This window comes from Podarcis raffonei, chromosome 3, assembly GCF_027172205.1.
Source record: "Podarcis raffonei isolate rPodRaf1 chromosome 3, rPodRaf1.pri, whole genome shotgun sequence".
Classification (NCBI taxonomy): domain Eukaryota; kingdom Metazoa; phylum Chordata; class Lepidosauria; order Squamata; family Lacertidae; genus Podarcis; species Podarcis raffonei.
Window position 1 is genome coordinate 77573336 of NC_070604.1, and position 136547 is coordinate 77709882.

Below are 136547 nucleotides of genomic sequence, written 5' to 3' on the forward strand. Positions count from 1 at the left end.
TATGAAGGAAAGCACCAACAAGAAAAAATAAATGTGTTAGGTGAGGGAGGATGAAACCTTAACAATACATGAAAAGGGTTCACTGCTCAAAGACATTCAAAGGAACACTATATAGAAGAACAATGAACAAGTTGTATACTGTAATATTATAAAAACAAGTATACAAGTATAACAAGTGAGATATATCATTAAAGGGGATGTGGGTGGTGCTTTGGGTTAAACCACAGTGCCTAGGACTTGCCGATCAGAAGGTCGGCGGTTCGAATCCCCGCAACAGGGTGAGCTCCCATTGCTCGGTCCCTGCTCCTGCCAACCTATCAGTTCAAAAGCAGTTCAAAAGTGCAAGTAGATAAATAGGTACCGCTCCAGCGGGAAGGTAAACAGCGTTTCCGTGCGCTGCTCTGGTTCGCCAGAAGCGGCTTAGTCATGCTGGCCACATGACCCGGAAACTGTACGCCGGCTCCCTCGGCCAATAAAGCGAGATGAGTGCCGCAACCCCAGAGTTGGTCACGACTGGACTTAACTGTCAGGGGTCCCTATACCTTTACCTATATCATTAAAACATCAATGAAAAAGCTCAATGTTTTTAAGATTTGCTTCGGTTTTATGAAACTGGTTTAACTGTTCACATTGTAGTGTATTTCAAAGCAAGTTGGGCCAATAAAGATTTTTTTTCTTGCACACTTCCAAGATTGTGAGCCTCCAGATGTTGCTGGACTTCCAACTAGCATAGACAGTGGTCTGGGATGATGGGAGTCTAGCAGTTTCATGGTCAAAAACTTTTAAAATGTGGTATCTAATGTGATCCCTAATTTTTATAATATGGCAATTAAGATGTTAAAGTAATTGAGACCACCTCCTTTTAAGATGTTGCAAACATTTTTTACCAACATGCATATCAGTACACAGCTAGGCATTTTGAAGCAAATATTTCTGTGTAAATATGTATAGGATTGCACCATAAGTCCTGCGATGTTCAATGTGTAAGTGTGTATGAGATTGCAGACTATTTTACAGATATGATCCAGAGTTGGTATTAAATTGCACACTGTGAATTAAAAAGGGGAGTGTAAAAGTGAATTGAAGCAGTAGCTACTCTTGGATTTGGAACCAGAGTGCAAGCGAAATGTTTTAACTGTGCTCTTTCTTTATTGAATCTATCAAACCCGGAAGCTTTTGTTAATAAACAGAGAGTTCTTACTTGTGGTTCACATTTTTAACATTTATTAAAAAAGCAAAATGTATGTTCATTTCAAATGAAACAGTTAAAAATGTTAAAGTATACTTACACAAATTGTGTACTAGCAGCATCCAATAGTTAGAATTTTCTAGAACTCTGCAGTGCCATTTTGGCAAGCTAAACACACATTGTAGCTTGCAATCCACTGTCCTCACCATAGTGCAGATAAAACAAAAGCTTTATAAAATTAACAGGTTAAATAAGCTTAAATAAAGGTGTTAAATATAAGTCACTCGCTCAAAGCTTCTGTACAAAGATAAACAAATCTGGCATTATACAAATGATTGGCTGGCTTGCACCACATATGGTTTCAATAGTTAGTTTCTCTAGAACAATCTTAGCTGAACATGAACTATACAAAAGGAACTGACATTGGAGTGAACTGATTCAAGTGAGCCATTTACAAGGCATGTGTATTTTTATTTTTTTTTAGAAAAATCAGAACACTGCTTAAATTCAGGCACCATTTTTTCTGCAAATAAATAACCCCTAATATATCTGCATCCAAACTAGTGTTAAACACCTCAGTGCTAATTTTTATAAACACAGTTTTGTGACTATTCAATTCTACTTCCATTCTTATTGCTATGACAATGTGACTGTGGAAATATCTACTGTACATACAAAAAAATAGAGCACCTTTAAACATGAAAGTATATGTCTAGTTTATTATTATTATTTATCTTACAATACTGAAACCCAAGCTACCATAAATTGCTTTAGCATCTTCACTGGAGCAGCTGAAGTACCGAAGATAAACCCCAATTTATTCTTCTTCAGGCAATCCCAAGTCAGAAGTATACTCTAAAATGTCTAAAATGACACCAGGAATTGTACATTCATCTTCACAAAAACAAATGTCTGCTATTCATTCTCTGTTTTCTTCAGATGAATATGAAGATAATTTCTTACTGTCAGTAGCCTGGGGCTGGGCAGAGATTACAGCAGAAAATGTAAAATGGATTGTGGACACAGTGAAATTATATTAGGCTATGTACTTCAAAAGTTACTGCTGTTATGTGGCTTCAACTGTGCTTTTACAGGGACTTTGATATTAGGATTTCTTGTCTATTGTATTGAAAAACCATTCTGTAAATTTTCTTAGCTGAGCAGCTGCTGTTTGAGATTCTTCCTGAAGTCTCATGTTATCTTGTCTCAAATGTTGGACTTCAGCTTGGAGAACAGCTTTGTCTTGTTTTTCCTAGATAACAGAAAAAAGGAGTTGAATGACACTTAGAGCCAGTGTTTTTGTTGCTCGGGTTTCTGAGCGAGTAAACAGACTTCTGTTTTCTTTAGTTCCCTCTTTGCAATGACAGCACTGGAACTCTAAGCTGAATTCCCAAATTTGCTTGCTCGGTTGTTCTAAACCAGATAGCCTTGCAGGCTAAACAAGATAAATGAGATTGTATAACCAAGTTTCTGCAGCAGAGCTGTAGGACTAGGCTACATTTCAGCACACTTCATCATATTCAGAGAGATCACTACACAGAAAGATAAGGAATATTTTTAGAGCTGTACATCAGATTAAGAAAAAGCTACACAGACTTAAAGGTACTTTTAAACAAAATAGAAGGCAACAAAATGTTCAGCTGCGTGATTTCCACCCGTTGATTATTAAACACTGCCATCCAAAATGAACAGTGGGGAAAGAATACATGTTGGACACATGAAGTTGGGAACAGCTTCCAAGTACAATGCAAATGCATCAACATTATTTTTTATCAGCAAGAGACACAGAGTCTGTTACAACGCCAATGTTTAAAGGCTGTGTGATCTATAAGCAAAATCAGAGGGGGGGGGGAGCCATATGCTGTCAAGTGCTGGCAAATGGGTAAGAGAAAGCTACAGGGAATCACAGTACAGTATGTGCAAACCACCATTGCACTGCTTAATTTATACTATAAGTTTCACTGCTCTGGATGAGAGCGGAGCAATTGCACTATAATGGAATACTGGGTCATTATACGCAGTGCTACCTTGCTGTACAGAAATGTAGAACACTCAGTACTACAGCTGCCAACCTTAGTACCTATTATAAAACATTTGGGGGCATTAATATTTTATTGACTTTGAGAGTCATTGGAGGGTTTTAAGCAGAGGTTGGATGGCCATCTGTCATGGTTGCTTTAGTTGAGATTCCTGCATTTCAGGGGGTTGGACTGGATGACCCCCAGGGTCCCTTCCAACTCTACAGTTCTATGATTCTATGAGAAGCTATTAAAGTCACATCTATACATTTAAAAAATATCGCCCTCCCCCCAAAAACTGTGGGAACTGTAATTTACTCCTCACAAAGCTATATGATTCTTTTCCCTTAAACGACGGTTCCCAGGATTTTTGGGGGAAAGCCATGCATTTTAAATGTATGATGTAGATATGACCTAACAACCATAGTCAAGAAGAAATAGCTGTTTGGAAACCCTGATGCAAAAAATGCTCTTGGGCTAAAGCTGGATTAAATCAACCAGTTCAGTTTTGTACCTAGTTGCGTCAGACCTGGGCTTGAATGAAATGGTTGTGTGGGTATGATTTTTAGACTAAAAAGAGCACAAAAAACTAAACCCTTTTCTAGCTTAATGCCCCATAGTGTCTCCTCACGTGCTTTTCAGGCGGATGGCTACCAGATGTAAGTGGTGAGGTAGCACTCCCATCCATGGACCACTTCTTTTCCAGGAAACCCCCAAGCCCAGACACCCAGATTCTCTTTTACTCCCTCATGTAAGAGGGGGTGAGATCCAGCTTTAATCAAGGGGCTATACTGCTGCCACATGTAATGTGAACCTTAGATTTGAGGATAGGTTGCTCAATTTAAAAAGTTCTCTAAACATAACAATAAGTGCTTCCTTTCAGAGAACTTCTGCAAAAGCAGCCATATGCTATTTCTTTAGAGGTTATGAAATAATTCCTTGCAGATGTTTGCAAAAAATGTATTTTTGAAAGCAAGTCTTATGTAAGAAGGCAACTACAAAGAAGTCAAAGTAGGATTGGACCTCCTGTAATATTTGAAAGCAATCTAATTTGTCATTTGTGTGGTAAACAAGTACATCAGTGCCTTCAGACCTTACGCATGTTGAAGCATTTTCCCCTTAATTCTGCTATCATAATAGAAGTATTCATGAAGAAAAAATGGTGATAGGGTCAAAGGATATGCAAAGGAAAATTCCAATTTCTGATTATACAGTTGGAAAAAAATAGAATTATTTTCATTATTAAAACCTATGATTTAAACAAACTTGACACAACTATTTTTATTACAGAAAATAGCTGTGAACTAAAAAAAAAAGGGGGGGGGGAGGGCCCACAAATTTGTAGATCTGAAAATGCAGCCTGTATTACTTACTATACCATGTTAAACATAGGCCAAATATTAGCTTATCTATCACTTAGTATAATTTATCATCCAGGTTATAGGGAATCTGAACTAAAGAACAGGAAGTGCTACCCAAGCAACTAGATTAGCCAGGGGACTAATTGGACTTTCTACATTTTTAAAGGCTAAATATAGGGAGGTTTTTAATGCTTGATATTTTCATTATGTTTTAAGATATGCTGTAAGCAGCCCAGAGTAGCTGGGGAAACCCAGTCAGATGGGCAGGGTATAAATAATAAAATTCTTATTCTTATTATTAAATGCAGCTGATGGGATTCTTGATTTGAGTTTGGGGTTAGATTGCTCAAAAACATTTTTAAGGCCTTATCTCAAAATTTGGCCCAGAGGGTTAGACGACACGCAGAGCAGATTTGGGGGGGGGGGTGCACAGGGGAAGGAGAGAAAGGAGAAGCCCCACTGTGTGAGCTGCTTACACAGTGTTAGATAAACCCAATGACATTTTATTCTGCTAAACATTTTTACCTTCCGAAGATCAGTTTGCAACTGTCGGAGGATCACTTCCAGCTGGTTTACTTTTCCAGTCAATGTAGTAGGGCTATCCTCCCTACAAAATTAAATTGCACTTAGTTTCGAATTATTTCAAGATGTCCTGCCCACGCCCAAGTAAAATAGTTCCCCGTGCAGATGATAATGCATAACGGTTGTAATCAGTGCAAAAAGCATATATAAAAGCTTGTTCAGGTTCAAGCCCACTCAAGATTGACACAAACTGAGATCAAACACCAACAGATATGATTATGGTATCATTCTCAAGGAGCAAGTAAATCTTACGGCTAGGCATTGTGATGAGTGCAAAATGCTTGTCACAAGGAACACTAACAACAATACAGGCCATTGCTCTAACCTGGTCGTAATTATGATCTATCATTACAAATGCATAGTCATTAAGTCCTCATGAATACACTATCATAATAATTAAGTAAAATTAAATCTACCGTATTTTTCGCCCTATAAGACGCACTTTCCCCCCTCCAAAAATGAAGGGAAAATGTGTGTGCATCTTATGGGGCGAATGCAGGCTCCTTGGCTTCAGCGATAGCAATGCGAAGCCTCCGAAGCCTGCGCTCCGGAGGCTTTGCGTTGCTTCCGCTGAAGCCAGGAGAGTCTGCTCTTTGAGGCTGGCGGTGGGGGAAAGCAGCGCCTCCTCCATCGCCAGCCCCAGAGGAGGGGGGGCAGTGGGAAGGCGCGCGACGCCTTCCGCTACTCTCCAACCCGGGTTGGAGGCTGGCGGTGGGGAAAGCAGCGCTTCCCCCATTGCCTGCCCCAGAGATTGGGGGGCAGCGGGAAGGCGAGCGACGCCTTCCCGCTACTCTCCAACCCGGGTTGGAGGCTGGCGGTGGGGAAAGCAGCGCTTCCCCCATCGCCTGCCCCAGAGATTGGGGGGCAGCGGGAAGGCAAGCGACGCCTTCCCGCTACTCTCCAACCCTCCTGTGGGCTTTTGCGGGAGATGGGGGAATTCCCCCACCTCCCGCAAAAGCAGGCAAAAGCCGCGCGCTCTTTAAAGGGGCTCCGCGGCTTCTGCTGGCTTTTCTAGGAGGTGGGGGAATTCCCCCACCTCGTAGAAAAGCCCGCAGGAGCCGCGCACCCTTTGAAGAGCGCGCCGCTCTTGGGGGCTTTTCCCCGAGGAGGGAGAAGGGACTGACTGGCCGAGTCCGTCCCTTCTCCCTCCTGTGGGCTTTTGCGGGAGGTGGGGGAATTCCGCCACCTCCCGCAAAAGCAGGGAGAAGGTCTTGGAGTAGCGCACAGGCTGCGTGCCGCCTGTCCGCTGCTCCCAGAGCTGCAGGGGGGAAATCATATTTTTCCCCTTGATTTCCCCCCCTGAAAACTAGGTGCGTCCTATGGGCCGGTGCATCCAATAGGGAGAAAAATACGGTATATGCATTATGTGAAGGATCAACTGCACCCTGTGTTTCCCACCTGCTCAGAGGCAGAATTAGGGCCCCAGTCAACAAGGCTTGCCAGCAGGCAAGACAGACAAGCTTCTCCTCCTGTTGGGAGAAGACATATCTGTTGGCCTTGGGGCTTCAGAACTCCTTATAGCTCAGGTGAAAGGGAGGAGACTGGTAGGAGGAGTCTTGGCTGAGCAACAGGCAAGCCGGGAGAAAAATGCTTGGAGGCTGGAGTGATTAGCTGACAAATGGGGAGAGGCATAAGGATGCAGGCTATGCTTTACCATACCTATGGCTGGTTAGGTGAGTGGAAGGAGGGTGGAGGAACTTGGGGGCCTAGTGAACTGCCCTGCCGAGTCCCTGAAATGCTTGAGCACTGACACAGACCCTCACTCAGTGGACTCCTTTGCCTCAGCCCCCAGGGAGGTGGGTCAGTCCTGGAAGGAAAGATTAATAGCCCCCCCCTTTTTTTTGCATGCAGGAAAGAGAGAGGTTAAGCTGCCACACAAGGAACTGTGTGGTATTCACTAGATACCAAAGTGCTTTTGAGTGGATCCACAAATATTGGGGGAATGTCTAAAACCCTAATCCAGGGAGGCTGACTAAATGACCAGGGAGATGAGTCTCTAACACTATTAGAGTTAACTATTAGAGTGTACTGTAATACTTAATCCCTAATGAAAGTCATGATCTGAACATCCCAGTGACTGTGGCTGTTTTTGTATCCCTGCCCACGGAAGCCCGACACATTAACAGAAAAAGCGCAGTCAGATGAAATACAAGACTATATCTGCAAGTAAAATAGGAGGCAAAACAAAACTGTTCATTGTTCTTGACAAAATCAACTAAAGCAGGTAATGCTACAGGTTGAAAAAATTCTCTTAAAACGGTTCAGAAAACAACTGTCATCATGAATTTTCTTGCTTTGAAAGGAAGGAAAATGAGATTCTAGCACACTGGTTCTCATTGAATTATTATGCAAATATGTCAAGTTGTATTACAACACTGCTAACTAAAAAAATAAAATAAAGAAAAGGTATCAAGAAATGTGACATCTTATTTAAGATAAAGACTTTGTTTCAATGCCTCTTTCCACATTTCGAAACTGAAAATCTAAACAGACACTTCAAAACTTTAGTAAATACAATTCTTATCTTAGTAGTGGATGGCACAGTAGGGCTGCACCTCTTACCTGATCTCCCTCTGGCCAAGTCACTGCTGCATTCTGGAGAGAGTTTTATATTACTATGGATGCTAAGATATATTGATCTGAAATGTTTTTAGTGCTATTATTAGAACTAGGGCTGTGCTGTTTATATCTCATAAGATTTGAATCTTTTTAAAAAAAGTTATTAAGCCACCATGGAGATACAATATTGTATTTTAAATGACAGCTAAACAACTATTAAAATAAAATAGCTGCTTCATATAAATGGCTTCCCCTGCAGTAAGGTGTGTGTGTTGTTTGTTTTGGTGGCAGCCAGAACACTCCAGCAATATCGGAGGCAGCTCCTGGTCTTTTAAAAAAGCTGACAGATATTAGGAAAGTATGAGAGCTGATTAAAATTTTAACAGACTTCAAATGAACAATATGATAAATTTAAAATATGGATTCTATGAATTCTGTTGCAGCAAATCTTTGGCAATCTTTCTTATAATCTTAATGTAGCAGTCAGAAAAATACAGTTATTGTGGCAACTCATGAGGCAGGGAGGATCACTGAACAGTGATATAATGAGCCAAATTACCATTGCATGCAAGCTCCCTTTGGATTTTTATTCCTCCAGGGCAACTGGATTGTGGGGTTGCGTTGTTTGTCTTGTCGTTTACTATTAAAATGCCTAAGCTGCACTAAGGTTGAATACAACTGGGCAGTGAACCTCTCCACCATTGCTCCCATTAACTTCCCTCTTCCCCCTACCAGAAATCTGAAACTTCAGAAATGTAAAGAAGTCCCTCATAAACCTTAATCTTTGTGTCAAGTGATTATTTTATGCTCTATTCCACTAAATGCCTAGAGTTTTTAGTAGTAAAATGTTGTACAATTGAACTGCAAAGTTGAAATGTAATTTAAGGCAGTGCTCAAATGATGGGGGAAGATAATTAGAGGGGGGCTTAATAAAATCCATGAGCCCTGCCCCAGAGATGGGGGAATGTGTGGTCCTTCAAAACTTTTTGGGTTGGAACTCCCATCATCCCTAACCATTAGCCATGCTTACTGGCACCGACAGAATCTAAAGTCTCCAATCCCATCGTTCTGCCCGGACGCTGAGGTCCAGCGCCGAGGGCCTTCTGGCGGTTCCCTCATTGCGAGAAGCAAAACTACAGGGAACCAGGCAGAGGGCCTTCTCGGTAGTGGTGCCCGCCCTGTGGAACGCCCTCCCATCAGATGTCAAAGCGATAAATAACTACCTGACATTCAGAAGACATCTTAAGGCAGCCCTGTTCAGGGAAGTTTTTAATCTGTGATATTTTAGTGTATTTTTTGTTTCTATGGAAGCCACCCAGAGTGGCTGGGAAACCCAGCCAGATGGGCGGGGTACAAATAATAAATTATTATTATTATTATTATTATTATTATTATTATTATTATTATCATGTTCCCCATCCCTGCCCTACCCGATGATCCCTGCCAGTTTTAGACTCTCCCATTACAACCCACACGATACATCCTGCCTCTGTTCCTACATGGATCTGTACAAATTATTCATACAAAATACATTCTATTATAGAAGCAGGTAACAGGCCAAGAATTACAATCCTCTGCTCCTCAAGTGCACTGGAATTGGAGGGTTGTGTCTACATTTTATGACGAGTTTTTAATGCCCGTTTTAATTTTTATTTATTAAAGCATTTCTTATGAGGTGTACATAAAAGCAATCCACAGAAAAATGGGATAATAAAAATGTACAATAAAACTGAGCACTACCTCAAAATGCATGCTGCAACAAGGAAGTCTTAGGCATGCACCTGACGTTCAGCAAATGAAGGTGCCTGTCCAATCTCAGATGGAAGAGATTTCCAGAGGTTTGGGCCTACTACACTGAACACATGGCTTCTAGTAGTTATGAGCCATGCATCTGAGCCATGGGTGACTGCCAACAGGGACTCCCCCAAAGATCACTGATTGGACTGGGATATAGGAGATCAGACAGTCCTTAATATATTCTAGACCCAGGTTGTTAAGGGCCTTGTAAATTAATACAAGAAACTTGAACCTGGCCTGGTAATATGTGGGCAGCCAGTGCAAGCTTTTCAGAACTGAAGTTATGTGCTGGTAGTAGTCTGTAGCTACCAACAGTTTAGCCACAGAAATTTGAATTAGCTGGAGCTTCTGAACCAGGCACAAGGGCAGCCTGGTGCAGAGTGCATTGCAACCATTGAAACACTTGAGGTTACCAATGAATGAATCTTTGTATCCAGGCTATCTCTGTCCAAAATGGCTGCAGCTGGTGCACTAGCCAAATGTGGTAAAAGGAACTCCTATCCACTAAAGGTACCTGAACCTCAAGTGACAAAGTTAGATCCAGGAGCACCTCCAAACTACACAACTGGGTTTTTTTTTATAGAGACAGCAAAAGTTGTATTATTATTATTATTATTAAATTAAATTTATATATACATGGAGTTTAACAACAACAACACTAGGCTATTGGAGTGGAGCCAAGTGGAAGACATTAAGCAATCATATGTGAACCCCCTTGAACCGACTCCTCTCGAGCCATGCCTTCTACTCCCCCCAATCTCCCCCAACCCTCTTCATCCTATTTCCTTCCCACACACATCTTTAAGCACCTCCTGCCACAATACACAACCACCCTAGGCTATCACAAGAATCTTAACACCAGCAATAATAATTAGACAGATGCTAATTAATTTGCTTAAGCAACCACACTGTTCTTACCTGAGAAACAATCAATTTCCCCCCGCCTCTCACTCATGGGTACCAAACACACAGGACTGGGTGAGTCTCACACTCTGACCAGTCCTGGGATCACTAACATACAAGTATAGGCAAAAAGGCAATACAAACAATAATAACTCAGCACCACCATACCATTAATTTTTGCAGAGACTGAAACACACACATCAAAAATCAAATAGGGTGGCTCCTATTCACCAACCCCAAAGTGACAGCAACAGCTATTTTTATAAAATCCTTAGACTAGCCAGGCCCTCCCACACAACTCTTAGTAGCAATAAACACAGCAGCAGAAAACAACTATCCAGCCAACCACTTCCCAACTATCCTGCCAACAACCGCAGCTCCCAGTCCAACTTGTAAGGACTCAAGAAACACAAGGGCTGGGGAAGTCATACGATATATCTATCTACACACACACACACACACACACACACACACACACGTCTGTTCTCTCAGTCCTGTGCTCCTTACCAGGAGATGTTAGTGCAAGGATGGGGAACCTCCAGCCCACAAAGCCATTTCTCCCAAACCATGCCGACCTGTCAAGCAGCTGGTGTCATTTATGACATCAACTGATGGCTAGGACTCAATTCTGCAATGTTGCAGGTGCTCGTCCCCAGCAGGAAACTGCAGCCAAAGCAGCAGAATTCTACCTCTGCTTAACAGCTGACAGGCAGAAGTTAAATCCTGCTCAGTTTCTCTCTTGGGAATAGGCACACACAGCTAAAGAAAGCAGCAGGGGAGGGAAAACAGGTCTGCTTGCTTTCATAGCAGGTGCCTGTTCCCTATGAAAAGTTGTGTGCCACAAAAGCAAGACGACCTGATTTTTAAAATTGAATTGCTACATGAAGTCGCACCTCCCAGGAGGAGTGGGGAAAGAACCTCTTAGGGAAGGCTCAACCTGCAAAAGGGATTCTTGCCCCCCTTTCCCTGTGAGATGTGTGCTGAGGTTAAAGACTTCTCACTTTTGCCTGGCAGGCAGAGAACAGGCCTTTTAGATACATGTTTCCTTCTCTCTCCTTTCTGCTTTCTAGGCTAGCAACTCCTTCTCAGCCTTCCCCAAGTATTTTCCCCACCTCTTTTGGTTTTTTCATTTTAGCCGATGGGGAGCCTATGACTTCAGAATCTGAAGTGAGGTGAGACTCAACCTCTGAGCTGAAGCACAATATCTATCTCAAGTACTGATGTAAGACAATCCCCTATCCAAGTCCTTGAAGATGTTCCAAGCCAAATACCCCACCCCCTGTTTATAACCCTATCTATCATTCTGCCTCTCTATTCCTTCCAGGTGGAATGTTTTCAGGAATTTGTTCCATCATGTTTCCCCTCAAAGAGGCAAGGTTTACATACCCAGTAGTGTCAATGAAGTCCTTTCCATTTGTTGGACTTGCGCCCAAGGCTTGATTACTCTCCAAGCTTTGCACATGCTGCATGTCATTCAAGGTGCAAAAAGATGCAACCCTTTGATCTGGAAGGGAAATAAATAAATAAACATCTAAAATGAAATGATTGTATAAAAATACTCTCAGATTAAACAACCGGTGTTCTTTTATCCAATTCAGCTACAGCCAAGAAACAAGTATATATATTACAGGGAATTCCCGCCCCCATACCCCCTGAATTTCCAACATAAAGCATCTGATAGCAAGACCACTATAGCCTCAGCTTTGCATTTATCAACAAAACAAGACAGATTTGTTTTTACTAAATTATTTTGACAGAAATGTACAAAAAATCTGAGACCAGGACCAATTTCAAGCAAACTAATAGCAAATGCAGGCACTTAATAGGACAGAGGAAGATACATAATTCCATAAAAAGTTATGGAATGCAGTATAGCAAGGCACAGTTATTCTACCTGAACAGAATAATATGCAAATGCTACCATTATGACCATCGCCATACATTTACCAATCTTCCACATATAATGTTAGCTGCTTCCTTTTAGGATTCTGGAATAAAATCTTTACCCTAGGACTTGCAGAATACATGCTTGCCTTGTTTGGGAACCGAGTTTCTTTACTGAAGGACATGCAGTGTGGCATACAAAAATATACCCAGTTCTAAAAGAAAATGAGTATGCCACACACAAACTGGTATAGAACGTGAGTAAATCACGCTTTGAGGTTTCCCCCCATGCAAACCGTTTATGCTGCAACAACAGAGATCATTCATTTATATATAGACTGTACTCAGATTTCTCTGGTCCACAGACTTCTGCTGGCCCTGACCATAACATGCCTTCCCCTCACATCTCACAAGGGCCCAATGCTTGCATATAATCATGCAACCGTGCAAACATATAAAAGCATAAAGATAGGGGTTTTTTTTTTATAAGACTCAGCAGCCAACCCCAGACCATCACCTAGAAACGGAGTGTGATGACAGACTGGCCCAAGTTCTTCGTCAGAGTCAAAATCTGAAATAAGATTTAGAATGCTCCTATGAACAACAAAGTCCACCGAGCTAACTTTGGAATAATATAGTTGCAATCCTTATGAGACACAACAGTTATGGAATATTACTTAACATCAACTCTTTCTGTGGGACCTTTGCTGATTTTCTCAAAACAGTAGTTTTCCTCATCAACTCACCCCACTGCTACATGTGCTTAGTAAAAAAAAAAAAGATTTTACTTTTCAGTAATAATGGCAGCATAATAGCTTTCAGGATTTCCTCTTTCCAAAAGACAAACTATCCATTTTCGTTATTATGCCCTGTAAGCATTATGGGACAAAAATAAAATTGCAGCTTGAGGCCTAGTTATCACTTTCCCTTTTCATGTCAATCTTTTAATTATGAAATAAAAGTAAATATTTGAATCTTTTCCTAAAAATGTTCCCTAGCAGATGATGGGAAATGATAGAGGAGACAGACACAGGAGTTCATAAACATATGTAAAATTTGAATGCTAGACAGTCTTTTTCTTTCGCTTTCTTGGCAAGATAGCATGATGCATGGCAACCTTCAGATATGCTTGACTGTAAATGTAATTTTACCAGGCTGCATGTAAAATACTGTATATTCCTAGTATATGCTTTCTTTTTCCTCTAGAGACTTTTGAATAGTAGATGTCCAGTGTCTAGGACTGTTGAAAATGCTAGCAGCCAACCTTTAACACTTTTGTTTGATCTACAAAGGGGAAAAGTATAAAAATACAAACAGATGATACATCTGCAGACTATCACTGGCACAACCAGAAGTAGCAAAAGTAAATATTAGAGAAGAAATGAGCAAAGGGTGATATTAAATTCTGGAGATATTAAATTTTGGAAAGATTGATTAAAAAATGTTAGACAGGGCAGTCAACGGGGTTCTTCTTATGTTCTTAATATGGCCAAAATACAAACATCTTTCTCAGAGTGTCTCAAGGCCTAAAAATGTCAGACACAGAGAAGAACAAGGAACATAATAATTTTTGACTTGCAATCTTGCAAATTTCCTCTGAAGAACTGAATACTGGCTGCTTTTGAAGACAGAATACAATTACTGATGTTATGGCTTTTTAAATGTAATAGCTTATCCAAGAAGAAAGAGCTATTGCAGATGGATTCCATCTCTGACAAAGGCAATACAGATCTAAGATGTTCATTCTGTCTCTCTCAAAGAGAATGAAATCATGGGAACGCACAACATATCAGGAATCTGAAATCCAGAAGGGAACTGAATGAACAACATTAGACATGAACAATGATCCTTCTGATTAACAACATGTACACCAGGCCCTTGGATCCTGTTTGTGAGTAGAGGCCTCTATTCTGTCCTTCAGCATATAAATACAGATCTGAACTATGCCAGCCATTTTTTAAAAAAGTATGGTATTAACAGATACCTTTGTTATACCTAGAACAGGAAAACTGATTCTGCAAAGAAATATAACGGCTGAAAATAGTAGTCAGCTATGCAAGCAGAGATGTGCTGATCACTGTTACAAACTGGAAGAAGCAAAGAATGAAAATTTATGCGAAGACATTTGAAGGTCTACAAAATAAAAGTCCAGAAACCAGCTGTTAGATCACATTTATATCAATCTTTATAACAGAGGTTACCTTCAAGTTAACTGAAGTACACCTATAGTAGATCCATTGTCTTTGTCAAACTGTTTCGCCTAACATGCTCTGTAAAGTTTAGTCCTAACTTTGATTTTATGTTTTTATTAATGCAGTGCTCTAACAATGTAACATCCTGTTCTTAAACATGTATTCTGGCACAGTTTTAATGCTTTGCTAGGATAACAGGTCTTCTGATGTTGAGGTGGCAACCATAAACCAGAGCTATTGTGATGTAGTGAATAGTGTGAACCTTTGAAAATATGGGTTCCAATCCCTGATCAGTCACAAAACTTATTGAGGAACACTGGGCTAGCCACAGTCTCTGACAGCCTAACTCCCCCCCCCCCCCGGGTTCCTTGTAGAGAGAAAATTGGGAGAAAACCTTTGTATACTGCCCTGAGGTCCTTTGAAGATGGAAGTGTTAAAAAGTTCAAACAAAGAAAAGCATGTGTTCCATATGCATGATGACTTAGAAGCTGGCTTTCAATAGTATACATCCTTTAACAATCAACCTTATTATTCTTATCCTTTAAAAAAGATACATCTATTTTCTCTCCTCAGGTTCTTTTTACTAAAGCTATTCAATCATAATTGTTTCCAATGTTTACACTACAATTCTAAACATACTATCAGAGCAATCCTTTGCATGTTTACTGACTGTTCAGTGGTATTTACTCACTTGTAAAGATGCATAAGATTGCAGTCTTAGCTACTTTGAAGCTCAAGCAGATTTCCAAACACACACTATGAAACACAGTAGAGTTTTTAAAATTTCCATTATATGCTAAACCGCACAAGTTTATTTATTGCATTGCATCCATGAAAAACAGCAGCGGCAATAACTACTACAGTTGTCTGAAGGAATCAGAAAAGCCTTTTATATCCAATATTTTGAATATGAATAAAATAAGGGCTGGAGAAATCCAGATTCAAATCTCTACTCAGCTTTGAACCTCACTCAGGGTGGGGGAGTACCTTTGGGCCAATCACTGCCTCTGACTCTAATCTATTTCGCATAGTTGTTATGAGGATAAAATGGAGGATTGGGAGCGGAGGATAGAAAAGGAAGTCCTCTTGCATGAGCTGAGCTCCACTTGTTCAAATAACCTCCACCAAGTTTGGTAATTCCCCGACACCCAATTGCAGTTTCCCATGCTACAGTCTACAACATTTGGGAGGGTCTACCAAACTTCTGAAAAGCTTCTGGAGGTGGCAGGGGTTGAAGGAAGCAACACTGGGGCAGAAAAGTCTTTGTGTAAATAACTTTGATGGGGCTACACTCTGAGCGAATACATAGCTTGGGGGTACTCCTGGATCCTTTGCTGTTACTTCAAGCTCAGGTGGCCTCAGTGGCACAGAGTGCCTTCCATCACTTTTGGGTGGTGGCCCAGCTGCACCCTTATTTGGACAGGGACCAGTGCTTTTCTCAGGGGTACTCAAGGGTATGCAGCACCGGCACCTCTTTTGTTGTTGTTATAAAATGTGGCACTTACTGTAACAACTTCATGTTGAGTACCAGCACCTATTTTTCTAGGAAAAAAGCACTGATAGGGACAGCATAACTTATGTCATCTATGCTTTGGTAACCTCTAGGTTAGATTATTGCATTATGTAGGCCTGCCTCTGTAGGCAGGTTGATAAATTCAGCTAGTGCAGAATTCAGGGGCCAGGTTGCTCACTGGGGCAAGACTGTTTGAGTATATTACACCAATCCTGCTCTGACTGCACTTGATACCAATTAGTTGCTGGGCCCAATTCAAAGTGCTGGTTTTGACTTATAAAGTCTTCAATGGCTCAGGACCAAAATATCTCAAGGCCCACCTCTCTCCATATGAACCTACTCACACCCTGAAATCATCCTCTGAGGCCCTTCTTGTGTGCTTCCTCCACAAGAAGTTTGGAGGGTAGCAACATGAGATGAGATAAACAACTATTTTACTTTTAAAAGACAACTGAAGGCGGCCCTGTTTAGGGAAGTTTTTAATGTCTGATGCCGTATTGTTTTTAATATTTGGTTGGAGGCCGCCCAGAGTGGCTGGGGAAACCCAGCTAGATGGGCGGTGTGTAAATAATAAATTATATTATTATTATTATTATTAGCCTTTTTGCAGTGGCTCCCTGCTTGTGGAATGCTCTCCCCAGGGAGGTTTGGCGGGTGCCTTCATTTTACACACTTAGGCACCAGGCGAAAATGTTTCTCTTTAGCCAGGACTTTGTCTGATTCTTAAGATATCTATAATATGAACTAGTGGCTATGTGTAGAAAAAAACTGCCCTAAGAAAACTCAGTAATTCAGAATGTCAGCCTATGCTATTCTCTTTCTGGCTCTCCTTATGCCACCTTTGGTCTTAACCTATTGTGCAAAATGACCTGATGGTCCACCAACTAAGTTCTTGGGGCTCACCTATCAACTGGAAGTGACTGATCACTGAATGGCAAAAAACAGGTAAGTCAAGGGTGCATGTGCAGGACTGCCAATAACTAGGGGTAATGAATCATGTTACAACAAGCATTGGACTTTAATTTCTACTAACTACACGTGCAGCAGTTGCAGAAATTCTTACGGTACCTTCAAATGCTTGTGCAGCATCTACAAGGTGAGACCAGTCTAATCCTGTTGCTGTATCTGGAAGGGGCATCAACCCAGGATCATTGAATCTTGATTTGTCAGATAAAGACCCGTCTGAGAACCAAAACTCATCTGAATTAAGAAGCAGAAGCAGAAGCTATCTTCAGGACAATGTTTCAACAGGTCAGAAAATGAATAATTACAATATTTAAAATATTTTATTTTTTATGGACTGTGTATATGCCATAGTATTTTATAGTTTTTAATTAGGTCATCATAAATGTTATGCTTTTAATACAATGTGAACTACTTTGGGAGTGTCTGACCTGAAAGCAGGGCTATGACTGGTCCAAAACCAGAAAATATGTACACACAGTATCAGGCCATCGATATGCTACAAAGTGTATTTAGCTAATGGTTACCAATCTAAAATAAATGTTTTTCATTTATGAATCACTTCTCATTGTATATTTTAAAGTGATCAATTAAAACATACAAAAACAATTTCAAATCCAACACAGATACCGACTGGGACAAAAATTGCCACTCTTAAAAGGCTTCTTGAAAAAAGGAAGGCTTTCAATAGGCACCAAAACTACAACATAGATGGAATTTGTTTGAGATGTAATGGGAAGGAGTTTGAACAGCTAAGTGGCAGCAGCCTGATCCTTACCTAAGACTGAACAAGCTTCCTAGTGATCGGTTGGATATGAATGAGACAATATTTTAGTTTATGCTCATAGTTTCGAAATCTTGTTTGGAAAACCTTACTTCTAGCTTCCATCCCTCCAAATAGCAATCCCAGCTTTGAAGAACCGACCCTAACCATAGGAGCCAACTCCTAGGGGCCGAGGTCTCCTCAGCTCCAATAAAATATTTGAGGGGGCCAAGGGCCCCCAAAGTTGATGGGCATTGCCATTAAAACAGCGTGTATGTCTTGTGATCAATTATGTGGGGCAGGGCCTACTTGCTCCCCCCCTCAATATTCTATTTAAGTTGGCACCTCTGACCCAAGCTGTATTTTTTCACAAACTCATCTGCTTACTGGTCCTGATCTCTAACAATGGTAAAAGATTGGGTGGGCGTTATTTGGGTGGGCATTACTTGCTGCTCAAGTTCCTTGGTTTTTGTGTGAGAACCTGCACCACTTCCAGGAGATGTGAGAGAGTCAAAGTTTGTTGCCCCACTCTGGGTGCTGCAAGGTCTTCTGAATGGAAGACTTGCCCTTCTGGTGTTGGGAGATGTAGATTTTTGTTTTACTGCTGTCCTCCCTGTGGAGATAAACTTCCCTGGTGCTGATGGCAGTGATCTCAGCCTGGACCAGGTACCGCGTGCTCCTTCCCCTACCCTTGATTGAACTAACCACGGTTATGGGTTATGTCTGAACCAGAATAATTTATTTCTTAAGGCTAATTAGCGTCTTAAACTTTGGTTGCAAACTAGATTCAAACCTGGGATTTTAATCCTGTTTATGATAGGAATCTCAGTTACTGTTAGACATGATTAAGATTCATAGTATCTTTTTCAAGCCGTATTCCACGCTCCCCTATTAGATGATTTGATTAGCAAAAAGCACAATACATTGTAATTACCTCGCAGATAACAGAATTAAGAATAAAGATGACAGACTGAATAGAGGAGCAGAAACAAGTATCCAAGCAAAAATGTGAAAACAGTCTGAGTGAAACCACCTGACCACTCTTGCCATCTTTTGTAACTGAGGCCCCTTCCCAGAGGGATTTTGTCAACTGGCATAGGACTGGTGTTCATACACAATGCCCCAAGTTCAAGCTCTACCATCTTCAGGTAGGGCTGGGAAAGAAAACCGGAGAGCTGATCCCAGGTGAACAACTCTGAACTGCTCCTGGTCAGTACTGAACTAGAGGAATTAATGGTTCAATTTGGTTCCTACATTCTGTTTAGAAGATCTACCTTCAATTGCACAGTATCAAATGAGACAGTGTTTAACACACACTTACGTCGTAGGTGTCCAGTACCAGTGGTTAAGCTTGTTCTAGGAGGTAAGGTGCTGTGATATGGTGGTGTAGTACAGAACAAAATATCATTTGGCAAAGCTTGGTCTAGCATTGAGCTCCGCGAGCTAGCATATGAAGATCCTCTCCGATTGCTACATATGCTCTCATCAGAAAGAGTGCGGTATAGCGTCTTCCTTGGAGATAGGTTCCCGTAAAATGAAAACTATGTTTTTTCAAAAATATAAATTAGAAAATATGTTCCATCATCATTATCATCATCACTATTATTAATTTATTCATTTATATACTGTTTAATTGGTGAGGTGGCATCTAATGATTGCTCTAATAGTTCATTCTGTAGATAAGTCTTACCCACTATAGTACACTAACATCAATCATTTTGGGTTATCTGGCATTTTAGCAAAGTTACTGGATTATTAGATTTTCTTCTGACATACAAGCATTCATCATAATGAATTACTACTTACTGAAATGTTGTATTAACTCCAGAGTAATAAATGAAACCTCTAGCTCTCTGAAGGTAATACTTGCAAGAATTCTTTGAAATCCTTCTAAAATTGTTAATGCGTAGTCTTGATTTAAAGACTGTTCTAATATCTAATCCATGTCATTAGCTATATATAGACTCCAAAATATAACTTGGATTAAACTATCTTCTACTTCTCATTTGCAGAAAGTCCCTTGATCCACTCCAGGGTCCCTCTGATGGAAGGAGGTGGCAATTTTCACCGATTCCCCTTTCCTTTATGCCAGGATTGGGGAAGCTTTCTAGCCCCGAGGGCCAGATTGTTATGTTCTGTCCACCCCTTGCTGCCTTTGTTTGACAGGTGAGTGGAACCAAACACCTGAGAGCAGAATCATGGCAGGTGAAATCCCAAAGCTAGGAAATTCTGGGAATGGAAGCATACAGCCAAACTGAGCAAGATTCAACCCCACCCTCCTGTTCAGAAGACGATGTCACGAGTGACGAAAGCTAATAGGTGGAAGGGTATGTTTTGGGTAAAATGGCCTCACAGGCTGGAGGTTCCACACCTCTGCTTTAGGACATCAACCAAGTTCTCTTAAACCCATTTCAGGTATTACTTAACCAGTATGATCAACTACACAATATGGAAAGTGGATTATTGGAAATGGTTCCCATGTGGTTCAGGCTGACTTCCCTCACCTTCCCCCTCAGGTTTATATACTGTCACTAAAGTTATATCTAAAAGAATGTGTTAGCTGCTTTACCTTTCCCAGGGCAACCCAAAGCAGCTTACAACCAACCAAACAGACAGTTATTTCATGATAGCCTCTAAGCTTATTTTCTGGCTAACTCTCAAACCTCTCCAGAAATGCCAGTCCAATCCTCTATACTTAAAATACATTTCAAAGAATGTGTTAAAAATGTTCAAGTTACAGCAACCTATCTTATCCATCAGATTTAACCATAGTCCAAATGTGGAAGTTCAACACCAGTATTTTCAGAAAATTCCATCCCAAATGAGAATCTATACATAGCAACTTAAAAAGCAGGGGTGGATAACCTGTGGACCTTGAAATGTTGCTGGAGCTGATGGGAGTTGGAGACCAACAAAATTTGGAGTCTCAGGGCAGCCACCCCTGCCTTAAAGTGAAGAGCTTTCAGGTTAAATATACCAAACCTCCTGACTATAACCATACCAGGCTTCATGATTATTATTAGTATTACAAGCTCTACACTCTCTCTCATTTACAGCCCTTTTTAGAACTTATATCTATATCAAGCAGTGCTCCCACCACCATAACTGCCTCTAACGGTTACACAGAGACAAAGAAAAAAGTAACAGCAGCTAACCTTTCTTCTGCCTTCCTCCACAGAGATGTTGTCTGGCATCATCAACTTCAGAAACTCTTCTTTTGATAAGACTCGCTGACTTTCAGAAACTGTATTCCTTATAGAGGCCTGAAGCTGACTTGACGATAGGCCCTCAACATCACTATACATTCTGTAGAAACAATTTGTTCTTTACAATTAGAGGGAATGCTGCAAAGTTGTTAACTCTCTAAAATGATGATCAAAACTGACACTAAAACCACAGTAACAGTATCTAGTACATCATTCATTAAAAGTTTCAATAAAGTTTTTTTGTTTGTTGTTTAAAGCTGGGTTCCAACATGGAGGAGAAAACACACAACCCAATTCCTTTTTGTTCCTGGATTATTATTAAATAAAAAATAACAAAGCACACATTCATGTTGAGTACAGATTAGTAATAAAGCATGACATTCCTTATACATTTATGTAGTTATATTATTAGAGCATGTTTTCTTATTACCAGAAATTTTGTAAAGCTGTTTTGGATAAGAAATCAACAGCACATAAAAATGTATAAAACAAACTGAAATATTCAACTGTACACTTTCCTTCTACATAGTGATTTAGAATTTTGATTTCATGCCATATTGATAGAAAGCAGCTAACTTTGTCTGGCCTTTCCCTGCTTCTTCCTAGTCCGGGATTATACATCATCTACCCTGTATTTCCTTTCAAGATTTAGGCTCTCCTCCTCCAATCTACACAGACTTTTCTTCCCCAAGAAAACAAACTCTCCCTTACTCTTGGCATTCCGAAGCTTCAGACTCCTCAGGTGTAGGGCTACCTTCTGACTTTTTCCAGCCAATGACATATTTGCTTATAGCTCCTTGTCGAGGGTAGCATTTTGCTATGGAGCCAGAGATCTGTTGACTGCAATTTTGTGACACTATGTACACTTTGGACGTATCTAATGATCCGCTGCTTTTAGGGCCATGTGTTGAAGGGCTTCCTGAATGATGTGACCCACTAGAAGAGAGGAAAACACACACAAAAAATACACAGTGAACTACATGAGGATATATGTGATAGGAAAATATATCACATACATTTTTTTTAAAAAAATAAAGTCTTCTCAAAAGGACAGAAGTCAGTCATATTTAATGTTATTTGCTTTCTTTGTCCAATATCAATTAAACACTTTAAAGTCATCCTGGCTTCACTGAATGTATTTATAGAAATTCATAATTTCCCCATTACAGCTGATAGAAAATTTATTTTGAAAATGTATGCTGTACAATTCTCAAGGCAGTATCCATTAAAAATAAATGAATTAGAAATATAACTTAAAACAAGAAAAATGTAGAGAAAAACACAGCAACAATAAAATCCAGCCACTATTAAGACCAGTACATGCTGGAATACTTAGGCAAATAAAAAATAATTCTCCTACTACCAAAAGGATATCAAGGATGGCACCAGATGACCTTCCCTGGGGAGGATATAACATAGGTTGCTACAACCAAAAGCCCCCGCCCCACTTCCTGGATCAGCTATATGATTTCTTTCAGGAGGCGGGGAATCCAGAGAATGGCCTCAGATAATGACCACAGTGTTTGACAGTGTTATTCTTTGGCTAGATTGTGCCCAATCAATTTAAAAGTACATTTTGTTATAGATTATAAAGCATTACTACATATGTCCCACCTTTCTTCAATTTAACTCAATGCTTAAAACACACCAGTATCAGATAAACTATTCAAAAATATACCCAAACATTGCTGTAAGAGTCCTTTCAAACATCATAGTTTAAACTGACATTTCAGCAAGAAAGATGAACACACACACATGGAATTCCTATATTTCTGTGGGTTTTATTCTATTTAGCTGAAAGTTTTTATGTTCTTACTTCAGATGTACAAAGACATTTAGTACAGAACTGGAAGTGACAGGATTTCAAGTGCTGAGTTGGTTTGTCTGCAAATGTTTTGTATTTCAGAGAAGTAAAAAATAGGAACAGTTTCCACTGGTTAAGTTCTTAAACCCTTAAAAACTCTAAATGTGGAAATCCCAACACACTTTTTAGAAAGTCTTGTTCTGTTCCACTCAAAGGACATATGCTTTTACTCAGTATTGCTAGGGACTGCCCTGCAAATCACTACCATCCTAAACCAGACCCACTTGTTCACAAAACAAAGGTAAAATATGTACAAACATTTGCGTGTCACATTCTTTTCAGTGTCAACATTTTATGCAAAAGTCATGGAGCACTCCATGAACTGAAAGAGTGTGTGGTAGGGCTATAGGGCTTGGTCCAACTTACTATCACTTTCATGCAGGCTAGCCTTGTCCAACACTGTCACACTCCCCTGATGCCAGCACATTCAAATGATGTCAGAAGGTCTACACACGTACATCTGTGGCGGCAGTGGGTGGAGCCATGCACTCACCCAAGCTCTCTTTCAATGCATAGAGGGGCTCATGTGCATCCCCCCCCCCCCCCGATTGCAATAGTCTATATATGCTGGGATAATCCAAAGGGTTTTGCAGATTTAAAAAGTAGAGGTAGGGAGATAAAAATAGAGGTAGGGAGATATCTAGTTCAATCTTCTGCCACATGGTAAGACTATCCACTCAACATTGTCCACATATAAAATCATGTTATCTAAATTATGTTGTTGAACAAGCAGAGACTTGACATACAGCAAAGAAAACAGGTCACATGCTATTATGCAATTGAATGGAATATAAAGCTCTATACAATAGTGCATATTCTTCTCCTTTTATAGTTTTACTGTCAAGCACATGAAGGAAGTTTGTAAGGAAAGAGGCATTTTAGTCTTTTCTCCTCTGTTCTGAAATGTAACATTGTTGAAATGAGGTTTTATAAAAGCACTAATGTAAAATGTAATGTTAATAGCAAAAAAAGAAAAGAAAGAAAGAAAGAAAGTTAAATCCACGCTTTACTCAGAACTACCCATCACAGAATTGTGGAACTGGAATCTTGGAGGGGGGATTGCTTACCTGGAATGTGAAGATATTTCACTGAGGTCTCCCATGCTACCATCACCTGTATGACTGCTAGAAATGGCAGAAGCATAGCTGTGAACAGCATACATTTTAGTCTCATCATCTGGTCCAGGAGTTTCAGATGATTCAGCCCACTGATCAGTCCGGCTATGTATCCCTGACCGGCTTCCAGCCAGGTGCAAAGGAGCCAAAATTGGAGCAGGCATACAAGGAGCTGTATCAATCCCACTGTCAGTAGAAGCCCCTTTAATGTATGTTAATCCAAGCAAGTCAGTGTCCATTAGGTCTTCGGAGCCAAAGTGCTTATCATCACTGTTGCTGGATGTGTTACTTGACAGGGTATTACTGCTGGAATGGCTGGAACAGTTTTTGTCTCCAATCTTAAAGAGAAACATTTTACAATACAGTTTTACTTCCTCTTATTCACAGTTCATCAATCAAAGAAGCAAGCAGCTGCCTCACTACTTGTTGAAAGTGCCAAATAAAAATGAAGCAGATATAATGAATAATGCAAACAGCATAAACTTGTAATATGGATAAAATAATTACCGTAGTATTTTGATTAACACATGCTCAAATGCATCTTGGTGGTGGTGGATTTTTTTGAGTGACTTTTTGAATTAACACTTTTTGCTTATTGCATGATTTAATGGATATGCCATTATCACTTGCATTTTTAAATTTTTTTATCATTTGTAAGCTGCTTCAGGACTCTGGCTATGGGAAGCAAAGAACAAATTTAATAAACTAAAGTAAAAACAGGATGGGAAATAATTTGCCCATTGTATAGAAGATTCCACTGTGCAGAGTGAATTGTATTCAGTACAGAATAAATGTTATAGTAAAGGTAAAGGTACCCCTGCCCGTTCGGGCCAGTCTTGCCAGACTCTAGGGTTGTGCGCTCATCTCACTCTATAGGCCGGGAGCCAGCGCTGTCCGCAGACACTTCCGGGTCACGTGGCCAGCGTGACAAGCTGCATCTGGCGAGCCAGTGCAGCACACGGAACTCCATTTACCTTCCCGCCAGTAAGCGGTCCCTATTTATCTACTTGCACCCTAGGGTGCTTTCGAACTGCTAGGTTGGCAGGCGCTGGGACCAAACGACGGGAGCGCAACCCGTCGCGGGGATTCGAACCGCCGACCTTTAAATCAAATCCCTAACACGTCATATTACATCAGCAAATGTCCATTTTGTTATAAGAGAACCTCAGCATGTTTGCAAGTAAGTGAACACAAGATGAACTATTTTAAGAAAAAGACTGGCATCAGCCTCTGCATTTGCCCCTCCTGAAGCTGGGCAAGCAAGGGACAGCAAAACCCAAACTGTTCTCACCTTCTCTTCCCCACTTTGCCATAACAAGCAAAATATGCAAGATTCAAAATAAAGAAATACAGATAAAGTCAACAAAGACTCTCCTCCCTGGAAGAGAGGGGAGTGGTTGTGGGCGGGAGCCCGAGCTCCGCCCCTGGCCGGGGGCCTTAGCCCCCGCCCCTCCTCACCTGGCTGGTGCCCACGCCCACCGGAGGCAGCCAACCAGGTGTCTCCGGGGGGCGTGTTTAGCAGCTTAATGCTGCGGCTCCAGCTCCGCCTCCTCCTCAGTCGTCGTCGTCCTGCAGCGAGTCACCCACCCTCCACTCCCATTTAGCTCAGGGTCTAGGTTTTTTGGCCTTGCTATGGACCTTAGGTTGGTCGCCCCGGTTGTCTGGGGGGCCTGGTAGGAATTTTTCCATTTGGCATTAGGCTTTTTGGTTTTTTCGCCTACCTCGTAGCAATCGTCACAACTTTTGTGGTATTGGTGGGTAGGTTAGGCATTGGATTCATGTGTGTCAAGGGCTAGGTGTGGCCATCGCCTATGCTATCTACCGTGGGTTATTCCGTTAAAGGAATCTGGCGGTCGTGTATTCCGTCCGATGCCTGCTTGGCGGGAGGCCATGGCACGACCCTCGGTGACATCAGGGGTGAGCCTATAGTTGGATTAGCATCAACAGGCTCCACCTACTGTAGAATAAACCCACCTCCTATAGTCATCCAATGCCTAAGCCAATACCTTTTCACTGCTGTAATCAATAAAGTTGTGGCCTTTTCTTGCCCATTAACCTTATATCACGTGTCCTTGTGTGTTTATTTCACATAGCGGGGGTCGGGCCCTCGATCCACAATATCAGTTCCTCTTGTATTGAGGAAAGTCAATGTTTAAAAGGGTGTAAGTGAGGAAAGGGAAAGGGATTTAAAATGCCTGTGTCATATTAAAAAATAGCCAGCACATATCCACCTAAATGTGTATGTATGCAGAAACATAGGATAAGACACAGGATAACCTTGTGCCAATGTTGCTCCCTCAGGTGGCTTAGATAACCAGTGCTGTTTTGATCCTACAATCATCCTTCAGTCATGAAGATGAGCTGTGACCAGCACTGGTTTTGTCCGGACAGAGTGTGGGAATCAAATATGCTGAAATAGTAGATTTGATGATTGCTCTTTTGTTTCACTGACAAAAAGGCGATGAACATTTGCTAGCTGCAACACGGGGGAGGGACTGCTTATGCATATGAACTAGAGGAAAGCGAAGAATTTGGCTTGGCATAGTTCCCTTGTCATTTAATTTACCACAAAAGTGATATTTGTGCACAAACAGGCTCTATTTTCCAAATCTCACACTTCAGTTCTCACATTATTTAATTCAGCTGGAAATAATTGTTTCTTAACATCAGGTCATCACCACCACCACACAAATTAACAGGAACAAGCATAACAATATATTCTTATTAGATGCATTCTTTAAATGTGAAATTTTGCCTAAATAAAAGAAGTGCAATTGCTGGTAATTAAAACAGATGCTTATCCCTCACAATATGACAAGAAATGGCAATGTATGAATGTCACTTGAATACAATAGGAAATCTATTCAGGACTATGCAAGTCAATGTAAATTATGTTCTAATCAGACACCAGAGTGATGCTTACATGAAGCTTTAATCCACACAGTGCCCTAGAAACCTGCACATGCCCTTTATAATGAGATTGTTTGAGGTCACTGCCAGAAAGAATACTTGAAACTACTTCTGCATCAGTGATGCTTATTAGTTGTGCACACACTTTAGAAAAAAAATTCAAGACTCTGGCAATTTATTCCACAACTGAGATTGTAACACTGGCAGATACAACTGGATGGCCTCTTTTCCATTCAATTTTACAGTTTTTCAGTTATTCCATTAAAATGATAGGACGCAAAACAATGCCAAACAGAACTGTAGGACATAGCAAAAGACAGAAATAAATTTATTAACCCCAATAGCTCATTCATCTTGCAGGATAGTTTACCATCTGTAATTCGTACTTCCCATTTCTATATGGGAAAGCAGGGACAAAACATACACTTTCAATCAAGTTGCTGGCTCAAATGCAACCAGCTATTTGCACAGCTCTCCCAACTTTTGCAACAGAGACTGTGCCCACATATTTGGAAAGATTCCTAATTTGGGAAACCCTAAGAAAAAAGACTTACATGAGAAAATTTGTTTGGTGAATCCTTGCCACTGTTCTCTTTCTGTAAAGCGCGGTCTTTATAGGAACTCAAGACTTTGGTTGATGGTGCATGCCACTTGGTTTCTGCCATAAATAATTATGTGTTTTAATTTCTAAACGCACAAAACATATTGTACAATGAAAAGAAGCTCACAACTTAATGCTATATGCATCAGGTTGAAACAGTGATGTTCTTTGAAATTTCCTAGAGCAGAGAGTTTACTCTTGCCCATCATCTTAAAAGATAATTAAACTTATATCTATGCAGCTTACTAAATGAGAGTTCTGAATAAGAAGGGCCTGTTTGTACACGTCCTTTTGCTGTGTTATTTCTACAAAACATGGAAATGCAAGCACAATGCAAAATCAATACACACATCCTCTTAATGTTCTGATGATCAAAAAACAGAGGGAGATAAACAGTATCATTTTAAAAGGAGTCATCCCAGTAGCTTTGAGGAAAAAGTAATTTAGCTTGTATGTGGATAAAAAAATATCTTAAAACTCTCTGCAAACAACAAATGTGATGAGATACATATGCAGCTGATTCGTCTTTATTCAAGAGAGTACTATGCGCAGGCGCACAAGACTGTGTGAAAATATGGTAGAAAATGGTGTGTGCAAGGATGTTTGCAATTATATGAGGAAGACAGAAACAGGGAAATAGGAATATAAAAAGAGAGAAAGGAAGTAGCAGAACTGTATTAGAAAAAACAACCTTTTGGCACATCCCTTGTACCATATACACATTTAGCTACAGCAAAAGCTCCCGATCATGCCACAGCACTAATTCTTGTAAGTTCCACACAAGGACAAAAATGGTACCTGATAACTATAAATCTTGAGATTTAGCATGAGTGAATCTGTATTTTAAGCAATCACACTCTCACGTGAAGAAAAATCCTCTGTAGGTTTACACACAAATATGCCAATCTCATATGGGAGGAAATCAGGTTTTGGAACAGAGATAGCCTTGATTGGCCTGGTGGAGGATTTATACCAGGAGCTGGGCAAGGAGAGTGCTGGTTCTTGACCTCTCACTAGCTTCCAATACTATCAACCATGGCATCCTTCTAGATCACTGAGCTGGGATGAGACTTGGAGAAAACGTCCTTCTTGGCCAGATTTCAGAATGTGCCAGTGGAAATAATCTTTGGGATTTAATTGTGTCATATAGCTGATATTCTCAACCATGTTGTTTAACATTTACATAAAATGGCTAGGAAAGATTTCCAAAGGTTTTGCATTTGTTACCATCAGTATGCCAGTGACACAGAGTTCTGTATGTCCTTCCCCTCTCAAGCCAGGATGGCTGTAGTAGTCCTTAACTAGTGAGATCACTGACTGATTGGATGTGGGCTAACAAACTAAAACTTAATATAGACAAGACAGAAGTGTTCATGGTTTGGAAGACTGTTGAGCAGTGATTGGATTTCAACCTCATTTGGGATGGGTAGCAGTCCTCTTGGAAAAATCAGGTTTGTAGCCTTGCCCATGAATACACAGGTGATGGCTGTGGCTAGGAGCCTCATTGCTCAGTTTAGGCTACTGCATTGACTGCACCCCTTTCTGAAAACTGCATACGTGGCTGTGATCACTCATGCCTTGAGACTAGCCAATGCAATGTACCCTACCTGAGACTAGCCAATGCAATGTACCCTACCTGCAGCAAATCACTCTTTATGGAAGTACAACCTTCACTGGTTACCAGAAAATTTCCAAAAACAATTCTGGGTATCACTTTTAAACCTCTAAACCAGCATAGTAAGTAAGCCCATAGAAGCTGGAGATTGTGCAGTGCTTTGTGCTTCTTTTAAAAAAATCTTCTAAGGCCTTTAAGATAGTTTATAATGCAAAATATTATACAAGTGGAAAACAAACCAGCAAAGCTGTAATTAAACTGAAACAGAATAATAATTACCATTGGGATGCCTGGTCGCTTCCAAAGATTCTTCATGTTCTCTGGCTCCTTCACTCTCCAGTGGACCTGAACCCTGGTGATCATGAAGTAAAGGGGACTGGCACCTATTAACAAAGAAAGAAATTGTTGCTTTCCCCTGCTCACTAGGAAAGCTTCTCATCCAGTTTATCAAATCCCTGCTGTAAAATGGCATATATATTTTCAGTATTGACAACTGGTAAGCAAAGAAGAGTAAGACATTCCACAGTAGTTAGCACAATTTAAATATATTCTTCTTAAGTTATTATTTATCTAAGACTTATACACAAAGTTGCCCAAATATAGCTGCTGATACCCCTGCTCAACACATTAGATCTTATGTTGATTTCTTTTTTAAATGGGTGGTTTTGTTACAAGCTGAACCGCTTTCACTTGAGCAAAGCAGGGTACCAGTTTTTCACTAATCAGGTCTACCCAACCTAGCCAGCTCCCCCCACCCACAGCCAAATGCTGCTCCAAAGGCTTCTCCTGAGGGTTGGGAGACCCTCTTGAGCAGTATGAGATATGACCCAGGGGACTGCAATTCTACAGGGGACTGGTGAAAAACAGCTCCCTCTTCTTGTGCTAGTTGATGCACTTCCACTAGCAAATAGACACCACTAGATACCACCACCACTCAGCTATGTATGGATTGCCTCCAAGCCTTCACAGATGGGGCAGATTGACTATAGCAGCACATACTTGAATCTAATGCGCCATCGAATCTAATGTACACCTCAATTTTCAGAACCTTGAATCCAAAAAAAGTATTTGCTGGTGAATGTAAAAGTGCCATCAAATCTAATGCACACCTTAATTTTCACAATGTAATTTGGCCAAAAATGTGAGCATTAGAATTGAGTAAATACAGTAATTAAATTATTACAAAGCCACCTATGAAACATTCTACAACAGCCAGTTGGATAGTCCACACGTAAATTAGCTTCTACAGTTACTGTTCATAAAAAGAGATTCAGATGTAAAGAAACAAATACCCATCATATCCCACTTGGTGTCTCCACTGACTACTCCCACTTGGTCCTGGGTCACTGGAGGATGATTGGTTGCTCGGTGAACTTCTGAAATAGTGACTCAAGTAATTAACCATGTACACAGATCTGTGATGCTTCAACAACATTCAATTTTTGATATAAATTCCTAATGAAATTAGAAATACAGACAACAATATGAAGACATTGGAATATTTTTCGTGAAATTTAAACCATTTTTAGATGCAGGGACATCTAATGATATGCAGCCTCCCTTCATCCCTTCATCCCCTACAATCTGCTCTGGAGGGGCCTGCAACGAGGGAGCAAGAGAATGGTGAAGTCTGCTCGTGTGATACTGGATGTTTCCTACAGTCTGCACATTTTCGCATAATGACCAAAATTCAGCACTTTTTAAAGTACATATAGATAGATCCTTGCAAGCAATAGTGTCTTTGGGCTCATCCGCACTTCCATTTGTCCTGTGATTTCTAGGTACAGGCCTGAGAGGCGATTTTTTTTTTGTCCAGCCACATTCCCTGGAAAAACCCGCTACCTACTACTGAATTGGAACAAACGTCAATTGGATTTTCATTTAACTTTTAAGTCATTCCAGTTTTTAAACAAAGACATCATTCCACAAATATCAATTTGCTCTTGGACATTTATAGCCATGTTCTATTGACGTTACAAATATAATAAAACTCTCTTGGAATGAGATGAAAGTATTAACCTGCAAGCAACTAATTTCATTTTTTTAAATGCTTGGTGCTCTTATTCAGAAGTTCTTATTTTATTGGTCGACTACCACAGCGGCCGAAATTGCCTGGTACCTAGCCTTTATATTCCATTATAAATAGAGAGGAGGGTGTGAGTTTTAATGTCATTTACCTTTTAAGGTATCATTAGCTCTGACCATTGTTTCAACAAGGATTAGTGGAGGCGAACACTAAGCTCACTGCAGCTCAAATCTGTTAAAACCTTGTACAGTAGTATGTGAATGAGGTTTAAAAAGAAAACAGCTTTTAAAAAATCACTTCATACCAAAGACCAGAAAGGTTTACTAATAAAGCACTAAGAAAATACAGGAATTAATAACAGAGAGAACATATTACCTTGCACCATCTGGCAGCTTTCTGTCAAATGAAGTACTGCGAGGAATGGCTGTTTGCGCCTGCTGGAGAAGCTGCTGGCACTGCAATCTATCAGATGTTCCTAGGATTGGAGAGGCACGAGAAAGAGGCTGCCCTGCAGGAGCTGGCACCCGATGCCAAGTAGTATTCCTCCTGAAAGGGGTTTTATACTCACATGGGGTGCCTTCACTGTCAAGTTTGTACTCCACCATGGGAATTCGACACAGTTCTGAGCAACCCCTGCAGTATACATAAACATAATAATCCCTGAGTCTTGTAGAGATACAGCCCATCATTTTTTAAAAAGAAGTATAGTATGTGCATGTCATAAAATTATATATTATATCAGTTATATCATAATATAAAATATGACCCATCATCTGTACTCTTACACTAGATTATGTAAAATTTAAGTTGTCAGAGATAAAACTGAATGCATTCCATTCCAAGGAAAACCTGCCTGCTGAACATGCCGCTAGTAACCCTGGTGTCTAAGATATCTTAGAGTAAACAAGGAAGACTTCAGTGGGGTTGAGGGGTTATTTTATTACCCACAAGTTCACTCAGGGCCCAACTAGAGGATGCATTAGCTCCATATCTGTGTTGTTTAAGTGCAGAGGACTATTTTTTTAAACACATACTCCCTGCCCAGGCGGCCAAGCAGTATTAAGACCCTATTATGGAGTAAGGGGGCTTTAACCCTTTAGCCTCCTTATGGTACCAATTCAGACCAGGCTTCCCATGCTGGCTTCTTGCATGGGGAAAGCGAGCTTTAAAAAACACACTGTGCTAATTGCAAGTTTGAGGGGCCAAATTGACTGCAAAGGGTTAAAACCTTCATGCCCCATCATTCTAAGGTCCCAATCTAGATTGCCAGTAGAGGGATGGGCAATCTTTTTTAAAAATAATAATAATAACAGCACCACAATACCTGGCACTTAAGGGCAAATATACGGAGCCTTAAAACTCATCTAGAGGTTATTTGAATGGCTTCTCAGCAGGAAAAGGGCAAATTTACCAGCTGAGCCCTATTTACCAGCTGGCTAGATTTTTTTAAAATCAATGATCTGATCAAGCCTGAGTTTTGAGATAATATAACATGGACCTTTGATTTCAATGGATTTTCCAGAGTTTGATTTCAATGGTCTGTAGATTCATGAGGCTGAAAATCTTTAGCCATGGGAAGCACAGGGTCTAGCCCATCTGTCCACATTGGGAAGGAAAATATGCTGAACATGTCAATAGAACAGGGATAAAGCCTGGGAATAGATTAAGCTAGCAAATTAGCTATCCCTCCTGTTCACTGGACATATGCCTGTGGTTGTGAAATGCAGTGACAGAAGCTTGATCTGGATATGGGGTAACAAAACTTAGGGCAGTGGTGTCTTTAACATTTTGACAAGCACAGAAGGTGGGAAACCGGACACACATAATCTATTATAATTTGTCCCAGTTGCTGATTGTGGACTGGAGTTTTAACCTTTATAGAAAAGTATCGGAAAGAAAATCATGTGAGAAAAATTTTGGAAGTGGAGAGTACTCTTTTTCCAGGGGCAGATAACTTGGAAAACCTCGTAAGTTTCATGATCATATCTTCATCTTAGGATTTCCATTATAAGCGATGTCCACTAGTATTGTCTCTAAGTCCTTTGCTGTCATATTTTCTGGTCTCTGAAGGAAAGGTAGTTGAAGAGCAAAACAGTGTTTTCGCCATGAGATGTAAAGTGAATCCCTTGTTGTTTGGGTGGTAGAGTCATAAACATTGTACAATTCAGATAGTTGGGCATCAAACAGGACAACAAGATACATATGGGATCAGTTATAAGGCAAGTCATGACATCATATGAATTTTAGAACCTGTGATGACTTCCTTGTCTCTAGTCTCTTGAATCAGGGTTTAAGATGTGATCTAGTATGTTGTATATCCCCCCCATGAACAAATATTTCGCAGCACAGACCTGTCTTTACAAAGGAAAGGAAAGGAAAGGAAAGGAAAGGAGTCTTTCACAAGAGGGTTCTATGTTCATATTTAAGAAATTATATGTTTATATTAAGGTCAGTTTTAGTTTTAAAACAATTCCCAAATGAATAGTTGAGTTAGCCTGTTCTTGCAAAAAAAGAGTCTTACGGCACCTTGAGCCTTTGATGTTTTTCAATAACCTTCATGGTTTCAACCACATTATTTTTAGAAGAGAAACAGATTATAGACTGAACTTTTTAAAAATGTAAGATTACACTTTTATCCATTTTTATTCACCTTGGTTGGAAGTAGTAAAAAACAGTGGACTCTGGGGAAAACTATACTCAGTCCAGTCTGCTAAGAAGGCTTCAAAGAGTCGGATAATCCAGGAAGAGCAGACATTCTTTTAAAGAGGCAGTTGAAGATTCTCATATCACAGGAAGTTTATACTGCAGAAAATCCCTTCTCCTTCTGTTGGGGTAGATGATGACTTAGGAGCCTGTAGAAGGGCTCTGACTTTTCTAGACTTTTTGCAGTCTGCAGCCTATCCTAAGCTATGGATCCAACTGTTTTGGAATGGCACCAGTGATAATCAGGAGAATAAGTACCAAAAAGTGTTATTTCATACTTGGAAGCAGATGGCAAAAATCTCCAAATGAAGCTGAGAAAATCTTTCAGCTGCCAATTATATGCAACTTGAAAAAAACAATGATATACAGACATATTTCTATGTCTTCCAAAGGCAGCACATGTGTGGCAATACGAGTGGCAGCAATAAAGGGATAATTTCCCCCATTTCACTCTAAGAAATTAATTTTTGGAGAACATCCATAAATAAAATGCAACATATATATCACCAATTCTACAATGCTATAGTTAAATATGTTAATGTGGCAGTCATACACAGCAAACACTCTCCCTATTAAAAAAAGCTAACTGAACGCTTGAAATGAACGCTTGAATTAGCTGAGATAAAAAAATCAGTCATTTATTAAAGCGGGTATAACGGACATCTTTTCTGTCCTCATAATATCCATCTGCCTAGCTACAAAGGTACATCTAGCACAAGGCTGCCTCTTTTAGCCTAAGTTTCCCCTTCTACTTTCTCAATTTCTTCCTTGCTCCATCTGTTCTGGATACTTCTAATGTTAGCTGAAAGTGAAAAATGGAAGAAAACATTGATTGCCCAGTCTCAAAAGGAATATTGGAGAGCTGAAAAAGGTGCAGAAAAGTGCAAGCAAAATGATTTGGGTTTGGAATACCTTCCCTATGAGGACAGAGCATGCGGGCAAGCAGTAGCTAACCTTTTTGGTGCTGAGGACTGCATCAACCCATGGCCAATCCCTCCAGGGGCTGCATGTCAATGTGAGTGTAGTCAAAGCCAAACTTTCTTAACCATTTGCCTCATTAAATATATTGAGCAACCCCACCCCTTTCCTCAATATTCCTTATTACCTTCTACCCTTTCCCCCCTTATTCTTCATTAATTTCCATTCCATTCCAAAAGGCATATTAATTTCTACTCTATTTCCCTATTTCAAATCCCTTATTAATTTTCACTCTTTTCAAAAACATTGATTAATTGCCACCACTTCCCCCTTATTCCCATATTGATGCTTTCCCTATTCTATAGTAAACAGTTCACTTTATTTAGAAAGCACTGCTTACTTAACTAAAAGCAACCAGTCCCCCCAGTATACAATCCATCCTTTATTAAAATAACTTATAAGATCCATTCCATCTATTACAAGATAGCACTTCTCTCACAGACTGTGTTAGCTGCAAGTCTCATTAGCACCAAATGAGCACTACCCATTTAACAAGAAAGCCATCTGTGAAAAGGGCAAAAGAATGTCAGCAGTGAAGACACAAATAACCTACTAGCTACTGTGACTTCTTACCGTCTAGGTGATCCATCTTCATGTGGCTGGATAATCACCACCTTTACAGTCACAGAAGTGCGCAGCAGGTCAATCATTTGTTCATGAGTCAGGGTTGCTACAGCTACTTTACAGATCTCCACAAGGCGACTGCCTTGACGTAGGCCAGCTTTCCAGGCAAAACCAAATGGCTCCACATCTGCTACAATCCCTTCAAAGTTAACATGGAATCCGAGCTGTCCCAAGCCATTTCTCCTTAAGGTCATTTCTGTTGTTTCACATCCTCTAGTTACTATCTAAAGGAATATGAAATTAGTGAGACCACAGTATAAAAGAATAGTGATGTAAAAATTCCAGAAATGGTGAGCTGTGGGTTAGGTGATATTGAAATGGTTTTTAAAATGTGATTTATCCCCCTGCCATTAAGAACATGAAGTGTAATATTTATTATAACCTATAAGATAAAATTTTATTGTTTGATATGTTTCTGAAATCCAAAAGTAATAATAACTTTGTTTTATTAGAACAATTATAAATCAGTGTCATGATGGAACCAATACATAAGAGCCACACCACTCCCAGCTAAGTGTTTAGGATTGCAGACTTAAGGTCTTCCAATTATTCTATCTGTGCTAGCATTCCAGCTTGCCAAATGGAACAATACGCTTCCCCCTGCACATTGTTCTGGAGGTTCTCCCAACCCTCTAAGCCAATTCTGGAAGGCATGGGGGGTGTGGGGGGGGAGAGAGAGATGGGGGGAGCCTTATAGCACAAATGGAAGTCCTTGCACAGGGCTTCCACTGACAGGGCTGGTTAGGTGAATCCTAACCTAAGTTACCTAAAAACAAGATGAAAATAAAAATTGTTTGCTATATTACAGTGTATAGTAGTTGTGTTATTGTGAGACACCCTGGAATTTTTTTTTTTATTACGGGCCATGCATAAATATTTTAAACAAATTCTAAAAAGAGGAGTCAAAAGCCAGCCTGTACAAAGTCCACCAGGTTTCAGAATCAAAATGACTGGTATACTCTCATAATGGACTTCTGGACTAAACACTCACAAGATGTATTCTGCAACTTCTGAAGTAGGTTTCCAACATCAAGATAGAAAATAATTACTTATTCAGTAATCCTGTCAGACACAGTATCAGTTCTGTCATCAGTCTTATTACTGCTTTGGAATCTTGAGGCTAAACATTTTCAGCAGGGTAAATTAACTGTAGGATTCTTTTATACACATTAGTATTACACATTCTGAAAGGTGCATTTCCTAAGAGATCCCCCCTCCCAACTACCAATTGTTCAGTAATCTGTTTCTAGTCTTGCATGCACACCCACACCCACTTTTCATATACACCCATTTCTTTTCCACCACTTTCCAATTTTTTTTACCAAGTCTTCACATCTCCCTCACTGGACACATGCCTTCTGAAACATGTAAGGAACTGCTTTCAAACAATGCAAAGTCATATGTACTAATATATTATACCCCTCGGGTAGCTAATAGCATTTTTGTCATTCATGGCTGACTAGAGATTTCTGAATAAAGATGTTCTTCTCCAAGCTCTAACATTTGATGTCCCTGGAGCAACCATCTGTGCTGTGTCCAGTTTCTAGGACAGTACATTTCTCTTACTGATTATTATAACAGTTCAGGGACTGTTTTGTTTGTAGAAGACTTAGCAGCTGCCTTATATTAAACAAGGAAGCAAAATAGTAATTTACTGAAGTCTTTACAGGTACAGATCACTTTTTTTATTAGAACAATGCTAAATTATTGTAACCTGACTCATTTGACTGGGTCAGGTTATATATCTGAACAATGTAACACACTTAAAGAGAATCTGAATTAAGTGAAAATTCTCTATTATGCTTAGTAGAATTGTCTGGATTTTTACTTCTTGAAATAAGGCAACCCTAACTGTACTAAAAAGGGAGAATTCTGTTTCAGACTACAGCTGCCACATTTCCAGTTTAAGCCTGGAATACAGAAATATCCCTGAAATGGTCCGGTAAACTTTTCATTTTTAAAATTCTATAGTCAGGTATCATATTTATCCATCTCCAGTATCTTGAAAAATTACTGACAATAGCATTTGAAATTGCCAAGCACTTAAAAGAAACCATACTTACTTCCAGTCTTTGAACCATTTCTCTGATGTCATCAGCACAGTTATCAAGTGCTGAGAGAAGAACACATTCTCCTCTTTCATAAAAAACTTTAACACTCATTAATCCAGATGTCCATCCAATAACATCTCTGCAGGAGCAGTTGAAAACAACATTCTTTGATTCCTTTTCAATCAACACGATGAACTCATTTGAGATACCAAGAAGACATTCAATGTCAAGGGACTGACCAAAGTCTCGTGCTATCACATTCCATATCACTGCTCCAATGCTGAATAAGTGGGCATCCTTCCTTGGTTTCACTCTCTCTTTTTTCTTTGCTCCCAGTGTAATAAAACTAAACTTGACTGACGTGTCTACTGTAGCGGTAGTAACAAAGTTTTCTGCAAGATCTTTCAAGTACTCTTGCCGTGTTCTAGTGGCCATGGCTCGAAATTTTTCTGACTTGTGTGCTGCATTTTCTGCATTAATAACTTTGGCCAAAAGGAAGTCCCGGAAAACTGCTGATTTAGGGAAAGTCACTCCTTTAGGTATTGGTGGCCCGAAAGGTGGTACATCTTTTGACCTTGAAACTCCAACACTAGAAAGTGAAGAAAACTTATTATAGGATCAATGTTTTGTAAGTTATTTTAACTAAAACACTATTTGTTTATACATAAGATATTCATGCATCTACCAAGGACAAGAAAAATTTATATAATAAACTACCTCAAAACTCTTCAAAAGAAGAAATTGTCAGGAATTACATTTGCAGCAAAATGAGAAAAATAAAATCATAGAATTGTAGAGTTGGATGGGACCACTAGGATCATCCAGTCCAACCCCCTATGGAACTCTTTCTAGCTGAATATATTTTTTATCAAATTGAAAATGTGCTGCATCAAGAAATTAAATATTCACAGAACACAAATGTTGTTGTACCAACCCATCATAAAATGGTGTGTTACAGATGCATGTACATGAACACTAAATATATAGATCAGGGTACTAGTGTATAAACAAATGCACAATTTTTTATGCCATATGCCTAGAATGCACTCCTATACAGTATTGATTCATGGTATGAACATATAAGCATGCCATGATCCATTATGGGCTACCTTGGAACTGAGTCAGTTACCCCACTTCTCCCGTCTAGAGTCCCCATGCATATAGAAATTTGTATTAACTATAGGGCTCAGCTTTCATAAGATTGCTTCTTGTCCTCGAATAATTCAGAGATTTAAATATAGAGACTACGTTCTATAGGTACCATACAACTTATTTTTATTGAAGCTAGCAAGTTTCCTGAACCTTACTAATATTTCTTTAAAGGTCTGTCATTTTTTGTTTTAGGGTGCAATCCAAACCCTCTCGAGCCATCATTTGGGCTTTTTGGAGCATCTGCACTCTGGTTGCTCACTGTGGCCAAAGATGAGGAGGTACAGGACAACTGGAACAAATTCCATCATCCAATGGCAGTGATTCCAGTGGATCCCAGTGTTGTTTAGCTCCTCCCTGAGGCACCCCATTTGGGGGCTTGCTACCAGCCCCCACAGGCAAGGATATGGGCAGTGGGTCTCCCACTAAGCTCATTCATTGAGTGGAAGGGGGAGGCTGGTGCCATGATGGTTGGCTGGGTGAGCTGGGAGCACAGGTACATGGAAAATGCAGAAAAGGCTGATAAAGCAAATAAACAATGGCCCCAGCATTTTCCAATGAAAGCCTAAGAAACTAAGGCAATTGACAAACCTGTACTCACCTATAGCACACATTTTCAGTGCAAGGGTTGTGGACTTTAACAATGACAAACACATGTTGAAAATGAGAACGGATATTTTTTGGAGTAAAAGGAAGCGCTCCAGGCTCTTGGAAGACAATGGTAACAATGTCATTTCCTATGTGCCTTTTCCTTAAAAGCTAGATGCAAAACAAAAAAACAAAAAAAAAATTAAAATGGTGACTACAATTTCCTTCACATCCACTAGAAAAAAGATAACTATTAAAAATGGCAATTATGTATTTTAAAAAACCCTACACTTTGATTAGTCACAATGTTCTTGCCTCGGCACAGGCAGCATGCAGCCTAAGTACGGTATGTTTTACAGGTCTTGTCTATGCCGTTTGAAATACACAGCTCTTTAAAAAGGGGAAAGTGGTGGGTTGAGAATAGGTAAAATCTTAAACCAGTCTTGTTGAAGTATATGAAGCACAGACCCACACTAAATCGCCTTTCAATCATTTTGTTGCTCATCATTTCCAAGATGCAAAATAACTTTTCATAGATGAAATAAACATTTATTGTTTCCTTAAGATGTTTTTCCTCACTGTAGTGGTTTCTATACCTACTAGAAATTCTCAACATTTTAAACCAATCTTTCCCCACCATAAAAAGCACAACAGTCACCAAATATCTTCACAGGACAATTTTATTTCATTTAAGTTTGGAAATGCAGCAGTGGACAAAGGCAGGCCAAGATCCAAGGATTCCTAAATGTACACTGAAGTGGTTCAACACAGCTTTTGCCTTTTATTTCCAGCTGCAACTTTCCACACTATTACAGTAACCTCCCAGACTTTTGGGAACAGCTTTTTGGGTAGTGTGTCTGCAGCAGAGTCTGTGAAAGAAAGGGGACCTCAGATATCCTGGCACACATTTAGAATCTCTCATGTAGTCCTTTGGATATTGCCCCAAACATGTACATGCAGACATTCATATTACAGCTAAAGATGATATTTTGAAATAACATATCTTAAGCAACATAACCTAGTATCAATTTAAATAACTTGTAACCATGTAACAAGTATGTAATTAAAACATCAACATTTTCTATATTTGGAAAGCTGAAAAGGTGTTGGAAATGTTACAATCCAGGAGCTCCACAGACACATACCGATGTTCACATACAGTTTTCTGGTGAATTTTTACTTCAGTAGTCCACAATAGTAAACCAGAAGCTATTTCAGCTTTTCTTTGTTAGCTTAAAAGCAGAGCTGTCAGTGAAAGGAAATACTGAAGCAACACAAAATCTCTGTAAAGTCCATCTACCAGAAAGTTTCGATCTCAGAGCTTTTGGAAATGCTGCAGTACCTTTTTGTTTACTGTATTAATTTGGGATATCCAGGATTAAGCTGGTAGAAAATTGGAGATATGACCTCTGCTGTATTCTGAGCTGTTTTAATTGAATTTTATTTAAAACATTACCTATTACTGGCTTTTGAAATGATGTAGATGACAGACATATGTGAATGAAAATCACAACTGTGGGTATGCATCTGGTGCACACTAAGTTATGGAATAGGGTACAACCCAACTCTATTAAAATCAATCAATTCAATTAAAACAGCTCAGAATACAGCAGAGGTCATATCTCCAATTTTCTACCAGCTTAATCCTGGATATCCCAAATTAATACAGTAAACAAAAAGGTACTGCAGCATTTCCAAAAGCTGCAAAAGCTCTGGAATAGGGTACAACCCAACTCTATTAAAATCAATGAAAGTTTTGCCATACCATTATAAGCCCGTAGCTGCAATCCATTTTACAGCTACAGACACTAATTTCAGTGTGTTTTTAGTGGGGCATAAATACTTGGGTCTACAGGTGGACGAAAGTAATTGGACTGGATTGAACTAAGTTGTTGCACTAGCAGAAGCCAGTGCAACAAGTCCTAAGAGATCAACAGGACTTGCCCCCCTCACCTTCACACCAATGCCCTCTCCATATATGATTGGGAGGGTCAGGAGAGCCCCAGAACAGGGTCCAGAGGGTGGAGTTCATTTTGCCTGGCAAGCAAAAGTAACTGTGCAGATGGAATGATCTCCTTGGGGCAATGCTGAATTCCCCCCAAAGGCTCTGTGGAAGTGAGTTTTATCACTGCTAACACATCACCAAAATAAAAGTTCATGTACTGATCAGATGTAGTTTCCCAGATATTCAAATTATTCTAAAGTTGCAGAAGGTGACATAGTACCTTTGATTTCAGATTCATCTGTTAACAGTAACAGATTAAAAACCAGGAAACAGAAGTAAGAAGTAAATATTTCAGGGGTAGCCAACATGGTGACCTCCAGATGATTTGGATTACAACTCCCATCAGCCTTGATCATTAGCCATGCTGGCTAAGACTGAAAGAAGTTGCACCACATTGGCTATGCCTGCAGGAAAGTGCACAAACAGAATTAACATTTTGCTTACTCCAGTATGTGTGAGGAAAGGCATGTAAAAGCTAGTTGAGTGGAGGACAGATTTTTTCCAGATGATCTCTAGAAGGCCCACTTATGGGCTGCAAAGATTCCTGAGTTTGGATGACATGCTAAGCCAAAACATAACTTAGCTCGGCACAGTGCAGCAGCAAAACAAACTAGACAGGAGCAAAATGGACAATTTCCTTTTTGGGATCCCAACATATATTTGCCTCAAGCCATGGCTTGGCTTAGATATTAGGTGCTAATTGGTGAATAATATTAGGTGAATAATAAATAACAGACATTTGCAATATAAACCTTTCTAAACTATTTTAAAGGGCATCAATAGTTCCTGAAAGGAATTTGAGTCTTGTCACCAACATGCATAAGCATATTCATTAACGTAATTGGATTAACCTAACCATATAAAACAAATTGGAACTCGTTCATTCTTTAAAATGTTAGCAAATAGGGTGAGATTTCTGAGGTACAACTAATATTTCAGTTAACATAGCAGACAACTATTATAATCAGTACCATAAAGGTCTGTACAACATCATAAAAAAACAGTAATAGAACCATATAATTATAAATGGGGAATTGAAATGCAAGGAACAGGCAAGGAGAGTTAAATAGATGATATTGATATGTAATACATTGATCTCGGTAGGATTGTATAAATGGAATGCAAATTGAATGGAGAAAAAGGTATGAAAAAAAGAGAGACACTGTTCTGAAAACTGAAGAAAATGGTATGTAACTATTATACAGAGCTTGTTTTCATATCTCTAAGTTCTTTTCCCCTTTCTCTCCTTATTTGTTCAACTGCCCTTCCAACACACTCTTAACAATGATGCAATTCAATTGGAATTTTAAATATAGTACATAGGTCAAGTGGGATTATTTTCAGGAAGTAACACAATATTGACAATAAGACCCTAATAACAGTTTTCACCTTAGTTCTAACACAATATTAACTTGGAAGTTAAGGTCCACTGATAATAGTATTTTTTTTAAAAAAGAAATGTAATCACAACCTTAATTGGTGTGGTAAATCTAAATATGAATCCAGTAAAATATCAGCATTAATGAACTTAATTTTAATATGAAATAGTATCAAGTTAAGAGAATGTTAGAAAAGAAATATCTACCACCTTTTAAAAATAATGTATTAGTTCTGATCTGACCTTAATTATAGACCTTCAATTTACTTTACTGGTTCTGTTTTCCCTAACATGCTAATCAAATGTGATTTTAAGTTTTCCAGATAATCTGAAATGGGATGCACCACCTAATCTGTCCCTTTAGCATATTTTTATTCATCTCTAAGCTTCCCAAGCTAAATTGACCATTACCGGACAGCTAAAGCCACAGCAATCTATTTCTGTAAGCCTTAATTGCTTGCTCAAGCTAAAGCAACAAAGCTATCCTGTCATATTGCATAAAGCATCTTTCTTCATTCAATTTAATGGGGGGGGATGAAAAGACATCACAAGAAACCTTCAAGCTTATTTTAATTTAGTAATAAAATAAGTGGTTTCATAATAAGTTTGCATTATATGTTAATATTTACATATACAAAGACCACATATTTCAATCAGACCTGATTAAAACTAGGAAAATTGCAAACACTGAAGAAGCATTTAATCTTACATACCAAGACAGGAACTCGTTTTCATTTTTTTATTATTATTATATCAGACAAGGAGATAACTTGACAACAGATTTGGATTAATCAGATCTGACCAAAGATAACAAAAGCAAATGGCAGAAGTGTGAGGAAATATTGCAAGGAAATGATCTGGAAAGGGTGTCTACAAGGGTAAAAGTTCAACAGGAGAAGCCTTTAACTGTGATGTGTAAGGAAAGCCAATACAAGGAGGTGGTACTGGCCACACCAGAGTGGGTAGCTCCCTCTGTTCTGATCAGAACACAGAGTGAAGACTCCCCACCCTATATTGCAGCCAAAGTGAAAAATTACCTGTGTGTTTGGATCTCCTGCTCGCTCTAAAACTAGAGGGATGTCCTGATCAGTGACCAAGCAGGGCGTAGTTATTTCCTAGAAAAAGCAACAGACAGTTCTGGTGTGGCCTATTTCTGGCTCACAGGTAATTGGATTTTATGAAATGTTCATTGGAGATAGTGCTCACAGTAGCTGGCTACATACCTTGGCCAGTGACCATACGAGGTATAATGGATGTATAAACCTATTCACACCATAATTTCAGTGGGAGGCTAGACCTCTAGATCCCATTCAAATCTAAGATGGGAAGTTCCCACATGACTCGGATAAGTGGATGAAACAAGATAAGCCCTGTACACAAAGTAAAATTTCTATACCACAGGGCTGGTAAGACTGTTCCTTGAGGACAGCAGCAACTTTATCTGTGATGCTGAATCTTAGCTTCCTGTGTGTCTCAGAGGGAAAGGTTTGTTATTTTATGTGAATTGTTCCTAGCTTGTCAAGAATACTTCCATGGGTACATTCTACATTATATAGTTTGGCAATGAGGTACCAACAGAAAGAGAAAATAAACATTCATTAGCTATTTCTTCTACACATTAAGGCTGGCTAAATGTTGATTACTAGAGTGTGCTTATCACATTTTATTGAAAAGTGTCCATGCTGTTCAAATACCACTGGCATCCAGTATCATAAAAAATAATGTGGGGGGCCTTCAGATCTCAGTTGCCTGGTTTGCGCATAACGCTAAATCAAATTATGGTTTAGTGTGAACAAAGAAGTGTACTTTGCTCCTGCAGCAACACTACCAATAGCTAAGCCATGTCTTTGCTTAGCCTTATGAACTAGAGCTCATGGTTCATCTCACTCCAAACAAACCACACTGTGTAGCCAAAGTTTGTTCTCGGCTTACTGTTCTTGGTTTGATTTGGGTGAGACAAACCGTAAGCCCAAGTTTGCTAAGTCAAACCATGGTTTACCTCTTGGTAGTGAAACAGCAGGGAAGGAGCTAAGCAGCCACAATTTTCACTATATGCACCAGCACACTGTTTTGTTCAAATTAAGCCATAGTTCGGCTTAGTGATATGTGCAAATGAGGCCAATATTACCTAAATATGGAAAACTTCCACATTATTTTATCCAAAGAAATCCATAGAACATACTATGATATTACTGCTAAATATACCAAGACTGTCCAAGGTACAAAGACTGATGAGTGTTTACTAAAACATTGTGGAAGGGTGTGATTGTTACTGGGGAAATAATGGAATTAGGTTGGAAAATTTTGAGGATAAACCAAGAACAGGCTTTAGTTTGTCTAGAGAGGAAGACACATTAGGGAATATTTAGGTAAAGATATAAGCAAAGGTAAGAAAACTGAAGAGTGAAATGAGTGGCTCAAGCAAACACAATAGTGAGGGTGACAAACGCCATACAATTCTGGAAGAAGTGGATCAAGGTAAAAGGTTATTTCCTATGCTCACAGTTTAGGTAAAACCGAGACAAAGACTAACATTCAACATCAAGTAAGGGTTTAATGTATTGTCATTGCCTGCAATTAGGAACAAAAATATTTGAAATCAACATTGAGTATATCTTTTGTAGAAGTATTTTCTACAATAGTTAAACTTTGCAATTTAAACCCATCCACAGATAGATTACAGTTTCTCAAACATTTTGTTATTCCAGTGTATACTGCCTTTTGTGTCATATTGGAGGGAATAAAATATTTGCAAATAGATGCAGTAAGCTCCTTGTTCACAACTTTGATATGTTAACCTATCACTTTCATCACCTTGGGCATGTGCACTGGATCACAAAGAAATTTAAGTGTTTCTAAATTACATGGAAATATAATTAACTTCATATGATAGATGGATACAGATTTCTGTATCATCATAAATGGTCAAAATGGTCCCAAAAACCATAGGTAAACCAAATATGTTTCTGTTGCTGGTTAGTGGTTAGTGTAGACAGTACTGAGATAGATGTATTCTAAAGCTGTTTCCTATATGCCTTTCACGTATAATTTCTAGCTCCATTTTAAAAGGTGTTGCTACAATATTTTCTCATTAGATAGAACTGTGCAGGTCTACTATTAAGACTTTCTCTTTATCCAACTAAGGCTTCGTTCTATCCTCTGGGCACTTGCCTATGGAATAGTTTCCATTGCAAACAATAGAAAGTACACCTGAGTTAAAACAGTACAAAACAAGCTATAAAGTTCTGATAGTTTGTGAATTTGGTAAACAAGACAGCTGGTTACACCTACCCACTTCTAGGAAAGTGATTTGCCAATTATTATAAAACTATTTTAATTTTTATACATCTACAAGGCTATTCTTTTAGAACTCCGGAATTGCAAGTTCTGCCACATTCTCAACTTGCTCACTTTAGGCATAAATATAATATCATACAACCTAACTACTACGAATTTAGCTACTCTCCCAAAACAAATTCACCACAGATAAGGAAATAACTTTTATACATCTGTCAATAAGTCTGAAAATATGTTTGCAGAAATCCTTATTCTTTGTGCAGATATACAAGGAACTGTTGTTGCTTCTTTTATCTACACACACTGGCTTGCAGAATGTTACACTCTGAGCAGTAATCTCATTTGTGAATGGCTTCTTTATTCACACATTAAATTCATAGAAGTGGGAATATATTATACATTTTAAAATATCTATTTCTTTTAAACCCCATTTATAAAGCAAACTTATGCCAAAGGTATTATTTATATCAATTAGTACAGGCAAAGACAGGGTTAACCTTACAAAAACAAAAAAAGAAAATCATAATTCAATTCAAGCCAATGGCAAAAGCCCATTAACTTCAAATCATTCAAGACTGCAACCATTAGGATTCTACAAAACCTCTGATGCAATGTCATTTTTAGCCATCCTTAATGCTGAAAGATATTCTAAACTAGAACACAATGGTACATGTTCAAACATTAACTATATTTGCTTGTAATGCTCTATTATCTATGTGCATAACAGACAAGCAAAATGTTAAGTTATTAGAATACCAAAACTTACACCATGAAAAATCAAATTACATATACTTGCATCTTTTAAATGCACATTATTAAAAATTAGGCTGGATTCAGTTTGTTTTGGTAGGAGAGGAAGTATTTAAGTTTCCAGAAGTATCTGTATCACTGAATACTGGCAATTCAGAGAAATAATTTATTCTCTCTTTTTTAAAAATGGAAATACCAGATAGAAAGAAAATAGTTAACAGAATAAACTTTTGGGTCAAAGCAGAAGTAATAAACCTAAGCATTTTAATCCGTAAGCAATCCTCAAGTTAAAATAATAACAACAATAATTTTTACTGAGTATTCATAACAAACATTTCAACAAAAAAAATACATTCTACAAACAACTTCTCAGACAAGAAATCATGCATGATTCCCTAAAGCTGACTTGAGACATACCTGTTGCCTGTTACTGGGCATATATGGAAGCATAGTTGACACATGAAACATTATTTCGTAATCTTTGTAGGTAGTATAAAGGGAATGTGTTCCAGTTGAATCGGCTGAAATTAAAGTCCACAAGTGAAGACAATGCAGAAATTCAAGTATAATATAAACATCTCTCCTCCCCACCCCTGGGCCGCAAAAAAACACACCATCCAGCAAATATGACAGTTCCATATAAATTCCAAATAGTTTCAGAAGCCCTTTCCAAGCCATATGTCCCTATTGCAATTTGGCATTCAACTATTTCCTGTGGCAAGTGAAAGTTGCATGCCATTCAATGGGTGCAGCACAACCACTAAGACGGAGTACGCAAAACACAGCCACTTACGTAACCGCTTGTTTTCCTCGCCAAGGAAACCAGCTGCTGGGTCTGGTACTCCTAGAGCAAGGATGAGGAACCTCAGGCCCAAATGTGGCCCCTCCAGGCCCCTCTGTCCAGTCCTCATGCCTCTTCGGAATGCCTCTCTACCACTTCAGGCTACATCCCTCACTGGTCCTACTCCATACCCTCATCTTTGCCTGTCTGTAGTATGTCCTTCAATTGTAATGATGCCTCCTGCTTGCCTGGATGGAGGATGGAGATGGGTATCAGTGTGGGTGTGTCTGGACAGCTCTGCATGGTTGGAATGTAGTCAACTGCACAAAGATAAAACTCATCTGTTGCTATGACTCTGGCCCTAAGCATCAGCATGCAGGCCTGGAACACTGTCTGGCCCCACTGTAGGGTGACTGTGCTCAGACTGGAAGGGAAGAAAGAAATGCAGTGTAGATGCTGTCTCTGTGATCTCTGTGTAATCTGCATTTACAAAAGGAATGCACTTTGGCATAACAGATTCTCTTATTTTTATAATTTTAGTGTTTATTACAATTTATTATTAAAACTTACTTTTATTGTCTAGCTGAGCTCGGTATTTATTGAAACCTTTCAGCCATACTCTCTGACCTAGGAGATCAAGGAATTCGTCAAAAGCCGGTCCTGCGGTCTCATTGTTATACATCTCCTCCTCAGTGCTTTGGCCTGCTTTGCAATACAGGATCCCAATCTTGTGCTGAAAACTCAGCTGTAATTAGGAAAAAAATAGTCAGAACAGAAAAAGTCTCTAAAACAGGGTCTGACAGATATATTTTGTAACCCTAGTAAGCATTTTTCAGTTTAGGATCGACATATTTGAACTTCCGCAGAACAGCAGCTAATGCCAATTCTGGCACACTAACTGAACTTTACTTCTTTACTTCTACTTGTGATGGATAAATCATGCCTTCCCAAAGCCCCTGTGCAGTATTAATCATTGGATCATTTGCAGCTGAGTATCTTCATTCTCTCTAAGGTTTTCTTTTCTTTTCAGAGGCCAAAATACATGTTATACCTATTGAGATAATCTCTGAAGTGAAATGTGATTTTAGGATTGCTTTGTATACTATAGTACTGTCTACATCATCTAGCAAAATGGGACACCTTATGTTGATCCCAGTGCAAATGCATTTGGGCTAATTTAAGATATTGCCTGCATAAGCAGGAACATCAGCTTCTGCTTCTGGGTGAATGAATTCCCCATTTGTCTTTTGTAAGCGGTTGTCTGTAAAGAATATGAAGTGTAAGCAGAAAGCACCATATATGGAAGATGTGAGTACTAAAAGCTTTGGAATATTCAACCCAAAAAGACCAGACATATTAGTTACTCTTGCATTAGGAAAAAAATACTGTTTTTTTCTAACTTAAAATTCAGATACCTGAAGTTCAATCCTCTTTGACTCTCCTCCTCTTTGCAATAATACCAGCCATTTTCTCTACTTTCTCTACTTTCCCAATTATGTGAAGGATTTTGGTGGAGGTGGGGGTGAAGTTTATACAAGTTCCCTTTTAGATTGTAACTACTGTTGACACAATCAGCCTGCTTATTTCTGACAATAATTGCAGATGAACTAAAGCATCTATAATGTAAGTATGTATTGCCAATTGATTGTAACAAATAGTGATTATTTTCACCATAGCAATTGATTTGATCTCTTCTATTTTCAACTTTATTAAAAACTTCTAGTAGTATCAAAATAGGATGAATCCAGTGTTCCTACATCCATTCTATTAGCATTTCCTCTTCCTATTAAAAATTAACCAAGTGATAGAAAGCAGCAGTCTTCCTGTACTGCTTTCAGATATCCAGCCATGCTCAAGGCTCATAATCACATACACTGAAAAATACTTATTTGGTCAAAATACATCCTCTGGCTACAGAATAAAAAATGTATGTCATTGAATCAATGAGGTTTGCTGTATAAAGAATATTGCTCTATGGACTGAGGAATCCAGGGGACAAATCCCAGCTCAAAAACCCCAGATTGGTTTATTATTTATTAATTTGTTTCAAAAAAATTATATATTGCTGACTGTAAGAAAAAACCTCAAATGTTGGTTGACTGGTCCAAGGTCACCTTGGAGTCAAGACGTGAGAATAAAATGAGACATCCGCATATATGGTGTCCTGAGCTCCTTGGAAGAAGCCGGATATTTACCTTATTCATCATATTTGTATAAGGCTGACTAAAATGATGCTCTTTTTTCTGTATCTATATATGCATTTCTATATAAAATGATCAATTATGCCTTTTATAATCTTGCAGAACAGTGTCTGCCTTATCAAACCAATTAATCTCACCATTATTCACTCTGAATTTAAAGTATATGTTCATTTCATTGCTCATGCAGTGTTAACTTGTTAAATAGTCCCAATTAGAATTTCAGCTGTTTGATCTATCATATATTCCACATAAAGTAAGAAGACTGCCACTGCGAATAAGGTGTGCTAATTATAATTAGGAAAGGAAAATCTGAAAAGGTGAAAGATTGGCAAACCAATGATTTCCCCTTTAATACAATGTGCAGCTTTCTAATATTGGGTGTTTACCAAAAATGGCTTACTAAACTGTATTTTACCTCCATGGAAAGTACAGCCATTTGTGCTTGTGATTAGTATGTGTAAATGTTCATTTTGTATATTTATTGTTTTATGTGAACCACTTTTATCTGAAGCAGTATATAAATAAGCCAACATGTAAAAAAAACAAAAAACCTACAAAATTATCTTACTGTAATATAAATACACAGAAAGTCCCCTTTTGTTAAAGTTCCTTAAAAATCTCCTTCACTTATCGTAAGTTAACTGCATTTCCACAGACAGGTCAGATCAAATTCAGTTGTATTTATGACAACAAAACACTGCAATAAGACAACTCACAGGCACGCAAGTTCGGGCAAGGCATGCAATACCTACCCCTTGTTCGTCAAGTTTAAGCAGCTGCTCAGAAACTTTGGGTGAGTTGGAAGCTTGCCGTAGGCACTGAATGCTCAGTTCTGGTATTACATATTCCAATACTTCTTTAAGAGGTAAACCGCGTGCTGTGCCATGTCTAGCAGTAGATGGAATAGCATCTTCTAAAATGGCTCCCCTCAACGTGGTAAGCTACAGCAAGAGTATAAGTCTTACTAAATGTTTATCATTGTAACACAATCTTCAACAAGGAAAAGGAAAATACAAACTCTATTAAGCTGTTACTGCCTGAACCTGCGTAGGGAGAAGTAGGAACATGCATGCTAGCCTTACCCCCAACCTTGCTACGCTGAATGGGAAGGTTTGACAGGGGATTAAGTGCATTTGACTGAACTTATATAGAACTGCACTATCAAGGATTGTGGAGAGTATTCTAAATGCATTCATCCGGCACATGGTGCTAGGTTGGGGAACCTACACTAGCTTGAGCAATAATGCTTGAACATGGCTACACTTATGCTTCATTTACAGTGGTGCTCGGCAACAGCAATTAGCAAAACTTCAAAATTCAACTAAAGACACACATTGAAAAGAATAAAATAAGCAGAAGGGTTAACAGTCAGAATCAGGCATCTATTGAAATATGTTCACAAGCAGTATATTTTCAGCAATAGCACTTGGAGGTTAGCATGAAACCATCACTTTGGGCTCAGTTTCCAGCCCCCAAGAAGGTTTTATATAAACTTTATAAACTGCATCAGCAAACTATATGGCAAAATGCATCCTTTAATTCTGTGTATGCTAGCCAATGTAAGCTCTGATAAACTTTTTACAAAGATTTATCACAAATGTCATACACAGCCATTCCCATGATTAATTAACAAGAGAAGGAAAACGGAACTGATAAACTACCTATAACTGAAATTAACGGCGGACAACCAGATTTTGGTATGTGTTTTGTTAAAGCTGCCTAAGAAAGTGCCTGAGGGTTAATTAGCATCCCTCCTACGACTTCAGGTGCTATTGTTTTTTAAACCTTGAACATGCCATTATTTTACAACAAATTACCCTACTGTGCTTTACAGAGTTAGTACACTGAAAAAAGAAATAGCTAGAACATCCAACAATATGAAATAAAATAGACATTTAAAGTATTTTGTTAAAGAGGAATTCTATGTCACATCCCCTTTCTCCCTTCCCCCTCTCAAAACATTATTCCTTTCCACTCTCTTCCCAAGCCTGCTTATACTTTTATAATCCTCTTCTGTCAAGCATCTGCAGCCACACTTATCTTCTACACTCTCAGGCTCACCATCTGTTTAATTTTGAAAAGTGTACCCATTTCCTTCATTCTTCAATAGGGAAAATGAATTTCTGACATAAGAACTGCTAGGCTCCAATATGTTTTGATTCTACAAGAGCCATCATATTCTATCTATCTATAAGCACATCCACAAAATAATGTAATGCTACTGCAATCCTATACACACACACACACAGGACTAAATCCCTTTGATTTCGTGGGACTTTATAACGGCATTTACCGGTGTTTTTAGAGGTATCAGACAACTTGAAAATGAAATACAGAATGACATAAAACCAATAGCAATTACAAAATTGAAAAGGCATTTGAACACAAATGGTAGGAGTACAGAAAGGCACAATATCTTGAGGTCAAACCCAGTGGAACACAGATTTGGAAACATGAATAGACTTTCCTCACAGGTGGCACTTCACAAAGGACTTCCCACTGTTAACCCCATGAACAGAACCAAGATAATAATGGAACTCAGGGTTACAGTACATAAAATAGGGAGAAAAAACAGAGATTGTGGGTGGGTAGAGTTGCTGGATTATACTGGCAAGATCTCTCTCTCACACACATATGTATGTGTGTTATGTTACCGTATTTTTCGCCCTATAGGACGCACTTTTCCCCCTCCAAAAATGAAGGGGAAATGTGTGTGCGTCCTATGGGGCAAATGCAGGCTTTCGCTGAAGCCTGGAGAGCGAGGGGTCGGAGAGTTGCCTGCATGCTGAAGCCTGGGTGCGCTGAGCTCAGCGCGTCCAGGCTTCGCGCACCTCTCCGCAAGCAGCGGGAGCCCAGCGCTGGGCTCCCACAGCTTGCAGAGAGCTGCCTGTTCTGGGGGCTGGGGTTGGGGGAAGCTCGGGCTTCCCCCGCCCCAGCCCCGTGCCTGGGGGGGAAATAATTCCCCCCCCTTTATTTCCCCCCCAAAAAACTAGGTGCGCCATATGGGACGGTGCGTCCTATAGGGCGAAAAATACGGTACTTCTTTCCCTAGAAAAATGTTTGTGTTTCATCTGTGTCATTCTGAACGTTAACTTTCTCCAGAATTCTGTAAGAAACGGGTGCTGTATAAAAGACTAGGGTATATTTGCCCAAATTAATCTCACTCTTTGCTGGCTATATTCAGATGTAATTACTCTCAAACTCTGGAGCAGGGACACAGCAGCCCCCTTTCTCCTGCCAATTCCATAGATCACTCTGAAACCTGGGCACACAAGAACATGGCCTAATGTTGATCAGCTTGTGATGCAGGGACAAGCTTTTTCACTGGTGGCACCAGAATTCTGGAATGCACTCCCTGCTGAAATCTATATTGGCATGCCACTAGCTTTTGAAGATGCACCTGTTTACACAAGCATTATCTTGATTTCTTGACCTGATTCTCTTGTTTTAATTGCTGTGCTGTTTTAATGTGATTGTTTTATTGCATATTTTAATTATGACATATCTTTAATTATTCTGTACTTTATCAATGTTGTACATTTGGTTTTAAGTTTTATAAACAACTTACAAACAACTTAGAAGTCATCAGGACCTTAAGCAGTATATCAATTAATAACAATAATTAAAGACTATATTTCTTACATGGGATATTATATTTCATACAATCTAGACTGGGCAAAGTAAGTTTACTCTCTATCAGAACAGAGTAACATCACCACACTGTCAGGCAGCAAAAAGCATGTATCACTCACTCTTAGTAATAAACAGGGAGAATCACCCATAGCTCCCATCCATCTAGTGTGCTGAACCAAGATGTAGTATACATCTAATTTACACCAAACTGCTAAACAGGAAGGAAACAGATAATTATTTATGATTCTGTGGTTTTGTTTTAACCGCAGTGGCACTTTCTCCAGCCACTGCAGCTTATGGGAATTGCTGCCAGTAATTGCCTGTTTCTCCTTGCAAGTGCCTACATGTCCACATGCAGAAACAGAAATGGGATTCTGCCTTCTCAACAGAACTTCACTTTCTCTTCTTCTCTCATGCACCCCTCAAATCTGCTCTGGAGGATAGGGGACCCTCTGGAGCAGATTTCGTGAGGTATGAGGGGGAGAAGGGGAAGTTCAGTTGTGTGAGCAGAGCAGAAGTCAGCTCACGTGATATCTATTCTTATATATGGAATGAAAGCTCTGGGAATTTATTATTTCTCTTTGAATATCTTTCAGTATTTTCTGGAGCAGTGTCAAAACCAGGGGCATTGTCAAGGGGTGAGCCACAGGGCCCAAGTGAGAGTATTTTGCACTAGTTCCCAGACTTCTGACCCTATCCCCTTCTTTTAATTTTTTTTAAAAAGCAAACTTTGTTCACAGGGCAGCAGGGCAGGCTGCAGCACTAGTAAAAACTCCTGGGCACCTGCTATGTCCCAGGCTTTAGCATCATATTCCCATCTTTAAAATAGACTAATTTCCCTAGGTTATCTGCTTTGTACATCCAGAATTTTCCTGCACATCTGGTATTCTTTTAATCTGGGGTTGCCAGGTATTATGTGTGGGTGGCACTGAGTTTTTAAAACGACATGTAAGCATATGTGTATGTGTGAAACAGAGATAAGTTGTTGTTTGCGCACATAAGTCCCAAGGTATGGTCTGGCCATTAATTTGCTGAAACTAAGCTAGTTAGTGCCTCAGTGGAAAATTGCTTGGAAACCACATTTATGCTACCTTGGGCTCTATTACTGAAGGAAGGCAGAACAGGAGAAAAAATACAAGCAAACACCTGCTCTTACCAATAGATTACAGATAGGACAGAGGGCATAATACAGTATACATTGCCCAGAAAATCCTCATGGCACCCCCATAGCTCAGAATAAGCCCTGTCAGCAACCCCAGCATTTATTCCCCCCCCTGAAAGTCTATTTAAATTTGCTTCTATGCATATAAATAAGCATATGTTAATTTTATTCAAATTTGTGCCATAGGACTGTGTCCCAAGTCCTTTAACTACCTATCAACACACCTGGCAGAAACCCTACCTCACTTGTTCTGAACACTACACGGTAGTTGAACTGTGAACCTTCTTTCTCTTTTGCATCTTCAAACTTCTCCCTTCTGATGCTGACTGCTACTGGTCCTAAATTTTCATCTGTTCCAAAGTAGTTTTGATGCTCTGTTGTACATAAAGAGGAGAAGACAATAATGAAATATTAGACTGACAAATTCCGGTTCGTTTGTCAGATAAATGTTACTGGTTGAGATTGGAAAGTCCCTCAGACCTATTTGTTTACACTTTTATTATGTCTTATGTGCAGGCAGGACAACGAACCTAAAAGCATAATAAGTGTATTGCAAGTTAGGACATCTGTTCAGCATAGATCTGTATTGTAGCTGAAAACTGTCAGCCATTTAAAAAAATGCAAATAACTAAAATATTTTTTCATACACACTAGTGTATGACCCATTCTGCAGCATATGGGATGCCAGAGCAATACTTTGTTAGAAATTAGTCTTGTATATTTTGGCACACATGAAATTATGGCAATCCACAGATCAGGTTCTCTTAAAACAAGATTTCCCCACCTTCCAAATGAGGCAACTGTAAATTCAACTATATTAGAAGTAAATTAACTCTCTTTTGCAGGAAAACTCACATTTCTAAATGCACACACAAAGTACAATCCAACCTAAGTTAAGCATATTTAAACCCTATTGATTTAAGGTGGGGGGTAGGGAACTTCCAAACTGTGTGCCAAACTATAATTAAGATTAATAATTAATTATAATTAAGATTAATAATTAAAATTTCCCCATCTGGCCCACTAGCTCCGGACAGTTCCTTTGCTGGAGCAAGGCATGCTCCCAATCATCTAGCATGTGATGGTAAGGAGGAGTGTGCCTTGCTCAAAGAGGAAAAAGCAGTTTCCATCCAATGAAAGCCAAATCTCGCTACCAGCACTGCTCTTTGAAGCTGCCCCATGTTGTTCCTTTCCACCTCACACATCAGGGGTGGAAAGATGCAGCAAAGAGAGGCTTGCAAAGCAGAGAGCTGGCAACACTGCTTGCACTGTAGTTCCCAAGCTTGGGAGCACCAAGCAAGGGATTCAGACAGGTAGGTGGAACAATCCACCCATCAGTCTTCTGATGTCATGATACTGACATATGATTGGCAGGTGAGTTACCCTGATGGATCATGCCCATGGCCCATCTAGTTCAGCAGCTTGTTCTCACAGTGGTCAATGAGGTACCCATTGATAGCCTGAAAACAAGAGCTGAGCACAACAGAACTCTGCCCTGCCCCCTGCAGTTTCCAGCAACTGGTATTCAGAAGCATACTGCCTATGGCCGTGGACACAGAGTAAGGAAGAAAATCAAGCACATCATTAATATCCTCATTGAAGTCAGTGGTATTTAAATGTCCTTAACTCTGGCTGGATTATGTTTGCAATATTTATTTAGAAAGGAATCCAAACTTCCCTTCTTCCCCAGGAGCCGAAGTCTGGTGCGGTGGAAACCTGGAGCTGGGGAAGAGCTTAGAGCCAATGCCCCACTCAGACATTTAGAGGACAAAAAGGGGGAGCACGACAACAGCAGAATGATGCTGGTGTCTCTCTCCAGGCACTGGCCATTGGGAGGATGACAAAGCTGGTGAAGGGACACTTCTGCCCAGTCCTATCCACCCACCCCCATCTGATGCAAAGTGGGGGTTTGATACAAATTATTAAATATATTCTGTGTCAAAAGACATTTTATTGCTATCCAATGTTCCTTTGATATTGATATTTTTAGACGCAAGTGTTTTAGTAACTAAGTTGTTATACAGCACCTTACGGCACTAGAAAGACTAAAAAATGTATTATGGCATAAACTTTTGTGGACTATAGTCTTCTTCATCAGATGCATGAAGTGTTTCCCTGAGTTGCAGGTATATATACAACTCAGCAAAACACATCACAAATTTGATGAAGGGGAGTATCTGTTTTTCTTGAATAGTAGCCAAATAAGTCATACATGCACCTTGCCTTTAAAACTGAGAAAGTGCCAAGAACTGTACAGTGGTACCTCGGGTTAAGTACTTAATTCGTTCTGGAGGTCTGTTCTTAACCTGAAACTGTTCTTAACCTGAAGCACCACTTTAGCTAATGGGGCCTCCCGCTGCTGCCGGAGCACGATTTCTGTTCTCATCCTGAAGCAAAGTTCTTAACTCGAGGTACTATTTCTGGGTTAGCGGAGTCTGTAACCTGAAGCCTATGTAATCTGAAGCGTATGTAATCTGAGGTACCACTGTACTGATATGGCATTCAAAGGAGAAAGAAGTGAAACATTCCACTGGACTACGGCAAGCCCCTTGCATCAACCTTCATAGCTCTTTGAAACCAAGGCTTAGTTCTCTACACACAGGGCTCCTTACAACTCATATTTATCATCATAGTAATGCCATTAATAAGGTGAGCCTGAGTAGCATCTAGCCTTCTGGCTAAACAGAATTCTTATTTGCATCTTCCAAGCCCCCTCAAAATATGGTCAAAACCTATGTGTATTCAAAACTAGCTAACATCCTTTTAAGTTTGATGAGAAGGGTAGGAGATGTTGAGTTCTAATCCTTCCTGCAACCTATTTTTCCTACTCTGATTGAATGACTGAGGGAGACACTGAGACTTTTGGGTGAGACAGAACAAGGGATGCAAATCCTCCCACTCCCTCAAACCCTACATGTTAAGGAGACGTGCAGTCAGAATGGGAGCTCTACATTGCCTAGAGCCTCCTAAAATATATTCCTGGGATAGGACTAAAGAGAAGGGGAGAAGAAGCTGTTCAGAGGAGGGGGGTTGAATATTGCTTCACCTATTAGATTCCTCATGGTAGAAGTTGAGATACCCACTGTCTGCAGGTTTTGCCCACTTTATTTTTTTCTTACACAAAGTGAATAGCTGCTATTCACTTATATGGAAGTAAGAGATGACATACATGGATGAGCACAGTTCTTAAGAGGATAGTTAAACTGACAGTGCAGTAAATGTCATTGTGACTATTTTCATAGACTAGTCAAATGTGCTTTAACTGACATTTCATAACTGACAAGTCTGTATACATAGTTTCTATTAAGATAGTAGGTTTTAGTTTACACAAATTATATTCCAAAACAATTTTTTTAAAAAAAAAAAAAAGTCGCAATGGGTCTAAAATAAAGAATTCCCACATTTTTGGAAGGTGGACAGACAGAATTTTCTTTTTGCCAAATCTGACTATTTATACACATGCAAGTCCCCAAATCAAGCAATTATTTGTTTAATAACAAATAATCTGAATATATTGTCCTTCTAGCTTTGCCTTCCCTGGCAGTAGGACTGGGAAATTTCATCCCCATTTCTTCTTTGAACTTACCGATACCTTAAGAGGACTCACAGAACCTTACTTTTCCATTTTTTTGAATTTTAAATATTTTCCTCTACTTACTGTTTTATATTTTCCATTTTGAATTGCTGCTTTTAGCTTATGATTGCACATTTTAATTAAAGATTTTATTTTGAAATTTTAATAGCTGTCATGGAAACCTACTTGAAGCATGGGGCAAAGATGGCTAAAACTAATAAAAAGTATTTACTAGTTACTTTACAGTCTTGCTTGAGTACCTTTCTCAAACCTGTCCTCCTTTGATGAGTCCTAACTGATACATCATTTTCTGGTGCATTCCTTTTGTCCTTCAGAGTTCACACAGCTCAAATTCTCTTAGGCTGTGAGTAAATGCCATTCAACTCAATGGGACTACATTAAATAATCCTGCTGTTATTCCGTCAGCTATTTCCAAACCCTCCTGTGCTTTTAGTGTACTGTCTACCTGGCTGTACTACTACCTCCCTTTCTGAGCTGATGGAGGTAATCTCGGATGTGGTGTTGGAGAGCCCTTTTACAGCAATGTTGGAAGACTTCAACATCCATGCTGAGGCTGTCTCCAATGGGCAGGCTTGCGCCTTCAAGGTTCAAAATAGCTTCAGTTTTCTGTGAGAGGCTTATAGCATTGTATCTTGTCTGGTCCAGAGGGACCCTAGAAGCTTTCAATCTCCCATGGGGTTTCTGTCTACATTCTGTTGTCCATCACAGAGGAAGAAGAATTATGATCTTAATGTATTTCACCTAACACCACATACCTTGAATAAGAATCAACATTAAAAGTTATTTCATAGTCCATATATGCCATACAGACAGGGACACGGGTGGCGCTGTGGGTTAAACCACAGAGCCTAGGACTTGCCGATCAGAAGGTTGGCGGTTCGAATCCCCGTGACGGGGTAAGCTCCCATTGCTCGGTCCCAGCTCCTGCCAACCTAGCATTTCGAAAGCACGTCAAAGTGCAAGTAGATAAATAGGTACCGCTCTGGTGGGAAGGTAAACGGCGTTTCCGTGAGCTGCTCTGGTTTGCCAGAAGCGGCTTAGTCATGCTGGCCACATAACCCAGAAGCTATATGCCGGCTCCCTCAGCCAATAAAGCGAGATGAGCGCTGCAACCCCAGAGTCAGCCACGACTGGACCTAATGGTAAGGGGTCCCTTTACCTTTTTACATACCATACAAACATTTAATAATAAATAAAAATATCTGCTTCCACTTAAAGCTAGGTAGAGGCAGGTATTTATTATATACCTAAATTTTACCACACTTTGTTTTAAAACCCAGATTTTGTTCAATTCTTAAAGCAGCAGCCCCCTAATACATATTTTAGACAATTACAATTCTGCATTGTAGCTTTTGTAAATATGAAACTAGTAAGAATGGCGCCTAAACTTTGAGAAAATAGTTTGAATATTTTTATAAATATGCTCAGAAACAAAGAAACAGCATGTGTATGCACATGCACAACATACTACTGAATGACTCTTAACAACAAGAATACACTCAGGGGAATACGGTACACTCATTGTACCAAAACTAGATGGAAGATGGTCAAATGCATTGAACGATTTATACCAAATATGGTTTAATGCTTTTTTTTTTTTACCCAAAAGCAATTTCTCAAAGGGCCACATGCCAGTGGTTGACATGGCCAATGTATGTCAATGTGCACACACGTTCCTAGAAAAACACTGTACATACAGCACACTCAGATCCTCCCTGCCCCCGTACACACATTCCTTAGATATGTGGGCACACAGCCCACAAACATGCTCTCACAAAATACACAGGGACAGATATGCACGTGCACAAATTTTAACCCTCTCCACTCAAATGCTGGGGTAGGTGGAAATGCTGCCATTTATTCTTAAAGAGCAGGTACCAGACTCTTTCTCTGATCTTGAGTGTTCTGCTGCTTAGCACCAAGACTGAAGATAAAATCTCTCTCCCTGCCCTTTAGAAAAGATCTTTAGAGAAGAGTTAGTTCTTTAAAGAGTAGATAGAGCTCTATCTCCTGATCAGATTGAGAGATAAAGTTGGAGGTGCTGGAACTACTTCCTGTGCCTTGGCGGGCAAGATTCAGACCATGGGTTAATCACACTTTATGCACTTTTAAAGTTAAAACGCGGCATTTTGAGTATTTTTAAACGTATCTGTAGCGATATTAAACCCTTGTTTGCACTAAGTATGGAGTTTAAAACTCATCACATCACCCTCATATGTATTAGGTGCTTATGAAATTAGCTGGTTTATTTGTATAAAATACTAGTTAGAGAAGGGATGCAGGTGGCGCTGTGGTTTAAACCACAGAGCCTAGGACCTGCCGATCGAAAGGTCGGCGGTTCGAATCCCCGCGGCGGGGTGAGCTCCTGTCGTTCGGTCCCAGCTCCTGCCTACCTAGCAGTTCGAAAGCACCCCTAAGTGCAAGTAGATAAAATGGGGACCGCTTTCTAGCGGGAAGGTAAACGGCATTTCCATGTGCTGCGCTGGTGCTGGCTTGCCAGATGCAGCTTAGTCACGCTGGCCACGTGACCCAGAAGTGTCTTCAGACAGCGCCGGCTCCCGGCCTCTTGAGCGAGATGAGCGCGCAACCCTAGAGTCGGTCACGACTGGCCCGTACGGGCAGGGGTACCTTTACCTTTACCTTTTTACTAGTTAGAGAATAAGAGCATATCACTTATGGCATTTTGATGGAAGACAGTTTTTTGTACTTGTAAACAATGATGCTGCAACCACTGACAGTGTGATACTCTCCTAAAGAATATTTCTCACACTCCTAACTCCTTTAATCTTGTCGTTCAGAATAGGAGACCAGATTATGGTTTTCATTAAAGATGTCAAAGCATATGTAAGAACATGACACCAAAGTCAGAGAAACACAACCCCAATAGTAAATCATTATATTAAATAAGTAGGTTGGGGCTTTCAATACTTTAAGGAGAGCCATAATGATGCCCTCTAAGACACATATTAAAAAAGTAGAGCTTCATTTTACATTAGATATTTTCACATCTCACAACACTACCCACAAGTTCAGCAAATGTTCTGAAACCTTTGGGAGCAAGAGATTCCAGAAAAAAATTGCTTACCTTTTCCATAGAAAAACTTTCTATAGTAATATGCACCAAGATCAATGTGTTCGATGATATAACGTTTCACTTTCTCCCTGTGGATTGGTTGATTCTCCCTGGGTACTTCCAGCACCGAAACACCGGCATTCGTGCAATGTGAACTTAGCGAAGACTCAAAAGAACAACTATCTCCTGCACAAAAAGAGGCTGAGTTTGCCCTAGAGAGTGCAATCCGCCTATCACCTTCCCCACCAGTTTCATTCCTGAAATAAGGACAGCTCAATACTAGGTCATTACTTTTCCCATCACCTTCATCAGCATCTAAGTTCTCTTTTGAATTGAGATCCTCTTTACTCCCCACAGGAGATTCACAGCTTCCAAGCTGTCCGGCTACTGTTGAAGTTTGTGATGCAGCAGATGCCCCAGTGGTTATATTTTTTCTTTTCCCCACATTAATTCTGGTAACCATTGCTTCATTAATGTTAAACAGAATGCTCTGGACATCATAATGTGCAAAACACTTCTGACAATTCCAAGGATGAACATTTTTATCAAGTCTACTTTCTTCTAGTTCAGATGAGAATTTAAGAGTTTCATGTTCACTTTTAGCAGTCCGCAATTTTCTAAAGAGTGACGTTTCTACAGATTCTGACTTCAATCTCCATTTGAAAGATTTGTCCCGGTCTCTGCCAATTAGCAGGGCACTATCCATGTAGTCAAGTCCAGAAATTCTTACAAATTCTCCTCTGGATATCTGTGCTGCAGCATGGAGACTTGGAGAAATTGTGGGATCACAGTGAAAAAATTCAGGAAATCCAAATGGCATGTGTGTTTTATGCTCAAAGTTTTCCACCCTGTAGCCTCGAAGCATTGCAAAAAAATTCTCACCAGATAAACCTTGTCTGTCAATTGATGAAGTGCTTCCATATTCCCTATGGAGAGATGCTCCTGTATTTGGATTAACAGCATTCTGGTCTAGTACATCCTCTGTGTCAATGTCACTGATTGTAACATCACTGTTGCTTCTTTGTCTTATAGGGTGAAGCCCTCTGTGTGGTGAATGGAGAAAAATGTCTCCTAATGCATACTTTGCCTCTGCAAATTCTATATCAAGTGGTTCTTTTTGCTGCCCCTCATTCTGGTCACCATTTGCTGACCCAGCACCGTCATAACTAACTTGAGGTCTACTTTCCCATGTAGCTTTGCTTAATTCCTTGGTACAATCTTTCTTAGGAGGCCATTCAGATACTCTGGCTCGGACACCCATCTTAGGCATAGCTGGGGTACCATTGGCTGGGTTGCTGCTTTCACCTTTGTTGGTTGCGCTTAAAGAAGAAGGGGGGCCCATATTACCATTTAGAGCCTTAAATTTTCTTGCAAAATAGTCATCAGACTGCATAATTCTTGCTGATTCCTTAAACTTTAAGGAAGTTCTGCTGGATTTGTGTTTTTCTTCCTGTGATGTGTGATCACTCATATCCAAGCAATGAGAAGGGAATGCAAAGCCTTATCTTCAAGAGCAGTGCTGTTGGCCTGACATTTCCATTATTTATGAAGTGAGGTAAGAAAGAGTTACAGTGTCTGTGTGTATCAAAAGATCTTTCAGGTTGCCATTCCAGAAGGTAGTTCAGTAGGACTCATTTCTGGGCCTGCATTTTATAACTTCGGATCAAGATCAAGTTGATAGCAATTCACTTTTACTCCACATACCTGTCAACCAAAAGGGAAGAAGAAATCAATTAACACATAGTCTATTCGAAATGTAGAGCCTTACTCTAAAACACCACCAGCATCAGAACCATCTCCTATACATAAGAAATTAATTTAAACAAAGAAGAAATCCATTTGGACTGATTTCAAATGTCCCAATACGACACATTCAAAATTATATAAAGGTATAGACAATTATCTTCCATATCAGGGTACCGCAATATTGGCCCTTCTAGCTGTGACAAGCTGCCATCTCATGGGATTAGTAGCCCTGAGGCAACTTTGTATATTCAGCTATTTGTAGTTCAAAATGCACATTTTAGAGAGCCCTGAAATAATCTTTTAGTAGTAGCATAAGGGTGGGATACAACAGAACAAACTTTAAAGAAATATCCAATCACTTATATTTCACACAAACCAGGTTTGCACATCACACTAAACCAAACCTTGGCTTAACACGACTGCTCAAGCTACAGTATGTGGCTAGTGACAAGAGAGCTTAACCATGATTTTCCAAATACTGTAAAGAAGGCTGACACTGCAGAGACTTCAGTTGACTACAGTTATTTGTAGCTACATCCTTTGCTTCTCATTCTGTAGCTAATGTTATTTATGAATGAAACTAGACTGTATGCTGTCTTTTCTTAGTAGTGTATTTTCTCCATGATTTCAGCACAAGGTATAATGATGATATAATATTTTACGCAGTGATAGTTTGGACTGATTAGGCAAGATTCAGTTCCCATCACCCACTCATTTACCGCTGCCTGCCACCTCTGTGGCTTCCTCCTCCACGGTCTTTGCCTCCTCTGTGGCTGGCATGGCCTTGGGAGAAGTCACTGCGGCCTCCAGCTCCTCTGCAGATGTGCTTCTGGAAGCCAGTTTCCAGAAGTCCCACAACGGAAGGAGAAAAAAGAGTGGTGACGCACAGGGGCAAGGTAGGCTTTGCTTCTGTTTTTTGGTCCTACGCTCTGGTGTGAGCCACAGGGAGAGATGAAAAAACATCCATCTTTTGGTCCCATGTTCTGGCAGGGCCAGAGCACGGAAGCCAGAATGGGACATCCAGGATTGGGATCAGAAGCCACGGCGGCTTCTGTCAATGTCTCGCTTAAAATGGGACAGTTGCACCATATATGATTCAGGGAAGGAGAATACAAACTTTTGATTTTTAAATCCCAGTCCATTTCCTATGAAAATGTCTAAAAAAGACTTATTGCTAGTCTTCTCCAACATTTCAGAAGCATTATGTACTACAAAAGTATACATATAAAACTACCTGCAGCTAAGAAGTTTTGTAATGTACATAGTCTTCTTGCGTCAGTAGCAGAGGAAGCTACTAGATTCAAAACCTTGCTCAGCTTGAAAGAATACCAAATGGCCTTCAGACACAATGCTAAGGCAAACCATGGCTTAGACCCAGGTGACATGGTGGCAGCAGAACTAAGGCAGGAGCAATAGAGCTGCAACCTTTGGCCTGGAAATATGCACATTTAGTTGTTTGTGCTAAATCATGTTTTGGCTTAGCATGATGTGTGGCATGCTCACTATTTTTTTTAAGTTACATAGCTCTTTTAATGGCTATCCGGAATAGAAAGATTTGGGAGTATACAGGTAGAAGCAAATTAAAATTATGGTCTTCAACTTAATGGGTTTCCATTTATATTATGTAACAAAAAAAATTCTTCTTCTTTCGGAAACACTTACATTAAATTTTCTTAGTGATTAAAATTATTTTACAGACAGAGAATAAAAGTACAATGAATATTCCATAATGAATTGATATTGTGGAACATACATTCACTACATATAAAATTATATCAGTACATACTACAGACCCAAGAATATCCAGCTAAATATAAAGTAAAGTAAAATGATTGCACCTAAGACTTAACTGGGAAGCACACAGGTGCTGAATAATACGTACTACAACATCCTCCCCAGACAAGACTACTGGAGTACAATCTAATAATTAGAACACAAAAGATGAAGGGGTAGAGTAGTAGACCATGACATCAACTTATCTGCTTCACAGAATCAAATGTTTGGAAACACATCTAAACTAGCCCACTAGAACTTCAGAAATTCTAAATAAATGCCTGCTGATAAAGGAACAGCAAGGGAGAATACATTTTAAAATTAAATCCACGAATGAGAATCCATTTCTAAGAATGCACAAAATAAGAGAAATCCTTCCCTGCCAACCTGACAAGACAAATCTAGATCTGTAAACATATAAAATTATGAGCCATTATAACACCTAGCAATTCCTAGAGCTCCCTGGGAAGAGTGATTTGAAGAATTGCAGTTGCTTATGGAAACAGAGGTCTCCTAAACAACTCTCAGCACCCTTAACAAATGACTTTTCCCAGGATTCTTTGGGGGATGCCATAACTGTTTAAAGTGGCACGATACTGTTTTAAATGTATAGTGCAGGTGGGGCCATAGATCTGTTAAGAAGCAGCTTTCTAAAAAGAACTATCATGCTCATGACAAAACAATAAAGGGGCAAAACTTGCAAGGAAGGATCCTTAGTGTTGAGAGACCTTTGCTGAATATAGGGACTGCTCACTGGTTCACTTTTAAGATCTGTCAAATTGGTGGGATTCACAGACAGAGACTTCATAGTACAGTGGTCTCCACTTTATGGATCTCCCTCTCAAGGGATGTGCTGTGTTCAAAAAGACAAACACCTGTTTCATGTGGTTTTTAACACATGTTATTTTATTGTATATACTTTTTATTGCTGTGGCTTTGGAAACTATTCTGTACTGCCTGAATTATATTTTAATGTATTCCTGCTTGTTTGTTTCTGTAATTTAATGTTTGAAACATCATGTTACATTTTTTGCAATTTTATGTTTATATTGTAGTACACTGCTTTGAACAGACTTAATTCTAAGCAAATAGCTACATGGAAAGGTAATGGTGGGCTATTAAGTACTGTGTGAAGCCTCCAGCCAATGAAAAGCAAGGTCTCAGTTGCAGTAAAGTGTTCTAGTCGGGAAACAACCTTTATTTCACTTCAAGGCAGGGTGATGTGCAGAGATTTACTGGAGTCCTGCTATCACGCATCCTACAAAATTTTAAACCACAGACTATCAGGCTACATATTTCCTAGCTAATTTGTTCAGATTGCATTCAAAATTGCTGTACACCTTTGCTTCAAAATTTAAAAAAGGCAGTGCACAAACAGCAAACTTCCTGTTTAAAATTACATTCATTTAACTGTGTAAATCCCCTGTTCATAAACTATGAATAGGGGTGGTTATGAGATCTATAAGCTTAAATTTCAACCGCTAATGTAAAGAGTTAATCAGTTCTTAGGACTCAAAATAGATGCACCTATTTTGTAGCTAATTTCCCCAAACTATTCTAAAATCAATTTTGCCAGCAATGTAGCCTCAACACAATGAGCTGATCTCTGTAAAAGAACATTTCCTTCCGTTCATACAGCAAGCATCCTGCAAATAAACAATTTCCCATTCTGCTAACTGATTGCTTTTGTTTACATACAGGAAACACAACTGGCAGCAAGAGCAGAAAGTGTTTCATTTCCTATCATACTGATGTGTACATGAAGCAGGTATTACAGTAGCAGGTACTGCTACGTTTGATGTCTTTTTCAGAAGAAGCATGCTGATTAATGACAATGCTGCACTGGGGCGGGGGGGGTATTTAACCCATTGATTAAAAACTTCACTTATTTCATTCACATGAGGGACAAAATAATACAAAATATACTGCAGGATTATGCAGATGAGGGAGCCTAAGCCTCCCTCATTTTACCTCTCCACTTCCATTGCTTCAAGAAGACCTTCTAGGCCAGACTGACAAATGCCTGAAGAAACAAAGTATGGTGGGGGAGGGCGGGAGGAAAGACAAGGTACCCTTCTCTATTTGCACTCATTTTTAATATAAAAATCAGCCTTTCATGCTCTCACTCCAATTTAATGTGGCAGCCCGAGTCACATCTAGTGCTGATAACACATCTAAAATGAGCATGTCCTTGCTTCCCATTAGCCCTCAAACTATTCTTACCATAGTGAGGACAAACAACTGTAAGGATTTACAAGGATTCTTAACTTTGTCATGTCCCTTATAATCTAAAGCCTCTTTAAATGGTCAGCCAACCAACAGCTCAGGAACTGAATAAAGTCAATAGATGCATACCAAGGCTGAGTTCAGAGCAGGAACTGGGCATGCAGAAAGGTCTGCTGCACACCTGAGAACCATGGACACTGTGGCAAGCTGCATTTAACAGTGACGGGGACACCGTAATGCGTACACATGATGAGCTCTGCCACAGTGGCTCATGTTTAAGAATTCTTTAACATGGATTCACTCAAATACTTGGCTTGTCCTCTCTCACCTGGCTTACTTAGTGTTTTCTACAATGTATTTCAGTTCCTTAATTTCACAATATGTATAACCTGACCTGTAGTGTGCAGCTGTTATCTGTTCTACATAAACTTCTTTCTTCTGCTTGTGGCCCATCTATTCTCTGATGTGATGGCCTTGATTCACTATTCTCCCCTAGGCAGGACATGAACACAACATCACACTCCCCCCACTTGTGCTTTCCAGCAACTGACATTCAGGGCCATATTGCCTCCAACGCTGGAGGAGGCAACTAATAGCCTTATTCTCCATGAACTTTTCTTTGAAAGGTGAGTAGTTTGGTGGAAATCACTACATCTTGTGGGAACAGTTTCCAGTTTAACTGAATTAAGTACTTTTTTTCATCTGCCATAAATCTTCCAACATGCAGCTTCATTGGATGGCCCCCACTCTAGCATTGTGAGGGGATGGGGACTTCTGTCCATCCACTTTTTACACAGTATGCATACTTTTATACAACTCTCTCATGTCCAAATGCTGTAATCTTTCCTCATAGGAGAGTTGTTCCAATCCCTTGATCATTTTGGCTGCCTTAATCTGAACCTTCTCCAACTCTACATCTTTTTTTGAGGTATGAAGACCAGAACTGAACACAGTGCTCCAAGTGTGATTTCATGACAGATTTGTATAATGGCATTATGATACGAATTGTTTTCTTTTCAGTCCTTTTCCTAATTATCACTAACATGAAATTCACATTTCTATAGTTAAGTTGACATCTTCATTGAGTTATCCACTACAACTCCAATATCACTTTACTGCTCAAACCACTGCAAAGTCACATATCTGTGAAGTTAGGCTTTTTGTTCCAGTGTGCATCGCTTTACATTTTCTTACATTTAATCACATCTAATTCCCATTTACTCAGTTTGGAGATTTCATTTTGGATTCCTCAAAATCCCTTTTTATTTTAACCACAGGACTAATCCTTATACAAATTACACTGATTCTTCATCAGCAAAACTTGTTCCTCAAGACTTGCTCAGTAATTTCCAGGAATAGATGTTAAGCTAACCAGATTGCCATTTCTCAGATCACTCCTGGATCCTGCCTCCCTCTTTTAAAGTTGCATTGGCCTCTTTCCAGTCCTCAAATATAAAGGCTGATCTTACAGACAAATTACACTGGGTTATAGCCAATAGTGTTGATCAGCTGACAGCAAGGCTTCTGTCAGAAGAATGGAGAGAAACGTTTTTTTCACAATTCCCCTCCACATTCCCCTTAAATTTGCTCAAGCTGACCCCTCCACAGCAATTTTGGAGGAGCTTGGGAGCTGCAGGGAGGAGTGGGGTTCACTGAAAATTGTTTTTCTCCCCATTCTTCTGATAGACGTTTTGCTATCAGCTGAGCAACACAGTTGGATATCTTCTAACAAAAGTATGGATCATAAACTAGTTCATATTTGAGTTCTTTAAGAACTCTTGGGTGGGTGTCATCTGTCCTTACATAGTTGCCTATCTCACTTGTCTTGATTCGTCATCACTGAGGCTGAAATGCTTCATCAGCTGAGCCCTCCCCCCCCCCGCCGTCCCCCAACATGCTTGGGCAGTGCCACAATCACAAGACAACTTCAATCAGAAATATAAGGAATGATAAATATATGACTCAAGTACACTGACTGTTGCAATTAACCTGAAAAAGAGTTACAACAGTTGAATATTTAGTGGTGGTAACAGCAAGATTTGGGCCAAAATCATGCCTCGAAATCTTCTAGAACATAGATGGTCATTATTGAATCAAGTAGCATTGTGAAAGCCATTAGTTAAGGATTTATGGTAAAGCTTCTAGAAAGAAGCTGGTCAAGATCTTAAGCAGGCTACTAAGATTCAACACAGTAAGCACATCTCAGTAAATAATCATACTACCATTCCCTATGCTTTTGATGTCCAGGCTGTGAGGACTAATATATTAGTGGGCTTGGGAGAGCCCAAGTTGCTCAGAAGTACAAAAATGCTTAGGAGATAAAAACCAAGAGGGGAACACAAAGTAACCCAATGAGAACTATGCTTACTCAATGGCCAATAAATACTGACTGATATTTGGAGGGAAGGGTAGAAAACTAGGGGAGAAATGAACTGAGTTGTGTTATCATGCATTAGAGCATGGATGAGTGATAGTAACAGTGAACAGAACTCGCAAAGCTACAACAATTTGCTTCAGATCTCTTGTATATTACAAACAAGCATTGCACCATTGACAGCTCATTTGTATTAATCATAGTCTGAATATGTGAGTGTCTATGCAGAGAATTATTACTAAGCACTATTACATAAAAAAATAAATTGAAAGTTTGTGAGAACATACAAAATAATCCTGTAGGTGCCTTTCCTTTCAGTGACTTACTATACTGTTATACACAGCGGGGGGGGGGGGGATCTGTACTGTGTGTAGTTGAAACTAAGTGACCTTGATCTAGCTGCTCAAGCATCAAACTACCTTTGTTGGATAGGCAGAAGTAGAGTAACTTTCCAACTGCCACAGCTTGTGATGAAAATACACAATCTGCAGCTGTTCAGCTACACTACCTACCAAAATCAAGTGAATGCTAAAAATGCACACACACCAGTACTTAATGTTATTTTTAAAAGCAGCTGTTATTTTGAAATGTCATTAACTCCTATAGTATTTATGCTATGCTTTAGAAAAAGCTATTTACAACTATAATTGTTGCTTTTAAAATGGAAGCAAGTGATTAAATCACACCATGTGAAACATATACAGAACACATCATCTTCTCACTGAAGTTTTTTTGAAGGCCATACTAAATAAATCTATTTAAGACAGGTGGCGCTGTGGGTTAAACCACAGAGCCTAGGACTTGCCGATCAGAAGGTCAGCGGTTCGAATCCCCATGACGGGGTGAGCTCCCGTTGCTCAGTCCCTGCTCCTGCCAACCTAGCAGTTCAAAAACACGTCAAAGTGCAAGTAGATAAATAGGTACCGCTCCGGCGGGAAGGTAAACGGTGTTTCCGTGCGCTGCTCTGGTTCGCCAGAAGCGGCTTAGTCATGCTGGCCACATGACCCAGAAGCTGTACACCGGCTCCCTTGGCCAATAAAGCGAGATGAGCGCCGCAACCCCAGAGTCGGTCACAACTGGACCTAATGGTCAGGGGTCCCTTTACCTTTACCTATCATGATCATTTTAACGAAGCTTATAAATTTCTTATACATTAATTAACTAATTTCAAGGTTCCACAATACAGGTTACAATTCTGACTACACTGGGGTTATACATATGAGCAATTCACTGGGAACATTTATGTAAGCAACCCTGGATGTAGCATGCAACCATTCATATAGTTTCAATGGCATTTGTGCCAGAGACATTTCCACTGAACGGTGTCCTCAGTGGGAATAAGAAATAATGTGTTAACAAATGGTAGACCTTACTATAAGTTACTATAAGACCTTTTAAAGGGGATTATTTATTACACTTTTAACAAATACTATTCTTTAGGGTTTTCACAACTTCACTTCTATCTACCTTGAGTTTTTACAATACATATTCTGAAAAATATTTTAAACAAAATCTGTAAATACTTTGTTTTGCATGCTATTCCATCTATGAAAACCCCTGATTCCACTTTATTCCCACCTCTTAAAATTCTTGTCTCACCACAATGCTGTCTACATCTTATCCATCCATGCACTTCCTTGCCAGTCCCCTCTCCAACCCCCATATGTGGCCAACTCTGGAAATTGTACATTAACATCACATTTGTTTTCCCTCTTTTAAACAAAGCACCACTCAACACAATCATTTGTAGTGGTACAGCTGGTATACGAAGCCCATGGAGGACAATTGTACTGCTGGTCAAACAGCAAATGTGTTAGCTTACCTCAAATGGCTCAGCAAGAATAATCTTCTTGCTGTGATGTTGCTTTGAGGTTACGGTAGAAAAATAAAACCACGTACTGTATTTGCATGTAAGCCACAATTGAGATTTCAGTAGGACAGAGTTTATTTCCATGTTAGTGAAAGATGTTTGAATGAATTGTCTAAACCAAGATGCAATACATCAATGCCAGGGCCCATCATCTGGTGATAAAATCAGCCTCATTAGGAAGTTGAAAGAGCAAGTGATGACTCACTAGCTTATTTTAACTCTGTCTAGGAACTTGGTTTAATTTTCATCTTACTTATCAATGAAATTAAATTCTACCTCTAGGTTTCCCTCCTATCCTTTTATTTTCACTCCTCAACTTCCCAACAAAGCTTTCTTCCCAACTTTGAAGCTTTAGAGGTGAGTGGAGGTCATCCAGACAAGTATGTAGGTATGTCTGCCACCTCCAAAATTGTAAGGAATGATGGAGATTAGCAGCTGCATTGCCAAAATGTCTGATAAGCCTTGGCCGCACAGGGCCAAACCAACAACCCCCATACTGGTTCTTCCTGCTTTGGAACAGGAATGGAATGCACTGGGGAGGGCTGGATGCTATTTTCTGAAGGCACTCAGATTGTTTTCAAACCAGCAGTGCCAAACCTGGTACACTTCCTACTGGTCTTTTCTTTGAGAAATGCCTGTTAGATTATTGCCCAGAGAGAAGAGGGCTGGAGGCTTGATTGGGTGGTGGGTGTCTAATAGCTAGACTTTTTGGCTTGGTGAGCAACGCCAACCAAAAATGGTAGACCCCTGTCCTTTACACATTCCAACCATGTAGATGCTGACACTATTACAACAACCTAAACCCAGTGCTCTTTATCAAGCCACATATATCTGGAGAGGTGCCTTATTTTCTGTACTGTAAGTCTCAAGCTGGAAGCTTTCTAATTAGATCCATTGTGCCCCTTGTGCTGAGGCTGACAAGAGCATTCTCTTTGAATGCTTCACTACCCAGACAATCCATTGTTTCTCTGACTTGTCTTAAATACTTCTAGATCAGGCCTGATCAACAGCCAGATCTTGGTTTTATTTCCATTTGGCTGTAGTCTTCCTCTAGTTGCCTCTGCTTGTCAGCTTGCAAATATATTCTCACTTCCCTGCTTTTTCCCCTCTGAGTCTTCCAAATTTCTTGCCCACCTACCTTCCTGGCAGCTCACTGCTTGACTGCAACCCTGTTTCAGCCTCTCTAAATGGAATAGATTGACCTCCCTATGCTGTGTTCATTTGGTCTCTACATCTTAAAATGTTCCTAGAACCTTCTGTAATACTCCACAGATATCTGTTCTATTCAGTCCTCATCTTGCTAGGACTTTCCACATGCCATGCTGTTTTGCAACAAATATAAAGGGATAAATCCTAAACATACAAGCTATTTCCATGAAGTTTCTTCTAATTTCAACACAAATTGAGCCCAGTACTCTATTCTGCATCTCTAATAAATAAAGGAAGGCATACTGCTTATGGGTCACTGATATTTAAATACAATTAAGTATGTGGGTATTCAATTCTAATCAGAACATTCTTATTGTATCTGTATTTTTGTTCCCTATACCATAATTTCATTCTCCAGCTCTCCATTTTCTGGATGCTTTGCCACACTGGTATTTGAAAAGCTAAAAAGGCACAAAAGAAACACTAAATACTATGATCCTATGCAGCAGAAGGTATGCCCACATCGCCAGACCAACACTTCTCTCTGTAAACTGCTCCCAACTTTGCTGCTACAATGACCAGCTGGAGATACTATAGAACACTTCTCATGTTAATAAATGTTCAAAGTCACCTAACATGACTATTTATTTATTATACATGTTTTATTCATGTTGAACAGCTGTCAGTTGTAGGGGTTCTTTTTCTTCTTACTACAATTCTTACTACAGAATACTTATGCAGGAGTGTGTGACTATCCAGAGTGGTTCACACTGTGTAGACAGTGAAGTACATGTTATGATATTCTTGCAAGGAAACTGGTAAAATGTGGGTTGAACGAGGTGGATTTGTAGCTGGCTGGATGAACCCAAAGAGTACTCATTAATGGTTCCTTGTCAACTGGAAAAAAGTGACAAGTGGGGTGCCACACTGTTCTGTCCTGGGCCTATTATTGTTTAACATCTTTATAAATGACTTGGATGAAGGAATTGAGGGGATGCTCATGAAATTTGCAGATGACACCAAACTGTGAGGGGTAGCTAATGCTGCAGAAGACAGAATCAGAATTCAAAATGACCATAACAGATTGGAGAACTGGACGCAAGCTAACAAAATAAATTTCAAGAGGGACAAATGTAAGGTCCTACACTTTGGCAGGAAGAACCAGATGCACAAGCTTAACTTGAGTCAACAATGTGATGCAGCAGCAAAAAACCTAACACTATACTAGGCTGCATCAACAGAAGTACATGTCCAGGTCAAAGGAAGCAATAGTACCACTCTATTATGCCTTGGTCAGGCCACACTTGGAATACTGTGTCCAATTCTGGGCACCACAATTTAAGAAGGATGTTGACAAGCTGGAAAGTTTGTAGAGGAGGACAACCAAGATGATCAAGGGTCTGGAAATGAAGCCTTACAAGGAGTGCTTGAAGGAGCTGGATATGTTTAGCCTGGAAAAGAGGAGACTAAGAGGAGATATGATAGCCATCTTCAAATATCTTAAGGGCTATCACATGTAAGAGGGAACATGCTTGTTTTCTCCTGTTCTGGAGAGTAGGACTCGAACAAATGGCTTCAAGTTACATGAAAGAAGATTCTGACTAAACATTTGGAAAAACTTTCTGACAATAACAGCTTTTCAACGGTGGAACCCCACAAGAGGTGGTGGACTCTCCTTCATTGGAAGTTTTTAAGCAGAGGTTGGATGGCCATCTGTCATAGATGCTTTAGCTGAGATTCCGGCATTGCAGGGGGTTGGACAAGATGACCCTTGGGTCACTTCCACCTCTATGATTATAATTCTCACCCAATTAAAGAAAGTCAAATAACTACACAAGTTCGGAAGAACAATCCTACCCCCCCCCATTCATTCACTGGCTGGAGGTAGCTGGCGCTGGTGAAGAGCTGCACTGGTAGATAGGCACATCTGCTGCACAGGCCCCTGCTGCACACTGGCAGATACTTCCATGAACATAGTTCTACTGCTGGCAGTAGTCAATGTTGGGCCCTGAAATGGTTCATTCCAGGCATGGGGTAGAGGCAGTCTTCAATCTGAAACCCTTCATTCCCTGAAGAAGCTTCAGGATCATAATAATCAAAAATGCCAGTTTGGAACTGGCATAATTAATTATCCTGCATTGGTTATTTTTTATTTGGGGGGGGGCATTTTATTAAAAGGAGATCCACCAAGGACAGACAGAAAAACTTGTCCCCCTCCAACCCTGGCCAGCACAACCTTGGAAACACTTCTTCCTCTACAGTTATTAGAAGTATTTACACAGGAGCAAATAAACATCTACTCAATTAGTTGGGGGAACTTTTTACTTCATCAGTAAGTTTTAAAATTAATTCTTCCACAACTTTTTGTAAATGCTGCGTTTATTTAATTTAGTGCCATCAATGTACATGAGGCAGACATTTCAAAACTGATTAAACAAGTGTTTCTCACACATCAAAATAGCTTGACAAAATATTCTAACTAATATAAATTCAAAGAAAACTGAAAAGATAGGAGTTTGCAAGATTGAAATTATGTTAATGAATTACAAAAGTACAGGTAGGCAACTTTTATTCCAGAAATTTATTCCGTTGCAAATTAACAGATGATGTCAAATATTCTGAGTGTCTTCTATAAAAGCCAAATGAGCTGATTACTTACAAGACACCTGCCAATCAACCTTGACAAATCCAGAAACATGGAACTGGATACACAAACCTAACTAAAGTGCATGGATAAGAGCACAGAAAATGTAAGTAGCTTTCACAAACAGAATGTAAACAATTTGACTTATTGTAGTCATGTTATAAAGCATACCAAGTGAGTAGATTATACTCTAACCCTCTGTCAGGTCTAAGGATAGACATGACACTGAAGTAGATTTTAAAATGAGGCCAAATCATACATATAAAGTAACATCCATCAAGACAATTTCAGTTGTAACATTCAATGATGGAATTTACCAATGTGAGAAACAACAAGCAGAAGCAGAAGTGGCCAACTATCTCAATCTACTTCTTGTAACATCAACCTACAAGAAAAGCCTACTGCTGGGTAACAGACAACATTAGTCACAGCCTGCATAATCAAACCAAATAAATAAATAAATATTTACTCAAGTCTTGAAACTTATGCAACTGAAAAATGTGGATGCTTACCCAGAAGTAACTCCCACTAAGGGCAGTTGGACTTTCTCCCCAGGAAGCATGCCTAGGGTTAGGGAAGAGCAATTAAAACTGGAGCTGGGATGGCACTGACCAGTCAATTGACCACTACAACTGCAGCCCTATAGCTCCCTGACAGCCACAGTAGAGGACATGAGGCAATAATCCTCTGCTTTTAGCTGTGGCAACTCCGAGCTGACACAGCAGAGGAGCCCATATTAGGCCCCTTGTCAGGAAATGGGGCAGTTTTGAATACACTGAATTGAACACTGCACAACTTTAATACCTCATTTGGGGGCTTTATTATGGCTGCCAGGGGCAGGATTGCGCTTGGTCAGAGCGTACAATGGGGACCTCCACAGTGGCAAAGCTTATTCTAACCCCTTCCAGTATCAAATATTGGGATTTAAGATTCTTCACTAGGCCTACAGAAGAAATCCCAAGAATGCTTATTAGGAAATTCTATTGAAATTGACAAGACTTCCTTCCAAGTGAATATTCAGAATCATAATATTGGAAGTAATGAATGATGAAGTGTTTGACATTGGCCCAAGAAAAATGTCATCTTGGCTTAGACCCAGTGGCGTAGGAAGCGGCATGTGGTGGGTGTGGGTTGCCCTGGGTGTCATCACTGAGGGGGGTGACAAAATGGCAAAAATGTGTGTTTTTTAAATAAAGAAAAGTTGGGCTCATGACACTTTTGAAAAAATAACTCCCTCATCCACCACACCCCCTTCCTACACCACTGCGGACAGCCAATGCACCCACGTGGCGCCTAGCGAGTGGAAAACCGTCTGGCGACAGGCAGCACTTTTCTTTCACCACCGACGAAGGGGCAGGCGGGATGGTCTCAGCACCGGGTGTGGCTGGGCACTGCCTGCTGAGGCCACCCAAAACCTCCCGGAGCATCCTCGATGGCCCACAAGCCCAGTGGACACAGTGGAGCAGCTCCACCCAGTGAGGACAGGTAAGTTCAGGTGTGGCGGCCGCCAATGCAGCTCTGCGTGTTTCTCTCTCTCCACTAGCTAATGAAACTGTGGGGTCCTGCTGGGCTCGTTTTCTGCCAGCTAGGTGGGGAAGGGGACACTGGGTGCCACACCGCGGGGCCTGCAGTGTACCTGAGCCATGCGTCTCTCCTGAGGGTTAGGCGGCGGGTGGACTGCCTGGAAGCTCGGCATTGCTTTTTTGAGCAGCGCAGGGCTTGCGTCTGCCCACCACCTCAGCCACCTTATAGCTGAGGGGGAGGCTGCGGAGAGGCTCCACACAGCGCACCCTGCCTTGGCTCGCCCCGCCCCCATGGGCGGTTTGCTTCACCCCCAGCTGCAGGGCGCGTGCGCTGCACCAGGCACCCAATTGGCTAGCTACACTGCTGCTTAGACCATCTATACATTTTTTTTTCAAAACTGCAGAAGTATTATCTCATTCTTCCTTTTCAAGTTCAAAGCAGTAAGAGACAGCTACTACAGCAAACACAAGTCAATGGTTAAGAGTTTGCTGGGATCCATTTTAATTTATATGAACATTCAGAGTAAGCCAACAATTCTGAAGCCAAACTGTGTTTTTAATGTCCTTAAAGTTGCACTATTGGAATAATTTCATCTGTAATTATTTCTTAGGTAGTAAGCAGTTTTTTCACTGGGGTCCTACATTTCATGTTTTCCATCAACAATAGTTCAGAAAACAGCACAGATAAATGATAACCATAATGAGCCCAATATCCTTCCTAAATCCAAATGCAGCACCTCTACATTTCAATCCTCTGTACTGAGATGCAGTCTAAGGGTGCTGATATTCAGGGGGGACGGGACATTTTTACTCTTCAGAGCATGACCCAAGTAGAAGACAGGCCACAACAACAGCGCAGTCTCTATTTCATACTGTGCTCCTATGAATGGAGAGAAGCATATCTACACTAATTGCATAGCCACCTAGTTCATAGGAAGAAAAACATCATGCACTAATAAAGAACTGTTCTATGGCCACTTTTTGTACAAACAAAATACAAGTGTATTAGCTACACAGAAGCTAATGAAACCTGACTTGGAGTAGCATCATTTTGGCCAAAATTAACAACAAAAACACAAAACTAGAGAAAATATTGATTTGTTTATATTAAATCAGTTAAAGAGGTTATACCAGTTTCAAAGAGAATGTAACGCAATGCAATTTTGATCAATCAATATATGCATCAATAAAGCAGCCCTTTTCATGGAAAAAAATATGTTCAGAGCTTTTCCTGAGCATCGCTTACCACAGAATTATAGAAATTGCAAACTGTACATATAGCACTTCTGTAAAGAAGAATGCCAAAACAAAACTGCCAAGAACGGAACTGCTTAAATTTGGTTTTGCTGTAATTCCATTTACTATAAAACAAATCAGGGCACTAGCATTTTATAAGCAGCAAGTGCTAGGATATAACCTAGTAAAGTCAGAAGCCAGCTCTGAACTGTACTGTACTTTCTGGACGATGCAAGAAAGCCATCTAGTGTTAACATTTAGGAATGAAAATTGAACACAAAAATAAGGTAAAAGAATTCACAGCAGTCTTTTCGTTAGCAAGAATCTTTACTACAAAAATATAGATATCTGTTTTCAAACAATGTTTTGCCAACAACCAACCCTATAAAAATAGGATAACCATGCTGCAGGTATTCAAAGGTATCCTCTAACATACATTAAAAATGTAGCTGACAAACTCACTTTATATGTTAATAGGTGCACTAGATAATTATCAGCTTCAGAGCAGTCTATTGTCAAAGCAGTGAGCTAGCTACCCAGTAGCTAACAGTGGAAAGCCCTCCAAATGTTGTTAAACCAAAATCCATAAAATAATGGTAAAAGTTTTCCACAAAACTACAAAGGCACTTGTGTTCCATTAAAGGCAGCATAAGACAAAACATTAACAAGGAGAAACCTTTCTTTTAAAAAAATGAATTGGTTGTCATGCTTCAGACTTGTAGAAAAACAAGAGGGTAGCAGAGGGGGGGGGGAGAAAACACACAGGACATCCGTTTGCGTTTGCCATTTGCTATACATAAAAATCAAACTGCTGAAAAATCATTTAACTGGACCAGACAATAACCTTATTCTAGCACCTACGATTGATGTACATACATTTGTTTTTCAAACCCAAAGGGAAGAGAAGATTGCCCCATCACCTCCCTTCCTATATGCCCATTTGGGGGAGGGGGAGCCTTATAAAAACATCCCAGCAATTAGCACACAGCATTCCTTAAAAAGTTAGACTAAACTTGAGGTGCCGGTTTTAGACAACTGTCCAGCGAAATGACGTCGGCAGTCCAACAGATACCACCGTTGTGCCAACCCATGCCCTAGTCCAAGCAGAATCATTTGTTTTGCAAAACTTATAAATAAATACAGTAGATGAAATCAAGCGATGCATGGCAATGCTACAGCAGGCACAAAAGCTGTGCACCAGAAAGGCGAACTCTGTGCTTGTGGGGGGGAAGGCGAATTCCGACCCCTAGCCCTCTCCCCCCTCCCCACAGCCTGTGCTATTTTTCCACCCACGGGAGTGGGGGTGGCTAAGCAGAGATCCCTGAGGGAGGGAGGGAGTAAAAGGCAACTCCCTCCTGCCTTCGCCTCCTCACCTATTCCCAGGCCAGAATAGCCTCCTCCAACTTTCCATCTTGACTGCCTGTCTGTCTCTGAGGGGAGACGAAGAAAGTAACGTGAGGAACCTTTGCACCATCTGCAGCAAGTGCATGAAGAAAGTGTCGCTTCCCCAACCCCCCACCAGAAACTACACACACACACACACACACACACACACACACAGAGAGAGAGAGTTCCTGGTGCTGTGGAGAACTAATCCCCAAAAGCCCTCCATTAATTCCTCCCTCTCTCTTTCTCTTCCACCAAAGGGGGGGAGGGGGAGGGGATGGCACAGACCTGCCCCTCCTCGGGAGACCCGCTTACCCCTCAGCCGGACTGTGCGCCAGAGAGGCAGAGAGGCTTCTGCCTCTCAGTCTCGAACCCAGCCCGGCTCCCCTTCCAGACTCCCTCACCACTTTCTGAGGAGAACCGACGCGAGAGAGACCCGGCGGCGGCTCCCTTACCTCCTTTCCACACCCCAGCAGCGAAGCCAGGCTGCTCCCAGGCGAAGGAGCTCCGTCCGGTTACCTTCCTCTCCCCCCTCGAAACCAACTGGCGGACTGACTGGCTGGCTGAGGGAGCGTCTCTCCCTCAAAGGGCGGCGGGGAGGGGGGGCGACCCAAGCGAGCGCCGCGCGCGCCGCCCGTCCGCTTTAGCCGGCGCAGCTGCCCGCGCGAGGCAAGCTCCGGCTCGGTCCGTCTCAGCCGCCGGATAGGCTGGGGAGGAAAGGAGCTCAGCTTCGCTACGAGGCGCGGCTACGCCTCCCTGGCTCCTCATTGGCTGAGGCCGCCCCTCGGAGGGCGCCCTGACGCCCCATTGGACAGGGAGGATGCCTCTTGGGGGGGGACGGACGCCCCGCCTACGTATTAGCAGGCGATCCCACCTTCTGCTGTTCCCCTCTCTCTCTCTCCCTCTCTCTCTCTCTCGGTAATTGTCTTCCTTGCCTTATAGAGACCGCTGAGATCCGCAGCCGCCGCTCTTTACTTTTTTTTCCCTGTTTCCCAGGCGGCGCGCGGGGCGGGTTCCTAAAGTTCTGCCTCTTAGGACAGCTCCGCTGGGGAAAGTCTCTAAGCTGGGGGAGGAGGCCGGCGGGAAGCCCGGAGCGAAGCAGCTCACCGCCAGAGAGAGAGACTGTAACCAGCCTTTCGCGCTGCGTCTCGGATCCCGGTGGGATTCCTCATTGCGCGGCTCTGGGCGGCCAAAGGGGTTTTTAAAATGCGAATATGAAACCTACGTTGGTCAGGACGCCGATTTGCACCGCAAACTCCTCTCTTGCGTGGTCGGCGATCGGACCTTGACCCTAGTCGCTGTTTAAGCGGGGGGGGGGGTGAAAAGAAAAGCGGCCATCGGTAAACTTTAATAAACGTTGTTGTTGTTGTTGTTTAGTCGTTTAGTCGTGTCCGACTCTTCGTGACCCCATGGACCAGAGAACGCCAGGCACCTCTGTCCTCCACTACCTCCCGCAGTTTGGTCAGACTCATGCTGGTAACCTCGAAAACACTATCCAACCATCTCGTCCTCTGTCGCCCCCTTCTCCTTGTGCCCTCCATCCTTCCCAACATCAGGGTCTTCTCCAGGGAGTCTTCTCTTCTCATGAGGTGGCCAAAGTACTGGAGCCTCAGCTTCACAATCTGTCCTTCCAGTGAGCACTCAGGGCTGATTTCCTTCAGAATGGAGAGGTTTGATCTTCTTGCAGTCCATGGGACTCTCAAGAGTCTCCTCCAGCACCATAATTCTAAAACTCCGGTGGGGACTCCGTAGCCCCTACAGGGCGCATAGCGCAGCCCTTTGCAGAGAGGGGGGGAGCATCCTCGAAGCATTCAATGGCATCTCGGTTTCAAGACCCTGGACAACTCCATCGTTGTAAGGCGTTGCCATTTCGTGCTCTCTTTCTGGGGCAGGTGGTGTCTTCGCAGCGAAATCAGAATCACAGAATTGTAAGGGACCGTGAGGGTCAGGTGTGCCAATTTGAATAAAATAGGGGGAAGGGAGGTAAGCCCCGCCCCGAATAATCGATCACATGACACTGTGCACATTTATATGGCAATGCCCTTCAATTTGGAGGGGCAGCCTTCTCAAATATTTTATTGGGGGGCCAATCCCCCTCAGCTCCTAGGAGTTGGCTCCTATGGTACAGGAATCTTTTGCCCAACCCTGAGATTAAGAGTCTCGTGTTCAGTTCACTGAGCTATCCCAGCTGAGTGCCAAAACGCACAAACTACCTCAAAGTCTATTTAAAAACGTAATGTACACATCTGTGGTAGCCACCGTAAAACAGTGGAAATGAAAAAACGAGAGACAGACAGCATGTAGGGACAGCTCTTTAGAAGCAGGAAGTAAAATTGCATCATGAGTTTTTATTTGAGAAGACAAAATAAATTACATATCTCTCAAACGTATGATGATAAAAGCTACTCTTACAGTAACTTCTGTTCTGAAAACCTTATGCTTACAAATTTGCTGTTGTTGGGTATGTAAAGCAACCTGCCCATCTCTCTAATGAGAAGCATTTTGCTGACTTCTTACATTATTTCTTATTAAAACATCCACCATAAGAAAAATCTGATTTGACCAGGTCTGGGTACTGATACTTGATAGGACTGCACGGAATGCAGAGACACAGAGAGTTGTGCAGCTCATTCTGAAGGAATTATGTACCAGGTACCCAGATACAGGAAGGTCATCCTGGGAAGAAGGAAGAAGTCGTCAACATTGATTCTGACAGTGCAATTGTACTCAGCAATAAGTCTGAGTTTCATGGGGCTTACTCCCAAGTAAGTGTGTGCAGGATTGCAGCCCAAAGCACAGTTCCCTTGTTGCATTTTGCCTTGAGGACAGGCACAGGGTTTTCAGGAAAGTGCAGATGTACTATAGCCCTATATTTCCCTGTAAAATTTAGAATAGTGCATTAAAGTTTTGGAAACAATAATTTTAAGACTTAATGCAGTTTCCAGAAGAAGTGCACTTTCATCTTTTTATATATATGAAAAATATTAGCCCCATAAATTCAAACAGGTGTACTCCAGGGGAAAGACGTTATGACTTCAGTATGCTCTGAAAAGATATTTAATTGATTCTTTTGGGGTGTTTCCCATTAGAAGGTGTTATTTTCTTGGCTTCATTTCTTCAGCCCCCTTGGATAAAAAGAATTTGAGAAGAGAAGAAGAGTTTGGATTTGATATCCCACTTTATCACTACCCTAAGGAGTCTTAAAGTGACTAACATTCTCCTTTCCCTTCCTCCCCCACAACAAACACTCTGTGAGGTGAGTGAGGCTGAGAGACTTCAGAGAAGTCTGACTAGCCCAAGTTCACCCAGAGCTGCATGTGGAGGAGCGGAGACGCAAACCCAGTTCCTCAGATTACGAGTCTACCGCTCTTAACCACTACACCACACTGGCTCTCAGTGAGAGGCCCCCTCACAGGAATACATGGTATTGATCCTCCTAAAGTTGACTCAGAATTCATCCACTAGGTGAAATCATGTCTAGAGATGGGCAGTTGCAAGAGTCCAGGCAGTACAGTAGGCAAGATATCATTCAATTTAATAAAAGTGCTACTGCCACCAACTCTTTTAATCATAACTGTGACATGACAGTAATGAACTCAGGGATAAAGTAGGTACTACAAAGCCCAGAGTTTTTGCAGTAGAAAAGCAGCCCCAAGATATCCTGCCTTGTAGTGCTCTCTGATTTTATTAATTTTATTTTAAGTTTATGGATATTCTTCATGTATTTTGTTGTGCAAATCATTTGAAGTGGGTTTTTTGTACTTATTGTCTGTGTAAGCCACTTTGAGATCTTTGAGATAGTAAAGTGATCTATAAATGTCTTTTTTTAAAAAAAAGGCTGCAATTTTGAGCAAAAGAATGGTAGGGGGAATGGGTGCTTAACCCCTCCCCATGATGATTTTTATTTAAAATCACACACAAATACCCTTTTTCACAAATACACATATAGAAGCAGAGGGAGAGAAGCTGGGAGGGGAAAAAATACTTGGCAGGGAAAAGGTTACACATAGGCAAAGTGTTCCTCTGCTCAAAAACACAGTCTCCTGAGGCTGTTTTCATTACAAAACTCATCAGGCCTTCATTACATGCATTTTCGTGTAGTGCATAGTCTGCCCCTCAAAGTTTCAATTGCTCACTAGGAAGGCATGGGGATTAACCATTCAGTAACCCTAGTTTTCACGTGGCTTGGAAACAAGCAACAGACTGACATTTACAAGAATTCCCTTGTCTTGTAAATTTCACTTTTACTGCTAACCTTATTGAAACAGAGCAGGCAGACACAATGAAAATGCCACATGCTCCAGGTTGTTCTAAAATACTCAACCAATCAAGTTTACATTTTAACCTTAATATATCTGCTGTTGGGTTGTTGTTGTTTTTACCCCAGCTGCTAATGTTCATGTTTTTGTGTTGCATTAGGTTTTAATTAATTTGTTGCCTATATTACTGAAGACAATCCTGGCATCTGCTTTGATGAAGAGTGGCCTAGAAATGTTTTAAATAAGTAAAACATCACACACAACCTGACTGCATTCCTCAACTGTTTAATCAAATCCATTAATTTTTTCCTAGGCAATCTTTGTTTCAAATTGTATACAACATTACCCAGTGTAGATAGTTGCCTCTCTCTCTCTCCATATATAAAAAGAATCCTGTGTTTATTTATTGATTTTTACAAATGTAATTACAAATGAGCATTTTAATTGATTAAATGAAGGTGGCATTCTGTTGAGTCATTAGGTAGCTACTCCCCAGTGAGTGCTAACTGAAAGTGCACTCTTATAAACTCAGGGTAGACATATATCCATCTAGGATACAAAGGTTTGTGGATAATTTGTACATGGTACATATATTGTAGAAATATATACACTTGCACATATATGCACAATGTTAATATGCTATGGCACTGAATGGCTGGTTTTAGTAGTGCCACATAGAGACTACAGTATTAAACAGTATATGAATAGTTTTTTTAAAAAATCAGACAAGTAATAGTGTGGTGTTGGCTAGCACATTATCAACATTGATCAGCTCACCTCGTTTTTGCATTGTGTGGGCCACACATAGTTTTAGTGTATCTGAATTGTTTTAGTAAATATTTTGAGAGCTGCATTGAAAGCACAACTGCAGTATAAAGGTGAAACACCTGCTTTTAAAACAAAAGGAAACAAGATTTGATAGTCATCTTCCAACATCACAAGGGCCATCACAAGCTTGTTTTCTCCTGCTCCGGAGGGCAGGACCTAGAATCATAGAATCATAGAATCATAGAATCATAGAGTTGGAAGAGACCACAAGGGCCATCGAGTCCAACCCCCTGCCAAGCAGGAAACACCATCAGAGCACTCCTGACATATGGTTGTCAAGCCTCTGCTTAAAGACCTCCAAAGAAGGAGACTCCACCACACTCCTTGGCAGCAAATTCCACTGTCGAACAGCTCTTACTGTCAGGAAGTTCTTCCTAATGTTTAGGTGGAATCTTCTTTCTTGTAGTTTGGATCCATTGCTCCGTGTCCGCTTCTCTGGAGCAGCAGAAAACAACCTTTCTCCCTCCTCTATGTGACATCCTTTTATATATTTGAACATGGCTATCATATCACCCCTTAACCTCCTCTTCTCCAGGCTAAACATGCCCAGCTCCCTTAGCCGTTCCTCATAAGGCATCGTTTCCAGGCCTTTGACCATTTTGGTTGCCCTCCTCTGGACACGTTCCAGTTTGTCAATGTCCTTCTTGAACTGTGGTGCCCAGAACTGGACACAGTACTCCAGGTGAGGTCTGACCAGAGCAGAATACAGTGGCACTATTACTTCCCTTGATCTAGATGCTATACTCCTATTGATGCAGCCCAGAATTGCATTGGCTTTTTTAGCTGCCGCGTCACACTGTTGGCTCATGTCAAGTTTGTGGTCAACCAAGACTCCTAGATCCTTTTCACATGTAGTGCTCTCAAGCCAGGTGTCACCCATCTTGTATTTGTGCCTCTCATTTTTTTTGCCCAAGTGCAATACTTTACATTTCTCCCTGTTAAAATTCATCTTGTTTGTTTTGGCCCAGTTCTCTAATCTGTCAAGGTCGTTTTGAAGTGTGTTCCTGTCCTCTGGGGTGTTAGCCACCCCTCCCAGTTTGGTGTCATCTGCAAATTTGATCAGGATGCCCTTGAGTCCATCATCCAAGTCGTTGATAAAGATGTTGAATAAGACCGGGCCCAAGACAGAACCCTGTGGCACCCCACTAGTCACTCTTCTCCAGGATGAAGAGGAACCATTGATGAGCACCCTTTGGGTTCGGTCAGTCAGCCAGTTACAAATCCACTGAGTGGTAGCATAGTCAAGACCGCATTTTACCAGCTTCTTTACAAGAATATCATGGGGCACCTTGTCAAATGCCTTGCTGAAATCAAGGTAGGCTACATCCACTGCGTTCCCTTCATCTACCAGGCTTGTAATTCTGTCAAAAAACGAGATCAGGTTAGTCTGACATGACTTATTTTTCAGAAATCCATGCTGACTATTGGTGATCACAGCATTCCTTTCCAGGTGCTCACAGACTGTTTGCTTAATGATCTGCTCCAGAATCTTCCCTGGTATTGATGTCAGACTGACTGGGCGGTAATTATTTGGGTCCTCTCTTTTCCCCTTTTTGAAAATAGGGACAACATTTGCCCTCCTCCAGTCTGCCGGGACTTCGCCTGTTCTCCAGGAATTCTCAAAGATGACTGCCAGTGGTTCTGAAATCACATCTGCCAGTTCTTTTAATACTCTTGGATGCAGTTCATCTGGCCCTGGAGACTTGAATACATCTAGACTAGCCAAGTATTCTTGTACTATCTCCTTAGTTATTCTGGGCTGTGTTTCCTCTGCTGAATCATTTGCTCCAAATTCTTCAGGTCGGGCATTGTTTTCTTTATCGGAGAAGACTGAGGCAAAGAAGGCATTGAGGAGTTCAGCCCTTTCTGTGTCCCCTGTTTGCATTTCACCATCTTCTCCTCTGAGTGACCCCACTGTTTCTTTGTTCTTCCTTTTGCTACGAACATACCCATAAAAGCCTTTTTTGTTGCTTTTAACCTCTCTAGCAAGCCTGAGTTCATTCTGTGCTTTAGCTTTTCTGACTTTGTGTCTACACGTGCTGGCTATTTGTTTGAATTCCTCTTTGGTGGTTTCCCCCCTTTTCCATTTTTTGTACACATCCTTTTTTAATCTTAACTCAGTTAAAAGTTCTTTAGATAGCCACCCTGGCTTCTTTAGGCACCTTCCATGTTTCCGTCTCATTGGTATTGCCTGAAGTTGTGCTTTTACTATCTCCCTCTTAACAAACTCCCAGCCATCATGAACTCCCTTTCCTTTTAGTATTACTGTCCATGGGATCTCACCCAGCACTTCCCTAAGTTTTATGAAGTCGGCTTTCTTAAAGTCGAGAAATTGAGTCCTAGTATGCTTGGCTGCTCCTTTCCGCTGTATAGTAAACTTCAGAAGAGCATGATCACTCGCGCCTAATGATCCTTCCACTTCTACCCCACTAACCAGGTCATCAACATTGGTTAGGACCAGATCTAAAATGGCTGTTCCTCTTGTAGCTTCTCCCACTTTCTGGACAATGAAGTTGTCTGCAAGGCCAGTGAGGAATCTGTTTGACCTTATGCTCTTGGCTGAGTTTGACATCCAACAAATATCCGGGTAATTGAAGTCCCCCATTACTACTATCTCCCTTCCTTTTGCATGCTTGGCCATCTGTTCCAGGAAGGCATCATCTATGTCCTCCGTTTGGCTTGGGGATCTATAGTAAACTCCCACAATGAGGTCACTGTAATTCTTCTCTCCCTTAACCTGAACCAATGGATTCAAGTTACAAGAAAGGAGATTACAACTAAACATCAGGACTCCCTTGGAAGGTAGTGGACTCTCCATTGAAGGTTTTAAGCTGCCATGCATGCCTTAGTTGAGATTCCTGCATTGCAAGGGGCTGGACCTCAGGGTCCCTTCAAACTCTACAATACTATGTTTCTAAGTGGGACCTCCACTTGTTGCAGTGTGGGATGCTCCCATTGAGTGCTCCAGCCAGCCAGTGAGTCGTGGCCTCTTCGAGGACATTCTGTTACTCACCCTGCCATCCTGGGCTTCTTTGGGAGGAAGAGCATGATATAAATTATGCAAACAAATACCCATTTTTTACCAGCATCCCTTCAATAGACACTCAGTATTCAATGCCCACTCAGCACACTCTACTCTCATTAGACTGGGAGGGGGTCTTCTTCCTCCATAGGGACTTTCTAATGTACTTTTCTGCTTCTGCAAACCTTGAGGTTCCCCCGAATCCGTTGGCACTTACCTCTTGTGCATAGATGGTTTTTGGCTATGTAAGAATTAGCAACTGAAGAACTAAATCGTTACCGGTGTACTATATAAACTACCTTTTGCTTGGTAGATGGATGTAAATTCTCCTTAAAGGCAGGTAGGTGGAATCTATATTACTTCCGCCTTTTAAAGACTGTTCATGCCGAACAATTGAAGGTACATCTATATTTCTTCTTGTCGTGCTATCTCCGGTACCCAGAGTCCCGCATTACGCCTACAAAGCATTCTGGCTGTGTTTGAAGCCTTTTCTTCATAGCTTGTCACTGTTGTTCCTAGAAATAACTGACAAGTGTATTAAGGGAATGAGCAAAAAATGCTATTCCCCGGATAATCCCTCTGCTTACAGTAGTTTGAAACAAAATTGAGGACACAAATGATTTTATTTCACATGTATTTAAAACTTTCTGATTCTTTCATTAGCATATTTTCTCCAGAACCATCAAGGCCCCAATCTCTGTAAAATCATTATACAAGAATTTGCATTACAGGCAATTTCATTGTGCAGTTTACATAATGTACATTGTCTTAAGAAATAACCTGTTATGGTTCTCCACCACTAGGTGTCCTCTGTTAATACTTGCTGCTGTGGTTATTTCTGGACATGAAATCTCTGGTCCTTTTTAAAAATATGAACATTTACAGGTCGCCCTTCCTAACCATTGATTTTTCTCTCCTACCTATCACATTTCAGTAATGCTGAAATATTTATTGCATTATTGGCTACTATTACATGTGAGCTCATTTTGATGGGACCCCCTGCTGTGCTAAATGCTGTGCAGAATTCTTGACCTTTTGCAAGCAATTCTTGGACTGAAACCAACCTGTATTATTAAGAGATCAGGGGTGTTTCAGATCCAGGGTCTGTTTGCTGCAGATTTATACTTCCGCAACCTTGCCTGGAAATACTATTCCCTAAGACCTGTGCTTTTTTGTTCTAAAAAAAAAAGTATGTTTGGGGGTACTCTCATTTTGACTGAAGAAAATCACCATTTTATAGTTCAAATCAGGGAAAATAAGTACAGGAAATGGACAAAAGTACAAAGATTCACAAAATTTTTAGGGGTCCCCCCCAGAAAAAAGCACTGCCTAAGACCATGGAAATGCCAGCTATATTAATTTGGAACAGTGCATATTGCATCCCTTATAGACATGCTAGCACATCCCCCTAAAATTTCCTCTCTCTGCCCTTTCTCTGTAGGCCTGGCTTTCACTTGGATCGCTAACAGTGCAATGCTACATTTGTCTACTTGATGTGAATCCCCTTAAATTAAAAGGGGCTTACTCCCAGGTAAGTGAGCACAGGGCTTCAGCCCTAGACAGTAATCCTTTATGCACACACTTGCACTTCCAGGCTTTCATATAATTCCAGTGGACTTTTGTTACCTCCTGACATGCCCTTCGCCTGGTTCCTTTCCTGTTAATATTTAGATTCTGATGTTGGCACATGTGCTAATCTCCGTGGGTGATCCTTCAACCAAACCAAATGCCATTTCCTTCCCAGTTCATAACTACGCAGGAGCAGAGGAAGGAGGGATGGGCTGTTCTTCCACCCTGCTCCCACCTGCTGACGTAGCTGTTGCTTGTGTGCTATCTGTTACAGTGTCAACAGTAGCTGGGAATCCTCTGTCCATCTTCTTTTCTCCCCTTCCTTCTCCTCTTCCTTCCCCCACGCTCCTTAGTACCTATTCCTGGTGCCGGAGAGAAAGTGAGGAAAAGAAGGTTCATTCTTCATCTCTCCCACCACCACCATCAGACCTGCTGCAACCACAGTCCAGGAACTGCTGGATGAATGGGGTGGGGTGGGGGGAGTAGGAGGTTGGGGTCAGGCAGCTACCCACATTGGAAGAATGGCAGACAAAGGTGATAGACTATATGGGACTGGCTGAGATGACCGGCAGAATCCGCGACCAAGGGAAAGAGACGGTGGAAGAAGATTGGAAGAAATTTAAAGTTTATCTTAAGAACTGTTGTAAAATTAATGAGTGTTAAAATGTCTTGGGTAATGCAAAATAGAATTGCAGTGACAAACAATTGGATATGAGAAAAAGGATTTAAAGAAAGTGCTACAAGTAATTGAAATTAGGGGTTGCTGAAAAGATTTAAAACAGGGATGCAGAAAAAGGAGGTATGGGGAAGTCGCTGAAAGAAGGTTTAAGGGAAAAAAGGTTAAGAAATTATACGTGTTTATATGTTTGTTTGTTTATGTATTGTTTTGTATTGTCTTTTAATATGTGTTGAAAAATCAATAAAAATTTATATATATATAAAAAGGAGGTTGGGGTCAGGAAAGCAATTCTGAGTACCTTTGGAGCATTGTGGGGTGTGTGTGTGTGATTACTTTAATCTACAGACACTTAGTGGAGAGATGGTATACCGGGAAGGAAGAGGGCTGCTTTAAAAATCCACAGAAAACCACATGCAATTAAATTGCATTAAAAAATCCTCAATTTTATCTGTATGTATAAAGGTGAAGAAGTCGATGTTAGGATATTTCCGTTCCACCTTAAAAGGGAGCAGGATGTTTGTATAACAGCCTGCGTAAGTTCCTGTCTCACAGGATGTTTATGTTGTAAGTTCGTTTCGTTTTCTGGCTGTTTTGCCTGAGCAGTCAGAGCAGACGGTCATGTTTTCTCATGTTCTGACCTACGCCAAATAAAACCTGTAAATATGCTGTTCGTGCTCTCATGCATGATTCCTTAAACAGCAACCAGACTTGGGAACTGGTACCGGTAGTCCCAGGAATGAGACTGGTTGGCAGCAAATGGGTCTTCAAGGCCAAGACAGACCAGAATGGCAAGGTTGTCAGACACAAAGCCAGATTGGTTGCCAGAGGTTTTTCACAGGTACCAGGGCAGGATTACCACGAGACCTACTCACCCACGGTCAAATATGAGAGCATTCGGCTGATGCTCAAGATTGCTGCGGAGGAGAAACTGCATGTTTCCCATCATGACATTAATACAGCTTTTTTGTACGGGATTTTGGGGAAGCAGCTGTACATGCTTCCACCTGACGGGATGCAGATACAGAAGGGAATGGTCTGTAAACTGCGGAAATCCTTGTATGGTCTCAAGCAGAGTGCCAGGTGTTGGAACACAAAACTCACTGAAACGTTGCTTTCTCTAGGTTTTCACCAGGGCAAAGCTGATCCATGTGTGTTTGTCAAGGAGGAGGGGCAAAACAAACTGTATTGTTTATGTTTTGTTAATGATCTTCTGATGTTTTGGAAGAATCAGGCTTTCTACCAAAGCACCCTAGCTCAGTTGAAGGAGCACTTTGACATGAAGGATCTTGGTGAGGTATCCAACTATCTTTCTCTGCAGGTGGAGAGGGACCAAGCAGGTAATTTTCTGGTACACCAAACACAGAAAATTGCTGATGTATTAACCAGGTTGAATTTGGTTGATGCAAACCCAGCAGACACACCGATGGTGACAGGTTACCAGGTAGATAGTACTGCTGAAGCGTTTTCTGACACAACGCTGTACAGATGCATTCTAGGCAAGTTGAATTTCATTGCTAGATGTTCAAGACCTGACATTGCTGTAAGCACTAACCTGCTGAGCAGACATGCTAACAATCCTACTGTTCAGGACTGGAAAGCTCTGAAGCGCATAGCCCGCTATTTGAAAGGGACTATGCACTACAGGCTGAGGTTCACCAGTCAGAAGACTGGAGGTCTTGAAATCTTTGCAGATGCAAGTTTTGGAAGTGACACCACAGATGGTACAAGCACTTCTGGAGTATGCTACATGTACAACCACTGCCTGTTTGACTGGTTGTGCAAAAAGCAGACGACAGTTAGCCTAAGTTCCTGTGAAGCAGAACTCAATGCTCTGTCATTTTCACTCATGGATTGTGAATGGTTGATGCAACTGTTTAAGGACATTGGGGTTTCTGTGAAATGTCCTATACAAGTGTATCAAGACAATAGATCTTGTTTGGCTTTGCTGAACTCGGAGAGTTGCAAGCAAAGGACCAAGTACTTGCAGATTAAACTACATCGTGCAAGAGAGTGTATTCAGAAAGGACTCATTCAGGTGTCCTACATGCCAGGAAATGAAATTCCTGCTGATCTGTTGTCTAAGGTTGTTAACAGAGAACAACTTAAGGTTTACGCACAAAGGTTGCAATTGGGTTGAACCACAGGTACTACAGGTTACACGGAAAGGGGGAGGATGTTAGGATATTTCCGTTCCACCTTAAAAGGGAGCAGGATGTTTGTATAACAGCCTGCGTAAGTTCCTGTCTCACAGGATGTTTATGTTGTAAGTTCGTTTCGTTTTCTGGCTGTTTTGCCTGAGCAGTCAGAGCAGACGGTCATGTTTTCTCATGTTCTGACCTACGCCAAATAAAACCTGTAAATATGCTGTTCGTGCTCTCATGCTTGTGCAACTTCTTGCTGTGTGAATTCTGCTGTTATAGTGTGCACTAAGCCTGAGGCTTAGTGTCGCTGAATTGCTGATATTGCCTGACTACGGGAGGTTGATGGATCGTCCGGCACCGAGCTTGGGGGCTCAGATGGACTTTATCTCCCTGGCAGTATCCCAACAGTCTTCACCTGAACACATAAAACAGATGCCTTGTGATGGAGTTTGCCACAGTGGCTTACCTCAATCACCACTAACTCCCATGAAGTAGGCTTTACTGTGCATTTCATGAAACCCATTTCCAGAGCCCATGAAATGGGGAAAGCACTGCTTGTTTTAATTAGCAATATCCTTCAAATAAGTGTGCCTTTATATTAATTGCAGAAGCAAAGTTTCATCTAATTTTCCCCAGTTGACTAACCCCTGCCTCCCTTGTCTGTGGTTTACCAGCAGGAAACCACTAGAGGGGACTTATCAATATAAGATTAGAGAACATACAACGATAATCTGTACACTTGCCATGCTGACATTTTCCAGCCTTTCAGATTTGCTAAAATGAGCTGCGCAGCCACACTAACTTAATTATGCTGGGGAAGGAAATCGTTTTAAAGTTCAGCTGTCACCCCCTCCTGATCCAGATGTGGTATCTGAGATCTCTGAACACTCTAACATAAATAATTGCACACCACCACCCATAATACAGCCTGCAGCTAATGAGCTGGATGAACCCCGATTGTAATTTCCCCACCACCTTTGAGAAAGGAGCCCAGCAGAAATGGCCTTTTCAATAAGAGTGTAAGTAAGCAGAGGCACTGCAAGCCACTGTTGGAGTATCAGAGCTTGGCATTCTGTGTTGGCCCTACCACGAAACAAGCTGAGGCAGTCGATTTGCTGGCGATGGCTTGTGACTTGTTGTGAATGCCACTAGGGGCAGCAGAATGGGTGACAGAGTGATAGGACTTAAGGGACACAATCCACTCATATATTCAGGGACAATGCATCCCATTTCACTACTTGAGGCCAAATGAGAAGTGCTGCCCTGCTCTGCCACCGCTGTGCCGCTCACCACAAAAGTTCTCACCAAAATCTCACAAGACTTTGCATGCCAGAGCAGGTGCCGCTTCTCTGCCAGTGGGGTGGGGTGGGTACCCACAGGGGCTCCACCTCGGGAACCACTGCTGCCTGAGGCAGCTGCTGCACCCCACCTTGTGTGGGCCGGGACTGCATATTCTCTCCTGCACACACCTAATGGAAACAGAAATGCAAGACTTGTTTTCCATGCCACTTTACTAAGCACACAGAAACGAGACTTTGGAAAATAAAACAAATTTGAAATTACATTATAAACATGGGAAGTATATTCCAGGAAGGATGAGCGGGTATGTTCCTGTCAAGTCCCAGTGTTCCCCCCACTCAGGCGAGTGCCCTTAACACCTCCTTCAGTACCATCCCAGCCTGAGGATGTGGCTCTGCCATCATCTTCTGACTTTGGGGTTGTTCACTCTTCACATGTGCCCTGGCTCTGAGGCTGCCTCTTTCTCTTTGAGAAAGTTTATTTAGAAAGCAAAAGGGAGTCGTGACAACTTAAGAAGAACGCCATGAAGTAAAGATGCCTGCCCTAGTTAGGTCAAAGGAAATAATGTGGCCTACAAGATAAATCAAGCAGCTGTGTGTGTGAGAGTATGAAGGAGTGGGGAAACTCCATGGGCTAAGGGGCCTGGTCACCATGACAACCAGGAGGTACAGGATAGCAGTAGTGCCCCATTCTCCATATACTGCTCCTATTAGAGAAGTTTCACCAGTCTCCTTGGCTCCTTCTTAAAGTGCCCTGCTCCATAGCCACTCAAGGACACGTGATGGCAGAATCAGTTATGGGCCCCTTACGGTTTGCAGATACCTGTCCCAGAAGGGTGGAGCCTCTGGAAAGAAAGGCCTTGTCAGCAGACAAAGCTGGTGTGTTGCTGAGACAACATCTTCCTTAGCTCAGCCAGTGGGGACCACAGTGAGCCAGGCTCTGATAAGTGCTGCCCCTTCTCCATCAAACATCAAACCCCAGCAGGGCAGGGGAGCTTTCCATGCTCCACCACCAAGCGCCGGGTTTACACAGTTCCCGAAATATTACTTAATAACACAAAAGCTGTCCTCCTCTGCCTTTCAGCTCTTTGTTGGGGAACATTCCTGGCGTGTTTTTATTTGCAAGTGAATGCCCTTGGAGCACCCATGACCTATCAAATCAAAATTCTCCACATGGCAGTGGCTGTTTTCTATAGTCATTGATAATGCTGCATCACACCAGAGAGAATCAGATTTTGTAGTGTGGCCTTAGTTACTCAGAAGCCCGGATGGGTGAATCTGCCAGTGTTGGTTTCTCTCAGTTGCTCATTTTCCCAATCTTATCTTCGGTTCTCCACATTTCCACATTAGTTTTTATATATATATATATATATATATATATATATATATATATATATATATGTGTGTGTGTGTGTGTGTGTGTGTGTCATGCAAACTCACCAGTATGTTCCTGCAAATTTCTCATAAAATACACATTTTTGCAAAGAATTTTTCCTTTTGTATTTCCTTCCTTCATACACACACACACACACACACATTTATGTGCACACTTTACACTAGTATGTGTATCTTTGTACACATTATTGCATTCCAAAATTCAGTGTGCATCTTATTTGGAAATTGTGCATTGGGCAGATTTGCCTTTAAATGCAAACTGAAGTGCACTCAGATGTTACCCCTATAGAGTTCAATGGCACTTACTCTCAAGTATGTACAGGATTGTAGCTTTAAGGTAGTAATTTAAAACTCACAATCCTTGCATCCATCATGCCTCTTCCTATAACAATGAAAACTTTCAGGCTTGTTTCCTGGCCAGTTCTCACACAAGCAAAGCACATTAGAAAGCTGCCTAAAATTCCTCTGTACTTTCAACAGGATTCACATTGTGTTAAAGCACGCTAGACTGGCTGCATTTCAGCAAATGTGAAATATAATACTGCTAATCCACTGTTTGCTTTGCTGAGAATGAAGCTTAACTCTTTAAGGAGGCTTAATTTTCTCCTAAACTTCTTTGGGGGGGGGTGTATGTGTGTGTGTACACACACACACACACACACACACATATATACAAGTATATATATATACAAGTACCTTGCAATGTCCTGGTATCCTCGAAAGATCTCAGCTGCAAGAATCACAATCTGTTCATGCAGTGCACAACTTGTGGCTCACTAAGCCTGTAGAATTTGTAGCCCACCAAGTTAAGCGCAACCCACACCCCCGGACAGTGGCAAACAAAGGGTACTCCCCCCCCCCCGCCTAGAAGTGCAAAAAAGAAAGGTTGACAAGAACTTCAGAAGCTACTGGGCATGGCATCTTGAGTTTGGGGAGTCATCCATCATGCAGGCCTGTTGCAAACAGTGTCTCTCACATACATACTTGGATACTGGAGACAAACCACCCACACTGATTTCTAGCCATTTGAAATCCTAGGAAGCAGGGTGTCAGGAGTGCGTGCAGGAGCCAGGCCCTGTGACCAGTAGGGCTTCGCAGGACTGTGACCTTCCTAAATTTGTTCTGGAGAGGCAAGGCGCGGCTGCACAGATGGGACCGCTTGGTAACTCACTGCACCTGGTGGCAAGAGCCGGGAATGGATATAAGGTTGGCATTTCCCTTTGGCTCTTTGCCACAGAAACACATTTCCTGCCTTGCTGTGTTTGGCTTCTTGCTTCCTGATCCCCGGAAATTGGCTTCCTGACTCCCTGATTGTTGATCCTCGGACCCTTGACTTCGTGACCCCTTGCTTCTTGACCCTCGGACCCTTGACTTTGTGACTCCTTGCTTCCTGACATTCGGACCCCCGGCTTCTGGACTCTCGTTCCTGCTCCCACCCCACCATCTTGCTCCCGGTCCTGACATCGTCAGCCGGGACTTTGATCCCCCGTAGACCAGACCGTGACACAAGGTGCAACAGAACAAGGTCCCATTTCTGTGTATGCAGGGTTGCACCTAGTGGTTGGCCAGGCTGACCACCACCAAGGACGCAGGCCCAGGGTGTATGTGCAAAAACTATGCCTCTCCACTCTGGCTTTGAGTGGCTAGGAGGCCACCTGCCTGTCTCCATGCTCCTTGGGTCACTGCTCTTCTGCTCCTTCTGGCCAACATCTTCTTGCCAAGGGCATGAGGGAGTCTAGGTACGCCTCTGTGAGACTGTGATGGAATTCAAAGTTCCTGTTTGCCTCCTTCGTTTGGCTGCATGTGACAGAAGCATATGCCAGGCGAGCAATCAGCTATTCATTTGAGGGTCTGAAAAATTGAGGCAGTCAGGCAGTTATAGGATTAGACCATAATCCAAAGCATGCTCAGCCAGAGGGGAAAACATACACAATCAGAAAATGCTGCACACAAAACAGACATCCTTAACTTTAGTTTGTTCCGTTGATTTTGGTGAGTGTACTCAAATGTTGAGCTGGGGGGGGGGACTTTAGAAAAGGTTAGGAAAACCTTAGAAGTGATATCTCAGGCAACTCAATTTTCAGATGTTTCTTTTTTTAAAAAAAGTTTCACTTAATTGTGTGGCTCACAGGAGAGCTGTATGTTGCCTCTGCCAGCGCCCCCCCCCCCAATCAGGTACCATTTGTGCATGTCATGTTATCACCACCTCCTCTGTGTTTTGCCCCATCCCACTGTTTCTCCTTTTGCACGTCATGCTGACCAAGGCTTCTGACTCATCCATCACATGAGACAACAGAAAGGAGACCTGGTTTTATCTTTTGTTTCATACTGTTTCCCCCACTGTTCTAACAAGTACAATGACACAGACTTTATGTAATTTTTCACCCTCTGGGCAAAGACAGGCTGGGGCTGGGGGGGGGGTGAATTAGTTCACTGCTCAGTCTCAGAAATCAGCAGGTCTCAAAACACATTGCAAATAGTCTCTGTTTTGTAACATTTACAGCAGAGACACTTTGAACTGGTTCTTGAAGTTGTTGGTCCTGTTTTGTACTTATAGAAGACCCACCACACTGCTTCGAAAGTCCACTCACGTGTACATGGATTGGGAATGCTCTCTGTCTGAGGCCAAAAACTGGAGAAAAGCTGAAGAAGGACTCTGGATGTAGCCATTTAAAACCCCAACTTCTTTTCCCTGCAGTGGTTTTCCAGGGCAGATCCACACTATGCATTTAAAGCGCATCCAGCACACATTTAAAGCACATGACTTCCCCCAGAGAAGCCTGGGAATTATAGTTTGTTAAGGGTCCTAGGAATGTTACTCTGTGAGGAGGAAACTGCAGTTCCCAGGATTCTTTGGGGGAAATCAAGTGGAATGTGCTTTAAATGTGTAGTGTGGATCTGCCCTAAGACAGCTTGGTTCTTTATCCTATCAGCATCACTTTTCCTCTTACCTCAGACATGGGAAAGCTCAGCCAAATGCAGCCCTTCAGGCTACTCTATCCAGCCAATGAGACTCTCCCTAGAACATGGGTAGGTAACCTAAGGCCTGGGGGCCAGATGCGGCCTGATCGCCTTCTAAATCTGGCCTGTGGATGGTCTGGGAATCATGAGTAGAATATGTCCTTTTATTTAAAATGCATCTCTGGGTTATTTGTGGGGCGTGGCTGGTGTTTTTACATGAGTAGAATGTGTGCTTTTATTTAAAATGCATCTCTGGGTTATTTGTGGGGTGTGGCTGGTGTTTTTACATGAGTAGAATGTGTGTTTTTACAGTCATACCTCGGGTTAAATATGCTTCAGGTTGAGCGTTTTCAGGTTACGCTCTACAGTTTCGCCGCTCTCGCATGCGCAGACGTAGCGAATCGCGACCCGCAGACGCAGGTTGCGTTCGCTTCAGTGGTACCTCTGGATGCGAATGGGATCCGTTCCAGAGCCCCGTTCGCATCCAGAGGTACCACTGTATTTAAAATGCACCTCTGGGTTATATGTGGGGCATAGGAATTTGTTCATCCCCCCCCCCCGCAAAAAAAAATAGTCTGGCCCCCACAAGGTCTGAGGGACAGTGAACCGGCCCCCTGCTTAAAAAGTTTGCTGACCCCTGCCCTAGAATATGCCTCCTTCCTAGGCCATACCACTTTCCTCAGGTTACATCCCCTCACCGGCCTAGAGACTGTTGGGCAGTGAGGCAGGCAGTACACCAGCACAATGCCTTTCCTCTCCAGAGCACCCCATTTTCAGAAACACACACTCCAAACCTGGCAAAGGCTGCACTGGGTTCCTGGTGATATTTTACCTCAGGTTACAAACGCTTCAGGTTACAAACGCTTCAGGTTACAGACTCCGCTAACCCATAAATAGTACCAATAGTACCTCGGGTTAAGAACTTTACTTCAGGATGAGAACAGAAATTGCACGGTGGCGGCGCGGCGGCAGCAGCAGGCCCCATTAGCTAAAGTGGTATCTCAGGTTAAGAACAGTTTCAGGTTAAGAATGGACCTCCGGAATGAATTAAGTTCTTAACCTGAGGTACCACTGTACATTCATACAGGTATGTTAGAAGCAATATTGCCTATGGTGTATCTGGTAAGTGGGTTTCATAGTGCTTCAAAAACCTGAAAAAGCTACTGGACCAAACCATCAGATCAAAAAAGGAAGGAAACCCTACTCTATTGCAATGCCTTCAACTCTCTTAAAAGCTATTGTTTGTCTCCATCCTTAGATGCATTCCGTTTCATGCTGGTAAAATAAAGCAATGCCACGATCTGCCCTCTTAATATGAATCAGGCAGTGTAGGCTATTCATCGTCAGCTGTGTACAGGTAAGAGGGATAAATGTATTTCTTTATTATAAATCAATATTTCACTTCAAAACAAACCTATACTATAGTAACACAGCAGCAATAATAATATCTCAACAGAGCATCACATTTGCTGCATTGTACACTATCTTCCATTTGGGCACTGCTGTCACATTAAAGAGCTTATATTTGTATAACTCCAGGTCTTGCTTCTGGTAAAATCCATTTCCCATCAACTTTGCATGGAGCAGGGTGAAACCTGGAAATGACACCCACGCCACCTTTTGTTTAGACTGTCATCGCTTTTTTACAAGCCTGCTTGCAAATCTTGCCTTAGGTCATAGCACAAGAGCTACCACAACCAACAGACTTTATAAATGACCTCTCCACATTCTCTAGCTAGGCTCAGATGAGCTTGCATAGATGAAAATATGTAGAAAGCAGCATAGTTCTTACTCATGTACTTTGAAAATCAGGAACTGCAGAACTCACCATCAACAGTCACAGATTTGTAGTCCAGTCTACTATTACTGTTACACCACTTTTTATTGCTCATGAGCTAGGATGGGCCAATGTATCAGTTTCCATTTCAGTTTCTCGTTTTCCCCCAGTCCTAAGTGCAGTTCTTCACATTTCCACATCAGTTCGCTTAAAAAAAAAAAAAAGGTCGTCATGGAAAGTCATCAGCATTTTGACACAAAGTTCTCCTTATACTGTATGCACATGTTAGCATGTAATTTCCCCAAATATACTCATGTTTGCAAAAGCAGTTGTGTCTGATATAATGCACTTCCATATGTCCTTTTTACTAGTATATGCATTTGTCTGCACATTTCATCCTAGTATATGCATTTGTGTGTGTATTACTTGGCACTGCAAGATTCAGAGAAGTCCAACATTTGAAGGGTGGATATGTTGCATTCACTAAAAGTGATAATTAGGTAGGTTCATCTTTAAATGCAAAGTGAATTGAATTCCCCCCCATCCCTACTCAAGAGGTTTTGAATAGCAAAACATTTGTGCCACCATTCAGACATTTCAAGACATGTGCTCTCTTTAAAAAAAACAAGCAAACAAAACCTTGAAAATTAAACTTTGCACCTTAGAAAATAATGCTATTTATTTATTTAAAATATTTCTACCCCATTCTTCCATCATAACAAGATGATCCCATAGATGTTTACCATTTACTGTACAATAAAATACATAAACAATAAAGCATAGGCAACAAAAAATATATCTAAAAATAGTATGTATCATTACATCTGGCTTTGTGGCTCAGACTAGCAAAGCTAAAGACTTCAAAGAGGTTTTCATTCAGAAGACCTGAATTCTAAGCCCAACTGCAATTTTAAGGATCATTTATGCAGTTAAAAAAGCAAACTAGCTTTTTGGATTATCTCCTAGGCCCTGCTTTGGTTGATCAAATCCGAATTTGAAGTTTTCAGTGGACTTGTCTGGACTCATCCCAGCAGGTTATGAAAGGAATATGTAGTTTTCGTGCCAAAAGGAATAACAATTTGTAGAATTCTATGCATCCCAGATCCCATTCTGACACAAGATGAACATTAAAAACATGAAGACTCCGAAACAGATATAATTAACTGTATCTAAAACAGTTTATGCCTTGTGACTTCAGTCACTGGTTTATTTCTGAAAATAATTCCCTCAGATATATCTATTTAAAAATCTGAATATAGAATAGAAAACCTCCCAAATTGGAAATATCATATAGGGCGCTTTGTAAGAAAATGATTAGGTTTATTGCTAAGGATTTAATCCCAGGGTTTACTGAGAATTAACTTCCATTCTGCTTTCAATACTGCATAGCCAATTTCTTCACATAAAAAAGGGAGGGGGGAACAGTCAGCTTGCTAAGATCAGAATAAAAAGAACAACAATTGAATGAAATTTGCATCTCTGAAAACCCAAATTATATTTGTGAGTAATCAGTGTATTAATTCAGGGACTTTTCTATGGTGCTAATCACTGTCATTATGTTTCTGAGCACTTCAGATGCATTAATGAATTTATTCTTGTAGCATGCTTGTACAAAAGAGCAGTGCTGTCCCAGTTTAATAGATGGTGTTTTGAAGCACAGGGAGAAGACGTAGTTGATGTAAAGTTGCCCAAAATTTCTGACCCGCTGTTTGAACAAAGAGCTCTTAAATTCTGCTCTAAATCAGCAGGAATGCGCTGGGCACTGGCGTGATCATTACATCAGCTATTGCAGTTCAGATGCATATTTGTCAAATGCAGAGCATGAAACAACGAGCAGCTTGTTTCAGTTTATGTTACCCATGCTATGGCTTCTGCTGTGTTCAGAACAAATTGGTTCGCATTGATCAGCGAATAAATGGTGAACGAAATCAAAGTGAGCAAGATTCAAAGTGATTTGGTCTGACTCTTATATCAGGGCAAAGGGGCAGTTTAGATATTCAGAAAACAGAGGTGGTGCTTGCTTAACCGCCACCTGACACAAACTAGGAAATTGCCATCTTGCTGCTGCCACCATTTTGCCACTGCCACCTCCCTTACCTGGGTTGTGGGGCGGCACTTGCAAAGCAGAAATCTTGCCAGTGGTGGAGGTGCCCACAGGTGTGGCACCTCATGGGCTTCCATTGCATAAGGCAGCTGCCTCAGCCTGCCTTGTAGGTAGGCCAGCTCTGTCAGACAAATAAATAAATAAATAAATGAATAGAGTCAATAGACCATTAAAAAGGTAAAGGAACCCCTGACAATTAAGTCCAGTTGCCAATGACTCTGGGGTTGCGGCACACATCTCGCTTTACTGGCCGAGGGAGCTGGCGTTTGTCCGCAAACAGTTTTTCCAGGTCATGTGGCCAGCATGACTAAGCCGCTTCTGGTGAACCAGAGCAGCACATGGAAACACTGTTTACCTTCCCGCTGGAGCAGTACCTATTTATCTATTTGCACTTTGACGTGCTTTCAAACTGCTAGGTTGGCAGGAGCTGGGACCGAACAACGGGAGCTCACCCCGTCACGGGGATTCGAACCACCGACCTTCCGATCAGCAAGCCCTAGGCTCAGTGGTTTAGACCACAGTGCCGCCCATGTCCCATAATAGACCATTAGTGAGACTCTTATCACTTCGGAACGGAGGAGAGAGATGCTCATTCCCATGAATGCTTCCGCCCTGTAAACTAGCATGTCAAAGGGAAAATAAGGCTAGAAATCTTCCATTCTTGGGCAAAGTGACTGAGCAGGTGGTTGCTCAACAAGTCCAGGCACGCCTGGAAGATGCGGACCATTTGGATCCCTTCCAATCGGGATTCAGATCTCATCGTGGGACTGAAACTTCCTTGTTTGTGCTGGTCAAGGATCTCTGGCAGGCTAGGGAGAGAGGTGAAATGTGGTGGTGGGGTTTTGCTCAAGCAGCCCAACAACATCAACTAGTTAAGTGTTTGGAATGTGCACAGGGCACACAATCCCTCCAAGTTTGGAACCACAGTTGAAGTGCCATAAAGCTTCAAATTAAGGCTGGAGAGAGTAGCCCCCTCCCTCACATAAATCAATGTGAGGATAAAATGCAGAGGAGAACCACCTTGAGCTCGGATATACTGTAAATGTAATTTTTAAAAAACAACAACTTGAGATTGTTCTTAAGGTCTCTGCTACATAATCTGTAGCCGAGAACAAGCCTTTTGTTTCACCTTTCAGGGAGAATACAAAGAAAATATTCACTTCTTTATCTTTTTTGCACAACAGAACCATGTGAAAATACAGACATGATTAGGTATGTAGACAGACAGACACATGGATCACCCACTTATACATATCTATGGACTTGCATTCTAAGCTATTTGCCTTGCAGACATCTTAGCTAATTTAATATAACTTATTCCCATGGCCACACAGTGGTGTGAAATAAATGCTGCAACGAGAGTATGTGCTAGCACAGACTCAGATTTTGCGTGCAAAGGAGTCTAAAGGCCAGCGATGGACATGGGAATTTCCCCTGCATCTGGACCCGTTTCCAGTCCTTGGAAGCCTTACATGGTGGTTTTTGTGCTATACTGTGTGCTGCCATGTGAAAAGATGCATGGAATCAGGAAATGTCATGTCACTTTGTGCTGACTGTGAGCTCCCCTGAATTAATGCAGCTTTGCTGAGCATTATCTGTCGTGCATGACCAGCACGAAATATGGGACTGGTCCTGCCTGTACACTTCTCATGACCTCCCACAATGTCACTCTTAGTTCCTGCTAAGAAAGGACATTCACAAAGGTTGACCATTCAGCACTCTTCTTGACATTATCACGTGTAGTTCATATACATGGTTAGAGAAGGATTTTGAGTTCTATCTGGGTATAAACTTCAAACATCAATAAAATGAATTTTATTTTTGTAGCAGGCTGTGTACACATTACTGGCTTAAAATGCAGTTAGGTTGTTCTTTTTCTCAATTCAGATGGAAGGTGGCTTGGGGGAAAGCACATCAAAACACAGCAGTTCATGAGGAACAGTAGGATAAATACGGATTATGGTTAATGTCATGTGTACACCACTCCCCAAATCAGTGGTGGGAATGCCCTAGATGCAGAGTACACAGCCCTGGGTTCACATTGTCCCACATTTCCCCACAATTCTGCATCATCAAAAGATGACAATGAGAATCCAGAAATAGGATAATTGGCAATGCAACTGGACTGTGCCAACCAGCAATCTAAAATACGCAAAGAGTTATTTTCATTACCTGGCAAATATGGAATGATCCTTCAGACATCTTGTAAGCATATATCTTTTTGCTCAGGCTTTCCCTGACACATGAGATTGGACCCTGTTATTACGGAAGTCCTGCTTTCAGAATATTGTACTGGTTTACTGGTTTTTGTTACACTGTTTTATTGTTTTCATGTTATATTTTTGCATACAGCATAAAGTTCAGTCATTAAGTGACTCAGAACTACTTCTATCCACTCACTCTGAACTACAAAATCATAACATATATGGTACCGCATAAGCTCAGCATCTTATAAAGGGAATAAACAGCACCGGTATCTTATTCTCTTGGTAGCCGTAGATGGCAAAAGAATGCCAGAAAACTCTTTAGATGGGCCTCTTAAGATGCACTCTTCTTTGAAGAAGTGGAATTAATTTTATTCCCTTGCAAAAGCACATGATGTGTCTCCCCTCACCCCCCCCCTGTAACACCATGAGACCTCCCCTGATATACGCCTGTCCTTGGGAGATTCATTTCTGACTCATTCACTGTAACTTTATGCTCTGCATGCATGGGGTTCTCTTATCTGATGGCTGGAATGAGCTGGAATGTTATTACAGAAGTTTCACTGACTCAGTCGGGGAGTGGCTTCACTAATATTTCTCAATATTGGCCAAAGAGTGAAAAGGGTGAGGATAAATCCCATTCCACAGGAAAGGAGTTGACATTATCAGTTGCTTTTACAGTGTACCTTTCTTGGCAGAAGATTGCTTTACAGATTGCATGTCTAGAGAGCTATCCATTTTCAGCACAGGGTCTACTTGACACCCATCTGTGAGAACATCAACAACAGGATTTGTCAGAAAAAGTCACAAGTAACTTCTGAGAATGTGTGTAAAATATGCTTTTTAAAAACTTCTTTTTTCTAGTTTTTTAGTTCAAGGTGACCACAGACTACAGACCACAATATTTGCTTTTTTATTTTAGTTCACACAATACAGACATTGTAAAGAGGAGAAAGGGCCAGAGGTTTTGCATATAGATATAGGCAACAACTGTTTTGCACAGAGGATTGTTCTCCTGACCCCCATGCACACCAGTGGAGTGCGCATAAACCCCTTCTGCCCTTCACACACTGCCCCACCCCACTTTCCAGCCACTTCCAGCTTGAAGTAATGCACACATGCACAGGCCTGCGTCAATTGGATGTTGGCTGTATACCGTATTTTTCGCTCTATAAGATGCACTTTCCCCCTCCTAAAAAGTAAGGAGAAATGTGTGTGCATCTTATGGAGAGAATGCAGGCTGCACAGCTATCACTGAAGCCAGAAGAGCAAGAGGGAGCGTTCCTGCCTCTTCGCTCAAGAGGCTTTGTGTTGCTTTCTTGTTTCTTGTTTTCCTCCTCTATAAATAAGGTGCGTCTTATGGTCGGGTGTGTATTATAGAGTGAAAAATACGGTAGATATAGACACATACACGACCCAAGCTACTGGGTTATAGGGTCATTTTCAGAAATGCATCCTTCCACCTCCATATATAAATACAGTCGTACCTTGGAAGTCGAACAGCTTAGTTCCCGAACGTTTTGGCTCCCAAATGTCCCAAACCCAGAAGTGACTGTTCCGGTTTGCGAACTGTTTTTGGAAGCCAAACATGCGACGGGGCTTCCGCGGCTGCAGCCAATCGGAAGCCACACTTTGGTTTTTGAAGGTTTCAGAAGTCGAAGGACTTCTGGAATGGCTTCTGTTTGACTTCCAAGTTACGACTGTATATGGAGGTGGGAGGATGCATTTCTGAAAATGACCCTATGACCCAGTAGCTTGGACACCCTCGGCTACTGAATATATAGTAAACCAATCAATTCCCACATTCCCTTCTTCTTTAGACTTTCCCACTCAATGCATGAAGGTGAGGTTGGAGACGGTGCCCCCAGTGTGCAAGAATATTGGGTGTGGGGTTGGCACACATTCCCCTGCCCCCTACAAATTCAGCCCTTGTGCTTAGGCTGAACAGCTGAATAGGGCTTTTGTGGCTGTGTCACATAGGTGTGGTGTAGAAGGATCTCTTCTCCCCACACCCTATTATGTTTCCGCTTTCTACTTTCACGTCTGGAAGTTGGTCTTACACAGCATGACCTTTCCCCCACATTTAGCTGCTGGTAGTGGTATGGTGGTTTTATAACTCACACTTGATCCACTGTTTTGTGAGTAGCAGCAGGAAAATGATAGTTTAAGCCCTTGCTAACTTGGGGTGAAACACTGCTGAGCTGAACTGTTTCAAAAACCCGGACTGTGTTTTTTTTTATTCTGCCGTTTCTCTCCCGGTGCATCCCCCTTTTTAAAGCACGGAGGTCATCTTTCTTTCCTTGACACCTGCCAATTGCAACAGTGCTGCAGCTTAGATAACAACAGAAGAACAAGGAGCCTGGCTAATCTTTCCACTATTGGTGTCAACAGAAGGGCACTTCCAAATGTGGTTAATTTCCCACACAGATGGTACTTCTGTGGGGGGTGGGGTGGAAACATGCCAGCCACATGTAAATCACCACATGCGACAAATGCGCACATCTCTTTTTGGCTCCTTAGTCTGAAAGTATGCAATTGCCATGCATGATTTTCGACTGACATGCTTTCCTACATTATTATGCGTTGTGTTTCTCTCCCGCCTTTCTTTCAAGGAGCTTCTGGCATTTAATGGTCACCCAACACCATCATTTTATTCTCAGAACACCCCAGTGAGGTAGGTTAGGCTGAGAGATGGTCCAAGGTCAACCCAGTGAGGGGAATCTGAACCTGGGTCTCTGTGCTCTCATCTGGCACGTTCCCTATGCTCCGCTGGTTCTCCGGCATGCCATTTGTACGTTCTACTTGTCATGAAATGGAGCATGTTTGAAGTAAACTTGAGAGGTAGCATTTTTAGCTGAAGAGAAAGCAGTTGTGTAATAGTTGTGGAAAGTCTCAGCCAACTGTCACCTACACAGCAGGCATAGGGGAGGCCTGCTGTCTGCCACAGTTTTTAGGGATGTATGGAGCTATGCACGATACACAGACATGCGCATGAGAAGGTCTTGGCCACCTCAGGCCGTTGATTTTGGATATCGTAAAGTGTCTGGAAACCAAGCCTTATGAGGAGCAGTTGAGGAAGTTGGATATGTTTATCTTGGTAAAGAGGGGACTGAGAGGAGATATGACAGCCATTTTCAAATATCTCAAGGGCTGTCACATGGAAGATGGAGCAAGCTTGTTTTCTGCTGCTCTGGAGGTTAGGACCCAAACCAATGAATTCAAGTTACAAGAAAGAAGATTTTGACTAAGCATCAGGAAGGACCTTCTGATCTCTCCCAGGAGGCGGTGGGCTCTCCATACTTGGAGGTTTTTAAGCAGAAGTTGTATGGCCATCTGTCATGAATGCTTTAGTTGAGATTTCTGCATCACAGTGGGATGGATTCCATGGTCCCCAGGATCCCTTCCAACTCTGCAATTCTTTGATTCTATGAATTTATGATAGCTGTATTTTTACTGCCAGTGAGGGGGCAGACACTTTTGGGATTTACTACCCTGGTGCAAAATACATTGACCAACCTGGATATGATGCACTTTGACTTGCTATTCCACCTCAAGCAATAAAATCTCTTGTACCAACCTGGAAATGTCTGTGTTGTGTCATCAGAGCTGTCCACAAACATTATTGTCTTGCCAATTGTCTAACTGTATGTTACCTTTCCAGTCCATTGTTTCTGAGCAGGGCATGCATGTTGCTACATAAATTTTAATTAAAAGGAAACTAAGGGACATTAACAATCGAAACTTGTCATTGACTTTTGCTTTATTTTGGTTCATTAACTTGTCATCAACACAACTATTCAGTTGGGCTAAGAGCTGGGGAGAACCACTGCTTCACAAATGGAAGATCATTCCAGATTGAACCACCCAAAGGAAGTCAATAGCCTTTGCAGCAAAGGTCATATTTTAGCATTTGTTTGCTAGTAAGCATGTCAGAGTTCAGAAATATTTAGACCTGTGCTCTCTAGATGTAGTGGCACAAGTCGTTTCTATTAGGCAGGAAAGGAACTTAGGGACCTGGGATAGCTCAGTTAGTAGAGCATGAGACTCTTAATCTCAGGGTCGTGGGTTGGAGCTCCATGTTGGGAACAAAGATTTCTGCATTGCCAGGAGTTGGGCTAGATGATTGCCATGGTCCCTTCCAACTCAACAATTCTGTTCTGTTCTGATCAAGATAGAGAAAGCAGAAATGAGGGAAGGGCTGTGGCTCAGTGGCAGATCTCCAGTAGAAGACCCCAGTTGGATCACTGGCATCTCCAGGTGGGTCTGGAGAGCCACTGACAGTCAGTGAAGACTGACTCCATTGGATTAATGGTCTAACTCTGTACAAGGCAGCTTCCTACATTCCTGTCTCTGGTAGAGTATTTGTATTGATTTCTTCTTATCAGATAGCATTGCCTTGAACTCCACAATGCAAATATCTCTGCTTTGCTCTGAGTGCAGGTGGAGGTTAGGGTTACATTTATTTCTGGACTCCGGCTTAAGAACTCTTACTAAGTTTTGTGAAGTCACAAGTTTGCAGGCACCTACTACCCTGCCCAGTCAAAACCGGAATTTATAGAACTAAACAATTCAAGTGCAAGCTTTTGGCTAGCTTCCAGCACCACCAAGATAGATTGTAAGCCTAATATCTTTCCCTGCCAAATACAGGAGCGAGATAAGCTGCAAGCTAAATTGAAAACTCCACTTAGGCAGCTTGAAGGCTCAATATAAATGCTTTTGACATTCCTACACATATGTTGAATTACTCCCAGTTAGTCCTTGACTTTCAGAACTGGCACATGAACAACCAGAGCTCATGCATCATTTGGACTCCAAAGAAACATTTTAGACAGCTAAACAATGCATGTGCATTATGAGACCCTGGATATTGTCAGTCAGGAGGGCTAGTAGAGTCATAGAAGTCATTATAAGTAAGCTGTACTGCCCTGGCAACTTTCTGCATTTCATTAGATCTTTTGGAATTGATTGACTATGACAGCAATCCTTCACACAGCTAAGACGGCTTAAATCCTATTGGAGTCTTGCCTAAATGTGTGCAAAAATGCAACCCATAAGGTTGCAAATGAGCTGAATGAAACCTTGCCCATTCCTGCACAGTAGGACTTTTTGCAAGAAGTAGAGCATGGATATCCATTAATTTATTTAATATGCAAATACATTTCCCAAAGGCCCAGTGTGAGTTGCAACATTTTCCCTTCTAAGAATCTTGCAAATGTGTGTGTGTGTGTGTGTATTCCCTTTCATAGCTACGAAATGAAAACTGAGGAAAAAGTAACACTGCAATCCTGCCATGCTTACTTGGAAGTAAATTCCACTGAAATCAGCAGAACAGTTAAAGCTAAATGTGTGGGTGTGAGGTTTTAGGGCTAATTTAGTCCCATGGATTGCAAGAAGATCAAACCTATCCATTCTTAAGGAAATCAGCCCTGAGTGCTTACTGCAAGGACAGATCCTGAAGCTGAGGCTCCAATACTTTGGCCACCTCATGAGAAGAGAAGACTCCCTGGAAAAAACCCTGATGTTGGGAAAGATTGAGGGCACAAGGAGAAGGGGACAACACAGGATGAGATGGTTGGACAGTGTTCTCGAAGCTACCAGCATGAGTTTGACCAAACTGCGGGAGGCAGTGGAAGACAGGAGTGCCTGGTGTGCTCTGGTCCATAGGATCACAAAGAGTCAGACACGACTAAACGACTAAACAACAACATGATCAATCTGGAGCACTGTGGATGTGGGTTACATCATATACATCAAGGCTGAGTCTGATATGCTCTGACACACCATACCTTTAAAGCGTATGGTGTCACTTTAAACAAAGAATTCTGGGAACTGTAGTTTGTTCAGGATACTGAGAGTTTATAGAGGCCCCTATTCCCCTTACAGAGTTACAGTTCTCAGATTTCCCTGTGAAGAGGGATTGATTGTAAACTACTCTGGGAATTATAGCTGTGTCGTGGAAGTAGGGGCCTTCTAAAAACTCTCAGCATTCTTAACACATTCCCAGGATTCTTTAGGCGAAGTCATGGCTGTTTAAAGAGGCATCATAGTGCTTTGAATGTACAGTGTGAATGCAGTCATATAGTCTTGCAATTTTACCAGCAAGCATCCGAACAAAAACTCAGATCCTATCTATGGCTTCCCCAGAGAGAAGCGAACCATAGCTTGAAAAGAGTCGGGTATTTGCAAAAGAAGTCATTTGACCAGTTAAGCATATGCCAGACTGAACCAAACAATTATGTTGAAGCCAAATTCACATTCAGCCATTTGCATCGTGAGGGTGGCCTTAAAATAGCAAATGAATGGTTGAGCACAAACCTTGTTAGGTAGTGGGATGTAGGTGGTCATCCTTGTAGTTAGCTGCTGATGGAGAAACAGATGCCTCCTTCTTTCTCCTAGGAACAGGATAGTTTCTGTGGTGGTCAGTGGAGTCATGGGAGATGCACTTCGCTGACCCATTTAGGATGGGCCAGGAAAACATTTTCATTTCATCTAGGCAGTGAGGTGAACTGGAAAAAAGTGCATAGAACATTAATGTTGTGGCAGCTCTTCAGGGACTAGGTAAACTCTACAATTTTTTATTTTATTTTTTGTGTAGGCAAGAAATCCCCAAGTCCTTGGGTTGAAGGTTTTCTGCAAGATTTTCTGCAGGGATTTCCCCCCCTGCTAGGACACATTTAAAGGAACAACTGTTACACTGAAAATTGGGGTAGAATATATGGTTCACATTGAGTGTGTGGAATGAGAATGATCAGAAAGTTGCATGAGACCTTAGGCAGTACATGCATCTGTGTGTACTGTTCACTTGCACAGTCTATCCTCTTTTTGGTGACAGGAAGATCCTGTGGAGAGGTATACGTGTCTATATGCTGTGCCACACATGAACATGGGCCATACAGAGCTGGACATACAATGCTATGGGTTACCACCCTTGCTTAGGCACAGAACCATCTAACAGATTCCTGAACCTGATTCCATGTCTTGAAAGTTCCTCCCTTAGGAAAAAGAGGTGCTTAAGGAATCAGCTTGGTACGAAGGGAGCCACCTCTCTCTGCAGCCCTTGGCTCCAGCTCTGCTGGAGGGCAGACCAAGGGACGGGTCCACACTTTCCCCCTGAAAAACACACCCTTCACCAATGAATCAGAACAAACCACAATCCATGGAAAACTCAATTGCCACTTGTCCCAATTAAGTGGTAAACCATGGGTTTTTCTAGAGGGAAGAGGCGGGGCAAATGGAGGTGTGTGGCCACAACTGTTCTAGACATTGGAGCATCACAGCGAGATTTCCAAGGCTATACCTTTCAAGCATATTTGAAGCACATTCCTCCCCTCAAAGAGTTTTGGGCACTGTAGTTTATTCCTTGCAGAGATACAATTCCCAGGTGTTGCCTGGGAATAGGCATTAGTTCTTAAGCCACTCTGGGAATTGCAGCTCTGAGAGGGAAATAAGGGTTTCCGGAGCAATTTTTTAGCGCCCTTATCAAACTACACTAGATTTGAGCTACTATTTGATGGTGGCTCCCTCCGACTGTAAAAAACACGAGGTTTTATGTTTTGTTTCTGTGTAAAAGACAGTTTCATCAAGTGTGGCCTGAATGGCTCTTCCTTTTTTACCTTCTGGGATACCCCCCACAGCTGTTCCTTATAGAACCCTATGATAGCAGAGTGGCACATTGCTCCCCCACCCACGAGAATCCTGGAAAATGTAGTTTACTCCTAGAATTTCCAACTACAGTTCCCAGGATTCCAGGAATCCTTAATGCGGCTTGCTTGCCTGGACAGAGATGTGTACATGTATGTGGCTTCCGTGTGGCTGGCATGTAGCCTACAGTACGAGCCGCAAATGTTAGTCCATTATTCCAGAATACCAGCTGAATGGTCTGCTGTCGTGCCAAAATATCTGAAAACCCCCAGCAACTGTTCCACTATAAATGGTAAGTGCATAAAGACCCCAGGTAAAGAGCTTGTTAAAAGCCATTTAAATGTCTGTTTTGTTTGGAGACTGGATGAATGTTGTTTGTTCCAGGCATTAAAAAGCACTTCATGGTCAATACAACAGGGACCAATGAAGCAGGGGAAAGGCTATAAACCCTCAGTGTGACATGGAAAAGGTTCACTGAAATTGACAACTCAAAGGAATACACAACATCAGTATCTGCTACTGTTTGCCATAGAGATCAAAGGGAGGCTTGAACTCTTGACCTGGCGGAATGTGGGCCGGGAATTCCCTAACTCCATAATGTTCAGCCGAGATTGAAAATCCATGACAGCACTGTGTGCTGTTTCTCTCAAACCACCATTGCTGGCTCGGCTTTTTCAGCTATAACAACAGCAGCATTAAGTCATTAGTCTGGTCCAGGGTGAAACTGGAGATAGCACCTTGCTGTTTGGGCCCCCCCCAAAAGATGTGACAATATTTACGCAGTCAGCAATGACATGGATCACTTTTAGAATACTGTATTTTTGGTTTTTATGGAAGCCGCCCAGAGTGGCTGGGGAGGCCCAGCCAGATGGGCGGGGTATAAATAATAAATTATTATTATTATTATTATTAGAAGCAAATAGCAGCCACAAGGTGTGGGTGAGAGAGCGAGAGAGAGAGTCAGATCAGAACTATGGTCCAGTTTAATTCTTTGCCACTGCTGAGGTCCAAAACCAGATCCCCCACTTTCCCCATGGCTTGGGATTTTTCTCCAGATGCAAAGAGCAGCTGGGAGGGCAAGAAAAGGGGATTTGAATTAGGTTTGGGGTGCAGGCTTAAAGCACCCCACCCCTACTAGGGTCCTAATCCTGATCAGCTGCCTCCCATGAATTTATTTACTTTAAGGGGGGGGGAGGAATCCATGCCATCACTAGATATGTGAATCGCATTGGCCCTCAGTCCTCTTTTTGTGTGTGTAATTATAGGTGCAATGCCCTTTAAAATCCTTGTCTCAAAAAGCAGTTTTGCAGTCCCTAGCTGGCAGAAAACAGTTGGAACTTGATTGTCAGAGATGGCCAAATGATTAATAGACTCCACAGTCACCAGTTGTTGAACAAGCTGGATTTTCATAGTTTGCCAGCAGCGACTGATATCCAAAGATCCCGCTGGGTCAACAGAAGGCATCTCTGCTTGTACAGCGGTGTCACTGGTTTCCTCCCTCCCTCCTGCACTGACCCTCTTGCTGCCTGGAAAGCAATTCTGGGCATCCCTATAAGGTTTTCAAGGCTCACAGGGGACACGCAGAAGGGGACAACATTGTGCTGTTATTTTACAAACAACAAAGGGGATTCAGTCCCCTTCTGGTTGTATAGTGGAATATTGAGATTAAGTCAATGTGTGGAAACAGGATCCACAATAGATGGGACTCTTTTAGGCAACTGTCATGGACTGGTTGGATGAAGAGATGCTGTGGGAGACACCAGCTGGAGAACCCCCAAGGAAACCCCCAGGGGAAGAAGATGCAGAACCAGGGGACTGGTGGTGGGATGACGATGAGTGGTCTGAGGGAGAAGAGGAAGCAGACTGGGAGAAGAAGGTGTCGGAAGCTGAAGAGGCAACAGGGTTTAGTGAGCAGGAAGAAGCCGGGGCAGAAAGCAGTCCTGATGTAGAGGCAGGAGGTGAGGGACAGGAGACAGGGATGAGGCAGGCTGCTGAAGAATCCAGGGAGTCTCCCTCTCCTGCTGTGACCAGCTTCCTACACCTGGTCAACCAGAACATGCAGAGACATGAAAAGAGCCGAAGAGAGATTGGTTGCACGCAGATGCAGTCCCTGATTGATTCGGGGAAAACCCTGGAGAGGAGGGGAAATATCCTTTGCCAAAGCAACAGTGCTGGCAATAGCTTGTTTTTTCACCCCTCAAACAAATGGTCAAAAGGGGATTAGTCTGGGTGTGTGTGCACATATATTCACAAATGATTGCTCCCTCGTTTAGCTCATCTGCTCTCTGTTAAAGAAACCTTGCGCCACTCATAATCAAATAATAGGTTTGAGACTAATGCATATTTCTGCATTAGCTGTTACTTTAGACCTGCAGATTTTTGCAACATCCTTCAAAACTGCATTTTGTATCTTCCCCCAAAAGTAAAATTAGACATATTCATAGTACAGTGGTACCTCGGGATAAGTACTTAATTTGTTCCGGAGGTCTGTACTTAACTGAAACTGTTCTTAACCTGAAGCACCACTTTAGCTAATGGGGCCTCCCGCTGCCACTGCGCTGCCAGAGCATGATTTCTGTTCTCATCCTGAAGCAAAGTTCTTAACCTGAAGCACTATTTCTGGGTTAGCGGAGTGTGTAACCTGAAGCGTATGTAACCCAAGGTACCACTGTAACTTCCGGGTTAGCGCCATCGGCAATGGCGGAGTTCCTCTGACTGAGAGGAACCCGCTCCGCGAAAATCGGGTCTTGCCGCCGCGGCGAAGGCGGAGACCCCTCAAAAATCCCAGGCGGAGGAAGCCTGGGAACGTGGGATTCGGCTGACACCAGGAGCGCCTCCCCTACTCGCAGGGAACCCCTTTTTGGGGGATCCGAAGCGACGTGGGGTGAGCGGCGCTGACTTTTTCCTGTGGACAATTGGACTCTAAACAAGTACCCGTGAGTAGAACGGAAAATTGGATTAAGAAACATTTTAATTTGGCATTGAAGCGGGAAGGTCTAAACAGGAAGTCCGCCTTCCGCTTTTGTAAATAGACTAAAGCAAAAATTGTGCAAGCTAAAGCCTGGAAAGTTGTTTATAAAGGTCTAAATTTCCTTCAGTTTTAACCACCAAAACCCCTCTTGAAAGCAGGAGAAAAGAGGGGGAATTTTGATTGTTCAAGCCTGCAGAGAGAGAGTAAAGAAAGATAAATTTCCACCGTCTCAAACCTGGGAACGGGGTGTCAGAGACAGAAATTTTTGGGGAAGTTCATTGACTGTGAATGGAACGTCTTTTGACAGATAGCTAAAGAAGAGAAACAAATTGATTCCAATGTTGCCTTTTGCATTTAAAAGAAACAAAAAAGTTGAAAAATGAAAGTAATTTTCTTTTGTTGGACCTGCTTTCAAAAGATGGATACAAATAGAAATTGTCTCCTCTAGAGGGAGCTTGTTAAATTGTTGCTAGAGTCGATCTGGGGATTTCACAGCTGTGGAGATTAGGATCGTGGGACCAGACTCTGACCTTGAATAAAAATGTGTTTAGAAGAAGTTTTGGTGCTTGCTTTCTGCAAGACAAGTGCTTTGTTGGAGCAGATGCATGAGAAGATGGATTTGATGACTGTTGCAGTCAAAAACTTTCGACAAACAGCGAATATTTATATAGAAACCATTCAGGAACCAATCCAGGAACCTGTTTTGACAGGGCAAGTGCAAATGCAGAAGACAATGGAGGAGGTTGCTGCTGAACCTCAAGTAACACAAATGGAGAGACCCGAGGCCCTGCAGGAGCATAAGCCGCTGTTCTTGAAGATTGAATCTGGAGCGGGCCAGGGGGGGTCTGGAGTCGTGGGGGCTCTTAATTTTGGAGGGACTTTGAAACATGCTTTTAAATACTTTCTGGACTACACTGCTGACTATGGGGAATGGGACTGTGGGGAATGGGCTGATCTGCTGAGGGGAGATGGAGATATCTTCGGGTTGGAGTTTCCCCGAGACCTACTCCTCAATGAGAAAGGAAAGAAACTAAGAAAGAGATCAACAAAAGACAAGGTAAAGTGCAGGTATAAACAAGAAGAAGATCTGCAGAAGGGACATGGAAAAGACTTAAGAGCCTTGGACATAAGATTACCAGGTTGATGGACTAGATGGAATGGACAGTAAGGACTGACACAACCCGAGACCAGGAAGAAGAGACGTTGGAGGAAGATTGGAAGAAAGTTTTTTTAAAAATCTTTTTGGGAATTAGTGTAAAATTAACGAGTATTAGGAAAAATGTTGGAATGAAACTATTTGACTTTAGTAGAAATGATATAAGGAGTTATGTATAAATAAGTACTAAGTTTTAAGCTTTAAGGTATTTTATGGTAAGATAAGGTTAAAATAAATTAAGGTAAACTGAACGACAGAATATAGTGAAAGATGGAAAGGATTTGCTGAGTTAATTAATTTCTCTTTTTCTTTTCTCTGTAATCTTTAAACTTCTAATAAATATCTTTTTTTAAAAAAAATATGCAATAGGTTTGAGACTCAAGTATATTTCTGCATTAGCTGTTACTTTAGACCTGCAGATTTTTGCAACATCCTTCAAAACTGCATTTTGTATCCCCCCCCCAAAGTAAAAATAGCCATATTCATAGTATTACTGTAGTATAGGAAATCCATGAGGTCCTTTACAGCACTATTTGTAAGGTATAGCATACCCTTCAGTTAATAGCTAGTTCAAAAAGTAGCTTCTTGTGATTGTAAGCTTATCACAAAATCATATTTTATTGTTTTGACATACCAACGAGCAGCCTCTCTGAAATGTGAGGGAGACAACAACAAAAGAGAAACTTTGGAAAGGTGCAAATGGAGAAAAGGTTTTGCTCTAAGCGTAAGGAGCTCTTTTAGATTGAAATATGGGTCAAATCTCTACATTAGCCATAGTAGTCTTGTGGGCTGGAGAGGTTTGGTTTCCTGGCAGATTTTGATTTGTGAATGTTGATGTTACATTTTAGAAGCATTTTGAAGCAACTTCAACTGCACAGCTGCTACCTGGAGTCCCACATGAAATGATAAAATGAAACCAGAAAAGAGATGACAGGAAGATGGTACAAGGTCAAGATATCTTGTTCCCATAGAGACTTTTTGCTTGCTTTCTCTGCTATGGAGCAGGTGTTCCTCTTTCTCTTTTTAAAAACTTTATTTCCTCTTTTATTGCTGCATTGAAGCAACTGTACTATTAATAGCAATCGGTGTTCTTTGCAAAAAGGGATTGAGCAGCCACTCTGCTACCTTCGAGAATCCAGAGGCCCATTGCTGATCCAGTCTTTGCTTGTAACACGAATGGTGTGAGGGCAACTGGGCTTTGTGAGGTCTCTTGCTCACCCCGTTCCCCTGCAGCTGAACTCCAAGACCAGGAATGAGGCCAATTTAAGGGCGAAACAGAATGGTTCAGGGGAGACATTTATGCAGAAGAATTGGTGGGTGAGCAAGGGTTAAGCATTTCCTGCCCCATCTGTGTTCTTTTACAGATTTGGGAACATACCCTTCTTGAACTATCATGCACTTCTGATCTGGGACTGTAGAGAGAGAGAAAATGCAGCTTTGCAAGGATGCTGAATTTGCAATGTGTGTCTCTCTTGTATCTTTAATGAACTCAAGGTAAACAAAGCAATCCTTCAAAGCAGAAATGGCGTGTTTACATATTCTGGCAACTCTTGCTTTTGCTTATTACATTTCCTGACACATATAACTTATCCTCATGGTGTGTGTGTGTGTGTGTGTGTGTGTGTGTGTGTGTGTGTAATTCTCTAAAGAAGATGTGTTTATAGCACACATGACTGTGAGCGGTTTTTGATTTTGCGTTGTTTCTGTAGAGGAGAAGAACTAACTGCGTCAGTCTTGCTCATTTACTAGACAACTCTGTTTTTATTTCCTGCTGCTTGTTAAAACACTGCAAGAAGGGTTGATTAGTTCAAATATGCATTTCAAAAGATCTAGCTTCATAACAAACTTGCTGATTTCACCCCTTCTCCTTGCCAGTGCCAAAGGTGTGGCAGAAGGAATAGTATCTGCATTTAGAGACTTGTAATTATTATGCAGATAGACAGCCATATGGAGTGCACACACAAAAAAGAAATAAAACAGGTCTGTGGTAGCCTAAGTGGTGATGGACTACAGGTCCCTCTCAGCCCCAGCCAACCTTGCACATGGTCAAGGATGGTGGGAGTTGTAGTCTTATCAACATCTAGAGGGCTCCACATTGGGTATTCCTGAAAGGAGGATACAGTTGGTGCTTTTGTGTATGAAGCTACTCACCATTACGGAGTGGTCACCTCATTTCTTTTTTCCTGCCTGTGAGAGCCATTTTGTGGTGGCACCCACAGCACAGTTATCAAGATATGACATATAACACTGGTCCTGAAAGATCTACATTGGTTCCCAGTATGTTTCCGAGCACAATTAAAAGTGCTGACCTTTAAAGCCCTAACTGGCCTTGGCCCAGTATACCTGAAGGAGCATCTCCACCCCCATCGTTCAGCCTAGACACCTGAGGTCCAGCTCCAAGGGCCTTCTGGTGGTTCCCTCACTGCAGGAAGTGAGGTTACAGGGAACCAGGCAGAGGGCCTTCTCGGTAGTGGCGCCCACCCTGTGGAATGCCCTCCCATCAGATGTCAAGGAAATAAACAACTACCTAGCTTTTAGAAGACATCTGAAGGCAGCCCTGTTTAGGGAAGTTTTTAGTGTTCGATATTTTATTGTGTTTTTAATATTGTGTTGGGAGCAGCCCAGAGTAGCTGGAGAAACCTAGACAGATGGGCAGGGTATGTATGTATGTATGTATAAATAAATATTATGATGATGATGATGACTACCAGGCAGCTTATTTCTAACAACAACAACAAAGCACCACATACAGCTGAATAGGTTTTATTTATTAAATGTGTATTTCCTGCCAGACTAATGACAGTAGGCTCTTATGAGAACTTTACACTTTACATCTGGGAACTGCTGAGCTCCACTTGAGTTAGTCATACATGATAATGATGATTATTATATACTTTTTTCCTAATAGTGGCACCAAATGTGCATCACACTTTATAGAACCATGTATACAAAGCAGCCAAAACACTCAGCCCAGGTCCCTCTCTTGACTTTACAATCTAATGGTCAGGGTGTTGTTTAAAGGGGTTTGTTGGGTTTTGTTGCTGCTGCTGTTATCAATACTCATTTAAGATTTATGTGGAAATTGTTCGATTACGGTTGTGTACATTTTGATGCGTTTTATTTATTGTTTATGACTACTCCTGTTATGCTTGTAATTATGTAAATCTTTTCACATTGTAAGCGGCCTTGAGCACCATTTTAACTCCGGAAAGGCAGCATACAAATAAATGATGGTGGTAATAAGTTTGAGCAATAGAGAAGGCAGCAGAGGAGGAAGGGGAACAGGTAATATGAAGAAATACAGCTGCCAGCAATTCCTTGGGGCCAAAGTTGGTGGTGATGCTGAATGACCCTTTGCATTTAACAAGTACATTTTTAAAAATCTTACACCATCCGCTGGTGTGTCTGGCAATTATCAGTATCACATTAGTTATGGGGAGGGAATTTAACTCATGCCTCCACTGCTGCAGTCCTGATGGAAAATCCCTTCTCTGAAGCTGCTATTCAGCTGGGAGGAAATCCCCCATTGGTGCCAGTTTCAAAGCACCAGAAATGACAACAGATCAGCAGTTGCTCTTTGGAAAAACATGCTGCTCTTAGACTTTCCCTTTTATTGTTTGTTTGTTTGTTTGTTTGTCTGTCTGTCTGTCTGTCTGTTTGTTTGGACAATGTATATACTGCTCAAGTGCAATTGCCTCTAAATGGTTTACAAGGATATGTAATAGGAAAAAGGTTAAAACTCAGTTAAAACTATAAAATCAGACTTCACTTGAAATGCCTGCTGGAATACAGAAATTTTCAGTAGCTGTTGGAATTTCAGCAGGGAGGTGACCAGTCTGGCTTCAACTAGAAGGGAGTAAAATTGGGTCCACCACACTAAACTCATGGCTCCTGGTGGATGCAAGCCATTCATCTGAACCATGTGGGACTATGAACGGTGACTCCCCTGAAGACTTCTGTGATCGGGCATACACATTTTAGATTACAGAAGATATTTTTCCTTATTGCTATGTCCAGAAGCAAATCTTTATTAGTTTTGCACCCACCCAAAGATGCACCTTTATGGGTTATATTTCCATCCGACAGAATTCTGCTTATTCATGGCTAATGGAAGCTTTGTCACGTAATCTACCGAGTGCAAACTTTGGCTAGAATCCAGACTCTAGCCTTGGGCAAGGTTGAGGCTGTTCAGTTAATGATTGCCTGCATGAGTACAAATCCATGGCTCGGTTTTACTTCAGATTTGTATTGATGTGCGAGAGACTGGTGTAATCTGTGCTGTGTCGTGAGTCATCTTGGTATACTGTTAGCATAAGTGCCCTGGAGAATGTCCAGACACCTGCACTATGTCAAGAGGAGCGTTGTTGGTCACGGCTTATCACGTGCTGCTCCCATAAAACATAGCAGATAGAATGTCCTCTTCAAAAGGCTACCCTCCGAGCTAGTTTCCTAGCTTTTAACAACTTCCCTCATTCTTAGTCCCAGCTCTTTAATCAGTAGGTAGGATTTTCACTTCCTGCATCTGTAATCTCTGAATAACTCTAGACGATCCTACCAGGAATTCACCTTAGTGAGCTGCTGCTGAATCGTAAATGCCAGGCTGAAACCATGCTCATCTATGCTTCTATCACCAACTCTCATCACACCTTCATCCCCGATCTTAATGCTTTGCTTCCTGATGCACTATTTCTTCTTGATCTCATTCAGCATGTTTTGTGTTTTGAATGTTGCGTTCTATTGGCAAAACATACACACAGTCTCCTTTCATTATCCTCCCCCCTACTCTTTGCTTTGTGGGAGGAAGGACATAAGGGTACTAAGGGTTTTTAAATAATGTGTGCCCAATGTATACTTAACATGCACACATGTGGAACAGGCACATAACTGTAGTGTCATCTTGGAGCAAGGAGAAGGAATGCCAATGTAATCTTGGTATGTGGTTTGGTGCGTAATATGCAAGGTTGCTTCGTGGCTGCCTCTTGCTCACAGGGCACAAAGTAGGTACTTTGAAGCTGGTCTGATCACTAAGGTTAAGCAACATCCCAATGAACTTGGCTCTCCTTGTGGGATATTAATATGAGTGCCAGCACCACCACCAGGAAGTAGAATGCAAATGGGAACAGGCTTAGAAAATCAGTTGTAGGTGGCAATCATGGAGAAGCTTATCAATGTAGACCGGGGATGCACAAATCTGTCAGTTTCCATTTCTCTCAGTTTCTCATTTGCCAGTTTAGTTATCCACATTTATACACCAGATTTTTAAAGTCCTTATGAAAATTCATCAGTATTTTAGTCCAAATTTCTCCTACTATACACATTCTTGTATGCAATTTTGCCTATGTTTCCCTAACATAAAGCATTTTAGTGCACATTTATAAACCAGTATTTGCATTTTTGCACACACCACTTGCCCGGGGAACTGCATTGCAAAATTCAGAGCAGAGCAAATTTGGAAGGTTTCAGGTTGTTGGGGTTTTTTTTTTGAAGGTGTGAATTAGGTAAGTTTGCCTTTAAACGTAAGCTGAACTGAATTTCTTCTCCACCCCAATGTACACATGCCTATAGGATGCTATACCAAAGGTGACCCTTTCTGCACAACCAACTATGGCAAGCTCCTTTCTATCCCTTGATGCGCTTTCCACTATTTACCTGGTGGTTCCATCTCATGACCTAGCAGCCAGCCATTCACAAGCCTCCCACAGCCCAACATTTTGGAGTAACAGCTGGCTAAGAATGCATCCAAACACTGCTGGGAAATCTATTCCTTTATTAACCAAGTTACTTCCCCCCAGCACAGGGCTATCAAATGCAAACTTTGTTCAGGGTTGCATGTGGCTTGGGCTTTCCTTGTGGGGCTTCAGATGGAAACATGGCCTGCATTTCTTCAAGGATTCTAGCGGTAGTTAGTAAAATGTTTCTCTTGAGAAGACTAAGCAGAGGCATTATTAATGTGGAAGAGCTGCAGAGTCTTTAAGGACTGTTGCTCAGGAGTGTGTCACCTCCTTGGAGGCGGGAGAAGATCCCTGGTCTGATCTCCAGATTGGATTGAAACCCTGGAGAGCCTGGAGAGTCAATAATTAGACAGTAGCAAGGTAGATGGATGAGAAGTTTGATAATGCAGACTCCTAGGTTCCTGTCTGTGCAGTTGCCATTCCTAAACTACTTTTGTAGCTGCTGGAAAACAGAACCAATGGAACCCTTGCAAATTGCCCAATGCATAGTGAAATATACTCAGAGTTGCAAAGTGATTTCATGCTCTTTATTCAGCTCATAGTGGTGAGGAGGAATGAATGGAAGTCCCCTCAAAGTATCTGCTTTATATACATTATTTACACAATGGGCTGCACATGATTGGCTAATTCTGGAATTCTACTGTAAGCCAATCAGGTTGTGGATTCACTTATATCTGGAGCATGATTGGGTGGTTCCTGCCAACCAATCATACTGCTGCATTGTTCTAGGACCAATCAGACTGCTGCAATTTGGATCCTATTGTTCTAGGACCAATCAGACTGCTGCAATTTGGATCCTATTGTTCTAGGACCAATCAGACTGCTGCAGTTTGGATCCTACTCCCTCAGTACATAACACATAGATACAGATGTTGCTTCACAGCTGGTCCTAAATCATACAGCTTTATCTTGCTGGCATTTGCCTACCATTCCCCTCTGGTGAAATGGCTTATTATGGTTGCACAGAATATAGTTCTGAGTACTTTCTTTAGTCTACCATATGCCTCACCCAAAATGACTTCCCAGCAGCATTTGCATTCATTAGCCACACACACACACACACACACAAATCTAATTCCATTAGGTCCAACAGCACTAGATCCATCGGTTGCTGCTGATGTTAACAGCTTGAGGACATTACCTCTTCTAGGCAGACAGAGTTTCATAACCTAATAAAGCCAGGAATTAGATCCTGGCTCAGCGCCTCTGCAACTCCAGCTCAGTAAGCCAGCAAAACAGAAGCTGTATCTGTACATTATTTATATCCCCTATTGTCCAAAATATTAATTTACCAAAAAAGGCAGGAAGACAAAGCAAACCTCTGGTACTCTGTGCTGCTCACGGATTTCAGAGACCTTGCTACACAGGCATGAATTTCTGAAACAGAGAGATGTTGCCTGCTTTTCAGTTTCGCTTCAGAGAATCCACAAAATGGTTGTTAACATTTCCAAAAGTCTGCTTTGCAGAATCAAAGACCTGGTTCCCCAAATGTCCTGATAATAATGCAGCTGGTATCCTGACCCATGTATAATTCTGATAAAGCCTTGGGGGTTTTGTGTTTTGTTTTGTTTTTCTTTCTAAAAATGCTGAGCATTTTTATAGCACCCCAGAGTGTTGAAAGCACTTCACATACTTAATAACTATTGAGGTAAATAGTTCTTATAACCCCCTGTAATGTGCATTGGTATTATTATCCCTGTCCTTCAAATGGATGGCTGAGGCTAAGAAATAGTAGCTGCCTTTCCTAAGGCCACATACTGAATATCTTAATAATACATTTTACAGTGTGACTTAAGTGGGGAAAAGGAGGCAGGTTTATGCCCCAAAGAACTTACTATCTCTAAATCTCAACAGTGAGAGAGGTTCCAAAGGATGTCAATAAAACAAGACAAAGGGAGAGGCTAAACTATGAAGGAATGAGGCACATTGAGGCACATTGTGCCTGCCCCCCCAAATATTAGGAATTGTAGTTTACCCCTCACAGAGCAACAATTCCCAGCACCCTTAACAAACTACAGTTCCCAGGATTCTTTGGGGGCAGCCATGTGCCTTAGGTGTCTGGTGTAGATTTGGTCGAAGCTAACAAGGGATGAAATGTGTGTTAAATGTTCTTTTTTATACAATTTTAATAATAATAATAATAATAATAATAATAATAATAATAATAGAGCAATCAACTTATTTTTACATCTGGTCAAAACCAAAAACCATGTGTTGACTTCCCATTAGCAATCCATAATACAAACTGTAGTTTAGCTTGAATCAGGACACAGAATCAGCCCAGAAGATAACACTGAATTAGTCAACAATATCAATAAATTATTTCCAATGGAGTTAAATGTTCTTTTGAAACATTGTAACAGCACCCAAACTTTAAAGGCATCGCTACCTTTCAGATAAGGTCCAAAGTGGGACTTACAGTGGTGCCCCGCAAGACGAATGCCTCGCAAAACGAAAAACACGCAAGACGAAAGGGTTTTTTGGTTTTTGCGTCGCTTCGCTAGACGATTTTCCCTATGGGCTTGCTTCGCAAGACGAAACGTCTTGCGAGTTCTTGCAAGTTTGTTTCTTTTTTCTTAAAGCCGCTAAGCCGTTAATAGCCGCTAAGCCGCTAAGCCGTTAATAGCCGCTAAGCCGCTAAGCCGCTAATAGCCGTGCTTCGCAAGACGAAAAAAACGCAAGACGAAGAGACTCGCGGAACGGATTAATTTCGACTTGCGAGGCATCACTGTAGAGACATAGAATGCTTCCTTCTCCCAAGTCAGACCCTTGGGTAATTACGTATAGTGACAGGCAGCATCTGTCCAGGTTTCCAGACCGAAAACTTCCCCAGTCCTATCTAGAGACACTGGTGGATGAACCTGGGACTTTCTGCTGATAAATCTTGCACTCCACCACTGCACTACGACCCTTCTCTGTAGCTCGGAAGACAAACACCAGGCTGCTCAGAGACAAATGCATTCTACATTCTCAGGACTGCCTCAAACATTACAGCCCACAACATGCACATTGTGGAGAAAAGACAGTTATGAATGCCATGTGGAAGCCATAATTCTTGTAAACAGCTTACCATGCGGTTAGGGCGGCTGACATCATGCGAGGCTTCTTCATACAGGCACTGGATTCCCTTGGTAGCCACTGGCATGGAGAGGTGTCGTATTACTGGCCCAAACAACACCCCGAGTTGTTTACAGGCACGATGATGATTTCCACATGCAGAACCACCCCATGGAAACATTTCTTGGTAGCACTTGGGTGGAGGAATGCAACGTTTTTGAACCTGCCCTGGGCTGATTTCCCATGAGAAACAGCTGCCGGGCAATAGGCCAAGGTGGAGGGAAGGATGTTGTTCAGGAGGAGGAGGAGGAGGTTGGGGACAAAATGGTAGATTCAGAAAGAGGCCAGATGGGAGAGTTGGAGGTAAGATTCAGGGTGAAAAGGAGACCCCAGGGACCCCTGAATTAAGGGGCTTGGAGGGTGTCACTATGCTCACCATTGGCCGCACAGATATGTTGTAGGCTGCTATAGTCAGATTTAATGGGCCAAACCGGTGCTATTTTGCAAGAAAAAGAGGTGCCGAAACTTGTTCCAGGTGATCAAGATACATTTCACCCAGCTGATGCTTTGGCTGAAGGAGGATGATCCAGATTCCACCAAGTGAAAAGAATATGTTTGTTTGGAGCTGGCGGACAGATTTCCGAAGTGAAAAATCAACGGTGCTGCTTTCAATGTACAGGTCTTGCAGTGGAATAATAAATATGACATTGCCAGCCTGCTGGCAAATGCATTCTTCTGTGTCCTTGCATCACCTGTACAGCGTGGACGTGCCTAGTGAATCACACAGACACCATCCATCTTCCCGAATCCAGGAAGGGGAGAATGTAAAATACTGTGCCTGAATTAGTGGTGAACCCCTGGGCCACTTCACTATCCTCTTCATAACATACACATTTAGGGACCACTGAGTGATTTGAGGGGCAGGGCGAGGTGATCACGTTCCCTTGTGCTGCTGGATGCCATTTTGTTAAACCCCGGCTAAGGCTCCCCAATGAGAGCAGGAAGCGTTGCTCTCACACCCCGATGTTTCACAGAAAGTCACATGGGGATATGGCATTGGTGTGAAGCCAAATCAAACCATACCCTTATGGATTTGGGGGAGTGGGGAAATGTGTCCACCAGCCATCAGGACTCCCAAGAGTGCAACCGACACTACTGTCCAAACCAGGGTTTCCCAAACTTGGGTCTCCTGCTGCTTTTGGACTACAATTCCCATCACCCCGGCTAGCAGGACCACTGATCAGGGATGATGGGAATTGTAGTCCAAAACCAGCTGGAGACCCAGGTCTTGGAAACACTGGTCTAAACCATGAAATGGGGGGTGGCAGTGGTGGAAAGAGAGAAGGGCGTGCAATTTTAGGGCTCCTTTTCCCCTGGAGCCCCCAGTTTCAGGTAGAACAATTTCATGAATAACTTTCAGCTTAGCTCTATAGGAGATGTCCTTCCACAGTGTGAAAAAAGCAGAGCATTTAAGCTGCTGCTTCTTATGCCCAAAGGAGATTGAAGACACCAAAGATGGCTGCCTTTCCTTAACATTGTTCCATGTTAAATGCTCTTTGGCTTTTGGAAACAAGGTCAAATAGATTTAAGCTGTTCATGTTATTAAAGTTCTCTGCAGGAAGACAGGGGGCAAAGTTGTTTTCTTCTGCAATTTTTTTTAGCCAATCTATTACTTAACACCAGGTCACATATAAATTGCCATTGTAATTGTTCAATGTACAGCATCACTGTCACTTTTTACAGTATCTTTTGTTAGAAAAGTCCAGAGGTTGCAGAAGGACTAGTAACATCACATCTGGACCATGGGCAATGTTGCGTTTTTGATAAAATGCAGCCCAGCGTTGCTTTTGATTTCCCTGCTGTCATACCGCTATTCATTGTGTGAGGCCAATGTAATATTTTTAGCCTACCGAAAGCATGTCATTGTCTTGCCTTATCAAGAAGGCTGCCTTGGGTCATTCCTACTGTTGAGAATAACAATGACTCAGAGCAAAAGGTCACAACAGTGCAGAGATGTTTGAGAAAAGCTCTGCCAGAATCCTTCTGCCTAGCTGACAAAATTCCAGAATACAGATGTAATCCTTCCCCATTTATACATAGCTGAAAACATCCCTGGATTGGTCTGTCCCAGAGCCAGTTTCTCGAAGTGGCAAATAGCTAGCCTTCCAGCAGACATGTTTAGTGGGGCACATAATTTAAAATATGTAAGAGTTAAAGGTGTGGATGAGGTGGGACTTGTCCTGCATTTCTTTGGCTTTGTGCACATTTGCGGCTTGAAACACAGTGAGTGTGTGGCCCTGCCCTCCAGTTTTGCTTTTGTATGCTGCTCCTCACAATAGAGAGGTGGTTGGGATGTCTCTACCTGATGTCCATTGCCTGGTTTGTTCCCTCATGCTGAACTCCAATTTGCTAAAGCCATTATCTGCGCATTGGCTGCCTGAAATCTACTCACCTCCGCTTAACGTTGGCTTCCATTTTGTAACTGGATGGAAGCTGGATTAAGGGAAAGCACATCAAGTGAGCACTTTACAAATATTCTGTATTGATTTATCATACAAACTAACACATAACTATGCAAACAATAACAGAACCATACATGGATCACATGCACTATAAAAATCAAATTACAGAGATGCAGTTACATACAGCCAGATTTTAAGATGAATCTATATAGTCCAACCACAACAAAGAGTGAGTCATGGGACGATTGTTTATTGACTATATATAATCAAAACATGGAGACCAGTCCACAGAACTGTCCAATTTGGCTTCACCCTCGACTATCTGACGTTAAGATAAAATATATCTCAAGAAGCTACAGGATGCCAATGGATGATAGCTAATGTCATGTGTTTTTCGAAAAACCACCACACAGCATTTGCCTTACTTTTTATCCCACAGTTGTGATGGATCAACCCAAATTGCCTCTAACATCTCCCCTATCAGAGAGAGGACAGGAGCCACCCTGAGGGAAGAAGAAGGGCAGAATGATTATGCTTATTTTCAAAATTTTCTCTGGCTTCGCCATTCCCATGCATAATATTTGCCTCTCTTCTATGGGCAGAAAATAGCAAGCCAGTCCCCCTCCGATTCCTGTTCTTCCTGGCTCAGCTTTTTACAGTTCTGCTTGTCAAAAGCTTCCAGCAAGTCTGCATATTAATGAAAGCACAACTTGTACATTTTATCCGAGCGACTGTGTGTGAGAGAGGAAGGGCAAATGGGTACAAGACGGCAAAATGTTTCCAAAGAAGCCCATCTGCAAACTTTGATGGGTTTCGCCTTGTATATAATATTTCCTGTGTGTGTGCAAAGCAGCTAATGAGCCCTACCAAAATCCCATTCTGTGGGAACTCCTTATCATTCCCACTCAGTATTTTTAGAGGCCAAGAGAGAGCAGTTTTCCTAACGTTCGCCATTGGAGTTGAGCTCAGGTATCTTTCAAGCAAGGCTCCACATCTAGGGGACAAGTGCCACAAGCAGGGATGAACCAACTTTGCCTATTTTGGTTTCTCTCCATTCTCACTTTCCTAATCTTTAAGTTTTTCCCAGTTCTGCATCACTCCATGCTTTACTTTTTTGGGGGGAAAAACTACAGAAAAAACCACCAGCATTTTAATGAGAACTTCTCTTAATGTATACAATTTTGAATGCAATTTTTCTTGGCTCCCACTGGATAAAGAACTTAAACTCAGATTATGGTCTCTGCAAAAAACTTCAATGCTCAGATCAGCACGGTACCTAAGCAAGGGAAAAGGTAAGGACCCAGCAAGTGCAATGGATGGCTAAGGGAACTAAGATCCAACGGGTGATGTGCTCCCTGAGCTCCTGTTATATAGGAGTGGGGCGTGGGCATGGCTTTAGCATCACAAGTGGGGCATTTCTTTAGAGTGGACAGGCAAATGGGACTGCCTTCCAGCAGGCCAAGCCTGCACTGTCTGCTTGCGCCAGTGTTGGCATCCCTGTGTCCTAGGTGACAGAGGTGAAGGCAGCACCAGCTCAGAACCAGACTGATATCTTCTTTGTGGGTAGGTGCTAGTCAGCAGGGGTCAATGGAAGGGCAGGTTCCAGTGGCATGAGAGGCACCATCAGGGCTGGAGGTGGGGTCAACTGGGTGACAACTCACTGGGTCTTCCTCACCTGCTGCAATCCTACCCCCTACTCTGGATAGTCTCACAGGGCCTTGATGTGGCCTGTGCCAGATCACTGGGTTCTTTCCCAGGGCCATCAGTTTCCAACTTCTTCAGCTGTTTCGTCCAGCTCTGACCAGCCCCTCCAAAACATCTCTTCAGGACTCATGTCAGAGTTTTCCAAAATATACACGTTTTTACAAGCAATTTTCAACAATATAATGCATTTTGTGTGTGTTCTTTTCCCTAATTATATGCCTTCTATGGACACACTTCTATAATCGACACACTTTTGTGTGCATTTTTTGGTTGAAGAACTGCATCACAAAATTCAGAGAAGTATGAATTTTGGAGGCTAAGACCATAAGAAGAGCCTGCTTTATCAGGCCAGTGACCTATCCTGTCCTCACAGTTGCCAAGCCCTCAAGAAGGACCTGAGCACAGTAGCACTCTCACCTGCATTTCATTTGTGTCTTGTTTTGGGAAACACAAATTAGGTAACACAAATTTCTCTCCTATCTAACTCCACTGGTCAGGTATCTGGCCTGTCCAGTATTTCTGCAATCACAAGCAGACAGAAAAATGGGAGCTTCATTGATTCCACAAAACCTGCATTTGGCTTGATGGGCCACAAGATATGCAGATCTACCCTAAACTAGTATGAATTCTCCATCCACTGGCCTGGCCAAAAATGCTGCATGGATAGGGAGTGTGTGTGTGTGTGTGTGTGTGTGTGTGTGTGCGCGCATGCAAGCAACTCCCTGGATCACATTCTATTTCGATGCTGATCGAAGTATAAAACAGGACTAGAAATTCTGAAAATAAAGCAATATTTTACCTCCTAAGAATGTGGAAGAGCAAGCTAATTCTCAGTCATTTTCTGCACCTTGTCTTTGAACGCTACCCTTTCATAAATGCTGACTCTGTTCACAGCCACTCAAGGGTGTAGAGTGCCAACATCAGCAGGAGGAGATTCCACACCATCCATCCTTTGCTGAGGCTTTACAAATGCAGACAAGGCAATAACACGTTAGTTTTCCACCAATCTGCCTGCTTCGTTTCAGCACTTTGACTTGAAAACCATCTGCTCCGTTTTCCACTCCAAAGTACACAGAATTGGCTATTCTGTGAGGTAAACATTAGATTTTTCAGCAGCCTGAAAAATGTCTGGTGCTGCGATGCTCAGCACAAAGGTCAGTCTTGGATCATTTTAGAAAAGTTTTAACATTCTGCGAATGGACACTTGTGACCTGGAACTCAGTCACTGCAGTGAGTTGGAGAGGGAGAATCTGGATGAAAAGGTCGTGTCACTTGTTAAACCGGTCAACAGCTCAGTCAGGCTGCTTCGCTGTGAAGGATCAGGCACACAGAAGGAAGGGTAGCAAACAGGCATCTCAGTCTAATGGTCCTGTGATCCTGAGTGGTCTCTTACATCAGTGTAAGTTTGGTAGCTGCGAGCCAATTCAATGTGGCAGCAATGTCAACAGCAAAGCAATACTACTACTAGAAACAAAAGATAATGTAGCAAAGCCAGACACTTCTACAGTAACCCTAGCAACACCCATCAATCACAGTGTAGTGCACCAAGCATGTCCCTCCCCACATTAGCTAAACACAGAAAGAACCAATCCATGTGTGAAGAGGGCTGACTAGCTCTGTGAGATCATTCTGCACCACCACACATTCAGCGCATGACCCTACAGCCACAGAGAGACTGATACACTCTGACAAGTGCACAGTACGGTGTCACAGCCTGAAACTGACCCTGGCCCCCTCCAGGCTGTCAGTATTTTGCAGAAGAAATTCGAGTGCACATGAGAAATTTAGGCTTGCGCAATAAAAGTGGATTGAAGTTCCCAGTCACCCTAGCACAACAAATCCACTTGAAAACATCAACAAAAGGCTTTTTACAGTTAAGAAAGCAGTGGGGAAATACACCAAAAAGTGCACCATGGACAACTGATAAATGGGAAGATATAGAAACACCAGACAAGCAAATCAGGAAAAATGCTCATTGTCCCTGTGAACGAATAAAAATGAAGGCCCAATAAACACCAGGCTCAGTCTAACTTCCTCATAGGCTTTGTTCAAGCAGATCAATAAACAGGTCATGTGGAGAAGCCCATCAATAGCCAAGAACTCTTGGAATTTGACCAGAGGTTCTCTTATCATTGGATTTTGCTCTCAGACTCTCTCAACCTGCATCTTCCTTTAAATTTGTAGGTTTTTCTTCAGGTGGGTTCAGGCAGCTGGCTATAGCAGAGATTTGGGCGCAGGGGTTATGGCAATCATTTGTTTGTGCTGACACATCAAAGCCATGTGATGAAATCATCTCTCAGCATCTCTTGGCTCCCTCCACATTTTAAAGGTATTTCCACAGGTGGTGACCTATGTTTTCATCCCCTCATTGTGACCCATCAGTTGCCATACAAGTTGAAGTATCACTGAGAGACAACTGCTGCTGCGGTTGCTCCTTGCCCAAGTTGTTCATCGAAACTACCCTCAGATTTCCAAGACAACAGCATGAAACATCCCCCCAATAGTTAATTCAGTTCAATTTATGTATCACTTCACACCGCCAGGATGAGTCCCGAAACAATTTATAGAGAAAACAATAAACAAAACATATACAATAAATAATCATTACAAGGAAAGAAATATACTAAACATGTTCACACCCCCCCCAAATCATGCAACAACATAAAATAAACACCCCTACCCACCCCAAAAAGAAGGCTCATTGCTTTTCTGTAATCACTGTTTTAAAACAAGGACATGGACATTTTTGCCAGTTCAGCATATTGATATTTTTATTCATTAAGAAACTGATCAATTTCACACAATCAGCTAAACTGCTGCTTTGAAGCTATTGTAGAAAGATAAGCGTTTCGCTTAATTTCTTCCTCTTTTCCCCAGCCATTATGGGTGAAATCCAATAGTGACCGTCCCCCAATGGAATGAATACTGCTGGTGGCACAAATCTCCCCTCCTTTTCTGAAGCTGACAGGCAGACATGTGGGGGAGGGTGGGGCTGCAGAAGGGATGAGAGGAATAGAAATCTGTTGTGTGGTGTTGAATGTCGCCCTATAAGTATACAGATTGTTTATGAGAAGAAAAACAGCACTTAAACCCTTTAGTGTGGAACAGCCTGGAAAATCCATGTGTTTAACCTGTGAACAATGAATTGCTCTGATTAACTGAGTAATGCATCTCAGATTTCTTACAAAGTGGAATGAATATGTCGTTTCACGAATGAACCTGCCACTCCTATCAAACTCTGCCTACAAAACTTGTGCTTTAGAGAGAGTTCTCCTTCTCAGTGAAACGATGGGCAAAGTCTTGATCGAAGATGGATCTGTTCATCTGTGGCTCCTATATTCCCCCCGCTTCTGCTTTGTATGCCCAGCTGAGCACCTTGCTCCATTTGTTTTGTCCAAATTTTTAGGTATGTTAACAAGCAGGTCAGCACCATGATTGCAGAAATCTCTGCTCTTATCAGGATGCTATTGTCCTTTCTGGAGAGACAAGGTACCAGCTGCCCTGGAATGTGCCATTTCAGTCAGGCATGCCTCAGGAGTGTCTGTTAATCTGTGACTTCCAAAGAAGGTTTCTCTTATCTAATATTGTAAAAAGGCAAAATTTATGTGTCCTGTTTGAGATAACCGCGAGTGATTCTCCTGTTTTCTTCCCTCAGCAATTTAGGCAGAGCCAACATCCATTCGAACATTCATTTTCCACACTGATAGAGTTTCGAATTGATTACATTACATTAGTGAGGAATTAAAGGTAAGGATAATAGAAACATAAGGGTATAAAGCACATGAAGCAAGTTTAGCTTTTAAATCTTTCTAAAGATACATTACGTCCAGGGAGCCTACATGAATACCCACATCACAACACAAGAGCTGATTTAATGCAATGTGTGACAAGAATACGAAAGCAAATTTTAGACAAAAAGAAGAAAAGAAAACCTAGAGGGAGGGAGGAACAACAAAAACAACCCAGTGAGGCTTGAGTGTGCTCGCTGAATGATGACTGAGGCTTCTCCACATTTGAGCATTATTTAGCTGTTAATCCTTTCCACCCAAATTCTAATTAGACTAGAGCTGTCCACACCCACATATATTTACAATTGTATCTGAGGAGCAACTTTGGTTTTCCCCCTTCATACCAATAGGTGTTCCCTTTCATGTCTGTCACTGCCTTCTAATTCGTTGATTCTATTATGGCAATTAGGTACTGGCAGAGCAGGTGCAATGCTTGCGCGCCTTGTGGGTTTATTATTATTAAAAAAAGACAATCCTTGCCCAAGAAGGGTGCAAAATCACACCATCTGGCAATTATAAATTTGCTTGGGCAGTTTTCCAGTTTTGTGCAAAACTGAAAGGGGTGTGTGTGTGTGTGTGTGTGAACTCCTGTGGTCCCTTACTAGCTAGCATGCTGGAAAAGAGATGAAAGCAATTGTAAACGGTCAGCACACACTATTCAGCCTGTTGCCCAACATAACCTGGTGTAGAAAATTGTAATCTAACACACAACACTGTCAGCTTTACCCATGCAGTCCCTTCCAACTCTACAATTCTATGATACATGTAAATTACACAATGGCAGGGACAACTTTATGGTTGGTCACACGTTAGATTTCACATGAAATGAGTAGTGCATGCCTCTAGAGAAGATGTGCTATTTCAGTTCATCTGTGTTATGCAGAGTTGAGGCGACTCGTTAAGGTTCCAGATAACCTGCAGGGCAATGGAGGGACGGGGTGGGAACGGAACAGTTCACCTGGACGAAATACCATTCATTTTCATTATTCAAATACAGAATGGCAACACTCTCTTTGCCCAGGGTTAGGCTGCTGTACCACATTTTAAAAAGATAGCACACTTGGAAATAAAAAGCGTTGGAGCCGAGTGAGTTTTTCAGAGGTGACAGAAATGGCTGCTGTTGATTTAAATCTCTTGGTTGAAATACTTGGTTGGCGAGATCTTGCTTAGTGGGTGCTGTAATGGGAATTGGGGTTGCTTATGCGTAAAACTCCTTGCTGCTCCAAGCGGGTTGTATAGCTAAACCTTTCCCTAATTTGACAGCGCCTTACAACGCGACTGTCTTAATCACTGGCAGAATCCATCAGTGGGCGTTTCCTGAACTTCTTCCAACATAAAAACTCCTTGACAGCCAGTCTCTGCCTAGCTTCTCTGCGCGAAAGCCTTCTGCGCAGAGTAGGCGTGCCAAGCGGAGGTCCTGCGCTCTCCCCATTGATCTCACTGGAAGAGTCTCGGAGCCTTCCCTCCGAAATACTCTCAGCCTCCCCTTTCTTCCTGGTGTCACCTTGGTTTCCTTCCCCAGCGGAAGCTCTCTCTCTCTCCTTGCTAGTTCCCTCCCCTGCATCATTGGAGCGGCTTCCCTCTCCGCTAATCTCTGATGTCAGTTCCCTGACAGGTATGATACCCACATCTATTTTATGAGATTCGGTTTATGAACCACTTCCTGTAAAATGCCTCAATGCCATTTCGATGTAAAAATCTCAACAGTGGAATCAATTCTGTACGTAAAGACAATTCCACATAAGCAAAAGCTTGTTGGAAAAGGAAGTTATTCAACAGGTGCCAAAAAGAGGAGAGAAATGGTGTTTGTCTGATACCTAGTGGGAAGGAATTCCAAAGGGCAGCTGCCACCACACACCTTGTATGGAATAGATCTCCTGATATGATGGTATCCGTGGTTCTCTCTTGCAAAGCACAACAATGAAATGGGTATATGAGGAGTACGACAATGTTTTCGGTTCCACCAGGATACAACTCTCCCTAGGTTGTAAAGGGTTTTCTATACCAGAACCAACGTCTTGAATTTAGCTCAGTGGCTAATTGGCAGCCAATAAAATTCTTCCAGCAGCAGTATTTACATGGTGGTGATAGTCTGCCTCAGGGAACAGCCGAGCTGCTGCATTTTGCATGGGCTGCAGCTACAGTTCTATGTTTCTGTTATTCAGGATTCTCAGGACCCAGTTAGAATGCATCACAGTAATCCAACTGAAAGTTGCCAGCACACAGATGACAATGGTCAGGCTAGCCACTTTGGAATACATTTGATAAGGAATTTTTCCTATGCAAGAGCTATAGCTTTGCATGCAGATGCTCCCAGCTTCAAAATATGGCATATCCAGGTATGGCTGAGAATGCCTCACAATCTGAAACCTTGATGAGGTGTCACAGTCAGTGTAGACCATAGGTAGGCAAGCTAAGGCCCAGGGGCCGGATCTGGCCCAATCACCTTCTAAATCCAGCTCGCGGATGGTCTGGGAATCAGCGTGTTTTTACATGAGTAGAATGTGCGCTTTTATTTAAAATGCATCTCTGGGTTATTTGTGGGGCATAGGAATTTGTTCATTCCCTCCCCCAAAAAAATATATAGTCCGGCCCCCCACAAGGTCTGAGGGACAGTGGACCAGCCCCTTGCTGAAAAAGTTTGCTGACCCCTGCTGTAGACAATGCTGAGCTAGAGAGGCCAATGTCTGCCTTGGAATGAGGCAGCTTCCTATGTTCCTATGAGCCTCGTTGAAATGAATGGGAGGTGCCCGTGAACAGAATGCTTTGGCACAGCTTCCATTCATTTCAGTGGGTCACGCTTCGGAGAAATTCTCAGTGGCTTGGGCCCATGTCATAGTATATCTTTGGTTAGCACCAGTGTAGGGAAATGAGTTTAACTAGCTTTACCCTACTCAATATAGTCATTTGGCTCTTTCGATCCATATAAAAATGTCATCGCTGAAACCAAATGAAGCCATAATAAATATTGAAGCAGATCAGTAGCCAAATATTTTAATAAATAAGAAGAAGATGGTATTTTAAACAACAACTGTGAGATATATAACTATTAGCAAGATTTATTATGGCTCAATGCAATTGCATCTGCATTGCTATGGTAACTAATGAATTATATTTCATTTACAAAAACTTTGGTGACAACAGCAGTTCAATTTTTAAAGGTATTTTCCAGCAGAGCCTGAAATCTTTCAGCTGCTGTACATGATCACATGGGGAGAAGTATAAATCCTTAACATGCTGCCTTCAGTGTGTTTACCTGTCAGCTCAGCTAATGGAAAACTCGAACATTAGCTAATGTGAGCACGGCCACAAGCTAAACTGTAGGCACACATTAAAAGAGTTACAAGCCCCCTCCCCATTATTATTATTTTACACAAGCTGTTGGTTGGACCACCATAAGCAAACACTCACTCTGTGTTTCACTGTGTGGCTTTCCACAAGGGATCTATTTCCCATCACTTCTAACACATGATCTAGTATTTTGGATCCAACCCCCACCAGTCAACCGGATTTGTGCTTTTGTTTATGGAGGCATCACATGTTGTCCTAACCAGAGCTGGCCTCACCATTAGGGAGAGCAAGACGGCCATCTCAGGAAGCAGATGCTGAGAGACGGAGAATGAACATGGCTGTGAGAGTGACACACGTCTGCCCTGCACCCCTTAAGCTGGCCTACTGCCATGGCATGTGATGGAGGATTCTGTCCCATGGACGGTGTTGAACTCAGAAACAACTGCTAGTCCAGTTGGGATTTGGACATGGTCAACACCATGATGTTCTTCACTTCAGGCAGTGAAATGTCTTTGGCTGGCCTTGGTCCTAACCAAGGAACTGTCTTAAAATTCATGCATACTGGGTTCTGCCCAACTTTGGGGAGGCCTGGTGTGCACTCACAACATCACACAGCGGAAGGAGGCCCAATGGGGCCTGTCGCAGCCACAGGAAGGCCCAACAAGGCCCGCCGCAGACTGTGGACTATTGAGGGGGTCCAATCCCCTCCTTGAAATTTTTTTGAGGGTCTTGGCCCTTTGATTGTAGTAGAGCCTGTAAGAAGCTTACAATAAAAGTTAGTGATCAATAAAAACAGCTAAAATAAATAAACATGATCAAAAATAACAAGTATATTAAAACATGCGAACATCTATGTGTCTGGGTAGACTTGCCCAAGCAAAAATGTGCCTTCTTTATACATTTTTGCTTGGGCAAGTCTACCCATGTTCCACGGTTCAACATACCACAGTTGTGAGAAATCAATTATTCAATGTGGCTGCAACTTCACTTTGGAACTCCTTGCACCAGGAAGAGTTGAGCAGAGGCCCTCAATAGGCAAGGAGTTCCAAAGTGAAGTTGCAGCCACATTGTGATATGTTGACAGGGTCTTGTTTGGAATAAGTCAGAGTGTTATCTGCTTGACACTGCCTGCTTCAGCACATTTGCCACAAAATCCTAGCTACATGCAAGAATGGGTATTAGAAACTAGGTTTCAAGGCATGAACCAGATTAGGGTCTAACCCAGGGATCAGAACAAAGGATCCTTTATTGTGTGGGACACATTTACCGTATTTACTCAAGTCTAATGTGCCACCAAATCTAATGCACACCTCAATTTTCAGAACCTTAAAACAAAAAAAAGTATTTGCTGGCAAATGTAAATGTGCTATCGAATCTAATGTGCACCTTAATTTTCGCAATGTACAAGGGACTCCTGACCATCAGGTCCAGTCGTGACTGACTCTTGGGGTTTTGGCGCTCATCTCGCTTTACTAGCCGAGGGAGCCGGCGTACAGCTTCTGGGTCATGTGGCCAGCATGACTAAGCCACTTCTGGTGAACCAGAGCAGCAC

General features: G+C 41.5%; 1 protein-coding gene across 5 annotated transcripts; it reads right to left on the reverse strand.

The window, feature by feature from the left end:
• Nucleotides 1-1207: 1207 nt before the first annotated feature.
• SIPA1L2 (signal induced proliferation associated 1 like 2) lies at nucleotides 1208-79664 on the reverse strand. Of its 5 annotated transcripts, XM_053382522.1 has the most exons (23): nucleotides 79412-79664; nucleotides 61042-62733; nucleotides 54602-54735; nucleotides 50319-50507; nucleotides 47936-48110; nucleotides 47002-47105; nucleotides 43575-43652; nucleotides 39168-39325; nucleotides 37430-38006; nucleotides 35316-35590; nucleotides 31437-31694; nucleotides 30328-30411; nucleotides 29315-29418; nucleotides 27374-27477; nucleotides 23862-24247; nucleotides 21642-21866; nucleotides 20880-21030; nucleotides 19046-19265; nucleotides 17067-17198; nucleotides 12811-12864; nucleotides 11796-11913; nucleotides 5094-5175; nucleotides 1208-2441 (listed from the first exon to the last, which is right to left on the reverse strand). In XM_053382522.1, exons 2-23 carry the CDS (start codon nucleotides 62498-62500, stop codon nucleotides 2295-2297), a joined length of 5214 nt encoding a protein of 1737 aa, XP_053238497.1. In that variant the 5' UTR covers nucleotides 62501-62733; nucleotides 79412-79664; the 3' UTR covers nucleotides 1208-2294. The 5 variants fall into 5 exon arrangements, with proteins under 5 accessions (XP_053238497.1, XP_053238499.1, XP_053238498.1 ...); XM_053382524.1 differs by lacking the exon at nucleotides 43575-43652 and having other exon boundaries at nucleotides 79412-79663; XM_053382523.1 differs by lacking the exon at nucleotides 12811-12864 and having other exon boundaries at nucleotides 79412-79663.
• Nucleotides 79665-136547: the final 56883 nt, after the last annotated feature.

Excerpts from the sequence above, each read along its gene's own strand:
- SIPA1L2 (XM_053382522.1), bottom strand. The coding sequence starts at position 62,500 with ATGAGTGATCACACATCACAGGAAGAAAAACACAAATCCAGCAGAACT. Across the intron at positions 31,695-35,315 it reads GAAGATGGATCACCTAGACG|GGGTTGCTCAGAACTGTGTC; the intron begins GTAAGAAGTCAC and ends TGTATACTGCAG. Across the intron at positions 17,199-19,045 it reads TGGTACTGGACACCTACGAC|ATGAGTTTTGGTTCTCAGAC; the intron begins GTAAGTGTGTGT and ends TTCTTAATTCAG.